At 33.8% G+C, this 114,957-nt stretch overlaps 6 protein-coding genes across 14 annotated transcripts; 4 read left to right on the top strand and 2 right to left on the bottom strand.

Annotated features, from left to right (window-relative positions):
* The first annotated feature begins 14,976 nt into the window (after nt 1-14,976).
* On the top strand, nt 14,977-18,348 carry LOC115716266 (E3 ubiquitin-protein ligase At1g12760). Of its 2 annotated transcripts, none has more exons than XM_030645029.2 (5): nt 14,977-16,171; nt 16,699-16,821; nt 16,920-17,052; nt 17,410-17,574; nt 17,697-18,348. In XM_030645029.2, the coding sequence occupies exons 1-5, from the start codon at nt 15,630-15,632 to the stop codon at nt 17,862-17,864; spliced, it is 1,131 nt and encodes a 376-aa protein (XP_030500889.2). In that variant the 5' UTR covers nt 14,977-15,629; the 3' UTR covers nt 17,865-18,348. The 2 variants fall into 2 exon arrangements, with proteins under 2 accessions (XP_030500889.2, XP_030500888.2); XM_030645028.2 differs by having other exon boundaries at nt 15,236-16,171; nt 17,407-17,574.
* A 2,521-nt stretch (nt 18,349-20,869) lies between these two features.
* On the top strand, nt 20,870-24,052 carry LOC115717197 (putative transferase At4g12130, mitochondrial). The gene is made up of 5 exons (XM_030646157.2): nt 20,870-21,608; nt 22,425-22,678; nt 22,783-22,881; nt 23,216-23,374; nt 23,472-24,052. The coding sequence occupies exons 1-5, from the start codon at nt 21,145-21,147 to the stop codon at nt 23,714-23,716; spliced, it is 1,221 nt and encodes a 406-aa protein (XP_030502017.2). The 5' UTR covers nt 20,870-21,144; the 3' UTR covers nt 23,717-24,052.
* Nucleotides 24,053-27,961: 3,909 nt separating this feature from the next.
* On the top strand, nt 27,962-44,433 carry LOC115716377 (protein unc-13 homolog). 3 transcript variants are annotated; one of them, XM_030645162.2, is made up of 26 exons: nt 27,962-28,315; nt 28,645-28,709; nt 28,999-29,269; nt 29,442-29,508; nt 29,600-29,741; nt 30,120-30,284; nt 30,446-30,544; nt 31,004-31,213; nt 31,309-31,410; nt 31,723-31,950; nt 32,042-32,122; nt 32,304-32,390; nt 32,484-32,669; nt 32,741-32,878; nt 33,453-33,545; nt 33,807-33,878; nt 34,251-34,368; nt 35,462-35,634; nt 36,005-36,089; nt 41,807-41,926; nt 42,118-42,224; nt 42,373-42,450; nt 42,530-42,625; nt 43,303-43,398; nt 43,480-43,663; nt 43,845-44,433. In XM_030645162.2, the coding sequence occupies exons 1-26, from the start codon at nt 28,156-28,158 to the stop codon at nt 44,003-44,005; spliced, it is 3,384 nt and encodes a 1,127-aa protein (XP_030501022.2). In that variant the 5' UTR covers nt 27,962-28,155; the 3' UTR covers nt 44,006-44,433. The 3 variants fall into 3 exon arrangements, with proteins under 3 accessions (XP_030501022.2, XP_030501023.2, XP_060971595.1); XM_030645163.2 differs by lacking the exons at nt 43,480-43,663; nt 43,845-44,433 and having other exon boundaries at nt 42,530-42,686; XM_061115612.1 differs by lacking the exons at nt 27,962-28,315; nt 28,645-28,709 and having other exon boundaries at nt 29,136-29,269; nt 29,410-29,508.
* A 3,339-nt stretch (nt 44,434-47,772) lies between these two features.
* LOC133038274 (uncharacterized) lies at nt 47,773-56,652 on the top strand. Its single transcript, XM_061116369.1, has 7 exons — nt 47,773-47,986; nt 48,488-48,650; nt 48,786-49,081; nt 49,187-50,113; nt 55,027-55,351; nt 55,399-55,480; nt 56,449-56,652. Exons 1-7 carry the CDS (start codon nt 47,773-47,775, stop codon nt 56,650-56,652), a joined length of 2,211 nt encoding a protein of 736 aa, XP_060972352.1.
* A 6,720-nt stretch (nt 56,653-63,372) lies between these two features.
* Nucleotides 63,373-66,777, bottom strand: LOC115716259 (heat stress transcription factor B-2b). 3 transcript variants are annotated; one of them, XM_061115614.1, is made up of 6 exons: nt 65,858-66,776; nt 64,852-65,749; nt 64,345-64,585; nt 64,048-64,165; nt 63,870-63,925; nt 63,373-63,791 (listed from the first exon to the last, which is right to left on the bottom strand). In XM_061115614.1, the coding sequence occupies exons 1-2, from the start codon at nt 66,176-66,178 to the stop codon at nt 64,946-64,948; spliced, it is 1,125 nt and encodes a 374-aa protein (XP_060971597.1). In that variant the 5' UTR covers nt 66,179-66,776; the 3' UTR covers nt 63,373-63,791; nt 63,870-63,925; nt 64,048-64,165; nt 64,345-64,585; nt 64,852-64,945. The 3 variants fall into 3 exon arrangements, with proteins under 3 accessions (XP_060971597.1, XP_060971596.1, XP_030500877.1); XM_061115613.1 differs by having other exon boundaries at nt 63,870-64,165; nt 65,858-66,303; nt 66,488-66,776; XM_030645017.2 differs by having other exon boundaries at nt 63,870-64,165; nt 64,345-64,596; nt 65,858-66,777.
* Nucleotides 66,778-105,209: 38,432 nt separating this feature from the next.
* On the bottom strand, nt 105,210-111,151 carry LOC115716780 (probable hexosyltransferase MUCI70). Of its 4 annotated transcripts, none has more exons than XM_061115611.1 (9): nt 111,001-111,151; nt 109,493-109,862; nt 108,988-109,182; nt 107,983-108,338; nt 107,477-107,688; nt 107,096-107,352; nt 106,811-106,989; nt 106,026-106,131; nt 105,210-105,945 (listed from the first exon to the last, which is right to left on the bottom strand). In XM_061115611.1, the coding sequence occupies exons 2-8, from the start codon at nt 109,671-109,673 to the stop codon at nt 106,054-106,056; spliced, it is 1,458 nt and encodes a 485-aa protein (XP_060971594.1). In that variant the 5' UTR covers nt 109,674-109,862; nt 111,001-111,151; the 3' UTR covers nt 105,210-105,945; nt 106,026-106,053. The 4 variants fall into 4 exon arrangements, with proteins under 4 accessions (XP_060971594.1, XP_030501540.2, XP_030501541.2 ...); XM_030645680.2 differs by having other exon boundaries at nt 105,210-105,696; XM_030645681.2 differs by having other exon boundaries at nt 105,210-105,690.
* Nucleotides 111,152-114,957: the final 3,806 nt, after the last annotated feature.

Below are 114,957 nucleotides of genomic sequence, written 5' to 3'. Positions count from 1 at the left end.
TGCCCATTTGAGTCACATTTGATCTTATACACCCATTTGCACCTGATGGGTCTACAACCTTTGGGTAGTTCAACTAACTCCCAAACTTCATTTTGTGACATAGAACTCAATTCTTCTTTCGTTGCATCCGCCCACAATGCAGATTTAGGGCTATTCATTGATTCTTAGTAACTGGCTGGCTCAGAATCATCTCCCACATTAAACTCATGTTCCTGCATATAGACAAGATAGTCATCAGGAATAGCAGGCCTACAGGCTCTTTGTGATCTTCTCACCACAACCTCATCGTCCCCCAAATCAAGATTTTCATCTTGTACTGGATCTTAAGGTTCACCATGAGCTTCTATTGGAACTTGTTCAATCATAGGATCATTAGTAGGATTAGCAGCGGAAGCGGAAGCGGAAGCAACAAGTACATGGACATAGATACGTTCTTCCCTGAATACAATTTCTCTTGACCCTTGACTTGAACCAAATTCATCCTCAAAACAGACAGCTCGGTCTGATTCCATCACCCTGGTGGTGTGAGAGGGACAATAGAACTTAGAACCTCTTGAACCAATAGTGTAGCTTACAAAACTCTCACTGATAGTCTTCGAATCCAGTTTCTTAGATTTAGGGTTATAAGGCCTTACTTCAGTCTTGCATCCCCAAACGTGAAAGTAATGCAAACTCGATTTCTTGCCTGACCACAACTTGTATGGCGTCTTTGGAACCGACTTGCTAGGCACTTGATTCAAGATATAAGCAGCAGTCCTTAATGCCTCACCCCATAAAAACTCTGGTAAGCTAGAATGAATTAACATACAACGTACCATATCAAGAAGTGTGCGATTTCTTCTTCCAGCAATTTCATTCTGCTGGGGTGTACTTGGCATTATATATATCTTGCATAATGCCACGTTTCTGCAAGTATCTGGCAAACGGCCCGGGGTTCCTTCCAGTTTCATCATAACGCCCATAATACTCTTCACCTCTATCAGAATTGACAACTTTAATCTTCTTTTCCTTTTAAAGCTCAACATTCGTCTTGAAAATCTTAAAGGCATCTAAAGATTCCGATTTTTCGCTAATGAGCTCAATATGACCATATCGGGAAAAGTCATCAATGAAGGTAATGAAGTAATTATAGCCGCCCATAGCAGGTGGAACAAAGGACCCACAAATGTCAGTGTGAATAAGCTCCAATACATCTGTGCACTTATCTGACTTACTCTTTCTAACCTTAGCAGTTAACTTTCCCTTTTATACAATCAACACATGTAGTGAATTCAGAGAAATCGAGATCTTGAAGTACACCATCTTTCACCAATCTCTCCATTCTATCTCTAGAAAAATATGGCCCAAACGTTTATGCCAAAGCATGGAAGATTTCAATTCTAATCTTGCACGTTTGGAACCAACAACAACATTAAGAGAAGAAGAGGAAAGGTAAGAGGGAGAAGTAACAGAAACAACATCATATAAATCAAGCTTATATAAATTAGGCAATGTAGAGTCAAGATACAAAATTAAATTTCTAGTTCCAAAAGAAGACTATAATCTAGTCTATCCAAAAAGATACAGAAAACAAGTTTCTCCGAATAGAGGGCAAGTAAGCAACATCTTGCAATTCCAAAAAAATGTTCTGTATTTATCTGTAGTCTAACAGTCCCAAAAAACTCTATTCTGACTTTAGTATCGTCTTCCATATATGTTGGATATTATTTTACCAGGACCTTAGATCTACTCACAAGTATGTTTATTAACATCCTAAATATGAACTTTCTAAAACGATAAATTAAACACATATAAAGTTTAAGAAACCTTACATTGGGTGCAGCGGAATTATAATGACTCCTTCCGTTCAGATCTCTAACCCTTGATTCCTTTCTGTAGCAGAGTATTATCAAGATCGGAACCTGGATCTTCTTCTCTGAATCCTTGATGCTGAATCTCCTTTGCTGATGATCTTTCTTCACGATCTTCCTCACTATGATTGAGGTATTGCTTGATGTGTGTGGGCACTACTCTAATCACTAAGAGAGGTTCGAAATATAGAGGAAGAATAGAGAGAGAGAGTGGCGGCTAGAGAAGAGAGTGGAGGCTCAGGTTTTTCTGATTCAGAAAGTGTAATTTTCCTGAAGCCTTCACTATCTATTTATAGCATTCCACTAGGGTTAGATTTGAATTATATGGCATTAAAATAATGAAAAAATCATTTAAAAAAGATAACATAGGTGGCCGGCCCTGGCTAGGTGGACTGGGCCTTGATTTTTGCAATTTTGCAATTTTACCACCTTTTGTATCTGATTTTCTTAAAAATGCCAATTTCCTAATTCAATCATTTAAATGCCAATTCTAACTATTTAATAACTATAAATAATTATTAAATAATATTGTCATTTATCATATTTATTAATTGAACCATACAAAGTATCATAATTAACAAATATGCCCCTGTTAACTCTTTCTTTACAATTTCGCCCTTACTTAGTGAAAATTTCACAAATAAACATAGTCTAATTCGTGAATTATAATTGATTAATCAAAACCAATTACATGAGTCTTACAAGCAATATTATCTCAACTAGTGGGGGGACCATGGGTCTATATAACTGAGCTTCCAATAAGTAGATCAAGAATTTAGCACTAAAATTCACTAACTTATTAATTCTTCGTTGAATCCACGCATAGAACTTAGAATTGCACTCTCAGTATATAGAATGCTCTATATGTTCCACCATATAGACACATCATTAGTTATCCATTGTTATAATCCTAATGTGATCAATGATCCTCTATATGAATGATCTACACAGTAAAGGGATTAAATTACCGTAACACCCTACTATGTATTTTATCCTTAAAACACTTGACCCCGTATAAATGATATTTCAGCTTATGTGAAATGAGATCTCCACCATTTATTTTCGTTTGGTCAAGCTCGAAGGAAATCATCCTTTGCTTACTATTTGCCAGATAGAAGCTATAGATTCCATGTTTATGCTAGCGCTCCCACTCAATTGCACTACCGTGTTCCCAAAAAGTATGTATCACCCTGACCTAAAAGTAGGCTTAACTAACAATTCAAAGGAACACGAATAGCCTTTCAAGATTGAGCCTAATCATAACAGGATTAAGATCATTTGATCTAGGATCAACTTGGCGATATTAACTTGAATAGATTTTACGGTAAGTTTAATTAAATCTAAGTCAAAGTTCAATATCGGTCCCTTCCGATGCATACTCCATGCATCCAACCTGAGCTTTACTTTAACCAATGTTCTGGAAAGAACATAGTATTTCTCCAAATACAAGTAAACTCTTGTTGTAGATTATCATATCGCAAAACCCTGTGTCTGATAAATCTAGGAAACTTTATTCACATAGTCATGTTTACTTTCCAATGTGATGACAGCACAATAAACATGATCAAGTATGTGAAAAGGGTTTAAGATGAATTTATAAATCAAATAGACAAGCTATTGATAAAGTGAACCAAAACATACACAAATGAATGAAAAATACTTCTGTTTCTTTATTGATGTTGAATAAAATAGATTACATTGAAATTGAGTTTTATTTAGGGCATAAAACCTAACAAACTCCCACTTGCACTAATATAAAACTAATTAGTACATATCAATTAATCCTAAATTCTGACGGTGCTTTTCAAAGGCTGTCACGGCCAAGACTTTGGTAAATGGATCAGCCAGGTTGTCCTCTGTGTTGACTTTCTCAACTAGTACATCTCCTCTTGCCACATATTCTCTGATAATGTGATACTTCCTTTCAATGTGTTTGCTTCTCTTGTGGCGTCGAGGTTCTTTACTGTTTGCTATTGCTCCATTGTTATCACAGAGTAGTACCAGAGGCTTTTCCATTCCAGGAACAACTCCTAAGCTGGTGAAGAACTTTCTTAGCCAGACAAGTTCTTTTGCAGCTTCGGCTGCTGCTATGTATTCAGCTTCCATAGTTGAGTCCGATATCGAGGTTTGTTTAGCACTTCTCCAAACCACTGCTCCACCCCCAAGAGTAAACACCATCCCAGATGTTGATTTCCTGTCTTCAAGACTTGCTCGGAAATCCGAATCGTGTAGCCTATGGGATTTAAAGCACCACCCTTGTAGACTAACACAAAATTCCTTGTACTCTTTAAGTATTTCAGAATATACTTAACTGCATTCCAATGTTCTTGTCCTGGATTAGATTGATACCTGCTCACAATTCCAACAGCATAACAGATGTCAGGTCTAGTGCACAACATTGCATACATTAGACTTCCAACTGCAGAGGCATAGGGAATATTTGCCATGTCCTCTATCTCTTGAGGATCAGTCGGATCGTTCCTTAGATAGACGAATACCAAATCTAGAGGGCATGTTTGCCCCATTGGCATTGTTCATGAAGAATCTCTCTAAGACTTTGTCTATGTAGGCAGTTTGAGAGAGAGCAAGAGATCTGTTCTTCCGGTTTCTGATAATCTGAATACCAAGAACATAAGCTGCTTCACCCAAATCTTTCATTTCGAATTGAGTGTTGAGCCATTCTTTAATGTGAGTCATTTTCTTGATATTGTTTCCAATGATCAAAATGTCATCAACATAAAGGACCAGGAATACTACTATTTGGTCTTCCTTGAGTTGGTAAACACAAGGTTCATCTTCATTCTGAAGAAAGCCGTAGGTCTTGATGATTTCATCAAACCTTTTGTTCCATGAGCGAGAAGCTTGCTTAAGTCCATAGATAGACTTGTTTAACTTGCAAACTTTCTTTTCTTGCCCAGGAAGAACATAACCTTCTGGTTGCTCCATAAAGATGGTTTCTTCAAGTACCCCATTAAGGAAGGCAGTCTTGACATCCATTTGCCAGATTTCATAATCGAAAGCGAGCGGTATGGAGAGAAGAATTCGGATGGATTTGAGCATGGCAACAGGACTAAAAGTTTCCTCATAGTCCACGCCTTCTCTTTGGGTATAACCCTTGGCTACAAGTCTAGCTTTAAAAGTTTCGACTTCGCCTCCAGCTCCTCTTTTCTTCTTGTAAACCCACTTGCATCCTATCGGGTGATAGTCGTCAGGTGCGTCTACATATACCCAGACTTTGTTCTTTTTCATGGAATCCATTTCTGAATCCATGCCGGCTGACCCATCGTTTCGTTTGCGACTAGCCATTGCCTGTTTATAGGTTAATGGATCGTCATCAATACCGTCACCTACGACCATATTGATTTCACCATCCAAGCCATAACGAGCAGGTTTTGTTGAAACCCTCCCACTACGACGAGGTACGGTTGTCTTCTGAACAGAAACTTTAGTAGTAGATTTCTCAGTTTTTTCAACTGAGGGAGTGGGATCGTCTTCTTCACGAGTGGAAGAGGACGGAACATCGGAAGGACATATATCTGATAGCAATTCCTCTAGAACAACTTTACTTTTCGGTTTGTAGTCTTTAATATAGTTCTCTTCAAGGAAAGTAGCATTTGTAGAAACAAACACTTTATTATCCTTGTGACTATAAAATAGTCCACCCCTAGTCTCTTTAGAATTTCCAACAAACATGCATACTTCGGTACGTGATTCAAGTTTGCCTTCTTTCTTTCTTAAGACATGAGCAGGGCACCCCCAAATTCTGTAATGGCGCAAACTAGGTGTTCGACCATTCCAAAGTTCGACGGGTGTCTTAGGGACTGCTTTAGATGGAACAACATTTAGAATGTCATTTGCCATCTGTATAGCATATCCCCAGAAGGACGTAGACAGAGTAGAATAACTCAGCATAGACCTAACCATTTCCAAAAGAGTGCGATTTCTTCTTTCTGCAACTCCATTTTGTTGTGGAGTAGCTGGGGCAGTGTATTGGGATTCAATTCCAAGTTCAATTAAATGATCTTTGAACTGCATATCCATATATTCTCCACCCCTATCAGTTCGCAAGATCTTTAATGATTTACCTAATTGGTTTTGGGCCAAAGCATGAAATTCTTGAAACTTTTCAAACGTTTCAGATTTCTTTTGCATTAGGTAAAGAAAACTATATCTAGAGAAATCGTCAATGAAAGTGACAAAATACTCATAACCACCTCGGGCTTTGACATTCAAAGGTCCGCAGACATCGGAATGCACTAACCCTAGAGGGATTTTGGCACGCTCTCCCTTTGCAGAGAAAGAACGTTTAGTCATTTTTCCTTCTAGGCAGGACTCGCAAACTGGCAGTTCACCTAAGACGACATTTTTCAATGGACCGTCTTTGGTGAGCCTATTGAGTCTATCAAAGCCTATATGACCTAAACGTAAATGCCATAGATAAGTTTGATCATCATTATCAATCTCTTTTCTTTTTAGGTTTCTAGGTCTAGCTACACCGAAAAGTTCACTATTTAGTGAGATTTGAGTATTCGGTCTTAAAACATAAAGCCCTTGTTCCATTATAGCAACACATATTTGAAATCCATTACGAGAAATTGAACAATTTGTACTCGAAAAATTCAATATATAAGATTGTGTTTGCAAACATGAGACACTAATCAAGTTTCTACTAAAGTTTGGAATAAATAAAACATTTTCTAAAATTAAAAATCTTTGTTGAAACTTGATGCGGGCTTTTCCTCTAGCTTTGACCGATACTAAATCGCCATTGCCAACTTTAAGCTGTAACTCTCCTGGAAGTAGATTTTCCCAAGTTTCAAGTAACTGCAGTGAAGAACATACATGGTTAGTAGACCCAGAATCAACAATCCAGATGGATTTGTCGTTCTCTAAAACACATGATTCAAAGACAAAAGCATTACCTTCGTTTGAATTGTTTAGAAGCACAGGACATCGTTCTTCATGATGACCACTTTCCATTACAATTCGAACATAGAAGATTATGTCCGATAATTGTACTTGAAGAAGCGCTTTGCTAGATCCTTCATACCTAGTCCTTTTCCTTCGATTATTGATTGCAAACCCAGGGGGACCCATTGCAATCAAGTTCCGTTCATGGGCTCGTAATTCTGTTTCGAGCTTGTCCATGTCGGAGGAGTTAGAATTGTTGATCATATAAGAGATAACAAATTCATTATACTCCGGAGGAAGACTATTAAGGATAAGTTGGACCCATTGTTCTCTTGATAAATCAATTCCTAGTAGATTTGCCTTTTGGAACTTCAGATTCATCATCAACAGGTGCGAGTTGATGCAACTACCAGGATGCATTTTCACACTATAGAGTTCTTTTGCTAAGATAGTAACTAAGAGAGGATCGGGGGGTGGGTTATTCATAATGCCACTACAACACATCAATAAAACAGAAGTAAGGTTTTGGCTCATAAATTCATACACAATTTAGAAAATAACAAGTAATGACATATGTTATAGAAATACTAAATCTAACATAGTTTATTTTCCAAGGTATTTCAACAAACTGATACAGTGTCCCGTTTAGGCGAGAGTCAAAGCATCATCCATTGAATAGAGTTGTCAGCTCATCTAAAATGATAACCATTCTAGCAACCTTTTATTCGATCAAGATTGGAATTCAGCGTTGTCCCGTTTAGGCGAGAGTCAAGGCAATTCTATCTTATGAGCTTCCACCATTGTTTCATAACTTGCAAGTCAAGTATGGTCGCCACCATTAGGGTGATCTATACCATACAAAACACTTACAAACTACTTATCATGCGAGGTTAAACGGTGCGAAATTGCTAATGAACGTTCCTCCATTAGAGAGGATTACTCACTAAAACAAACGCGATGTAAAACCCACAATGGAGATCGAATGTCTCTTGATTAAAAGCTCATTATTTAAAAATAATATATGTATTTTGTATAATCATTTAAATTCGATATTATAATAATGAAAAATTACAAATTAAAGTTGGTTTAATTAAAATCAACTTTAATTAATTTTTAATTATTATTTAAATTTGAAAAATAAATTCAAATAAATATCGAACAAGTTCCATAATATAATAATGAAAAATTAAAAAAAATAAAATTGATTTAAATAAAAAATCAACTTTAATTAATTTTCAATTATTAATTAAATTCAAAAAATAAATTTGAATATTTAAATGGAACGAATTTGAAAATATCTTGTTTAAGTTGTTTTAGAAAGAATCTAAAAAATCAACTTAAATATCTTTCAAATCAGATTTAATTAAATTCAAAATTAAGTTGTAACCACTTAATTTTGTAGATATTTTAAGTTAATATTCAAAAAGATATTAACCTAAAAATATCTAAGATATTCTATTTTAAGTTAATATTTGAAAAATATCAACTTAAAAAATATCTAAAGAATCTTAATAACCAATTCCTAAAATTCCTCAACTTAATTTTAAAATTTTGAATTCAAAAGATATTCAGATTTAAGTTGGTTAGTTATGGATAACTGAATATCAACTTAAATAGGAATATTTAATGAAAAATTTAAAATAAGTTCCAGAAAGAATCTAGATGGTTATAATTCTATATTTAATTAAATACAAGAAAATACATATAGTTTAGCTTAGAATATAAAATTCTTTAAACTATGATTTTCTAAATTAATTTCAAAATAAATGAAATTAATTATGTTGCTAATTCAATTTTAATTAGGTTAAACTAGTGTAATTAACCTAGTACAGTCATTCAAATCAGGCAAATGGGCCTTCACAATTGGGGTAGTTTGTGTGAGGGGGTGCTGGGTTCAGTATGTCGTACCCACTTCTATGGCTCCCAACTCTCACACAAGGCCCAAAAGAGAGGAATTTAACCTTAATAAGAACAACTGTTATTAATTGAATAGGCCCAAGAACTAAATGGGCCTAAATAAATCCTATCAAGAACTATGATAATTTATTTTAGCAACATTAACCTATATGCATCTATAATAAAATTAAACACATAGGCTCACACAGGCACACTTTGGATGGGTCCTATCATGTTGCTAGGTCATACACAGATGAAAGAAGATTGTAAATTATACCTGTTACAAATTATTATCTTGACCAAGGGAGCCATCAGATCATTAGATCTGGCAAAAGGTAACCATGGCTATTTGCAATCAAGTAATAATAGGTTTTGAAAACTTACACATAAGTTAAAACACACACTCCTGCAACAGGGTTAGCTGGATAGTTGGATGTAGGATTTATTTAATTTTAAATAAATAATTTCGAATAAATAAATAATTAAATAAAAAATAAAAAATTTAATATTCGAAAAATAATTTAAAAAAAATAATTTCGGAATTTAAAATTAAATTTCGAAAATAAAAAAAATTTAAAATTAAACCTACTTTTTATCTTATATCTATTTAAAATTACATGATTATAAATATCTATTTTAAATTTAAATAAGGTCAAAATATCTTAAAAGATTTTATAAATATCTTAAAAGATATTTTTAAAATATCTTAAATATCTTAAAAGATATTATAAATATCTTAAAAGATATTCTAAATATCTAAAAAATCTGACCTTAAATTTAAAAAAAAAATATAATCAAATTTAAAAATAAGATAGATTTTTAAGCAAAAAATAAATACTAATTCTATTCGAATTCAAATTACACTAATATCTTGAATTAATTAAAAAAAATTAAATTAATTCAAAATGATAATTAGAATTGAATTAGGAATAGTAATAGTATATATACAAAACCGTACAAAAAATTGGAAGTTAATTCCATGAAAAAGTATGAAAAATTGAAGAAAAAGGAAAAAATCCGAAACTGTACGGACAGTTCTGCGATTGCAAAAATATCAAGACAAATTTCCGATTTTGTCAAATCTTCAAAAAATCATAACTAATTCAAATAAAATCCAAATTGAGTTCTGTAAAATGCTAACTTGCTTAATTTTTTCCATACTATCCAATAAAAATAATTCCAGAATCGAAATCACAATTATTTTTCACGAAAATTTCACAAACATCAATCATTCATCAAATAACACTCAATACAACATGATACCATCCAAAGAACATACAAACAATCGTTTTAAAGTCCAAATTTCATGTAAGTAAATCAATTACCATGGCTCTGAGGCCAGTTGTTGGATATTATTTTACCAGGACCTTAGATCTACTCATAAGTATGTTTATTAACATCCTAAATATGAACTTTCTAAAACGATAAATTAAACACATATAAAGTTTAAGAAACCTTACATTGGGTGCAGCGGAATTATAATGACTCCTTCCGTTCAGATCTCTAACCCTTGATTCATTTCTGTAGCAGAGTATTATCAAGATCTGAACCTGGATCTTCTTCTCTGAATCCTTGATGCTGAATCTCCTTTGCTGATGATCTTTCTTCACGATCTTCCTCACTATGATTGAGGTATTGCTTGATGTGTGTGGGCACTACTCTAATCACTAAGAGAGGTTCGAAATATAGAGGAAGAATAGAGAGAGAGAGTGGCGGCTAGAGAAGAGAGTGGAGGCTCAGGTTTTTCTGATTCAGAAAGTGTAATTTTCCTGAAGCCTTCACTATCTATTTATAGCATTCCACTAGGATTAGATTTGAATTATATGGCATTAAAATAATGAAAAAATCATTTAAAAAAGATAACATAGGTGGCCGGCCCTGGCTAGGTGGACTGGGCCTTGATTTTTGCAATTTTGCAATTTTACCACCTTTTGTATCTGATTTTCTCAAAAATGCCAATTTCCTAATTCAATCATTTAAATGCCAATTCTAACTATTTAATAACTATAAATAATTATTAAATAATATTGTCATTTATCATATTTATTAATTGAACCATACAAAGTATCATAATTAACAAATATGCCCCTGTTAACTCTTTCTTTACAATTTCGCCCTTACTTAGTGAAAATTTCACAAATAAACATAGTCTAATTCATGAATTATAATTGATTAATCAAAACCAATTACATGAGTCTTACAAGCAATATTATCTCAACTAGTGGGGGGACCATGGGTCTATATAACTGAGCTTCCAATAAGTAGATCAAGAATTTAGCACTAAAATTCACTAACTTATTAATTCTTCGTTGAATCCACGCATAGAACTTAGAATTACACTCTCAGTATATAGAATGCTCTATATGTTCCACCATATAGACACATCATTAGTTATCCATTGCTATAATCCTAATGTGATCAATGATCCTCTATATGAATGATCTACACAGTAAAGGGATTAAATTACAGTAACACCCTACTATGTATTTTATCCTTAAAACACTTGACCCCGTATAAATGATATTTCAGCTTATGTGAAATGAGATCTCCACCATTTATTTTCGTTTGGTCAAGCTCGAAGGAAATCATCCTTTGCTTACTATTTGCCAGATAGAAGCTATAGATTCCATGTTTATGCTAGCGCTCCCACTCAATTGCACTACCGTGTTCCCAAAAAGTATGTATCACCCTGACCTAAAAGTAGGCTTAACTAACAATTCAAAGGAACACGAATAGCCTTTCAAGATTGAGCCTAATCATAACAGGATTAAGATCATTTGATCTAGGATCAACTTGGCGATATTGACTTGAATAGATTTTACGGTAAGTTTAATTAAATCTAAGTCAAAGTTCAATATCGGTCCCTTCCGATGCATACTCCATGCATCCAACCTGAGCTTTACTTTAACCAATGTTCTGGAAAGAACATAGTATTTCTCCAAATACAAGTAAACTCTTGTTGTAGATTATCATATCAGTAAAACCCTGTGTCTGATAAATCTAGGAAACTTTATTCACATAGTCATGTTTACTTTCCAATGTGATGACAGCACAATAAACATGATCAAGTATGTGAAAAGGGTTTAAGATGAATTTATAAATCAAATAGACAAGCTATTGATAAAGTGAACCAAAACATACAAAAATGAATGAAAAATACTTCTGTTTCTTTATTGATGTTGAATAAAATAGATTACATTGAAATAGAGTTTTATTTAGGGCATAAAACCTAACAATATATACGTACCCTTCTGAACTATTCGACCTTCTTTGATTTGTCACTGCCTTTCTTCTCTAAGTGGACTTTTGGTAACTAGAGTTGTTGGAAGTGGACTCTCTCTTCTGAGAATTGCTTGGGTTCGTTACCATGGAGATGCTTCTTGCTTTTCCCTTTTTCAAGTCCTCCTCTTCCTTAGCAAGAATGGCAGTCATCTCCTCAATCGTCCATTGCTCCTTTTGAGCATTGTAGCTTGATTTGATCGAATCAAACTGAGAGGGAATGGTTTCCATCACAAACTACACCATGTAATCCTCACCAAGATCCAATCACATACCTTTGAGCTTTTGGTAACAACCCATCAGTTGTCAATGTGAGATCTAATGTCGCCTGAATCAGCATAATTAGTCCGATAGAACAAAGTCAGGCATTCATTTTTCTCATTCTTTGAGAAGTTCTTGTACTTTTCCTTGATCGCATTGAGAAAATCTTTTGCAATCTCAGTTTGGGGAATACTATCACGAATGGACTCATCCATGTGATATCTCATAAGCATCAGACAACAACGATTGGAATGCTCCTAATTCTCATAGGACATTCTATCCTTTTCAGTGGTATCATGAGTAGGTTTCGGAGGTGCATCAGTTCTCAAGGCCAAATCCACTCTCATGAGAGTTGAATTCATCATGAGAGATTCTACCAATTGCTTGTGGTTAGTTCTGTTCAGCGTCAACATGGCAGAGGTTCTTGGATTGCTTAAAGCTAATGAGAAACAAGAGCAATAACCATTAAATGCATGTTATAACATAATCATGCCATTTGTTCTCTTTTCTCATAAATAAATGATCGCAAAATAACAAATGATCATTATGCATGCTAGAGTTCTCAGACAAATTAACAAGATGGAACTCATACACAGGTAAGAACAATTTATTAAATATTATAATCAAATACATTAATTCACTATCGAAAGGATAGATAAATTGTGATTCATAATATTTAATAATTTTCTTCACCATACTAAGCATCTTTAATAAGCAACCATCATCGATAGGATAATTAATTACTTATAAAGATCTTAATGTTATTTGGAGGAAAATACAATACTTAAATAAATTAATATTTAAGTGTTCCTCATTACCAAACAATTTTACATGCTTAATCTTACGATAGGTAAGAAAATAAGCATTAATTGTTTAAATAAACATTAATTTATGACATAACAAGATAATATTAATAACTAAGATTATGAATAAATTCATGAATTAATATTATGCATAAATTAAGATGTGAAAATGATAGAATGCTAAAAAATGGAATAAATTGGTGAAAAATGGCCCAAAATTTGACCTTGCACGCGCCCCCACGCGCCCAGTTTTTTTTTTTTTTAAACTTGTCGTACGACATGTCGTTTTGAAAAACGACATGTCGTTTGGTAGAAACGACGCATCGCAGGGTCATAAAACGACCCGTCGTTTTTTGCTGGAAATGGGCTGAGCCTTCGTGCGTACGACATGTCGTTTTCGGCAAAACGACATGTCGTTTGGGGAGGACAACGTGTCGCAGGGTGAAAAACGACCCGTCGTTTTCTGCCCCAAAACGACCTTCATTCAATGCAAAACGACACGTCGTTTGGCTGACAGAGCCAAAAGACATATCGTTTTTCTGCTCCAAAAAATGACGTTTTTCACCCATGATAAAAGACATGTCGTTTGACCGACAGAGGCAAAACGACAAGTCGTTTTTCGTCATCCCTGTCACCCAACAAACTTCCCCATGGGTCCGCGGGTCTGCAACTCGGATCGGCGCGACCCATTTCGTGACCCGATTGGTTGGAGCATTCCCGGCCACCAAAACCAACGACGTTTGAGGGGTTTTGTTCCATTTTCAACCCTCTATCAATTTCTTCCATTCATTTCATCCATTTTTACAAAAAAAAAAACATTACTCATAAAATACAACAGATTTGAAAAAACCTTTCACTATTGATGAACACCTCCATAGCAATAAAATAAAAAACCATAGAAAATATATATAAACCCATTTAAAGAGTAAATCTCATATTTACATTTCATGAAACATATAAATCCGAAAAAGACAAAAAATTGTAATAAATTTCAGATTTAAAAAATAAAATGGGTTAGTTCAAACTATTATGGAGCTCTAAAATCAAATATACTAGCTCTGATACCAATTGTTAAATTATCATATAGATTATGAGATATTCAAACACATTAAATTCTAATCTTCCTTACTCATAATCATTAACCAAGATCTATATTTTATTTAGAGCATCACAAACTAAAATAAACATACATACCTTCCATTGATGAACCATCCATTTGATCCATGTTAGAGCATCCAAGAATCCAAACAATGCAATGTAAAACCAAGATTGGAGAGGAGCACAATGTGGAGTTATCCCCTCTTCACCTTATTACCATTAACCTACCTTAAAACCACTTCTTCATATATAACATATATATATATATACATCTCATGCCCCTTTAACCCTAAAGGGTTATTTACTAATTGGGCTTAAGTGGTCCAATAATGGTATACTATAATTTAATGGGTCAATTATAGTTTTAAGGGTGCTCTCATGTGCCTCTAACATAATATATGATTATTAACCATCTCATTATGGTAGTGAACAAATATTGGACACATAGTTAATGATTGTGTTTATGATATTAAACTCATGATTATATTAGTCCACAAATAATTCTAATAGTACTTTGTTTATGTTTATGTTTTGCAAACATAGTGTTAATGATATTGCTCATAAATTCGCTAAATTAGTTCTTTCTTGAGATGTTGTGCAAGTATGGTGGTCGTATCTACTTGATTTAAGTCTTTTTTTTTTTTTGACTTTTTTAGCAGTTGCCTAATGAAGTTGTTTCTGTAATAAAAAGAAATTAATGAAAAATGTTGAGCAAAATAGTACAAAGGAAGGTAGAGGATTTTTTTTTTTCTTTTTACTGAATTTAATAGGTCACGTTCAGTTCGGAATTCGGATGAATCAAGAAATAATTATGGGACCCACTTATCTGATTGTTCTCTATATTATGTCTCTCTCGATATATATGCAATAATTGTTTTCTCCAAAAACATAAAATAAAAAATGTAATAACTTTCTCTCAAAAAAAAATGTAATAACTTATACTGTATCACCAAATACGACCAAAACGAGTTTCTTTATCTAAGAATTTATAAAAATTATTCTCAGTTATTTAGTCTAAAAAAATCAATAAATAAAGAAAAATATTATAATTCATTAAAGAAAATTCTAACAAGTTTCAATCCATAGAAACAAAATTTTAGATATCTTATCTCCTATCTTTATCTTATGTTGCATGTGAGTTATTAATATTTAATTATTTTATTACAAAAAGTCTAATTAAATCGAAAAAGAGAGATGCAACTGGCATGCTTTTTTTTTTTAAGGGAATAGATAGTAGATAATAATAATGGTAATTTTTTTTTAAAAAAAAAAATTATTTAAAGATTCATTTAAAATAAAATTATGTAAAGATTTATAAAACTAATTATTCAAAAAAAAAAAAGAAAAATTGATGAAATACATCGTCATTATCGTCTCTCCCTTTCAGAAAACAAAAATTTCAACTTTTCATATCCAATTTTCTGCTTGACCTTATCGATTCCCGAGTTTGATGGGCTAAACTGTATCAACTCAGCGAGTTAGGGTTCGAATCAATTGATAAAATTTCCCAATTTGGCTGTCAAATCATATCATGGCGTCGGTAAGATCTCCTAACAGATCATCTGAAGATATTGTGGATACGACGCCGTTTCTGGGTGGCTCTTCCGATGAGAGCAATTCCGGCCGTCGATTTGTTCAGAGGCAGAGTTTGCGACAGGCTGCGCGGTTCCTTCGCCAGGCGAGCAGCCGGAGGATGATGCGTGAGCCATCGATGCTCGTGCGTGAGACCGCAGCCGAGCAATTGGAGGAGAGGCAGAGCGATTGGGCGTACTCGAAACCCGTGGTGATACTCGATATTATTTGGAATTTCGCGTTCGTAGTCGTGGCGGCCACGGTTTTGGTTCTTAGCCGGACTGAATCCCCGGATGTGCCCTTGAGGTTGTGGATTATTGGGTACGCTTTTCAGTGTATTCTACATGTGGTGTGCGTCTGCGTCGAGTTTCGCCGCCGGCAAAGGCAACAGAGCCGCCCTAATTCGGTGGAAGAAGGGAGTGGTGGGAATTTGAGTTATGGGTCGAGGGAGGATTCTAGCCAGTATGTGTCATTGGCTCAGATAGACGACGATGGTAACAGGTACATTCTTGTTAATGTTGATAGTTTCGAATTGTGAATTGTATATTGTCTTATGAAATTATGGTATCTGGATTGGTGAGAAGGAATTTGGAGTGGTTGTGTTTTGTTTGAAAAGATCGAATCTTGTTCCTTTCATTACACTAAATTAATACTTATGGACCATTCGATACAAATGTGTCTATGCTTGAAATACAAATGTGTATAAACCTTCCTAAATTTTGATGTTTGTACTCTTTTTTTTTTTTTTTGATTATTAGCTCTGTACATTTGCGAAACCTGTAATATAATGTAGCTGGACGTGGTTTGAGTTTATGTCAAATGATATGTCCAGAGTTCTGTTGTAATCATCATCATCAATCATCACAATTACTGTTTTGTTAAGGATGATGATGATGATCACCACAATGATAATGATGAGCTGTGCACGATAATCTAAAGTTGTTAGGTATAGTTGATACTTTAGACCATGTGGGATTGCTCAAAGTGATATATTTACTCACTCATTGTTTCCTGATTTTCTATCTCAGCAATGTAGCAAAGCACCTGGAATCTGCAAATACAATGTTTTCATTTATCTGGTGGATTATTGGGTTCTACTGGGTATCTGCGGGTGGTCAAACTTTAGCACAAGCCTCTCCGCAGCTTTACTGGTTATTGCTCCTCTCTTTCTCTCTTTTCTTTCTGAAACAATGAAATTTACTAGTGCAATACATCTTAACTTCGTATGATATTTGTATTTGGTCCACAGGCTCTGTATTATTTTCCTTGGATTTGACGTGTTCTTTGTGGTTTTCTGCGTTGCGCTGGCTTGTATTATTGGGATTGCTGTTTGCTGCTGCCTTCCTTGCATTATTGCTCTTCTTTATGCTGTGGCAGACCAGGTTTGTCTTCTGATTTTTGTGGGCTAAATCCATGAGTTGTCCAATATCAACAAAAAGTAGCAGATCCATTTGTGATGGTGCTAATATTAGGATGTGAAACTGGCTCATTTTCCATGTTTATCGGAGACATGCTTTTGTTGGCACTTTCATCCTATACATTCTGCTTCATTCTATTTCTTTTGACATTTTCTCAAAGAATCTATTTCACTTTTAGTTACTACGACAATTTCCACTCATTTTTATTTAAATAAACTTATGACCATTTCCACCATTATTTTGGCCATCCATTTATGCTTTTGGAGGATTGCTCTTTTCTGGAATCCTTTGATAATGTAGTATGGTTCATTGTTAAAGCAGGAGGGAGCATCCAAAGAAGACATTGAGCAGTTGTCTAAATTCAAGTTTAAAAAAATGGTCAATAATGATAAACTTTCTAGCGATGAACAAGGATCTCTTGGAGGCATAATGACTGAGTGTGGCACTGACCCACCAGTCGAGCATGTTCTTTCACAAGAGGATGCGGTACATGGACCTACCTTATTTATGGCAAAAAATCTTTCTTTTAAGTTTGATTTTGTCGGATTAGTCAATTTATATGTTCATCTTGGTAATTTTTAAATTTTTATGCCTATGGCAATTTGTAGGAGTGTTGCATCTGCCTTTCTTCTTACGATGATGGTGTAGAACTGAGACAACTTCCCTGCGGTCATCACTTCCATTGTTCCTGCGTTGATAAGTGGCTTTTTATCAATGCTACTTGCCCTCTCTGCAAGTACAACATTTTAAAGAGCAGCATTTGTGTAGAAGTTTAGTGGATTGCTGAAGTATTATGAAAAATCATCTCAATACCTAGGGTTCTTGGCATGGGTTCTTGGCATTCACTGTCGCTATATTGTTAGTTGATAGTTGTATGCAGAGCTTGTTTGCTCGACTTCATGTGGGCGTCTTCTGTGTTGGTGTTGTTTTACCTAGTCGTCAATAACGACCATGACTCGTTTTCACTTGTTTATGATGTAAATTGGTGTGCAGAGGCCACAGGAGCATATTGGTGGATGACTTGTAGTGTAATGGGAGAGTCATTTTCTTCCCTTTGTATTCGTCTTATTTCTATATGGATGGGTTTATGCGTCTAAGGCTCGTATACCATTTTAAGGCAAGTAAAAATATGTGAAGAGGAAAAGGAGAGAAAGAAAAATAATCATGGTGATGCCCAAAGGAACATGCCAAACTTTGTGCCTTTCTTGTGTAGTTTTCAACTTTTTCATAATTAGTGGCGCCCTCTAAATTATACAGTCACATGTTTTTGTTGTTGTTTGTCCTTTTTTTTATGGGCTATTTTCAAAAGTGTGGAAAAAATTATTAAGGTTATGATAAATATGGCATAAAAAGTAAATACCACTAAATATGGCATTATTTAACCAATCAAACTAAAAACATAGATTTTTTTTTCTAAAAAAAACTATATAAAACATTAAAAAGAAATCTGAATTTAAAATTCATAAAAATAAAACTTAATTAAATTACCATAAAAAATATTAAAATTCTCTTCATATTTATTTTTTTAAAAAAATAAAACAAATAAAACTATAGTGATTGCCGAAGTTGTCACTCGTGCCGGAAAGTCACCGGAGTTTATGTCGGCATTGGAAAAGTCATCGGAGTAGCCGCCGGTGCCGGAAAAGTTATCGGAGTTACTGTCGGCGCCAAAAAAATCGTCAGAATTAGTATTGTTGCTGGAAAAATCACCAAGAAACCAGTTTCTTGGTGATTTTTCTAGTAATTTTACCTGTGACAATGCCAAATTCGACGACTATTCTGGAGTTTGATGTCAGTGTCGAAAAAGTCGCCGGAGTAGTTGCTGGTGTTGGAAAAATCGTCAGAGTTATTGCCGGCGTCAAAAAGTCGTCAGAATAGGCATTGTCGCCAGCAAAATCATTAGAAAAATCATCAAAGTGGTTTTTTCATCAAAAAACCGGTTTCTTCACCAAGAAAGTGGTTTCTTCATCAATGAACTAATTTTGTTACACAACAATAATAAAGATTATGAAAACAAAACAAAAATGATATACACTAAAAATAATTGAAACTAGTTTCATCAATCAACCAAATAGAGAAAAAAATACAAAAAAAATTACCAAGAAAAAAACCAGTTTCTTGGTGATTTTTCTGATAATTTTCCGGCGACAATGCCAATTCTGACGAATTTCCGTAAGTCTACTGTCGGTACTGAAAAAGTCACTGGAGTAGCTGCCGGTGTATTAGTCGTCAGAGTTGTTACCAACGCCAGAAAAGTCGTCAGAATTGCCATGGTCGTCAGAAAAATCACCGGAAAAATTACCAAAAAACTGGTTTCTTCATCAAGAAATTAGAAACCAGTTTCTTGGTAATTTTATTGGCGACTATGTCAATTCTGATGACTTTTCCAAAGTTTACTGTCGGTGCCGGAAAAGTCGCCGGAGTAGCTGCTAGCGTCAGAAAAGTCGTCAGAATTGGCATTGTCAACGGAAAAATCACCAAGAAACCGGTTTCTTGCTCCAGTTTCTTAGAAACCGATTTCTTAGAAACCGGTTTCTTGGTGATTTTTTCAGTGATTTTTTTGGCGACAATGCCAATTCCGACGAATTTTCCAGCGCCGGCAGTAACTCCGACGACTTTTCCGGCACCGTCCGCTACTCCGGTGACTTTTCCGGCACCAGCAGCAAACTTCGGTGATTTTTTCGGCATCAATGACAAATAAAAACTTCTAAAACAAATAAAAACATTAAATATGGGATTTGGAAACCTAATTACATATATATGACATATCAATACCATAAAAAAAAACTTAAAAACAAAAAAATACCATATAAATTGGTCAAACTTAAATGTGCCATATTTATCATAAGAACTTTTAAAATTCCATACTAAGTGTAATTTCCTCTAATCCACTCCAATTTGCATTGCCTTGCTCATAGTACATTCGATAGGCCGATTTTATTTATTAGATCTAATCTAATTCGCATAATAGTTCAAATGCAATTCAATTTGCACAGATTAATTATTTTGGATTAGTTACATTTTATTATTATATTTTACATAATTAGCAATAAAATAAAATTAATTATTGTTATTTTATGTCTCAAATAACAAATTAAAATAAATAAAATAATAAATTCAAAGAAAAAAAAATTATGTATTTATGTACAAAAAAATTATTCATAAGAATAGAAATATAATTGTATTATATGTATTAAATTTTTATATTATTATTTTTTTTACTAAAATATTAATTGTATATATAATTTTGAAAAATTCTATAATACACTCCCTTAAAAGGAATGCATTAATACATCTTTAAATGTTATAGTATCCGAACTAATTTTTTTCTCACAGTCATATAAATTATAGTTATTTAGAAAATTCTGCAAAATTTTAAGAAATTTGAAAAAGTTTAACACGCTGAAAAATTGCTTTCAAATAGTGTGTTGTGCTCGTGACTACTTTATTTTATACGCATGTAAAATAGACTGTATGAATATAATTTTCCATATTGTAAATTATTCCGAATTTTTTAAAATTTTGTAAGGTATCTAAAATAGTTATAACGTACGTGAATATAAAAAAATAAACTGAAAAATTCTTCTAGATGGTAAAATAAGTAGAGAGTGCATTAATTCATCTATTTTATAGGAGTCTATTGTTGAATCATCCTATAATTTTTTAATTATCTACTTTGTAAATTGAATTAGATCATTCAGATTGAATTAAATGAGCTATTTTATGAACACCTCAATTTTGTTTTTAAGAGAAATAATCACCCAATTAATGAAGTCAACCTAAAAACTAATGAACAAAAATGAACTACACCTACGTGTAACGTGTCTTCATGGATCCGTCTTCTCTTCATTCGGGAATTTTATCGAACACTTGGGCAGCTCTCCTTCATTTTCATCACGAACAAACGTCTTAGAGGACACGTGCCACAAACCCAGATTAATCATCTGAGCTCACGTGTCTCTACTCTCTACACCCAGTATCTTCCTTTTCACACCGTCATTGCTACTTCTTCATCCGCCGTAGTCATCTTCAATCCAAATCCTAGAACAACTCACAATGCTACGCTCTAAACATGCCCTTCTGTTCCCAAAAACCATTTGGGTCAATCTACGTCACTACAGAAGCCTCCATCGGAAAGCTGACCTCGAAAAAGTGGGTCCTTTAGCTTCCCTCCTCAAATCCCGCTCTGTGGTCCGGTTCCGAGGACCAGACACCGTCAAATTCCTCCAGGGACTGTTGACCAACGATGTACGACGATTAGATGAACCCGCGAGTGAGAAGGATTCATCGACTCTGGTCACGCCCAATTTGGCTACGGTCTCCGCTCCACCCATGTACGCTGCACTGCTCAGTCCTCAGGGGAGATTCTTGTACGACCTGGTTCTGTATAGACCGGCGAGAGCTGAGGATAAGCTTAACGAGGCTGGATCAGGACCCGGGTCCGACCCAGATGAGGCTTTTGAGCTCTTTGCTGATGTTGATGCTTTTGTCTTGGATGAGCTCTTGAACACCTTAAAAAGGTAAGGTTTTTTCTTTGTGCCTCTTCTTCGAGAAAGTCATTGTTTTAGGCTGCTCATTTATACGTTTAGGTGCATGTATAGTACTTGATATTGTTCATCTTTATGTTAGTAATTAGTAATGTACTGTTTAAGTTTGCATATTTGTGAGAACTATACTACTCATTCTAGGCTTGGTGTAATGAATAAACATGAGCTGATTAGGTTGGAATTAACTATTTGGGCAAGTTTTTGGCGTTGTGTTTTGGATATGCTCCCTAGCTGATGCTGGAGAGTGGAGATATACATGGCTCAGGTTTTAATACAATATGCTGATGCTGCTTCTTTCTCTGTATGTATGAGTGTGTATATATGTAGTGCTGATGAGAAGTTCACATCTTTGATCTTCATTGTTTAAAATTGTTAAGCTCTTAAATTTGTGAGAACTATACTACTCTATGTGCGCGTAGGTTGATGAATAAGCATTAGTTAATTGGTTTGGAATCGACAATTTGGGCAAGGGCTTTGGCATTGTGTATTGTACAAGCCCCGTAGTTGATGGTGGAGAAATGGCTTTGGTATGAATACCATGTGCTTGTTTGAGGATTGACAATTTAAACATGGCTTCTGCATTGTCTGCGCCCTTGGTTGTTGTTGGAGACATTAATGAATTACGAATACTTAATGCTTGATTGAATAATGAACGTACATAGTTTGTAACAATAAAAATAGCAATTAGTACAAACTTTATATGTAGGCTTATTTCAGTCTCATATATAGTTTCTTCCTTGTTTGGAAATGTGTGCTTTGCTGTATTTAGCTCCCTTTGTTTATTACTAGGTATCGTTTGAGGTCCAAGGTTGAGATTGAGAACGTTGGGGAAGACTTCTCTTGCTGGCAGCGTTATGGGGGAAGCCTTACTAAAACTTCCTCAGATGTAGAAGAGCCAGAGGCTGCTAGCGTTGGCTGGGGTTCCGGCGTTGATCGGTCTGGGGAGTCAGCTTCCCATGGGAACAAACATGGAACACAGTGGTACAAGGATCCTAGATTGGACTGCCTTGGTTTTAGGGGAATCTTCCCATCTAATACAACACGTGAGATTCTGAGCCTGAGGTGTTTTTCCTATCTGTGCTAGCTTTAGACCATTACAGAAGTTTCAATGTGTTGTTAAGCTATAATTTACTTTGTCCTGCTACAGCACCTCTGGTTGAAGCTGATAAAGAAACTGATGAAAAGAATTACATTTTATGGAGAGTAGAAAATGGAGTTGCAGAAGGCTCAATTGAGATTCCAAAAGGTGCATATCTAATATCTTTTTCTTTGGCTTTCGTATTACCTAATCTTTACTTACAAACTGAAAAGCGTGATTTGTGTTTGACATGTTAAATCAGTTCTTACATTACAATTCAAGTGGTTTATGATGTTGTACATATGAAATAAGAAAAATGACCGAGTACGGGTAGCTCAAAATGTTCATGCTCGTACTTTGTTCTCACAATGTAGCACCGGCATAGTAATTTTGCTACAGTGTACTGGTTCTTAATATGGTTAGACAGAGAGCCTAGTTTAAAAAAGAGCAAAATCTGATTCTATCAATTACTTTTCTCAAAGAAAGTTCTTGTCATATACAGGTGAGGCAATTCCTCTTGAATACAACCTGGTGGGACTAAACGCAATAAGCTTTGACAAAGGATGTTATGTTGGCCAAGAGTTTGTAGCACGGACCCACCATCGTGGGGTCATTCGCAAGCGCTTGCTTCCTTTAAGATTTGTTAATAGCCGTGGAGAAGGCAATCATCTCATCTACTACTTCCCATTTGATTTTACTTCATGAGTTGCCCTATAACAATCTTAACTTTGCTGTTCTATTCTCTGTGGTCTATTCAGAATTGGAGCAGAAAATCTCTCCTGGCTCAGAAGTAGTTGATACCGAGACAGGCAAAAAAGTCGGTGCTATAACGACTGTGATTGGATGTCGAGGGCTGGGTGTCCTGCGTCTGGAGGAAGCCTTCAAAAGATCAAGTGCATTAACCATACAAGGACAGGAGGATGTAAAAGTTGAGGCTACAAGGCCAGAATGGTGGCCTGCTGAATGGTTTCAAGAATATCAACAGGACAGGGCAGTTGCTTAAGAAATTTGGTGTTACCAGTTTCACTGAATGAATATATATGAGCTTGTACTTGGTTCGTTTATTCTTTTACATAGATGAAAGCTGAAATAATAGAAAGAGTACCGGGAAGGAGGTAATAAAATATTGAAGGTGTACTTGTATAGATTGATCTCATGATTTCTTTTTTCTTTTTTTACTGCTTACCAATGGTTTTTGGGTAAGGAAAGGTAACAAATTTTTAAGTAGAAATCATGGATTTAAACCTTTAAGAAAATGTCAAATTGCACCTTAAAAGGCATAAACAGTAAGAGCACTCTATTTGTTTTATATTTATAGAATATTATTTATTACTCTAAACATATTTTATTAATTTTTGAGGTTTTAATTTTATTTTTTTATATTGAGATATTTGTTAATATTAATATTATATATGTGAAATAAATAAAATATATTAAAATTTTTTTAAAAAAAGAATAGTGATGTATTTTAAAAATTGTATTGTGGAATGTAATTTAATATAAATGAAAAAAAATGGAATTTTAGTTATGTATTTTAGAGGATAAAATTGAGAAGCTAATGAGAATCCTCTAACATGTTATAATTTGGTGTAAGTTTAGTGTAGCGTAGTATTTAGGTGCCTGAAATGAGAAGAAACAACACAATAGTAATAGTGAAAAAGAGTAAAGCTATTTAAGGGGAAACGAGGAAATATTTTATCAATTTTCTTATTAAGTTGCCACAAATCTTTTTATTGAAAAAAGTTTCAACAGCCCAGTTCTTCAAACTAAGGACCTCTATAACTTCTGCCGCATTTGAGTTTTAATCTTTTTCATAACCTTAATTAAGGGGTTTTTACACCATAAATTGATTTTTTTTTTATATATATATAATTTTTATTGTAGGGTGGAATTTTTTTAGAAAATATTGTATTTTTGTTCAAAAATGCTGTGTAAATTTTATATTTTGTACTGTGTTAAGTTTTTACGGTTGTTTCACAGTTGTTTTGCTTTAATTGTTCTGTTTTGTTATTTTATGGTTGTTTATAACAAAATAGTATTTTTGTAAAAAATTTCGCGTAACAGTAAAATTGTAAATTTTTACTCAAAATTTAGTATTTTTGTAAAAATTATCTTAATTAACGCAAGTTAGTTCAAGTTCTCCCAGCTTAGCAGATTCAGAGTCAACAAAATTAGATCGTTTTAATTTTTTTTCTTTTTTCTTTTTTGCTTTTAGTTAAAAAATAATAAATAATATCGAGTTGAGAATTAATTTATTTTTATGACTTTTCTAGTTCATCTCAACAATTCTACAAATATTTTAGTGCATTAATTTTGTGATAGAAGTTAATATAGAGTTTGATGCATTAATTTTTAATATATATAAATGCCTATATATTTTAAAAGAATAATTATGGCAAAAGTCCTTAAAAATTTAGGGTTGATGTAGATTAGTTCTCAACTTTAAAAATTGGCGGTAATAGTTTCTAAGGTCAAGTTTTCTGTTAGAGGTATTCACGGATTGATTTGGTCTGAATTTTCAATTTTTTCAAACTAAACCACTATTGCAGTTTTTTAAAAATTTAAAACCAAACCAAACCAATGAAATGATCAAAGTACTCAAAAACTGATTGGTTTAGTTCGAACCATTGTTTGTATTTCGTAGTTGTTCTATTTTTTTTTACAATGATGGTTCATTTTTTTAGTATTTTTTTTACTTTTAATAAGTTTATAATACATAAGTAACAATAAAAATTATTATCGTAATAATATAAATTCAATATTAATATTCTACTTAAAGTTGTTCCAAAATATTAATATTTTGTTCAAAAAAATATATTAAATATATATAATAATTATACGAATTGGTTTGGTTTGAACCGATACAGAAATTTCTAAAACTGTGACCGAACCAGAAAATTTAAAACGGTCCAGATTGATCAAATATTTTACACCGAATTCATTTGGTCTGGTCTCAAATGGTTTGGTCCGGATTAGTTGGGGTTTGGAACCACGGATTATGGATTATATGAACACCCTTATTTTCTGTAAGTCCGTTGGTCCCCGAGTTAACTGATCCGTTAAACCCAAATAAAATGCCACATGCCAATTTTTTATTGATCTAAATATTAATTTTAATTAAAAAATTAAAATAAATAATAAATTAATTTCCTTTTTTGAAAAAAGAAAAGCAAATAAATTATTTTAAACTTAAGTAATTAATTTATTTTTATTTATTTTTTCTTTTCAATTTTTTCATTCTCACGACCCTTGCTCTTCTTTTCCCCCCTTGTCTTTTCCATTCTCAACCAGTTTTCACCATTTCCACTCACCGTTCTATCTCTCTTGAACCCCAATCTGACCAGCCCCATACCATCGCATCACCCCAAAATTCAAGTCTTCGTCCTCAGGTTCTCCTGGACTTTTCCTTCAACCCAGCGACGCCATCATCACATCCCTTTGTGCTTCGGTTCTCTTAGATCCATTCGAGCTACACTACCTCAAGATTAATCGTCGTCTTTTGTTTGTACAATGCCCTTTCGTCCCCATGCTTCCCTTTCATACCCCGTTCTTCTTGCTGCTCAAATTTATTTTTTTTTTAGCAAAATAGGTTTCTAGCGAGGGGTCTAAAAATGCATCATCGTCGAAGCCTCACCCTGAAATGGCTCCGATTTGGGTATCTTCGAAGTTTGACAAGCCAATCTTTAATTTTGAATCGATGGTTGTGAAAGGCGGAGAATAAGAGAAGATGCTGAGCAAAGAGCTTGTAAACAAATAAAAAATAAAGGTGGCAGTTTAGCATATTAAGATGGGCAGTGAGGTTGTTCCTTGGCCTCTCCATCAATGGAATTTCCATGGCCATGGACGAGTTTATCTACGAAGAAGAAGAATAAGGCGAGAAAAAGCAAATAAAAAAGAAAAAGAATAAAAAATGTTATTATTTTTATTCATTTATTGGGTAAATACTATTTTGGACCCTCTGTTTTACAAAAGTTATCAATTGGACCCTGTGTTTTGTTAAATGACAAAATGGACCCTGTATTTTTTAAAATAGTACAAATAGGACCCTGAATTGATTTTTTGTCAAAATAAAGTTTAATTATAATTTGATCTAAAAGTGCTATGACAAAACTGTTTACATTTTTTGTATCTGTTCGTATTAAGTATTGTCTTCAAGTTGGTTGTATTAAAAAAAAAGTTGTCAAAAATTAAGCTCAGGGTCCTATTTTTACTATTTTAGAAAATACAGGGTCCATTTTGTCATTTAACAAAATACAAGGTCCAATCTGTAACTTTTGCAAAACACAGGGTCCAAAATGGTATTTACCCTCATTTATTTATAGTTATTTTTATTATTTAAATTATTTTTAATTAAATTGATTATTAGGACTAATAAACTTTCAACATGTGGCCTTTTTGCTAGCACTTACCAAATCAGTTAATTTAAAGACCAAAAGACTTACAGAAACTAATTTGCATCAACTTTAAGTTTTTAGGAACTTTTGCCGCAATTATTCATATTTTAAAAAAGTTATTGGTACAAGATATATATTTTTTAGAGCAATTTGCGGCGAAACTCTCTTATGTTTTAATTTTTATACACTTAACCTCCTTATTTTTTTTTGTGGCAAAATCCCCTTAAGATTATTTTTCTTTGTAAATTTGACACACGAGTTAAATATTACCGTTAAATATCAACTAGATGACTACTGTATACACCTGTGTATATATAACATTAAAATTTTGAAGTCGATACAGTAGTAATCCAATTGGTATTTAATAGTAATATCTAATTGAAACCTTAAATTTGTAAGAAAAAATAAACTTCAAGAATTTTGCCACAAATAAAAGTTAAGCATATAAAAATTAAAATATAAGAAAGTTTTCCGGTAAATTTCTCTATTTTTTATATCTAAATTATTACAAGATATTGAGTGTAGGAACATGTAGATGTAACTTTCACTTTCACCTAAAACGAAGGTGTTTTGCCGTCAAAGATTTGTATTTTGTACTAAAATAAAGCATCATTCTAACGGAAGTTGATTTGGACGGAGATTTCAGTAAACTTATATGTAATTTTAATTTTGACGGAAACCCAGCACTTTAACGGAGATCAGTTTACTTGCTTACGTGTCACTTTTTAAGTTGATGGGACAAAATGTAAAGTCGTCATGCAAGATAGCTGATATATACCTGCGTTGAACACGCTTGCCTGCCAGGCCGTGTATGTATAAATAAATTATTATACTTTTATGGGGCAAAATATAATAATCAAAATAATGTAAGGACTAAAACCAAAAAGGCAAATAGTTCGAAATGAATTTGTTGTCTTCCATTTCTTTTTGGCATTTACAATTATTATATATATTCTCTTTGGCGCTCCTCGGATGAACGAAGTGGACTCTGTTCCGAGTTTTGAAATTGAAGAAGACAATGGTGATGAAGAAGTAGCAAGAAACGATCATGGAGGAGGCTTCCATTTTACACAGGTACCGAAGCGACCGTCGGAAGCTCTTGGAGTTTCTCTTGTCGTCGTCTTCCGGCGTCACTACAGCTACTTCTCTTTCGGACATCGATTTTGACAATCTTAGTGTCGATTACGTCATCGATTGTATCATCTCCGGTATGTGCTTCACCGTTTCATTTCTTTTTGGTTATCGAGAAAATTTAATGAGCTGTATCTGACAAAATTTACTTCGCTGAGCTGAATCGAGACTGTTTGTTCGTCCCACTTTTAATTTGTTGTCCGAATTTTAGAGTTTTAGTGCTTTTTTTTGTTGATTTTTTTCGGTTCTTTTAACTTTGTTTCCTTGGTTTTGCGAAGTTTCCTGAGCTGGAGACTGATTCGAATACTTGTTAATGTGCTTTAAAATTGGATTAGTGAATTTCTGTAATTTTCGTAGTGAATTTGGTTAATTTTGTTGACTTGCTACTGTATTTTCTGTCTATCAGGTAGTGTGGTTAATGCTTCTGAAGCTAGAAAGAAAAAGTTGGAGGAGCTCAATCATCCATCCATGGTAAACTTCCGATTCTCTTTGTTTTGTTGACATGTTCTCTCGCGCCTGTGAGGAGATATAACAAAGAGAATTCAACTAAATTTGATATTAAAATCAGGTAGTGGGGAACGAGGAACATTAACTTTGTGAAAAGATAATGAGGACTTTTGAAGCGTTTGAAAATTTCAATAATAGCAGAGTGATAGTCCAAGAAGCATTAATTTTTTTATTTTATTTTTGTAAAAACGTTGTAGTCCTTTAATTTCCTTGCATTAAATTTAGTTTTAACCATGCTGCATTATTTCGACAGATATATTCTCAATCAGGGAGTTCCTATTTTCTACTTACCAACCCAGAATTTGTCCGGTCTCCTCCTCTGCGCGCACCTCCTCCTATCAAAGTTCAAGCAACCGTTGAAAAAGATTCATGTTCTACTAAAGAGATGGATTCTTCAAATGGGAAGTACAATGGGACAGTTGGGGATGATTACGGTCTTAAACATAAAGTAGCAACGAATATGCAGCCAAAGACTGCAGAAAATGTGAAAATTCCTCCATTAGGATTGCCTAATCTGAGTACAGGTATAGGTCATTTGTGTTTAATTCTTGGTAATATCTTCATTTTCCAATGGAAATTTTATGTTCCAAAAGTGTGAGTGTCATATATGATACATATGCAAAAGATTAAATTTGTATTTTTATTGCTGATCTTTCATCTTTAGTAAACTGATGCATGCCTTTGGGATTCTTAAAGGATTGTCTGATGATGACTTGCGGGAATCAGCATATGAAATATTGCTTGCATCAATCTCGTCTTCTGGGTAATAACTCTCTCTAGGTTTGCTGTCTTTCCGGTGTGGTATCAGTGTATTTATTTCGCTCTTTATTCCCTTACACCTGCTCTTTGTGTAGGGTTGAGGTACATAAAGTTGAGCATAAAAAGAAAGAAAAGAATGGTAAGTTTTTGTTAGGTTTGAAGAATAAGAAGGACAAAATGCCTCAATGTCTTGACAGACACTCACAGCTCATCCACACCATCCGCTTACAGATGCAGGCAAGTTGCTGTTTCCTCTTTCTTTGTGTTGTTTTTATACACTTGCATTGTGCTGACTAGGCATGTAATAGCTATTTTATTCTTTGAAATACTATTTTGACAAAGCATATTGAATCAAGTTTTATTGCCAAATGTTGTTTTTAGATCGAGTAGTTTTCCTTAAAAACTTGTTCTTTTCTTTCCTTCCATACAGTGAGAGAAAGAAGAAATAACCAATTTTAAATTTATGTACACAGCAGAATTAATAGCCTCCAAAATTAATCTTTTTGGAGGTTTGGGCACACTTTTCATTATTTCATTATACTTGAGGGATATGGTTATTAGATATCTTTCTGTTTTATGATAAAATTTCACGTGTGCATTGTTTTTCTTTGGTAGATTTCAGAAGCAATGGATGTTTGCATCAGGCGTAGGTTGCAATTTTCCACAAGGGGAACCTGTGGGAAAGCTGACGTTCCTCAAATTGCACTAGGTCTTTTAAATAGCACTTTCAAGTCTGATTTTTTGCACGAGAAGTCTTATTTGCAGTGGAAGAGTAGACAGGTAATATTACTGTTTTTTTTTTCCTTTTTAAAATTTTGCTCATAGTCTTCCCTAGGACAAGAATTTTAATTTTTTAGAGTTTTTCTAATCCATAGACACCTTGCACATGCTGTTGTTGGCAATGAACATGATTGACATAATTTTCACAACTTTTCTTTTAGGCTGGTATTTTGGAAGAACTTCTCCATGATTCTGCCAGTCTTGCTGGGTCTGAGCACCTAACCATTAAACGGTCACTTGCAAAGATCAGGAATGCTGAGGTATATCCTTGTAACTATTTGAAAGAAATATGTCCACATGAAATACAAAATTTCTTTACTTTTTTATTATTAAAGGCACATTTACGACGAAAGTACCTAAGTTGTACTTAAGGGCGAAGTTTATTTTATATTTTGTTGACGAGAGTTTCTACGATTAACTTTTAGTTACACCGCGGGTACTTATTGTTAACTTTGCCTTTAGACGTTGATGTGACAATAAATGAACATAGCCACTTTTAGCACAACTTAGAGGTCATAAATGAATATAGCCACTTTTAGCACAGCTTAGGTATTTTGCCACAAATAGTATTTTAAACTAATCTGTCACATCAACATCTAACAGCAGGTACCTACGGTGCAACTAAAAATTGATCTTAGGTATTTTAGTATAATTTAGGTACTCTTGCCACAACTATCTCTTGATTTATGTGCAATTGATGGCCGATTTGCTTAAACCAGGAGTGGGACATGACAATGTCTCCTTCAGAACGTGTTGAGGTTCTATCAACTATCAAACGTGTAGCTTTAATGTTATCATCTCTACCTGGACAATTTGGCATTGAAAGTGAAACCTACTATTGGACTGCTGGGTATCACTTGAATGTTAGACTGTATGAGAAACTACTTTTAAGTGTGTTTGATATTCTTGACGAAGGCCAGGTCGTAGAGGTATGCACTTCATGATGGGGAATTGAGAATCTTTAACAACTGATACATTGATATTGTGTTTGCACGAAGCTCAATTTATGTACTTGACCTTTTAGGAAGCTGATGAAATCCTGACACTTATCAAATTGACTTGGTCTACATTGGGCATCACTCAGAAAATTCATAATGCCATATTTGGATGGGTCCTTTTCTTACAGGTAAACATTTTATACATGGAACATGCTTGTTGATATAACAGTTAAACTGAATTCTTCAAACCTAAAGTATGGCAATTTACTTGCTTGATCATGTAAAAGAAAAAAAATATTTCTGTTGTATTGTATTCAGTCTTCAAGATGTAGATTAATTAGATTGAGGAAAAAGGAAAGCCTGGTAATATTTTACAAGAGGGCTATGGATTATACGTTCAACTTCATACTTGCTTGTATCATCTTATAACTTGCTAAATTCCAAAAGAATGTTCTAGTCCTGTTGGAAATCATCTACCAATGAATTCATCTCATTTGCAGTTTACTCAAACAGACGAGGCTAAGCTCTTGGAATATGCAACTCTTGAGCTGCAGAAAGTTGCATCAGTCAAAGAGGATGATACAGAGAGAAATTATGCAGAAAGCTTATTGTGCTCTAGGCAATCTGGTCGCAAGGAAGTAAAGTTAAGCTTGATACAGGCTATTTTCTTCATAATAGGCAATTGGTGTGATTGTAAATTGCAAGACTATCATCTTCATTTCAGGCAGGTAGGTAATATAAAATTGCTTTAGTTAATCTCTTTACATGGTTAATGAATCTCAGTATTCCCACTGTTAACTTTATGAGATTGCATTTCAGCAACCTGGTAACTTTAAGAGGGTTGTGAGCTTGGCTGTAATACTTGGAATTCCAAATTCTGATCATTATGGTGAGATCAAGGTTAGACTTTTTGCAGTCTTCACTGTTTTAATCCATATTTATGGTTAATGCATGACTTCTCAATGCACAATCTCATCGGTAGAGCTCAGAATTTTTTTTTTTCTGCTTATCCTTTGACCGCTTCCCTTGCCCCCTCCTCCTATGATGGATATTAGCTTCTGATAACTTTATATGCATGCAGTTCACATCATTGAATGTTTCAAACAAGGCTTCTGCTAAAATAATCAAGTCATATGTGGAGAGGTCTACTGAAGCTGCATACAAGCTGGTGAATACTGTTCCTGGTTCTTACCATTATTTTTTGCTCTTTAGTATTAAGTAAAGTGATAAAGCTAAAATGTTTCACTATCTTATTTGTTAGGTAGCAAGTACCATAGATCTTGAGTCAAAGATGAAGAGAAAGCATCCATTGTGTTTGCTTGCGAACGAACTTAGGTTAATTGTTGAGAGAGAGATGAATGTGTTCTACCCTGTACTACATCATTGGTATCCTAAATCCGGGATGATTATTGCCATGCAATTACATCAAATTTATGGAGAAAAACTGGTTAGTTTCTACAATGCAGAAGTAATTATCTTTGTGTAATATTATTATTAATTTGTTGTATTAATATGTAGAAAATATACCTAGACGGAGTCTCATGTCTCTCTGAAGATGTTAAATCAGTGCTTCCCGCTGCTGATTTGTTGGATCATGACTTAACAAGGTTGTACACTGCTTCAGGAGCAAGTTATCACGATCTGCATCATTATCCAGTCAGTATTATAGTTTTACATTGGTGCATTTGACCTCACGATTTATATTTCTGTTAGTTCCATCTTAGTTTCTGCATCCCCACCACATTTGGTAGTCATTGTTTCTCTCTCTTGATCATATAACAAAATTATAGTCTAACATATTCCAAATGATTTACTCTTGTTCTGTTAGTACCTTTAGTCCCAAATGTTTAGGGCTAGGCGGGGATCCTAGTTTCAAAAAAAAAAAAAATTGAAAATTGTTTCTCAGCAACTCTAGTACTTAGTACCATTCTTCAAAATTTATTATGCAATTTCTGCTGTTCTAAGTAGTAACAGCTTGAATCTGGAAGACCTTTTGTTCTTTCTAGAAAAATTAAGTAGGTCTCATAACAAACAAGGCTTTCCAAAGGAATTCAACGACTTCTTGTGCTGTGTTCATTACACACAATCCGACCTTTGGTACAAATTCCAATAAAGAAAATGTCAAAAATGGATGCTGATGTGCTTTAATGTTTTGAACCATTAACTTCTTTTGTTGGTGATAACTTTATGAGAATAAATTGAGCTGTTTTCTTGGATCTTTTTGATGCAGATCGGAGAAGTTGCTAAACCTCTGATTCTTGATTGGGTGATTGCTCAGCATTCACGTATACTGGAATGGACTGGGAGAGCATTTGATCTTGAGGTGGGTTCCATGTCTAATTGGATGGTGTTAAAAGGTTGCTTTTGAAAATTGTCTTGTCAAATATAATGCTCTAAAAAAAGTCGACTTGTAGAATAAAACAATGACATTAAGAGTTAAGACTAAATTTTCTATTATGATGGCCAATCTTTACAAAGTAATGTGCAATTTTGGTTGGGATGTTGGGAAAAAAGAGTTTAACCTACATGATGTGTTGTGTGCGTAGTTTGAGAGTCAAACTAGTTTTGATTTGTGAATGTGCAGGATTGGGAACCTCTTTCTTCGCAGCAAAGACAAGCACCTTCCATAGTTGAAGTTTTCAGAATCATAGAGGAGGTATATATATTATGTTAAATTTGATCCACTACAGAGTACGTGGTGCTTCCCATGATATGGACCTCCTAATGCTTGATGACTTGCGTGCGAATGACTTGAATAGATATTACAAAATTAGGTGGTCTCTTTGCAGTCATGTTGTATCTTCCCCCTTAAAAAATGCCTCTTTAATTTTCATAATCCCCCCTAGTAACAGATATTAACATTAAAATGCCAGCATATAGACAATGAATTTGGATAATTCTGTGTATGTGTGTGTGTTTTCAAATATGTTGATTATTTTATGCTAACTCGTATTGATTTTCAAATTACAAGCCTAGGACCAGTTTTCTTTCCTTGTTTGTTATCATTGCTTTTAAATTCAACTTGCAGACTGTGGATCAACTCTTTGGTTTGAACCTTGCAATGGACATCACACATATACAAGCTCTACTATCCATCATCTTCCACACGTTGCGTGCATATTTGGAGAAAATGTTTAACCAGTTAGGTGCGTCATGATTTCTATTAGTAATGTAATATAGAAAGGGGGTAGTATATGGTCAACAATTTGTGTTTTGTTTTATGGAAATTATTGTGAAGTTGCATTACTAATTGTTGTTAGTAGGGACGTTCATCAAACTGCTCAAACCGCTCGCATCGCAAAATAAATGCGGTTTGAAATTCTTTGTAGTGCGGTCGCGGTTTGAATTTTTCCTAAACCGTGCGGTGCTGTTTGCGGTTTTGAATTATTAATATGCGGTTCAAACTGCATCGCACTGCACATTATAAACATACCAATTTTTATATTTATTTAGGTGCAATATGTGAATGTCCAACTTAAAACCCACTAATTATTGTATTGTTGAAACTTAATTTTTTTTTTCATATTTATTTTCTAGTCTTATGGTATTTTTGACAAGTGTTGCTCAAGCTTTGTTGTATTTGTGATAATTTAATTGTTTGGTGATAATCCAAACCGCAAAAATCGCACCGCACCGCACCATATTTTGCGGTTTTTAGTTTTGCGGTGCGGGTGCGGTTTGGGAAATTAGAAAAACCGCATGTGTAGGTTAGTTTGAAAAAATAGTTAAAAACCGCACCACCCGCACCGCGAACAGGGCCGGCCCTGAAACAAAGTGGGCCATAGGAAGAAAAAAATTTTTTGGGCCCTTTTATTAGAAAAAATATGGTATTTTTCAAAATCGGTAAAAAAATGTATAATTTTTAAAGAGGAAAAAAAAAATTTTGGGCCCCTGGGCTGGGTGGGCCCTAGGCACAGGCCTAGCCCGCCTATGCCCAGGGCCGGGCCTGACCGCGAACATGTTGTTTGCTTAATCTCATGTTTCGAGAAGGAGTTTATTTCTGAGATCTTTTACTCTTTTTGTTTTTTTTTAATTTCTTTTTATTTTGGTCTATGTGTGTGTGTGGCGGGGGGATCTGTTTATATTTTCTTTGCGGTATAATTTCCCGGCTCTTTTCTTTCAGAGCATATGTTGTGTCCTTAAGAAAATGTAACTGGTTCAAAAGTGTCACTATGTTCTTTATTTGTTTAAACACTTAGTTTAGGACAAGATAATGATCACAGTACCATTACTGTACAGTTGAGAAGAACCATTTATATCCATCAGCTCCTTCCTTGACTCGTTACAAGGATTCATCTATACCAATAATGAAGAAAAAGCTGCTGGAGTCTGTTGTTTTGGATGACAATTTGATCAACAAGCTGAATCACTTGACAGTATCCAAACTTTGTGTCAGATTAAACACTTTAAAAGTAAGTGCCTTTCATATAAACTAGTTCTAAATAAACCTTAAAATTTTGATTTGATATTTTTATTTTAAAATATTAGATCATATTATCAATAACTTATCTCTTCAGTATTGAACCTAATTTCTTGTGCATGATTCCTCAATGATAAGATCATTTTTCTTAGATGAACTAGTTAATTTAATTGCTTGCAATGATATATCATTCATAGCTGCAATGAAACACATATTTTCAATTATTTTTTCTATGATAAAAAGGTAAAGCTGGTATTTTCTGTGCAATTTGTCTTTTATGTAGAGCATAAGCTGCAGTACAAGTTTTTGGGTAGCATTTCCCCTAAATATTATTGACTAATTTGCTTTGTTGTCCTATGCAGTATATTGAGAAACAAATTTTTATACTTGAAGATGGCATTAGGAAATCCTGGGCGCTTGTTAGAAAGCCTAATGATGGAAAAAGTGGTGAGTTTATGACTGTTTTCAAATATGGATTCTAGCTGTTAGAGTTTGTAAAATTACTCCATCCGACTAGTTCCGGGTTCGAGTCCCGAGCAACCCATTATACTTAATATTTTGAAATTCTATCTCTACAAATATGAACTTGTTATTTTAATGGCCCGTTTGTTTCTTCGAATTCTACTGTAACAAGTAACAACGTTAACTGGTATCTAAGCTCACAACTATGACATGCAACATATAAGATTGTGTTGCTTTATTCATCAATAGTCACAAAATGTATGTAGCAGTCTCTTTTCTCATCCCTACTCCACAAGGATTCACTTTCTTCTCCAAAAAAGTATTGAGATAAACAAAGCCTTGCTAAGCCTGTTTAGAATTTTCCTGCAAGTTACCTTGTTAACCCTATTTATGATAGTAGAGTGACTAAGAAATTCTTAAACCTGGTTGTTTAGGCAATTGTAATCTTTTCGGCATATATGCTTTAGCTTTGACAAAATTTCAGGTTTTTATGAACTCCGTTGTCCAAACTATATTTTCTACAGGGTTCGTAAAGTATAATTCAGAGGCATTAGAATTTTATGAACAAATAGTGATGGCTGTTTTAAGTAAACAAAAATAACTTTTAACTGTACCGTAAGCGGTTTAGTTGAATGAGGTGAAAATGACATTCTTTTTCCTTTTACACAATCATTAAGGGTGGATTTTCTATGACGAGCGTTGCAGTTTTAATGTCCAAATTCCCTTAACAGTTGAATTTTTGTTGTTGATGTTTTCATGTGTTAGATATTAGGTGTATATTAGCTGTAAGAGATTAGATATTTAGTAGATATTTAGTAGATATTTAGTCTCCTAACTCTGTATATAAATATGTATTATTCTATGAAATCAACACACAATTCGAATCACTATTTTCTACATGGTATCAGAGCATTGTGATTCAAAATTCGAAATTCGAAATTAGGGTTCTGAAAAAAAAAAAAAAATTTTAGGGTTTGAGTTTAGGGTTGTTTTCGAAAATCCTATTTGGAGTGAACATCTTTTCTCACCGCCCACATAGGAGGACTGCCCAGCCGCCGATCTACAAACCCCCGAAGTCCGGTCGCCGGATTCCTCGCGCGTGGGGCTCACGCGCCGCCTGAAGCTTCTGCGCGTGGGGCTCACGCGCCGGCGCGTGGAGGCGCGTGTGACGGCGCCTTCGACGGCGTTCTGTTGCCGATTCTTCACTGGGTTCTTCTAAGCCCACTCGCATCTGTTCTAGGTTGTAATTCGGTATTTGTTTGTCTTCTTCGTGTTTGGGTGTTCATTCCTTGGTGTTCTTTTGTTCTTTTTCTCTGTCCTTTGTGTTTGTTTTTGAGATTATGGCAGAGATAAGATTAGATTCAAAATCAGTTGTTGTTTCTGATGTTGTTCCCGTGATGTCTAAAATCACGGATCATAAGTTGATTGGTTCGAATTATTTGGAATGGAGTAAGACGATTCGACTGTATTTGAGGAGTATTGACAAAGATGATCACTTGACTGACGATCCTCCTGAAGAAACAAACGATTCAAGGAAAATATGGCTCCGTGAGGATGCTCGCTTGTTCCTTCAAATTCGAAATTCTATCGATAATGAGGTAATTAGTTTGATTAATCATTGTGAATTGGTTAAAGAACTAATGGGTTACTTGGAGTTTTTGTATTCTGGCAAAGACAACATATCTCGCATATATGATGTTTGCAAAGCTTTTTATCGCGCGGAGAAACAAGATAAGTCTCTTATGAATTATTTTATGGCTTTCAAGAAAACATATGAAGAACTTAATGTGCTATTACCGTTTAGTCCTGATGTAAAAGTTCAACAGCGCCAACGAGAACAGATGGCTATTATGAGTTTTCTTGCAGGACTCTCATCCGAATTTGACTCGCAAAGTCACAAGTTCTCTCTCGGTTCCGATGTCTCCTCTTTACAAGATGTGTTTACTCGTGTTCTTCGCACGAGACTACCTCTTCAACTCCTCCGAATAGCGCCTTGGTGAGTCGTAATAATTCCGCACCGAAAGAAACTCTACTCCAAGTGGATTTAAAGGAGGTAATTCACAAGGACCGATAACCGCACACCAAATTCGGGAGCATCATGTGCAATTATTGTAAGAAACCGTGCCACACCAAGTTTGAGTGTAGGAAGTTACAATTTAAGAATCGACAACAACACTCGCCAATATTGCAAGCACTGGTGATGCATCCGACAAATCGGTCCTTATTTCGCCGATGAATTTGCCAAGTTCTCAAGGTATCGTGAAACACTTAAGTCTTCATCTTCTTCTCACATCGCGATTGCCGAATCGTGTAACTCTAATGCATGCCTTCTTTCCAAATCCTCAAAATGGGTCATTGATTCGGTGCCACGTATCATATGACAGGTAATTCCCGTCTCTTTTCCACTTTTCAGTCTCATAGTCCCACTTCTGTTGTCACCTTAGCTGATGGGTCAACAACTTCTGTTCTTGGATCTGGCACTATTGTTCCTACACCTATGCTATCTTTGTCATCAGTCTTACATTTACCTGATTTGTCCTTTAATTTGCTTTCTGTTAGTCAACTCACTCGTAATCTAAATTGTTGCATCTCCTTCTTTCCTGATCATTGTTTGTTTCAGGATCTTGTGACGAAGAAGATTATTGGTAAAGGACATGAATCTGGTGGCTTGTATGTTCTTGACCCACTTCCGCCAACCTCTATTGCTTGTTCGAGTGTTGCTTCCGCTTTTGAGGCTCATTGTCGTTTAGGTCATCCATCCCTTCCTTTGCTCAAGAAACTGTGTCCCCAATATAGTAGTTTATCTTCGTTAGATTGTGAGTCATGTCAGTTTGCCAAACATCATCGTGTTAGTTTGAGTCCACGTGTCAATAAACGTGCTAGTGTTCCTTTTGAGTTAGTTCATTCTGATGTTTGGGGTCCTTCTCCTATTTTGTCTTAACTTGGATTTAGGTATTTTGTTACTTTTGTGGATGATTATTCTCGTGTAACTTGGTTATATTTAATGAAAAATCGTTCTGAGTTGTTTTCTATATTCTGTGCTTTTTGTGCTGAGATTCAAACTCAATTTAATGTATCTATTCGTACTTTGAGAAGTGATAATGCCAAAGAGTACATGTCTGCTCAATTTCAATCTTATATGACCTCTAATGGCATGCTTCATGAAACTTCTTGTGTTGATACGGCACCTCAGAATGGTGTTGCAGAACGTAAAAACAGACATCTTCTTGAAACTGCACGTGCTCTCTTGTTTCAAATGAAAGTCCCTAAACCTTTTTGGGCCGATGCAGTTTCCACGGCATGCTTTCTTATTAATCGCATGCCATCCTCTGTTCTTAATGGTGCAATTCCATTTAAAATTCTTTTTCCTAATAAGTCATTATTTCCAGTTGCTCCGCGAGTGTTTGGTAGTGTTTGTTTTGCTCGCGATGTCCGTCCATCTGTCACCAAATTAGACCCTAAGGCACTAAAGTGTGTCTTTCTTGGTTATTCTCGTCTTCAGAAAGGGTATAGGTGTTATTGTCCTGATCTCAACAAATATCTTGTTTCTATTGATGTTACTTTTGTAGAAAATACACCTTATTTTTCATCTTCCACTACTTTTACTAGTCAGGGGGAGGATGATGATTTGTTGGTTTATTCTGTCACATCCTATGCGCCTGCTACATGTTCTGGCGGGTCTCTAGTTCCTTCACCTGCCTCGGTCGTCACCCCCACAAAGGTCTCACACCTCCACCACCTCCACCACCTCTACCACCTCCACCACTCCCTCGGCCTCCTATAGTGTACACCAGCGCCCCCTCCTCCACCTCCCGTTTCATGTCCCGCACCCGCATCTTCGTCATCGTATCCGAAATCTCGGTATGATCTTCCCATTGCACTACGTAAAGGTAAACGCCAATGTACTTTTCCTATTACTTCTTTTGTGTCTTATAATCATCTCTCCTCTTCTTCTTGTTCTTTTATTGCTTCTCTTGATTCTATCACTATTCCAAAAACTGTTCGAGAAGCGATGTCTCATCCTGGTTGGCTTGCTGCAATGATAGAAGAGATGAATGCTTTGGTTGCGAATGGTACTTGGGTCTTGGTTGATTTACCTTCCGGAAAACAGGCCATCGGGTGTAAATGGGTGTTCACGGTTAAATTCAATCCAGACGGCACAGTTGCTCGCTTAAAGACCCGTCTTGTTGCCAAGGGTTATGCTCAAACCTATGGAGTGGACTATTGTGATACTTTTTCTCCTGTTGCTAAACTCACATCTGTTCGACTGTTCATTTCCATGGCAGCTACTCATCATTGGCCTTTGCATCAGCTTGATATTAAAAATGCTTTTCTTCATGGAGATCTTGAGGAAGAAGTATATATGGAGCAACCTCCTGGGTTTGTTGCTCAGGGGGAGTTAGGGCGAGTTTGTCATCTTCGCAAATCTTTATATGGATTGAAACAAAGCCCTCGTGCTTGGTTTGGTAAATTTAGTCGCCGTTGAGAAGTTTGGTTTGTTGAAAAGTAAGTCGATCATTCTCGTGTTTTATAAAAGATCAACTGTTGGTATCATTTTGTTAGTGGTGTATGTTGATGACATCGTTATTACTGGAAGTGATACTGAAGGCATCTCATCCCTTAAGTCTTTCATTCACACCCAGTTTAACACGAAAGATTTAGGGGAGCTCAAGTATTTCTTGGGGATTGAAGTTACTCGGAGTAAACAAGGTATTCTTCTGTCTCAAAGAAAGTATGTACTTGATTTGCTAACTGAGACAGGGAAATTGGGATCAAAACCCTGCAATGCTCCAATGAATCCAAATCGTGCATCTTACACGTGATGGGAAACCATTTGAAGATCCTGAGAAATATCGCAGGTTAGTTGGAAAGTTGAATTATTTAACTGTGACTCGTCCAGATATTGCATTCCCGGTTAGTGTTATCAGTCAGTTCATGTCTTCTCCAACAATTCATCATTGGGCAGCATTAGAACAAATTTTATGTTATTTAAAAGGAGCACCAGGACGAGGTATAGTTTACAAGGATCATGGACATACCCGGATTGAGTGTTTTTCCGATGCGTATCAAGTGTGCTCCAAGGTAGATAGACGATCCACTTCAGATATTGTGTATTTGTTGGGGGCAATCTAGTCTCTTGGAAGAGTAAGAAACAAAATGTTGTATCTAGATCCAAAGGTCGAATCGAATATAGAGCTATGGCCCAGTCTGTGTGTGAGGTAATATGGATTTATCAGCTTTTGACTGAATTTGGGTTTAAGACTTCTATTCCAGCAAAATTATGGTGTGATAATCAAGCTGCTCTTCATATTGCCTCGAATCCCGTATTCCACGAGCGAACTAAGCACATTGAGATTGATTGTCATTTTGTTCGTGAGAAAATTCAACAAGGTCTGATCTCCACAGGATATGTGAAGACCGGAGAACAACTAGGAGATATTTTTACAAAGGCTTTGAATGGGGTGCGGGTTGATTATCTTTGTAACAAGCTGGGCATGATTAACATCTATGCTCCAGCTTGAGGGGGAGTGTTAGATATTAGGTGTATATTAGCTGTAAGAGATTAGATATTTAGTAGATATTTAGTAGATATTTAGTCTCCTAACTCTGTATATAAATATGTATTATTCTATGAAATCAACACACAATTCGAATCACTATTTTCTACATCATGTTTAACTTGTATTTTTTATTTGAATTAGCTGAGAGTGAGCCTCATGAAATTACTAGTGGTGAAGAGGTTGATGAACTGTTTGCCAATACCTTTGACATTATCAAGGACACTTCATTGAATGGTATCAAGAAAATTTGCGAGTTTATAGGTAAGTCAAATTTGCAGTATAATAGTTCCTATTGTTACCAAATTTCTTCATATCTCCATACATTGCAACGATGTTGGTGCATCATTCAACTAAATTACAATAACTTATTTACACATAATTTTCAACTGTCTCGCTTTGGATGGGTATGAAAACATTCAGCCTGATTTATGTTACTTAAACTCAATGTTCAGGTCCAAAAGTTGTGTTCTGGGATCTCAGGGATGGCTTTATCTCTTCTTTGTATAGTGGTAGTGTTGAAGTTGCTCGTTTGGACAGTGTACTTCCACATCTTGACACTGTAAGCTGATAAAAATATACATTTTTCCCTCTCCACATAATGCTGTACTTGTACTTGTATTTGCATTACATGATGGGTTTAATTAAGGTTACATTTTTCCTTCAATTGAATTGTTTTGTTGGGTTTTAATCTAAGAGGCGCAATGTAGGTCCTTGATCGTGTATGTGGCTTAATTGATGATACTTTGAGAGATTGCGTGACTTTAAGCATATATCGAGCATCACTGGTATGATCTCATCCTTGGAAGCTTATGTTTTATGAGGCTGTTTTCAAATAATTTAGCTTTGCATTGATCTGTGATCCAGGAAGGTTTTGTATGGGTGCTGCTTGATGGTGGTCCTTCCCGTGCATTTTCAGATTCAGATATTATATTTATGGAGGATGACCTTGCCATGTTGAAGGTTCTTAAAATTTTTCATCTAGCAGAGAATTGAGGCACACAATTGTTATTGAATATTCCAGGTGTCACTTAAAGGAAATGAAACAAACTAAGAGCTATTAATAAATCCGGACTAAAAGTTCTGTCTAATTCTTAACTCTGAAATTCTTGATATCTGGATCCCTAACAATTATGTGCTTGCAAGTATGAACTTAAATCATAGAAACTAATTTTTTTTTTGTAAATCATAGAAACTTTTTCAAATCTCCTTTGACGTGACAGTTGAGTAGCCTTGTACATTACATAATTCCCAAGGGCTAACACCTAATAGGTTTAAGAACTACAGAACAAAAGTATTTTTATAGCCTAGCGTGCATGTTAATTCTGAGCATACTGTTACTTATAAAACTTCCTAAATTGGTGATGTGTTTACGCTTGTCCTAAATACTATCTCTTAAGAGATTTGTTATTTTCATTTTGTCAGGATTTTCAATGGGTAAAAGATTTTGGGTTCAGTAGATAGACCTAGGTCCTTCATAGCCACTTTATTGACATGAGTTTGTAGAGTGGCACTGCTACATATATTAAAACCAAATCAAATTTCATCATGTGATTTGAAGTTTGAACACGTATGCTTATATGTACAATGTTGATTAAATATATTTAACTGACAAATGATAATGTTGCTGAACTTTGTAGGAACTTTTTGTAGCTAATGGTGAAGGCCTTGACTGTTCATTAGTAGAACAAGAAGCAAAGTTTGCTGAGCGAATACTGGGCTTGTACTCAGTTCAGGTTTGATGACTTGTGGTTGAAAACTTTTTACTTTTGATTAGTGGCTGAAACCGGCAGCGTGATGGATTATTATTTCTGCAGACTGAAACTGTGATCCAAATGCTTATGACTGCGAGTGAGCAGATCTCCATGGGCTTAGATTCTCATGATAATGATCGTAGTAATATACTAAATGTCCACACATTAATGCGAGTTTTATGCCACAAGAAAGATAGAGAAGCCTCCAAATTTTTGAAGACACAATATAATCTCCCTATGTCCTCAGGTGTTTGACCTTTCTTTTCTCATATTGATATCATGGTAGTCTGAGTAGCAGTAGTGGTAATGGAGAGGCTGTAACCACATTTCTGATTTTCCAGGACTGGAAAAACAACAAAACTAGTTTTATGCACTCGATCACCAAGTGCAATCAGCTGATTATTTTCTAATGTGCATTTTTTGTGCAGAGTACGAGGACAATCTATTAAAGGATTCAACATCCCCATCGCCTTTTATATCAGACTTTTTGAAACGAAGTACTTCGTTTCATTGGAGCAACAAGAGCCAGAGTAGTTTTAATTCATTTAAGAAGAGACTTCAAGAAGCAACATCAGATATCAGGAGGTAGTGCATTTAGAATATAGTTTATAATGAATGAACTTATTATTTCTCATCATGCCAATATGATGCTGGAGGTGGCCCAATCCGAGAAGCTCAAATTATTCTTTCTGGTTAATTGTGGTTAGTCAATTTTGATTCCTTATTTCTCGTAAAGCTTTATTAGACTAGAAATTAAATTATAAAGAATTTTGATAAGAGAAAAATACACTATTGATGGAGATTCCTTTATTTTCTTTTTCTGTTGTGTGTAGCTTTGTCAAAAGTATAGAAACTGTTAGTGCGTTTAAAATATTTTCCTTTATCTGTACAAGGTGCACTATCAGACTGACTAGTGTTATTGGCCTCGTTTATGTTTAAGAAAAACGAGAGCGTATACTCTTTTTAGTGTTAGGGATATATGCATTAAATTATTAATATGAATGATTTATCTATAAATATTGATTTTTTTTTTTATTATATATAAGGCTGTCACTTTTAATTGTACGAAGATCACTTAGTCATGAATAAAACAATTAGTAATATATTAAAGTCTAGCAATCTTTAATCAATAGTTGCTAATACGGTTTATTGATGCTCGTTCTTTGATGCAAGTAATTTTGATTATGATTACTGATATAGTATGATATCTAAATGAAAGTGTTGTATATAATAAAAATTATATATAACAATGACTGATACGAATAAAGCTATTTTTATCAAACTTGCCGTTTACTTAAAGACTTAATTCTTAGCAAACTTCTATTCATGTTATTAGTTTTTCAGAGAAAATGATTTTTACAATTTTTGTTTTAGAAATTTAATAATTTGGATGGCTGAGAACATAATTTATAATATGGATTGACTTTCCTAACAGATTGAATGTTGATTTCTTTATGTGTTAATTCTAGAACTAAAACGTTGCACACAAATTTAGATGAGATCTAAATTGTACTTCTAGTAATAAATTAATGGTACTAAAGATTAAAGAATAAAGTAACTCAAAAGGTAAAATAGTAATTTGACCAAAATTAGTTATGAACTGACACAAGGAGGATTAATTACTGGAGTTGATTATATCAATGAACACTTTGGTAAAATTCAGCAAGTATAGTTTTATAATTACTGAGTTTAATTTCAAATTTATAGTTGATTAATCATTGAATTAATAAATAAATATTATTTAATTGATGAGACTCAATAAATAAATCTAGTTTATTAGAATAATAAGTCCACGATTCTTGGATTGCCACCTAGAAACATTGTCAAGGATAGGAGAAAGAGTTATATAATGTTGTTCGAAAAAATTTATTTTGAATTTGTAAAATAATAATTATTTATTTTTGTAATAAATTATTTATTTTTCAAATTAATTAAATAGGAAAAAAGACAAAAGTTGTTGAGAAAAAAATTGTAAAGACATTGTTAAGAAAAAAGTTGTGAGGACAAAAGACTATGTCTTAATTAAGACACGCCTACCCATGTCATTATTGGTTTATTTTTTTAGTTAATTAAATATTTAATTAATTCAATTGGATAAATATTTTAATTTGAAAAGTGGTTAAAGATATTTCAAGTTAGTTGAGATATTCTTTCAATTGATTGAGAAATTTTCTCATCTCAAATATTAGTAATTGAATTTAGTTATAAATATTTATTTAAATAATTAAATACGATTTATTTAATTAAAAATTAACTCCTATAAATATAAGTGATTTATTTGAGAAATTAGGTAATGCTTCCATACTATAGAATTCAAAATTAACAGAGAAAAAAAAAATTATTTTTCTCTCAAATTATTTTATTCTAGTAGCCTACCCTACTTCTTGTGTGTGGTAGATCAATCTTAAAGACTACGGTGCGAGTTTCTAATCAACTCGAAAGATACAACTTACTAAATCCTAACAGACTTTAAGAGGTATTTATTTATTTTATTCAATTTATATTTTAAATTTAATGTATATACATCTGAAGATCTTTGAGATTATGTTACCTCATTTATTACTATAAAATCAACAGTTATGTAGTCTGATAAACCATAGGATGTAGAAGAACTGGAACGCTGAGAATAAACCTCTATTAACAAGGCAAAGTGTACTGACAACATTTTGATTTATGTAGCCAAAATCAAATAGCTACCAATGACTGGAAAGAGAAAAATTGAACATGCTCTGGTCTGTTCTAAATGTTTGGCAAATGGATCTGATTCAATCATTTTCTCGAATGTTAAGGTATCCTATGCAGTTAACTAATTACGAAATCAGTTGTATTAATAATTTAGTCAAGTGACTGAAAGTGAAATCAAAATGAGGTGCAAGACTAGAAAGTGTTAGAATTTATTGGGGTCACAATTGTATATATAAAATGTGTATTGAGTCATCAAATAAATAAGTCAAATTTATGTGGTCTATTTTAGAATAAAGTTTATGACTTAAGGGCATAATTGTCATTATTTTAATATGTAGATACTATAAGGACAATTTCTATTTTGATGAGGGGCTAAATAGAAATAGTCAATAAATATTACCAACAGATTTGTCTGTTGGTAATATAACGGGTAATGTTCCCCATTTACATCGAATCTTTTCACTCTTGTATCCCCATCACCAAAAGCAAAAGTTTACAGAGAAAGGTTTTGATGCAAATTGGAAGATCATACTAATTAAAGATCATTTAAAGGTCGATTTTATGGACTCCGGTACGCTTCCGCTATTCCCTAATCTTATTGTTTGATTCTCTTGAATTAATTAGGGCTATATACAGATTTACAGTATTCTAACATGTGGTATCAAGAGCATCCTTAAATTAGTTCTTGAGAATATATGGTAGTGTTGGTCTTCCATTAAATTATCTTTCCTAGATTTGGTGACTGCTATATTTATATATTTTATTCGGATAAATGGTTCAAATATATATGCTCATGCGATTCAAATTTCTGCACTGCATATCCTTTGTGCGATTAAATTCTGCTATGTGAATATATGAATATACATATATACTTTATATATGTATATAAGATTTTGGCTGTGAATCGTATGGATTCTCTCATGATTTTGTGGTTATTATATATTTGTTCTGTTTTTTTTTTGTTCTATTATGGAAGAATGCGATTAGCATTCTATTTTGATTTCGTTTATTATTATTACTATTAGTTTTAAATAATAATAATAATAATAATAATAATAATAATAATAATAATTCAGTAACAATTAATTTAAATTTGGTTTAAAAATTTATTAAGGATATATAATATTTTAGTTAAATTAATTGAAACAAAATATCACCAAAGTGATCTCTTTTGTGTAAATTAATTTAATAAAAATATTATAATAATGGTGTGTATGTAATTCATAAATTTATTAACTAACCACCCAAAGGTGAGTTAATATTTGGATGAATTTCATGCATGTTTGTAGTGATAAATGTGTGACAATTATAAGGAATTTTGTGTGAATAATATGTTAGTCCAAAGATTGCATATTGTTTGACATAATTTATTGTCAATATTTGATCACTACAACAAGAGTACCGCTTACAATTAATATTACTGTCCAAAGACTTAATATTAATGTTGTGTTTGGTATCTTGAGATGGGATTAACCAATATTTGAATTTATTGTTTTATTTGGATTCTTATATGAGCATGTTATTTATGTAATTGTATTGTTCTTTTCAACTGTTCCTAGTGTATCTGCTAACCTTAATTTGGTACCGGTCCTTAATGGTAATAACTTTAAGGACTGGAAGGAGAACATTTTTATTGTTCTTGGCTGCATGGATCTTGACCTTGCATTAAGGATGGATCGTCCTGCTCCTCTTACGGATACTAGTACCTCCGAGCAAAGGAGGATTTATGAGAAGTGGGACCGTTCAAACCGCATGAGTCTTATGATCATTAAGCGCGGCATACCTGAGGCTTTTAGGGGTGCGGTGTCCGAGGAGGTCACCGATGCCACAGCTTTCCTTGCTGAAATTGAGAAAAGCTTTGCAAAAAGCAATAAGGCGGAAACAAGTACTCTTTTAAAGAAACTTATTTCCATGAAGTTTAAGGGCAAGGAAAACATAAGGGAGTACATTATGGAAATGTCTCACCTTGCTTCAAAGTTGAAGGCACTAAAGCTTGAGCTTTCGGATGACTTGCTTGTGCATTTAGTGCTTATCTCTCTTCCTCCACAATTCAGTCAATTTAAGGTCAGCTACAACTGCCAAAGGGAGAAATGGACTCTTAATGAGCTCATTTCATTTTGTGTTCAAGAGGAAGAAAGATTGAAGCAAGAAAAGACTGAAAGTGCTCATTTGGCAAGCACCTCTAAGGATAAGGGCAAGAAAAGAAAGAATGAGGCTGCTAAGGATAAAGGTCCTGCACATAAGAAACAAACTCAAGCCAATAATGATGATGCTTGTTTCTTTTGTAACATGAAAGGATACATGAAGAAGGAATGTGCTAAGTACATTGCATGACGAGCAAAGAAAGATACATTTCTTACTTTGGTCTGTTCTGAGGTAAATTTAGCTTCAGTACCAGGAAACACTTGGTGGTTAGATTCCGGTGCTACCACTAACATCAGTGTTTCTATGCAGGGTTGCCTGAGTTACCGAAAGCCAAATGATGCTGAAAGAAGCATTTATCTGGGAAATGGCAAGTCGGTAAATGTGGAAGCAATAGAGCATTTTAGGTTGTTATTAAGTACTGGTTACTATTTGGACTTAGTGGATACTTTTGTTGTACCGTCATTTCGACGGAATTTGGTTTCTGTTTCTTGTTTGGACAAATTGGGTTATTGTTGTTCATTTGGAAACAATTGTTTCAGTTTATCTATTAATTCAAATACTGTTGGAACTGGTTCTCTTATGGTTTATGACAACTTATATTTGCTTGACACCGTTGCTTCTTATAATGAAACCTTGAATGTTAAATCAAATGGTACTAAGCGTAAAATGGATAATGAAAAATCAAGTTCCTTATGGCACAAACGGCTAGGTCACATCTCTAGAAATAGAGTTGAGCGACTTGTGTCTGATGGAATTTTAAATTCAATTGATTTTTCAGACTTTGATGTTTGCATTCAATGCATCAAAGGCAAACACACCAAAACTAAGAAATTGGGTGCGAAAAGAGCTATAGATGTCTTAGAATTGATACATACAGATATTTGTGGGCCATTTCCTACACCTTCTTGGAATGGTCAACGTTATTTTGTATCATTCATAGATGATTACTCAAGATATGCGTACCTATTTCTACTTCATGAAAAGTCTCAAGTCTTGGATGTGCTCAAATCTTTTAAGGCTGAAGTTGAGAATCAACTTAGCAAAAGAATAAAGCAAGTCAGGTTTGACCGTGGTGGTGAGTACTATGGCAGATATGACGGATCAGGTGAACAACGTCCAGGACCTTTTGCCAAATATCTAGAGGAGTGTGGAATTGTCCCACAGTACATTATGCCAGGATCTCCTAGCATGAATGGTGTTGCTGAAAGACGAAACCGTATTCTTAAAGATATGGTAAAGAGTATGATCAGTCATTCAACCTTACCAGAATCACTCTGGGGAGAGGCACTTAAGACAGCAGCCTACATTTTGAATAGGGTACCAACTAAAGCAGCTGAAAAAACACCTTATGAGCTTTGGACAGGGCGAAATCCTAGTCTTAAGCACTTTCATGTTTGGGGATGTCCAGCTGAGGCTAGGCCTTATAGGCCAAATGAAAAGAAGCTAGAACCCAAAACTGTGAGCAGCTACTTTATTGGATATTCTGAACGATCTAGGGGTTTCAAGTTTTATGATCCCAAAGTAAAGAATATATTTGAAACGGGAACTGCAAAGTTTTTTGAGGATATTGAGTTTGGGGGGAGAAATACGGTTAAAGACTTTGTTTTTGAGGAGGATTTAGAATCAACCACTTCTCTTGAAGATGAGTTGATTCCTATTCCAATAGTTGCTTTTGACAATATTCAGGATTCCATTCCTAATATTGATCAAGTTTTAAATCAAGAGCAACCAAACATAGTCAATCAAACCCCAGAGGTACAAACTCAACAACCTCAAGAACAAGTGCCTTTGCGACGATCCACTAGAGAAAGAAGAAATGCTATTAATCCAGATGAATACATAATGTATCTTCAAGAACATGAGGATGGCATTGGAATGATGGAAGATGATCCAATCAACTTTCATCAGGCCATGAAAAGTTCTAACTCTCAAAAGTGGAATGATGTCATGAATGAAGAGAATAAGTCTATGCAAGACAATAAAGTTTGGGAAGTTGTCCCATTACCAGAAGGTGTAAAACCAATTGGTTGTAAATGGATATTTAAAACCAAGAGGGATGAAAATGGTAATGTGGTGAGGTTTAAGGCACGTCTTGTAGCAAAAGGCTATACTCAGAAAGAAGGCATTGATTATAAAGAGACTTTCTCTCCAGTTTCATCGAAAGACTCTTTTAGGATAATAATGGCACTTGTTGCTCACTTTGATCTTGAGTTACATCAGATGGATGTTAAAACAACGTTTCTCAATGGAGACATTGATGAGACAATTTATATAGAGCAACCAGAAAACTTTGTGGTTGGTGACCCAAAGAAAATAGTTTGCAAATTAAAAAAATCCATCTATGAACTCAAGCAAGCTTCCCGTCAATGGTACCACAAATTTCATCAAGTGGTTCTCTTATTTGGTTTTGAGATGAATGCTGTTGATGATTGTGTGTATCATAAGTTTAGTGGGAGTAAGTGTATATTTCTGGTTCTATATGTCGATGACATATTGCTTGCCACTAATGATATAGGCTTATTGCACGAAACCAAGAGATTTCTATCGAAGCATTTTGAGATGAAAGATCTTGGTGACGCCTCTTTTGTTTTAGGAATTCAAATACATCGAGACCGTTCTCGGGGTATTCTTGGATTATCACAAAAGAGCTATATCGATAAAGTACTCAAACGGTTTGGCATGCAAGATTGTAGACCAGGTGATACCCCTGTCGTTAAAGGAGACAAATTTTGTCTTAAACAATGCCCTAAAGGAAGCCTTGAAATTCAAGAAATGCAAAAGATTCCCTACGCTTCGGGTGTTGGGAGTCTAATGTATGCTCAAGTTTGTACGCGTCTGGATATAGCGTACATTGTTGGAGTGTTAGGCAGATACTTAAGCAATCCAGGAATTGATCACTGGAAAGCAGCCAAAAAGGTTATGAGATATTTGAAGAGAACAAGAGAGTACATGCTCACATATAGGAGGTCAGATCACTTTGAGATCATTGGATATTCTGACTCCGACTTTGCGGGATGCCATGATAGTAGGAGATCTACTTCGAGCTACATATATCTGTTAGGTGATGGAGCTATATCATGGAGGAGTGCAAAACAAACACTCATAGCTTCATCCACCATGGCAGCAGAATTTGTTGCATGTTATGAGGCATCCAACCATGGTATATGGCTGAGGAACTTTGTCACTGGGCTGCGCATCGGGGATGGAATTGAAAGACCACTTAAGTTGTATTGTGACAATAAGTCAGCTGTATTGTATTCCAACAACAATAGGAGCTCGACGAAGTCAAAACACATTGACATCAAGTTCCTTGTTGTAAAAGAAAGGGTACAAAGTGGACAGATTTGTATAGAACACTTAGAACAAACTCCATGATTGCAGACCCCCTACTAAGGGTTTTCCACCCAAGGTCTTTCATGAGCACACTGCTCGTATGGGTGTTTTAGATTATGAGGATATCTAGATTCAGTGGGAGTTTGTCTTTTGTGTGTTTTATTTGTTTCATGAAACATGTGTATTTAGATATTTTTCTGATAAGAAATTATGTTATTCAGTTTATTTCACTTTGTACATTTAAGCTAAGGTTTTGATCTCCATAAAGTAAAGTAGGACCAATTGAAAATTGACATGAATAGATCACCATGCATGTAATTTTCATACCACATTATCATGATTGATCTATGTCATTTGGCTATGTTGATGTATGTGACCATTGATGGGTTTAGTTGTGATTGATACAACGAAAATCACTTTGATCCTATGTTGATATAGTTAATGGACGAGATTGCATATGTCTATGGTTATGATGACAAAGTTATGAGCTCAATAAGGTTAACACATTTATATGTATACATATGTGACCCAGTGGGAAATTGTTAGAATTTATTGGGGTCACAATTGTATATATAAAATGTGTGTTGGGTCATCAAATAAATAAGTCAAATTTATGTGGTCTATTTTGGAATAAAGTTTATGACTTAAGGGCATAATTGTCATGATTTTAATATGTGGATACCATAAGGACAATTTCTATTTTGATGAGGGGCCAAATAGAAATAGTCAATAAATATTACCAACAGGTTTGTCTGTTGGTAATATAACGGGTAATGGTCCTCATTTACATCGAATCTTTTCACTCTTGTATCCCCATCACCAAGAGCAAAAGTTTACAGAGAAAGGTTTTGATGCAAATTTGAAGATCATACCAATTAAAGATCATTTAAAGGCCGGTACGCTTCCGCTATTCCCTAATTTTATTGTTTGATTCTCTTGAATTAATTAAGGCTATATATAGATTTACAGTATTCTAATAAAAAAAATTGAGGGATTTTTAGCACTAATTGATAAAGATACTTTTGTCATTAATAATTCATATGCCAAATCAGTTATACCTTAACTCTTTATTACAATCCAATTCAACCATCACTTTAGTACAGCACATGAGTCCCTAATTTACTCATTGATTTGGAGAAGATTGCATTACTTTTACACTAGGTTGGTCCACTCCATTGAAAATAAACATATATAATAGATTCTTTGTACTTACAAGACAAAAATTTGACGCTCTCGTTGTGATGTGAGTCACTACATTATTCATTAGTTTTTAGCTTTTCACAAACTATTTTGATTTTGACTTAGAACATTACTTGTGGTGTTAGAACTTTTTAGTACCACACACATTACTTCATTGTATAAATTATCTTGCTAGTTCGCTGAATTTTTTTTCGTCACACGTAATCTTTTAAACATTTTTCTTCACCTTCCTTTTCGTTGTCCATACAATGTATTTAGGTCAACGATTTATTCTTTTTTTTTTCGTCCTGATTTTGCATTATGTCATTTGAGGGTGTTGCAAATGAAGTGGGATAACGTATGTGTTAGACCGAAATTAAAAAATAATAAAATTGGAAGAAATTAATCTGGCTGAGTCGCGTACAATGTCGCTCTCTTTAAGACGTTTCGCGGCTCTGTTCGAAGTGTGCACGGCAGTCTAGCAACCACGGCGTCCCCAGGATAAAACAGCCTTTCTAAACGCACGATACGTTCTACACCGAACTGTATCGCTCTATAACACCCTAAAATTTGCTCTGAGAAAAATCGCAAGGAAGAAAGAAAAATATTTTTTAATGTTGGAAAAGATATGTTCTTACGTTGTTCTGATACGACTTATATAGAAGTCGATCCAAGAAAAAACGGTAATGTTATCGTTAGTGGAGGAGTTGGAAATAAATAAATAAAAAATAAATCTTTATTTAATCAAATAATTTTTCTTTAAAAATTTAAGTGACACCTCACCCGCCAACCAACCCAACCCGGGTCGGACGGCGGCGGCGCGCTCGTGTGTGGTGATCCAATGTGTGAGTCCTCACCCATGCACACAAAACTGGGTACCCCTTGGAGCCCAAACCCATATCTCAAACTTGCGCTAGTTATACACTTCAAATGAAGCGTTTCTATCCCATGTGGAACTCCTACTCACACATTTCACTTTTCTATTTTTACATAATTTTACAAAAAGGTCCAACAGTATGTACACTGATCTCATATAGATACATAAAATTTTGACAAACTTGCTAAGAAATTTTTAATTGTTAAGGATTCAAACGAAAAAAAAAAACTTAAAAATTGAACAGAAGACTACCGAAACTTAAATGGAGTAAGTCCACCATGCGAAAAATTCTTGGAAAAACATTTCCTTTAAATAATAGTAAGTTGAGTCAATACAAAATTAAGCAAGGGAAAAGGAAAAGCTATGAAATGCTTGACTAGCTCCCTTTCAGAAAAAATAAATAAAAAATAAAAGAAGCTTGCCTAGCCTTGGCTTGTTCTCGAAAAATTATACTAATATATTAGGTCGTAATCTCGAAACTAACAAACCGTGGATCATTTTCGTCAATTAAACTAATCAACCATGTCTTGTACTAATTAAGTATACGTAAACCATTTTTTTTTTCACTCTTTTAAGAAAAGAAATGTGTGTTTTGCTGTTATTTGTCAAATTATATACCTAAATCTTGTGTTTTTTCTTTGTTTTTATTTCCAAGATTACATTATCTTGAAGTTAATATAGATTTAGTTACTATTTATTATATATGATTTAGTTATATTGCTGTTATAGACGAACTCAAAAATTGTAGACAAACATCTATCCAAACACAATCTCCTAAACTAGTAATAGAGATCGCCAGTGTGTGGGCACGCTATTCGCCGATTGCAAAATGGCGCTACAAGAATCACTGCCAACAACAATTAATAAAGAATAGATATCTAATAAAATAGTCTGAAAACTAAAATTAATATGAAGCTTATTAATCTACCCAATTGCCACAGTAAAATTACTATTAATAATGTAGAACCTCTATGTTAGAATATTCTATTTAAAAATAATTTTTAATTTATTATAAAAAAAATACAGTTTTTAAGTCCCATATTAAAATTATAATTAAGGATATTGGCGGCTAAACTACTTGAACTTTACGGTTTGTAACACTTAACCACAAAAAATGAAATTTTGGCAGCTAAACTACCTAAACTCTGGTTCCGTTTTGCTCTGCACACCTCCATCCAAAAATCACAGTTAAGTGTCACTGTGGACTGTCCACGTGTACACACTTGTACACGTGGCAATTTTTTTAGTGGTCCACGTAATATTAATTTTAAAAAATAATTATAAATATTAAAAAAAAATTAAAAAATCAGAAGAAAAAAAATTAAAAAATATTTTTTTTACTTTTTCTTTTTCTTTTTTTTTTCTTCTTCTTTCTTCGTCTTTTCCTACAGAACTCCCAGCCCCCCTTGTGTTGTGCGACTTCGACCAACCCCGGCGACCACCCCTGACCCCCAGACAGGTTGTTGACGATGCAAGCGATCGCCTCGGTGCTGATCACCATTTCTCGCTCTTTAAGACCAAATTTGGAAAGTCTTACGCTTCTCAGGAGGAGCACGATTACAGGTTCGAGGTTTTCAAGGCTAACCTACGCCGTGCTAGGCGTCACCAGAGGCTTGACCCTTCGGCTAACCATGGCGTGACTCGTTTCTCTGACCTTACTCCGGCTGAGTTTCGTCGTACCTTTCTTGGACTCTGGAGCCGCCTTAGACCTCCCCTGTAATGCGAATAAGGCTTCGATTCTTCCTCTGGTGACGAAACTCAAGGGGTCGGGGGTGGTCGCCGGGGTTGGACGAATCTCGCCGGCATCGTCAACAACCTGTTTGGGTGTCAGGGGTGGTCGCTGGGGTTGGTCGAAGTCGCACAAGCGGCACAAGGGGGCTGGGAGTTCTGTAGGAAAAGAAGAAGAAAGAAGAAGAAAAAAAAAAGAAAAAATAAGTAAAAAAAAAATTAATTTTTTTTCTTCTGATTTTTTAATATTTATAATTATTTTTTAAAATTAATATTACGTGGACCACTAAAAAATTACCATGTGTACAAGTGTGTACACATGGACAGTCCACCATGACACTTAACTGTGATTTTTAGATGGAGGTGTGCAGAGCAAAATGGAACCAGAGTTTAGGTAGTTTAGCCGCCAAAATTTCAATTTTTGTGGTTAAGTGTTACAAACCGTAAAGTTCAGGTGGTTTAGCTGCCAATACCCTTTATAATTATGAATACATTTTTTTAAATTCCATATTGTTGAATCATTTTATTATTATTATTATTAAAAAAATAGTAATAATAATAAATAAAAAGAATGAGCCAGAATGAGTCAAAAGAAAAATAAATATTATTTTTCTCCCACTATTCTCTTTAACCTCCCACTTCCCACTCTCGCCACTTTTTACATAACGTAAAAAAAATAGTCTATAAAAAGAAGAAAATCAAATAAAAAAGGAGGGGAGGGGAGGGTATCGACACTTTGCAAAGAAAAGCAAAAGAAAAAAAATTACTATTGTTGTTCTTCCAATTGCTTAGAGTCTTTAAGGGTAAGTACTTATGGAGTGCATCTATTCCTTTCTTAATTTTACTTTGTACTCATTCTCTTCTTTTCTCTATTCATCTATGGAATTTTCTCATTTCATAAAAAAAGAATGCCCTCATTCCACAACTCTGAAGATGTTCTCATCCATGGAATGCCCACAGTCCACCGATTAAAATAGATGTCCTCATTTATGGAATACCCTCATTCCGCCAAATCTATATTTATGGATATCAGACCAATGAAATTTTTTAGTCAACACCCGAGAGTAATTTGTGATTTCCCTTAGGACGTTGAGACCCCCTGTCGGGTTGGTGATAACATCTCCTCATCTCAGCTGGTGCATGAGGTGTATAAGGATGCTTGGTCTCAAGTCTGGTCGCCGTTTGGTACCCTTGTGGAGGTGGGTTTTGTGTCCCCTCCACAGGATTTATGTGAGGCTTTGCTTGGAACTGTAGAAGGTTGGGGCATACCTCTACAGTTCGGGACTTGAAGTCCCTAATTAGGGCATGCTTACCTAATTTTGTATTCTTATCTGAGCTCAAAGTTGATCTGTCACCAATGGTACGTATTCTTAACCAACTTCAATTTTGCTTCCATAATTCTGTGCCTGCTGTGGGAAATGCTGAGGGTATTATTCTAGCTTGGAAATATAGTTTGTGTTTGAAAGTACTATTGTAGGGCGTAACCAAATTTTTGGCTTGTTAACAAGGATTGGTTGTGTTTATTTTTGAGAGCCATTTTGTCTTCTCTTCAGACGAGTAACTCTGATCATCTACCGTTATGTCTGTACTTTGGAGGTTTGGAAACAAAGTTTAAAAGTAATTTCAAATTTGAAGAAGGGTGGACCCGTGATGACAGAAGCAAACTTGTGGTGGCCTATGCTTGGAATTCTATTATCCAACCCTGGGCTCCTACTAGGGTCTTCAATAAAATTGGGGTGACTTGGATAGCACTAAATTGGAACAAGATCCAGTTTGGGAAGCTTGATGCCACTATCAAGGAGCTCGAACATGAGTTAGGTATCATGCAGAAACTCCTGACAGGTGAGCGAGTTTAGAACGAGGAACTTGTTCTTTGTCAATCTCTAAACCAAGCCCTTGAATGGAAATCCCTTTATTGGAAGCAAAGAGCGCGGGTTGATTGGCTTAAAAATGGCGATAAAATGTTCCAAGTTCTTTATTCTGTCTGCTACAATCAGAGGAAGACGCAATGCCATTGAAAGTATTCTGGATAGAACGATCATTGGATTGTTGGGCACAATTTAATCGGGAAGGAATGATTATCTAAGGGGTGTTTTCTCCTCATCCAATTCTGTTCGTGCTAACTTTTGTGATGACTTTATCCAAGACTGTCTATCCCAGGGGGAGCAGGAAGAGCCTACCCAGCTTCCTAGTGTTGAGGAAATTAAGTCTACTTTGTTCTCTATGGGTAGTCATAAAGCCCCTGGGCCTGATGGAATTTCTATCCTTTTCTTCAAGCACTATTGGGGCTGTTGGAAATTATTTTACCAAGATCTTAGATCTACTCACAAGTATGTTGATTAACACCCTAAATATGAACTTTCTAAAACGATGAAATAAACACATATAAAGTTTAAGAAATCTTACATTGGGTGCAGCGGAATATAATGACTCCTTCCGTTCAGATATCTAGCCCTTGATTCCTTTCTGTAGCAGAGCATTATCAATATCTGAACCTGGATCTCTTTCTCTGATTCTTTAGTGCTGAAACTCCTTCTTGCTGAAAGTATTTCTTCACGATCTTCCTCACTATGATTGAGGTATCACTTGCTGTGTGTGGGCACTATTCTCACACTAAGAATTTCGAAATTTAAGAGGGAAGAAAGAGAGAGGGAGTGGTCGGCCAGATAGGGAGAGAGAAGGCTCAAGTTTTTCTCTGAAGGAAAAATAGAAAATTTAAGTGTAATTTTTCTGAAGCCTTCACTATCTATTTATAGCATCCACTAGGGTTAGGTTTGAATTATTTGGCATTAAAATAATGAAAAATATCAGTTTAAATTCCCTACAAAAGTGGCCGGCCCTATACAAGTGGATTTGGGCCTCACTTTTTGCAATTTTGCAGTTTTATCTTTCTGCATCTGATTTTCTCAAAAACGCCAATTTTCTAATTCAACCATTTAAATGTCAATTCTAACTAATTAATAACTATAAATAATTATTAAATAATATTGTCATTTATCATATTTATTCATTGAACCATACAAAGTATCATAATTAACAAATATGCCCCTAAAACTCTTTCTTTACAATTTCGCCCTTACTTAGTGAAAAATTCACAAATAGACATAGTCTAATTTGAGAATTATAATTGATTAATCAAAACCAATTATATGAGTCTTACAAGAAATATTATCTCAACTAGTGGAGGGACCATGGGTCTATATAACCGAGCTTCCAATAAGTAGACCAAGAATTTATCACTAAAATTCACTAACTTATTAATTCTTCGTTGAATCCACGCATAGAACTTAGAATTGCACTCTCAGTATATAGAATGCTCTATATGTTCCACCATATAGACACATCATTAGTTATCCATTGTTATAATCCTAATTTGATCAATGATCCTCTATATGAATGATCTACACTATAAAGGGATTAGATTACCGTTACACCCTACAATGTATTTAATCCTTAAAACACTTAACCCCGTATAAATGATATTTCAGCTTATGTGAAATGAGATCTCCACCATTTATTTTCGTTTGGTCAAGCTCGAAGGAGATCATCCTTTACTTACTATTCGCCAGATAGAAGCTATAGATTCCATGTTTATGTTAGCGCTCCCACTCAATTGCACTACCGTGTTCCCAAAATGTACGTATCACCCTGACCTAAAAGTAGGCTTAACTAACAAATCAAAGAACACGAATAGCCTCTTGAGATTGAGCCTAATCATAACAGGATTAAGATCATTTGATCTAGGATCAACTAGGCGATATTGACTTGAATAGATATTACGGTAAGTTTAATAAATCTAAGTCAAAGTTCAATATCGGTCCCTTCCGATGCATACTCCATGCATCCAACCTGAGCTTTACTTTAACCAATGCTCTGGAAAGAACATAGCGTTTCTCCAAATGCAAGTAAACTCTGTTGTAGATTATCATATCAGTAAAACCCTATGTCTGATAAATCTAGGAAACTTTATTCACATAGTCATGTTTACTTTCCAATGTGTTGATAGCACAATAAACAGGATCAAGTATGTGAAAAGGGTTTTAGATGAATTTATACATTATGTACATATAATCATGAAATAAATCATGTGAACCATGCAACATTAAATGTTATTTCTGATCTATATTAATAAGTAAATCTGATTATATTGAAATGAGTTTTATTTAGGGCATAAAACCCAACAGGGACTCGGTGGGAAGAGACTTCTGTGAGGCAGTGGCAGATTTTTTCAGCCTAGAATTTTGCATAAATGTGTCAATGCTGCTAATTTGGTGCTCATTCCTAAAATCCCAAACCCCAAGAAGGTTTTGCACTTTCGTCTGATCTCGCTGTGCAATGTGTTGTATATGGTTATTTCTAAAATCATTGCTAATAGGATTAAACCCGTCCTCCCAAGATTGATTTGTCCTACCCAAGCGACCTTTGTTCCTGGTAGGAATATCCAAGATAATAATGTGATTATTCAGGAAGTTATTCATTCATTTAAGCAGAAAAAAAGAAAAGAAAGTTTTTTGGCCATTAAAATCGACTTAGTAAAAGCTTACGACAAGATAATTTGGCAATTCATTGAGGATGCTCTTAAGTCTTTTGGTCCTGATATTTTTCGTAAGTGAAAATCGTAGTATATCTCGAGCTCTTCAATGAATGTGTGCCTCAATGGGGGCATTGTTGGGAAGATTAACTAGTCGTGCGATATTCGTCAAGGGGACCCGCTATCCCCTTATCTCTTTATCTGGGCGGCAGAAATCTTGTCTAGACTTTTGGAGGACACCCTAGGGAAGAGTAAGATAAAGGGAATTAAGTTGAGTCGTGGCGGCCTAGTGCTTTCACACATTTTCTTTGTTGATGACATTATTTTGATGGGTAGAGCAAATATAACAGAAGCTGAAGCCTATTGGCATTGTCTAGAAAGATTCTGTACTTGGTCGAGGCAACAAGTCAATAAGGTCAAAACCTCTATTTTCTTTAGTAAGAATATGCCAGATGGAGTTAAAAGGGAAATAACAGAGGCCCTAGGCATTGGTGCTCCGAAAAGTAATGTGAAATATTTGGGTTTGCCTATTTTTCATACTAAACAGAAAGATGCTGATTTTAACTTCATTTTGAACAATCTTACCTCTAAGCTGGAAGGGTGGAAAACAAAAACGCTCCCTAAGGCTAGGCGCGCCACTCTTACAAGTCAGTAGGACTGGCCTTGCCGATTTATGCTTTGCAAACCCCTAAACTTTCAAATTGTCTGATAGCAAGAATTGATGGTTTGGTTCACGAATTTTGGTGAGGATTTAATAAAGGTAACCATGGAATTCACCTTAAAGGCTTAAGACAATTTGTGTGTTTCCAAATCTCGTGGAGGTTTGGGTTTCCGAAAAATTAGAGAAATGAACCAAGCTTTCCTAGCTAAGTGGGGTTGGAGTCTGTTGAATAGATGTCAATCTCTTTGTTGTTAGATTTTGGAGGCCAAATATCTTAAGGGAATGGATTTCCTCAAGTGTAAGTTTAAAGATTCAAAATCCTGGTTCTAAAAGAATGTGGTCAAAGCAAAATCTATTCTTCTGAAAGGAGCATGCAAAGGAATTCATTCCTAATGCTAGTGGAAGGTGGACACCTACTAAAGTGGTTGAACTTCTTACAGAAACTGAAAATTGAGATACTCAAAAATTGAATTGTCTTTTCGATCATGATACTGTCTCAGCTATTCTCAAGGGGGCTAGACCCTCAGGTCAAAGTAGTGATCGTTGGATATGGAAAAAGGAGGGAAACGGTAAGTTCTCCACCAAATCTACCTACCTAATTTAAGATTTGGAGTGTGCTCCACTGTGTGATGTCGCCCCTTCTCTTTAGAATAGACTTTAGAACAGTAAGTTATTGGAGCGTCACAAGATCCTTTGGTGGAGTATCCTATCGAATGTCCTCCGTATTCAGACTGTACTTAACAAAAGGTTCCAGGTGGAGGACCCCCTTTGTCCTGTGTGTGGGGGTGAGGAAGAAACAATGGAACATCTTTTCTTCCAATGTAATTTGGCCTTTCATCTTTGGAGGTCATTTCCTTGGGGCATCTTTCCTGTTTCGGACTCAAGTACTCGTATATGGGATTGTGTCAAATTTATCTGGAGTTTAAGTAACAAGGGCATTAATACGAATGAAGTTTTCCTTAATGCGTCCATCGTTGTGGACACTATTTGAAAAGCTAGGAATGACAAGAGCCATAATAATAGAGTTGAAAGCATTGTAAACTTAATTGGCTCTATCACCTTTTGTTATGTTGATTACAATAATTCCCTTATTCCCTCAGTGGCCCCTACCTTTTTGGCAACTTGGATCCCTCCTCCAGAGTGAATTAAACTGAATTGTGATGTCAAGGTGGGAATGAAGACCATGTGCACTGCGATTGTTGCTCGAGTTCATCTTGAAAAGATTGAGTGAGTGGGTGACTACAACCAATTTGCAATTCTCGAATGCTCTTTGTGGTGAAGTTATTTGGCTCTTAATTTTGTTGTTGTAGAAAGTGATTTTAAAGTAGTAATCAACTCTCTCAATGGTATTGATGCGAGATATGAGATTAATAATTACTCTAAGTTTTGTAAATCCCTTTCTACTTCTTTTGTTGCGTGTATGTTTTCTTTTGTTAGTAGATGTAATTTTTCAGCACATAATGTGACTAAATGAACTTTTACACACAACGGTTTGGATGTTGCAACTATACCTTTAGAACTCCTTGACTTGGAAGGTTTTATATACATATGCAGGCTTTCTTCTCTTTTTTTTTTTTTTAAAAAAAAAAAAAAAAAAAAAAAGCTTGAAACGTCTCTATTACTATTGATAATAACTCAAATTTCGTATCAGACTACTAATTTTTCATTTCTTATATGCTTAATAGACGTTCTAGAACACCCAACTTTTTTGGAACTTCTACTACAAATGACAGTTTCCAATAATAATAATAATAATAAAAATATTCCTGTGAAATCCCAAATACATCTTCAGAAACTTTCAACTAGGGTTTCACATCTGCCCTAAATTAGAGAAAGATCTTACAAATCACAATATAATAAGAAAAAGAGGATCTTTGTATTCGATCATTAATATTTCAGTGATACTTTTGCTCACTTTTGCGAGCTAAATAAAAAGTTCTCTTTGGAAGCCTCCAAATTGAAAAAGTGACAACCAGAACTTCGATAGAGACTTGGCAGTTCTTACTCTTTCAAGTGGCACTTTTTTACATTAAAGTGGTCTACTCAATGAGACGTTTAGCCGAAGAAACCAAAGACAGCTTGTTCTAGTTTTCACTTCCCACTCTTTCGGCCACAGAGACCAAAACACATATACAGTATCTCTCTGTCTAGAGACTAGAGGTTGATATAATGATAGTAGTGGCAGCCAACATGGCAATCCCTATAGCCACTTTTCAAGAGCATATTGGAAACCTTAAAATATTCAGTATTTATATTATATATTAAATTAAAATATATAAAATCAATATTGAATTACATATGTCACATTTTTATAGTAATTGACACTTAAATAACATTTGATCAGAAAGAATAAAAATATAGTAATAAGAATAAAAATAGAAATAAAAATGAAACAAAATTCAAAATACATAAAAAAAATTTGATAAAAAAATCATTAAATTTTTTTTATCTCTTTCTTTGTTTCAAAATAAAAGTCAATCCACCAAAATAGGAGAAATAATATTTAATTAGAATGACAATTCCAATACTTTAAAATGCATTCAAACAAAAAAAAAATGAAAATTATTTTCTTTCCATTCCATTCTATTTTATTACCTCCAACCAAACGCCGCCTTAAAGTATCTCTTAGCATTTCTTTTTCTAGAGAGTTGCATTTTCCTTTCTTTGTTACACTTTATTCATTTGGCACTTACACAGAATAGGTTACACCTTTTTAAGTACCAAAATATATATGTAAGTGGAGGTATAGAGACTAATAAGCATAAAAGATATCCAACACAATTTGTTTTAAAATAAGTCTCAATAAAGCTATACATGTTTTTTTTTCTCCTTCAGTTCCTTTTTTTATTCACTTGGCAAACCGTTAGTTGTTAAATAAACAAAACTATTTGGGAAGTCAAAAGAAAACCATGTCTTTGGTTTGTACTCCCCTTACAATAAGGGTACTGGACTATGAATATACATGTGCTTTAAATGAATCTTTAGTTTTACATAATCAAATCTTATTAACCAGCGATGTCCATTTACACAATTTCTATTTTCATATATTTACAGCCCTGAGTTATCTATGAATTCTCACTTTTGTTTATTTATGGTAATTAAGCCGGCCAAAATTGTACGTCTTTCACAAATAAATGCGACTCCATAGATAAAATTTTGATTGAAGAGAAGTACCTAGTTCTCTGTTGTACGGACACCTGCTCACCAAGTCCATCCGTAAAATACAGATGCTGGATCTGTTAACCAGGAAAGAATTAGCATGTTAGGAACTGGAATTATGAAATGAACTTTACATATGTGATGGGTTTACTTACAGTTACAGCACTGCCATCTTTGTCCCGTAAGCATACATTTAAGTATGGGTAGCCTCCTTTTGATTGAAGACAACAAATTGTTTAGTAAGCCCATTGGTCTCACCAATTTTACCGCTTCAGTAACCACAAACAGGACCTCAATAGAATAATTCTTCAATCTAACCCTACTTTTCAATACCTCGAATAATTTCTCCCATGAAAAGTTGGTAAGGCCATATTAAATCTTCAAAACTTGGTATCCTTTTCCCGCTGGCTGCAACCAGTTGCAGAAGATGAGACAACAATCAACGATCTACCTGAACACAAAAAACAGTTTCTTACATTACTTCATGACAAAAATTTGAAACAAACAAGAGTGAAACACTTGGGCTTTCTTCAAATTTATGGTTTTTAGTATTGTGAAAAAACACAACATCCAAACTTGAATAAAAAACAAAATGAAAATTGAGATTATATGGAAATGTGAATTACGAACCTTCTAGCAGCAGCAGTTTGTCATAATCTCGTTCAGGTTAGTAGTGCCAATCAAATTTTTATCCAAACAAAGAGGGTATTCAGCATTTTCTCCAACAGCTCTTAGACCAGGGAATTGAAACCACTATAAAATCAGTCAACCAACATCCAGACCCTACGGAAGGATTTGTATTGGCCTCATATACCTGATTTGAGAAACAGTTTCCCCAGTCCCAGATCATCCCCACTCCTCTTGGCACACCCTGAAACAGAGCTAAATCTTCAATAAGCCATTCAATACAGCCAAAAGCACAATGTTTATGACTATTGCAAAACTGAGACAATAAAAAACTTCAAAATATCAATCCAACTTGTATAAGAAAACATATATCTTGAACTATCGATGAGCCTAGAACTGCAGAACAACAAAACTGAGCTTTATTTCAATCACCAACGTTATAATTTTCTTCTCTCTTCTTAAGAATTACCCATGAACAAGACAAAAAACTGTAAAGAAGAAATGGCATACCAGATGAAAGTGCATCTTCTTGAAGAAAGCGGAGCCAGAAAGTTCTTCATAATATCAATAACCTCGATGGCCGAGTTGACTTGATTGAAAATTTTCAATAATCGAAACCGCAGACCCCACCTCGAGGAACTGAACCACCACGGGGCTGCCGGTGAACCATGTGCCGCCGATCACCGGAAGAGTCGTTGTTTTGGTCAGAGGAGTTGACATCCGAAGGCTCTGCTTTAACGTCTTGTCCGAGATCTCGTAAAATCGGTTGTTGCTGGTTCTGGCCACCCTCATCTCCCTCCTCTTCTTCGTCTTTTCTCGCGCGTTTAAGCCCGATCGAGACCCCAAACAATTTCGGTCTCATGTCCTCATCTTCATCCTTCGGTCCCTCGGGGTTCAAACCCGACGGTGCTCCGCCCTTATGTGCAGTATCCTCCGACGAAGGCATAAGATCCAGAGGTTTCTCCGCCGGCATACCTCCTCCACCACCGGCTACCAGCTGGCTGGAGGCAAAGTTTGTCATCAAAGTTAGTATATTGTTACACAAGCCCCTGAGCTGAGTCAACTCGTGGCTCAGCTGCGAGTTCTCTTTCCTCAAACGCTCATTCTCATCCACAAGCTCCGGTACCGTCGTACAATTGGTCATACAGTGCGCGGCAGCGACTGGAGGAGCCACTGGCGAAGAGTTGGAGGAGATCACCTGCTCGTCACCGGAGTTAGCCGGCGAAACAAGCGCTGCCAACGGAACCGCCGCAACGGTAACAGCTGCTGCCGCCGCAGCTGTAGCAGCTGCAGCAGTTCCCGTCTGCGAGATCTTGCGTCGTTGAATGTCACGGAGGAGTCCTTTCTCTCCTCTCCTGAAACAATCGTTCGCAAATTCCCACCGATCCGGTACTACTTTCCGAAATCCCTTAAAAAATTATACATTAAAAATTCACAAGCAAAAAGTGTCAGGAAATTCTACTGTTTGGCAGACGAGAAAGTGATAAAGGAAAAATAGAAAAAGAGGCTTTCATACATAAGTGTTGAGCTGACGAACGAAGCTAGAAAAATTGTTGTGCTTAAAGTACTTCGGAAGCAAATCTCTGGCGAATTCAGCAGGTCTCCAAACGATGAAGCTTGATCCATCATCATTCCATGAAATCAAATCGTCAACGGCTGGATCATCAACGAGTTGATAAGTCTTGGTCAAAAATGGCGTCGGAAGTGTCCTCTGAGAGTCTGCTCCTCCACTACAGCCACCACCACCACCCCCTCCGCCGCTATAACCACCACCACCGCCTCCGCCGCTACCACTATGTCCCGACTCCCCAATCTGTTCGACTGGCAATGGCGCCATGTAGCCCAGACTCAATCTCACAGATCTCAACCGTAACTCAACGGTATCAACTTTTTCTACAAATTACTTAGGTTTTCCTCTCCTACTTTATCCATTAAATAATATCAACAACAATAATTTCCTCACTTCGTTTTGCCAAAAAAAAAAAAAGAAAACCAGAAAAAAAAATCTAAGCTTCCATTGTTTCAACTACTACGTAATGGCTTTACTCAGAATAACCAAATCCTCGTAATAAAGCTTTTCTCGTTTCCGTATCTTGATTATGAATAATTAAATAAATAATACTGTGTTTATTATCATCATAATTACCTGAGATAGCGAGCGAGGATTCTTTCAATCAAAGCAATATAAAAGGTTAATTATACTTTTTCTCAATATTATTATTATTGTTGCTGTAGTTTGTTATTATTTTCTCAGGAACCAAGCAGGTCGAAAAAATCAAACCATAGGCGAGCTACGATGAAAAAGAATAGAATTTGATGTTTCTAGAAGTCTCTTTGGGAGTTAAGAAAGAGAAAAAGTTAAAAAATAAATAAATAAATAAATAAGAGAGAGAGAGAGAGAAATTCGTTGGTTCGAGAAGGAAGGAAGGAAGGAAATTGAAAGAAGAGAATAGATTAGAAAAGGTAAAAGAGGTGGGCCCCAATCTCTATGTAGAACAATGGATACGAAGGTGCCAGAACATGGAGCGTGTCACGTGTGAGTTTATTTTCTCTTCTAACGTCTTTTCCAGAAACTTCTTTCTTTTTTTTTTTTCAAAAAACAATATTAAAATTTGAAAATAATTGTATAAATTTAATCTAATTAGAACACTCCTAATAGTTATTGTATCAAATATTGAAAATATAATAAATAAGTTCCTATAAATAATGTTTAGCTATTGTAGCTAAAATATTTTCAAATTTTAATATATTGTTATAATTATGTTTATAGTGTTTTTTTGTTGAGTGAATATAATATATAATATTTTATTATTTATATACTATAAATAAATATTATTTTAATAATTCTTCTAAAAAAAGTATTATTTTAGTAATATAGGAAAAAAAATATAGATAAATACGTAAAATAAAAATAAAATTACCAAAAAAGAAAATTTAAAGAAAATTGCTTTTTTTTTTTTTTTGAAACAGTGAAATAATTTAAAAGATAGAGATGATAAAAAAGAAGAGCACAATCAAAATCATAAAATAAAAAAAAAATTATAAAATAGACTTTGCAAAAAAAAAACTAATATAAAATAGAATTTCCAAAATAGAAATTAATAATCAACCTTATTTTAAAGCATAGTTATCATCAATTATTTTGGTCAAATATAACTATTGAAAACATTTTTTAGATGCTGAAATGATTTTGTCACAGTGATTATTTTTATTCTAAAATTAAAAATGGTGTATAAAAAGAAAGAATATTTAGGTTTATTATTTTCTTCTTTTCATAAAAAAAAAAGGAAAAAAATAAAAAATCAGAAGAGTGTGTGTCTTAAACGTGTCGGTAAGGATGAAGATAAGGATTCATTTGTGGAATCGAAGAGGAGAATGGGCTAAAGGGAATGATTGAGTCACTTGTGGAGTGGAGAGAGGGATATCAATCAATTTGGTCACACAATTGGACTTGTTGCCACGTGGCAAACTCAAACTAGGAGGAAGGCTTAATATCAGAGCATTGCCATTAGGTACGTGCCTAGCACTCTAAAAGTTAATCTATTAAATTATATGAGATTTGATATTTAGTTGAACCAATAGCAATATTGACATATAGGAGTGTGCTAGGCACTATTAGTATCCTTTAGTATTTCTCTTAATATTATTATCTCCAAACACTACTAAACTAAGAATTATTTGTTTCAATAATTATTTTTTGAGAAATGTTAAAAGTGGGTATAATTAAGCATGTTATCATTAATTAATTGTAAAGTATCTCTTGTAAGGCTTGTTATAATTATCTCCAAGGTAATGTTTGTTTTGGTGTAATAGAAATGTAATAGTAATGGTAATACATAATGTAATGGAATAGGAATTGTAATGGTAATTAAATACAATGTTTAGTTTATTGTTGGAATGAGTATTGTAATTAAAATTATTATGTTTGGTTTGGTATAGAAATGTAATGAAATAAAATGTATATTGACCAAAATATCCTTATTATTTTTATTTTTCATAATTATAAAATATTTAAATAAAAAGTAAAATAGACTTTTGAATTTTTTTATTATATTTTTATTATAATATTATATTAATTTTGTAATGGATTATAATTGTACTGACCATTACAATAGTTTTTCATTGTAATGAGGATTACTTCATACAATGTAATAACCATTACAATGTAATGGATTACAAAATTTAAAAAAGGAAAGCAAACAAAATAATGGACATGTTGATTACCATTACAATTCTCATTCCTATAAACCAAACATATTCCAAATAAATTAAAATTGGATTGTTTGTTTATGTAATTGACAAGTATTAAAAATTAGTGTAATTAAGTATCGAGTTTTATATATTTTAATATAATAATTTGTATGTAATATTACTAACCATAATGAAATTTCGTATTTTAATATTCCCAGATTTATTATTTAATTAAAGGCTTAATTAAATGCGGAATAATGAAACTGGTATTGAAATAGTTTTTATGTAGTTACAGAAAACAACTTTGTAACTTCAGAAGAAATTAGAAAAACAAACAGTGCAGAAAAGTAAAAACACACAAGATTTTTGTACATGGTTTCAAAATCCTTTCAGACTGTTACTAGTCAACAGGGCTACACCCAGAGATAAAATTCATTAGATAGGTATCAAAAATACAAAGTAATTGACCTATGCATAAATAGACTCCCTCTTATTACATGCCTCAAGCTTGATGTATTCCACCTTCTAATCGAACCTTGTTGAAACTTCAAGATCTCGAACTCCCTTCGATCTCCTTGAAGAGTGCTTGCTTCCTCCCGATGCAAGACTTGAAAAGAAATCTCTCGAAAGCTTTGTAAAACCTTCTCCCGAAGGTAGCACTGTTGTTCTTCTTCTTCTTTGTAGACTTGAATACAGACTCAAGACAATACAAAATACAAATAAATAGAGTAAGAGTCGAACACACTCTTCTCTACAAAATAAAGACAGATATGAGTGAATACAAAGATACAAAAGAGATACTAAACCTAGCTGCTATAAGGTGTATTTATAATCAATATACACCTTATTGACAGCTTACACACGGCCTGAACAAGACCACAATCCATTAGAAAATTCCCTAAAATAAAACTTCAATCAGCCTAGGAATTTTCATTTCTGTACCTACATGAGTAGTAAATGCGACTTTCCTTTTATAGAAAAGAAAAGTTTAGCTCCAGTTTTCTCCTCAAGAAATTCGATCAAACAAAATGGGAAACTCACACAAGATTAGAATATCACAGCTGGTTAGGTAGAAAAGAAATGAGTAACCAAACTTCCTTTTTGACTTAATTTTCTATAAATAAGAAAGCTAGACAACTATTCTTCCAAAGATAGATTGCTTAATATTAAATTCACATATAAAATAAGGAAAACAATATTTACACACAACCGAAATTAAACAATAAATTAATAAAATATTTTTGTCACTTAAATATGCCAAAAATAGAATTAACAATCTCCCCTTTTGGCATTTTGATTGACAAAACATTTTATTTAGAGAAAATTTACATCAAGTGTTAGAAACAAAAACAAAAGACTATAGAAAATACTCCCCTGCATGAAAGTACTCTAACACATAAAATAAAATAACTTTTTAAACGGAAAAGTTTACAAACCACAAACAAAGCAACTTTTTAAACAGAAAAGTGCACAAACCACAAACAAAACAACTCCCCTAAAATAAGGGTCCAGAGTTGTAACAAACAATCCAAGAATAAATACTACTCCCCCTTTTTGTCTATCAAGGAGCCAAAGATAACAAAAAAACATGAACAAAGTCATAATAGTTCAAAACACATAGATAAAAATTGAAAGATAAAAAAATGGACCACTTATTCATCATCATTGGATCGGAAGAATTTCATGATGTTGTCCATTCTCCTGAGAAGTAAGGCTTGACTTGTCTCCATTCTTCCCAAACACAAGTTGAATTTAGCCACTTCTGTAGAAGCAGAAGTGGAGGCAGATGCAGCAGCAGGTTCATCAGTAACACCAGGGGAAGCAGACCGAGCCTTTTTCTTAGCATATTTTCCCTGAGAAGGTTCTCTGGAACTTTGAAAGTGGTACCAACAGCAGGCATTTCTATGGTTTCATTCTCAAGAATCAACTCCTCTTGGTTAGACAAAATCTTATAAATCAAGTGAGAAAAAATAAGATTGAGCTTAGGTTTCTTGCCTTTTCTAAGAGAGACAATTTGCTCCCAAATCATGTCAGCCAAATCAATTTTTGCACCAATAGAAACTTTATACAAAAAGAAGGGAAGTTCATTTGAAATATTTACCAGATTTGAGCAAGGAAACCAATTGGATAGGGCAAACCTCATAAGAGCAGCATGATGATAGGTGAGTTGAGACATATGTATTGTGTTGGAGAGCTCCACATCATTATCACCAGTGAGATACCTGAACACTTTTTGACGATCAAACTCCACATGAGTTGGCTCAATTCTCATAGGTAGATTTAGAGCTTCAGCCACATCCTTCACAGTAAAGGAATACCAGTGTCCCCTGACAAAGACATTACCAAACATAAAAGAGTCATCATCGAGGCACTCATCAGTGACATTAGCATAAAACTCCTTGACAATTCGATCCACATACCCATCAAAACCGATTAAAATATCCACCCATTGTCTTTCTTTCAACAAATTATATACCCCAAATGGTTTATGAGCAATGACATTGAAATTTTTCTCCACAATAAAATTTCTATTCTCAAAATATTTCATATCTCTAGCATTATCATTGTAACAAAAATAATGACAATGGGCTTGAAGTTTTCAAGAGTAATACCAGAGGGCCTCTTCCTTTTCTGAGGCAGAATAGGGCTTGGAGAAACCAGGAGTCTTTTTCCTTTGTCCTTCTTTGGAACTGCAGCAGCTGGTTCAGCACTGATAGGATCAACTTCAGGCACTTCACTTTCAGATCCAGAATCATCAACAGAGGGTTGTTCTTTGGGAACAAATCCTCACTAGAATTAGCCACACCCTATGATTCTTGATCATCTTCAATCTCTTCTTCTGGTTCGGAATCCAATATGATTTCTTGTTTTTATTTAGGGTGTGTTTGGAAGTAAATGTGTAACTACTAGGTAGGGTAATTACTAGGGTGGTAATTACACAGTTTAGTAATTACACTATATTTTAAAATATAAGGTGTGTTTGGATATGAGGTGGTAATTGTTGGAAATTATTTTACCAGGATCTTAGATCTACTCACAAGTATGTTGATTAACACCCTAAATATGAACTTTCTCCACAACCTTTTCTCCACCATTACTCTTCCTTTAATCACAAAAACATTGATAATGTGAAATTCCTCTCTATATGTCTACTCTTTTTTGATAATGGATTCTATACCTTTGGCAACTACTTCTTGGTTATTCAGGAAGTAACACTAGTACTTAAGGCAATTTGGAATGGTGCCAAAAATGTATAGAACTTTCCTTAGACTGAATAAGTACCTTTCCTGCAACTTTAACATTCAGTCTCTTTCTGGTAGACCTAGAGACTTCAGATAGGTTTTTACACTTCTCCAAAATTACTATTCCACCCCTAGAGTAATCACCATCTTATCAGAAAGATTTTCTAGCACAAAGGCAAATTTTGAAATCTGATGTGGTGTAGTCTAAGAGTTTTAAACACACCCTTATAGACTAACATATAGTTCCTCTTCTTAATCTTAAGATTTACTTGGTTGTCTTCCAATGTTCTTCTCGTGGATTAATCTGATACTTACTCATTACTCCCACTCAACAGCAGGTGTCTGGTCTAAGGCATACTAAAGCATATTTGAGACCTCTCACTGTTGATATAAGAAATTCTTTCATGGCTTTATCTTTTCTGGAATAGTTGAGACTTTTCCTTAGATAAATAAAATCTATGCCTAAGAAGTTGTGAAGCTTCTATAGATTGCCATTAGAAAGAAAATGCTTCAGCATCTTACTAAAGTAAGTTGCTTGCATTAGAGTAACTAATTACCAGGCATACCACAAGCCATAGGTTTAGATAAACTCAAACCTATAATATTAGGAACAGGAAGTTTTGTTAAGTCCATTGAATAGACTTATAAACGAAAATTTCCTTTTATGTCCTTGTAATAGAAAACTTTAGGTTACTCCATGTGAATGGATTAAACCATAGTTCTATTGGCTTTTCTTCTTAGTTTCTTATCTTTACAATCCATTACTTGTTTAAACTCACAATGGATTTTAATCACTAGTGTCTTCCAAGAAGGTGAGTTCCTAGAAACTCTCCCACTACGACAAGGTACCGTGAATTATGTCTAAGAAAACTAAATGATATTAACCTCTTTGGTTGTGACAAGACAACAGAGGCAGTGAGATCATCATATGTCAAATAAGATGATAGAACACTTTTGGAATCAAGAAATAAATATCTCCTTTGTTTGCTACTTTATTTTCAGACTTAGTCATTATCTTAGAAAAGTAGTATTTGTTTGAACAAACACTTTCTTATCTATTGACTATGGGATGGTCCACCCCTAATCACTTAGAATAGCTAACAAACCATGGTTGACAGTTCTAGCTTTTCTTAAGATTTTGATTAGGTCATCCATGAATCTAGTAATGATTTACATTAAGTATACAAGCATTACATCATTCTGAAATTGTATTACCATAGAAGGATTTAGGCAACGACTAGTAACTAATATCAATATGCAAATCGAAATTTCTGGGGAGGTAAGTTTGGATATAATTCAAAAATCAATTTAATGATCTTTGAACTGCATATCTACTAACTATTTCTCCACCCCTATCAGTTCGCAAGATCTTTAACCACTTACCTTAATGGTTTTAACCATTGCTAGAAATTTATGAAATTTTTTAAACATTTTAAATTTCTTTGCATAAGGTATAATCTAGAGTGATCGTTTAAGAATACAACAGAAAACTATTATCCACCCCTGAATGTACATCCATCTGCGAATGAGATGAATTACTTTCAGTGGATATAGGCATATTAACTCTTTGCAGAGATTGATCTTGTCAAAAACACTATGAACAAGATACAAATGCCATAGATTAATAAAAAATGTGGTTGAGTCTTTTGATGACTTAGGTATAGTTACATCAAAGAGTTCTTAGAATAGTGCAAGTGGATCTTGGTCACAAATACTAAACTCATATTCCATACAGTTTGAAACCAATGATAGATAATGGTTATTAAACACTTGTATAAGTGTAACTGTATTGCTTCCTGGAAATAGAAAGATAAGAAAATTTCTATTTGGATTCTAAAATTAAAGTCAAAGACTTAAATTTATACAAAATATAATGAGTAATTCTTTCTCGGACCACCACTACTAATATAACTCTAAGTCTGATTTGCCCATACAACTAGGAGATTTCTAAGATTGAGGATTTATATCAATTGGAAATAGAATTACGGGATTATAATCATATGCGTCATTTAATTTCTTAAGAGAAAATATAGAATGACATGAAATGATTTATAAACCATTCATCCAATGATATGTTATTGAGCTAATTCAAAATGAATAAGCTAAGAGGAATTAGGATAATTTCGTTGTTTAAATAAGAATCCAACGATGCTTCGATTAGCGAAAGTCAAAGTAATCTTATTTATATAATCTTCTTGTTTCATATCGTAAAAATACTAGTCTAAGGTGTCATCAATTGATGAACAGCTAGATGTCGCATATACAATATTTATCTTTCGAGATCTAACACTATTATGTATGTCTAATGGTGAAAATCCATTAGGGATTTATCTCATTAGATAAACAAACCAAGTTAGACCAACAATGAAGATTCGAAATTAAACTACAATCTAATAACAGAAAATAACATGGTTCAATATAAATTCATACACAATTCAGAAATTATTAAACATATAGCAAGTAGGAATGACAAGTGAAAATACTAAAACATACAATCCTAAATAATTTCCAAGGTTTTCAACAAACTGATATCAGTGTCCCGTTTAGGCGAGAGTCAAAGCTACCATCCATTGAATAGAGTTGTCAGCTCATCTAAAATGTTAAACATTCTAGCAACCTTTTATTCGATCAAGATTGGAATTCAGCGTTGTTCCGTTTAGGCGAGAGTCAAGGCAATTCTATCTTATGAGCTTCCACCTTTGTTTCATAATGCAAGTCAAATATGGTCGCCACCATTAGGGTGATCCATACCATATAAAACACTTACAAACTACTTATCTTTCGAGATTAAACGGTGCGAAATTGCTAATGAACGTTTCTCCATTAGGGAGGATTACTCACTAAAACAAACGCGCTGTAAAACCAAGAATGGAGATCGAATATCTTAATAATAAAGCTCATTATTTAAAGAGAGTTGTATTTTCATTGAATCTCGTTATTTTATCTATTTATTTTAAATATATGTTTATTTAATTAAAATTTCCAATTCAGAATGAAGAATTCTAAATATAAGTTTTAATTTAATATTTATAAATTTTTACTTAGATGGATATGAAAATAAAATGAATTTCTTCCATCTTAGTAATAATTTCAAATAAATATTTAGAAAAATATTCAATTTAAGTTGTTACAAAATTAATTTAAATTAATTTACAACTCAAATTTAATTTTCTATAAATATATATTGCATTTCGAAAAATTAAAGTATCTAAGAATACAATTTTCGAAAATGCATGTTAAAATAAAAAATAAATCCTGGAAAAATTATTCTAATTTAATGTTGGCCCAAAATTAATTAATAAAATTAATTTACAACAAAAAATATAATTTTCCTATTTAATTAAATATATAAGAAAAATTAAAATATTTAAGTATGATGATGAAAATCAACTTAAATATTAATTTTGTATTTAATTAAATACACTAGAAAAATACTTCAAGCAAAAACAGATAATATCTATCTAGATTTTCATGGACTAATTAATTCATTTTCTAATAATATATTTTAATTCATTTATTTTAAATTAATCAATAAATGAAAAAATCATTGATTTAAGTTGGTCCAAAATTAAAATAAATAATTTACAACTTTAATCTATTTTTCAAATAAAATTCGAAATTCCAGCATTTAAGAAATGCAATTTCGAAATTTGATTAATAAAATAAAGAAAAAATATATTTTGAAAATTATTTAAATTTAGTTGAAAAAATAAATTTCAACTAAAAATAATTTTCTATTTAATTAAGTGTCATGAAAAAGAAATATTTAAGTATCAGGATGAAAATCAACTTAGATATTTAATTTTCAAATTAATTAAATGTATTAAATTCAAGAAATAAATAATTAAGTGTAGAGAAGGGTTAATTATTAATCTCTAGTTTAATACTAAGAAAAATATACTTAAAATAAATTGTACCAAAATTAATTATTTAAATAATTAATTTCACAATGTATAATATTTTCCTATTTAATATTAGAAATAATAAGTAGTCTAGAAATAACTATCTAGAAAATATCTTATTTGACTAAGTATCTTTTCCACAAAATTTGAAAAAAAAAATATCTAATTTAAGTTGTATTAGAAAAAATCTAGAACTTAAATATTTTTCAAATTTAAATTTAATTAAATATCACAAATTAAGTTGTAACCAGTTAATTTGAAAATATTCTATTTTAAGTTAATATTCGAAAAGATATTAACTTAAAAAATATCTAAAATATTCCATTTTAAGTTAATATTCGAAAAGATATTAACTTTAAAAAGTATCTAAAGAATCTTAATAACCAATTCCTAAAATTCCTCAACTTAATTTTGAAATTTTAAATCCAAAAGATATTCAGATTTAAGTTGATTAGTTAGAGATAACTAAATATCAACTTAAATAGGAATATTTAATGAAAAATTTAAATTAAGCTTCAGAAAGAATCTAGATGGTTATAATTCTATATTTAATTAAATACAAGAAAATACATATAGTTTAGCTTAGAATAAAATTCTTTAAACTATGATTTTCTTAAATTAATTTCAAAATAAATGAAATTAATTATGTTGCTAATCAATTTTATTAGGTTAAACTAGTTTAACTAACCTAGTACAGTTATTCAAATCAAGCAAATGGGCCTTCACAATTGGGGTAGTTCATGTGAGGGGGTGCTGGGTTCAGTATGTCGTACCCACTACTATGGCTCCCAACTCTCACACAAGGCCCAAAAGAGAGGAATTTAACCTTAAAATGAACAACTGTTATTAATTGAATAGGCCTAAAAACTAAATGGGCCTAAATAAAATCTATCAAGAACTATGATATTTTATTTAGCAACAACAACCTATATGCATCTATAATTAAATTAAACACATAGGCTCACATAGGCATACAATTTGGATGGATCCTATCATGTTGCTAGGTCATACACAGATGAAAGAAGATTGTAAATATACCTGTTACAAATTATTTACTTGACCAAGGGAGCCATGAGTTTGGATCTGTCAACAACTTAACCATGGCTATTTGCAATCAAGCAATAATAGGTTTTAAAAACTTACAAACAAGCTAAAACACATACTCCTGCAACAAGGTTAGCTGGATAGTTGGATGTAGGATTTATTTAATTTTAAATAAATAATTTCGAAAAATAATTAATTAAATAAATAAAAAATTTATTTTCGAAAATTAAAAAAAAAAATTAAAAAAATTAAATATTTTTGAAATTAATAAAATAATATTTAAAATTAAACCTACAATTTTAAAAAATTACGTTTCAACCAACCTAAATATCATTTCAAAAATTTGCTAACTGCTTTTAAATATTTAATGTTATTTTATAAATAAAAATTAAATAAAATTAAAAAAGATAAATAAATATCTTTTTCAGATTTTAAATATAATTTAAATAAATAAAATAACAAATTTAAAAGTTAGCAAAATATCTTACATCTATTTAAAATTACATGATTATAGTTATCTTATTTTAAATTTAAATAAGGTCAAATTATTTTTTTTAAAAAATTAATTTAAAAAATTTAATATCTGACCTTAAATTATAAAATAAGATAAGATATAATCAAATTTAAAAATAAGATAGATAATTAAGTAAAAAAGATAGATATTTACTATTTTTCAAATTCAAATTACACTAATATCATGAATTAAATTTAAAAAATATTAATTAATTTAATTATGATAATTAGAATTAAATTAGGAATAGTAAATGTATAAATACAGAACTACACAAAAAATCGGAAGTTAAATCCATGAAAAAGCATGAAAAATCGAAGAAAAACGAAAAAAAAAAATGCGAGCTGTACGGACAGTATGCAGTGCATACTCGTCCGCGCGCGCACAAGGGTTGTTTGGGCGTGGTTTCTCGGCGCAGGGGGCAATCTGCATGATTTCCGCGCGCGCAGGAGCGCTTCTGCTCAACCTCGATTTTTTCGAAACTTCAAAAAATCATAACTAATTCAAATTAAATCGAAATTGAGTTCTGTAAAAAAGGAACTTGCTTAATTTTTTTCCATACTATCCAATAAAAATAATTCCAGAAATTGATATTCAATTATTTTTCACGAAAATTCACAAACATCAATCAATCATCAAATAACACTCAATACAACATGATACCATCCAAAACATCAAACAATCATTTTAAAGTCCAAATTTCTTGCAAGAAAATCAATTACCATGGCTCTGAGACCAGTTGTTGGAAATTATTTTACCAGGATGTTAGATCTACTCACAAGTATGTTGATTAACACCCTAAATATGAACTTTCTAAAACGATGAAATAAACACATATAAAGTTTAGTAAACCTTACATTGGGTGCAGCGGAATATATTGACTCATTCCGTCCAGATATCTAGCCCTTGATTCCTTTCTGTAGCAGAGCATTTTCAATATCTGAACCTGGATCTCTTTCTCTGATTCTTTAGTGCTGAAACTCCTTCTTGCTGAAAGTCTTTCTTCGCGATCTTCCTCACTATGATTGAGGTATCACTTGCTGTGTGTGGGCACTACTCTAACACTAAGTATTTCGAAATCTCAAGGAGGAAGAGAGAGACGAAGTGGTCGGCCAAAGATAGGGAGAGAGAAGACTCAGTTTTTTCTGAATGAAAAGTCAGAAGAAAAGTGTTGAAATTTTGTGTGTTAATTTCCTGAAGCCTTCACTATCTATTTATAGCATTCCACTAGGGTTAGGTTTGAATTATTTGGCATTAAAATAATAAAAATATCATAGGGAAAATCCTACAAAAGTGGCCGGCCATACAAAGTGGATTTGGGCCTCACTTTTGCAATTTTGCAGTTTTATCTTTTCTGCATCTGATTTTCTCAAAAACGCCAATTTTCAAATTCAACCATTTAAATGCCAATTCTAACTATTTAATAACTATAAATAATTATTGAATAATATTATCATTTATCATATTTATTAATTGAACCATACAAAGTATCATAATTAACAAATATGCCCCTAAAACTCTTTCTTTACAATTTCGCCCTTACTTAGTGAAAAATTCACAAATAGACATAGTCTAAATTGATAATTATAATTGATTAATCAAAACCAATTATATGAGTCTTACAAGCAATATTATCTCAACTAGTGCGGGGACCATGGGTCTATATAACCGAGCTTCCAATAAGCAGATCAAGAATTTATAACCTAAATTCACTGACTTATTAATTCTTCATTGAATCCATGCATAGAACTTAGAATTGCACTCTCAGTATATAGAATGCTCTATATGTTCTACCATATAGACACATAATTAGTTATCCATTGTTATAATCCTAATTTGATCAATGATCCTCTATATGAATGATCTACACTGTAAAGGGATTAGATTACCGTTACACCCTACAATGTATTTAATCCTTAAAACACTTAACCCCGTATAAATGATATTTCAGATTATGTGAAATGAGATCTCTACCATTTATTTTCGTTTGGTCAAGCTCGAAGGAGATCATCCTTTACTTACTATTCGCCAGATAGAAGCTATAGATTCCATGTTTATGTTAGCGCTCCCACTCAATTGCACTACCGTGTTCCCAAAATGTACGTATCACCCTTACCTAAAAGTAGGCTTAACTAACAAATCAAAGAACACGAATAGCCTTTCGAGATTGAGCCTAATCATAACAGGATTAAGATCATTTGATCTAGGATCAACTAGACGATATTGACTTGAATAGATATTACGGTAAGTTTAATAAATCTAAGTCAAAGTTCAATATCGGTCCCTTCCGATGCATACTCCATGCATCCAACCAGAGCTTTACTTTACCCAATGCTCTGGAAAGAACATAGCACTTCTCCAAATGCAAGTAAACTCTGTTGTAGATTATCATATCAGTAAAACCCTGTGTCTGATAAATCTAGGAAACTTTATTCACATAGTCATGTTTACTTTCCAATGTGTTGACATCACAACACTACAAGAAAATAGGTTTTCAGCGACTAGAGTTTTTGTGACTAAATCAATTTAGTCACTAATAGTTAGCTTTTACGACTATTATTTAGTCGTAGACATTTTTAGTCATGAGACATTGTTTAATTGAAACCAAAAGAATTAACCACTAATTTTTAGTCACTGTTTGTTATTTTCAGTGACTAAATTTGTACTTAGTCACTGAAACTTTGGCGCCAAATTAATAGTTGTGGCAAGAGCACTAAGTTTTGGTGACTAAAATTATTTAGTCACTAAAAATCTAAATTTGTGACAAAATATTTAGTAGTGGAAGTTAATGATTTTCAATTACTAAAATATTAGTCATAAAAAAATCTATATACTTGCAATTATTAATGAGTTATATATACCAACTAATTATTTAGTCACCATAAAATATAAAATTAAATTACTATATAATATTATGTGACTACAATTTTAGTCCATAAAAAAGATAATATTTGTGACATGTATTTTTTTTTTAAATATATATTACAAATATAAATGTAATAGAAAATTTATAATTTTAAAATATATATTACCAAAAAAATTACTACCTGAAGGATATTATGTAAAAAGTTTACATAGATATATATATATATATATATATAAATTAAATTACTCTATTTTGAACTGATCGTATTGAAGCATAAGAAAACTTTTTTTAAAAGAAATTAATTTAAATTTAATATTATAAAATAAATTAATATATTATGTGTAGATATTTTATCACACTAATCGGTTATAACTAGGATCTTTTAGATTTTTTTTTTATTTCAAAACATAAATTTAAATTTTCCTAATAGTTAGTCAGCTATTTTTATGCTTTTTTATTTTATTTTCATATAAAAAGTATGAATAAAGTAATTATTTTTCATAAAATTATATATTGTTACTATTTAAAAAATTCAAATTTTAAACATTTTCTTAAATATTAATTTCAAAAAGTTAAATATTAATATAATTATTCACTTTCTTTTTTAGAGAAATTTTTATTTTTAGCGGCAAATCTCAAACTTTTCCCTCTATCTTTTCAGTTCCCTACCTAAGCACTCTCTCACTCTACCTCTCCCAAACCCTCACGCATCTCATAGAGAAACCACCCTCTCCCCTAATTCTATCGCATAATGAGCCCTCTCAGTTCGAATACGACCGCCGATGAGGCGACGACTATTCTCAAATGTTCTTTGGTGGCCCCTCTGTGTTGTGGCAATTTTGCTTTTCATTTATGTTTTGAGCAAAGGGAATCAAATTGAGTCCAGGCCTGCCATTTCAAGGGTAATGATCTTAATTTTCTGCATAAAAATAATATATAATCAATTGGGTCGAATGGCTATTGTCTTAATTTATCTCCTTTGCCTTTATTATTTTGCTCGTGAAAAGTTTTAGATTGTACATGTTTGTATGAGTTTGGAGAATGGCTGCCATATTGGTATATTTGTTAGCTTTATGGTTGATTTGTTTCAACATTTTTTATGGTTTTAGGTTCTGGATACCTGTGAGTGTATTGAACTTCTGGGTAGTACCTCTTCAAGCACGCATAGCTTTCATGTCAATGGGTTCAATATTCTGGAACTTTTGCTTGTCTTCTACAATGAACAAGTAGTTTAGTCATTCAATTATATGGTATCAGCTCAGAAATTTTTGACTGGAAGTTAGGAGAAATATTTGGGAGCCTGAGGTAATGATTCAAGTTGTACACATTTGCTTTAAAGTAATTTTTTATGGAAATTTGTAGACACAATTTTGGCCTTAAGAAAGGATTTGAATTTTCGGTGACATTTGCCTATGGACTTCACTTGAAATATGTATAGAAAAGGTTGTGTTCTTCCAATTTGGGAATGACATATGTTTTACTTGGTTACTACTATGAGTAGTTAATCATGGCATTTTGGAGCTGACTCGTTGAGTTGTAAAAAAAAAAGTATTGTGTTAAACAACAAATATAACTATATTCAGTATTATTGTTCTTGTGTGATTATTTTGTTTTTATGGTATACTTTATATAATTTATTAGAGTTGATATATAATTGATAGTATCTCACATGAAATTTTTTAACTACTTTGTTGCCTAGCATTTTGACATGTTCATGTTTTGATTAATTATTGCTCAAAAGTTTTGACAGCTACACAAGCTATTCCCTAAAATGGATCATTTCTTTTGAACCAATTGTTTTTTTTCCTCTTTCATTTATTGATTTATTTCATCAATGGATCAGTACCCTTCCAAATATTATGGCACTGAGATGATGGTATGATATTCCTAGTTTTAAATTATCCAATTTACTATCATATATAGTTTAGTTGCAGCTGTAATTTAGTTTTCAACTATTGTAAGATCTTGATTGTACATTACTTCAATGCATATGTTTAATTTACTAATTTTTCAGGTGAGATTTTATAGTACTGTTATCTGTCACTGCTATAGATCCCTCTCTGTTGCAAGACAATGCAGAGTGGAACTTTCATAATGGCTAAATTGTAGTGACATATATGTATTGCTGCTGATTTTTATAATTTTTCTATAATTCTTTCTTGCACATAACATTTGAGGTTTTCGCAGGAAAATTGGTATTCCATTGTCGATGTGGGTTATCCCCAATCAATAAGTGTTTATTTTTTTTGTTCATTTTACTGTTATGTGTTCTTTAGATACAGATTTGGGCTTCAAAATAATTAGTAGATATATTTTGATTTTTCTCATTAATCGAGATTCAATATTACTTGCTTATATTTGTAGTGACAACTGAAAATGATGATGTGTTATTTGTAGTGGAAGGACTCTACAACACTCTTCCTTGAGGTGAGCTTTGGTATAGTGTTGCGTCATTCAACTTTCGTATTGTGAGTGCCTTAATGGTTATATCAAAAACTACTTTGTATCATAGATGTTTATTAACAGATATAGATATATAACTTTTTAAATTTCATCTATTAACCTTGACAATACAGATACAACATGGTTATGGTGTTTAGAGATTATCTTTCAATGTGACTCTAAAGAGGCGCTCAAGCAATACTAGCATCATAGATCATGCCTACAGACGCTCAAAGGATGCTTTAAGAGTTTGAGGGGTGGGTTCTTCTAGCTTATGAGTGAAAGCCAGACTAGGATAGGGGCTTCACATTCTTTTTTATGTTTGTTTGTTTGTCTAATTTAGTGTTATTTTTTTTTTTGTTCATTTAGTTTAGTTTGTATTGAGGTAAATTTTTTCTGTTTTCCTTGTTGGCAACTCTGATTTATGGAGTTTGTTGTTGTAGTTCATAGACAATATAATTCAAGCAAGGATTATGTAATTGAATTTTTTATGATTGACATTGTAATTTTTATGTAATGAATAAATGTGTTTAATATTATTTAAATATAACTTTGAATAATTTGTTTTCGTTATATAATTTAAATGAAAATAAATTAGTTTTGAAGGCTAAATATTGGTCACTAAATAATTAATTAATATAAATTTTATTTATTATTACCAACTAAAATATTTAGTCACAAAATATTAGCCCTTTCATGACTAAATTTTAGTTGTTGAAGATTAATTTTTTGGTTGTTGAAAGTGCACATTGGTATTTATGTGACTAATATATCAATTATATTGTGACTAAATTTAATATATTTCGTAACTAAATTTTAGTCATAGAAAATAATATTTTTTGTGACTAAATATAATAGTCGTTAAATTTCTTCTACGACCGACTTTCAGCGACTAAATGGCGACTAAAAATAATTAGTCGTAAAAAATTGTTGGTGACTAATTATTGAGTTTTAAGGACTAAAAAATTAGTCGTTGAAAATGAGTTTTTTTGTAGTGCAATAAACAGGATCAAGTATGTGAAAAGGGTGTCAGATGAATTCATACATTATGTACATATAATCTTGAAATAAATCATGTGAACCATGCAATATTAAATGTTATTTCTGATCTATTTTAATAAGTAAATCTGATTATATTGAAATGAGTTTTATTTAGGGCATAAAACCTAACAATATGAACTTCTAAAACGATTATAAATAAACACATATAAAGTATGAGAAACCTTACATTGGGTGCAGCGGAATAATATGTCTCCTTCCACTCAGATCTCTAACCCTTGTATCCTTTCTGTCGTAGAGTATTATCAAGATCTGAGCCCGAATGTCCTTCTTGTTGAATGTCTTTCTTCACGATCTTCCTCACTATGATTGAGATACTACTTGCTGTGTGTGGGCACTACTCTATCACTAAGAGGTTCAAAATTTACAATGAAGAAGAAGGAGAAGAAGGTGGCGGCTAGGTATAGAGAGAAGGCTCAGGTTTTTCTCTGAAGCAAACAAGATGTGAAAGTCACTTTTTCCTGAAGTCATCACTATCTATTTATAGCATGCCACATAGGGTTAGGTTTGAAATATTTGGCATTAAAATAATGAAAATATTAAATGATAAATCCTACAAAGGTGGCCGACCATGGCTAGTGGATTTGGGCCTCACTTTTGCAATTTCGCTGTTTTATCATTTCTGCATCTCATTTTCTAAAAAACGCCAATTTTCAAATTCAACCATTTAAATGCCAATTCTAACCATTTAATAACTATAAATAATTATTAAATAATATTGTCATTTATCATATTTATTAATTGGACCTTACAAAGTATCTTAATTAACAAATATGCCCTAAAAACTCTTTCTTTACAATTTCGCCCCTGCTTAGTGAAAAATTCACAAATAGACATAGTATAATTTGAGAATTATAATTGATTAATCAAAACCAATTAAATGAGTCTTACAAGTAATATTGTCTCAACTAGTGGGGGGACCATGGGTCTATATATCCGAGCTTCCAATAAGCAGATCAAGAATTTACATCCTAAATTCACTGACTTATTAATTCTTCGTTGAATCCACGCATAGAACTTAGAATCACACTCTCAGTATATAGAACGCTCTATATGTTCCACCATATAGACACGTCATTAGTTATCCATTGTTATAATCCTAATTTTATCAATGATCCTCTATATAGATGATCTACACTACAATGTATTTTATCCTTAAAACACTTAACCCCGTATAAATGATATTTCAGCTAAGTGAAATGAGTACTCCACCATTTATTTTCGTTTGGTCAAGCTCGAAGGAAATCATCCTTTACTTTCTATTTGCCAAATAGAAGCTATAGATTCCATATTTATGTTAGCGCTCCCACTCAATTGCACTACCGTGTTCCCAAAATGTACATATCACCCTGACCCAAAAGTAGGCTTAACTAACAAATCAAAGAACACGAATAACACTCTTGAGATTGAACCTAATTATATCAGGATTAAGATCATTTGATCTAGGATCAACTAGGCGATATTGACTTGAATAGATATTACGGTAAGTTTAATTAATTTATGTCAAAGTTCAATATCCGTCCCTTCCGATGCATACTCCATGCACCCAACCCAAGCTTTACTTTAACCAATGCTCTGGAAAGAACATAGCATTTTACCAAATGCAAGTAAACTCTGTAGTAGATTATCATATTAGTAAAACCCCGTGTTCTGATAAATCTAGGAATCTTTATTCACATAGTCATGTTTACTTTCCACTGTGTTGACAACACAATAAACAGGATCAAGTATGTGAAAAGGATTTGGATGAATTTATAAATCAAATAGACAAGCAATTGATAAGATGAACCAAAACATACAAATGAATGAAAAATACTTCTGTTTCTTTATTGATATTGAATAAAATGGATTACATTGAAATGGAGTTTTATTTAGGGCATAAAACCCAACAAACTCCCACTTGCACTAATATAAAACTAATCAGTACATATCAATTAATCCTAAATTCTGACGGTGCTTTTCGAATGCAGTCACTGCGAAGACTTTGGTGAATGGATCAGCTAAGTTGTCTTCTGTGTCCACTTTCTCAACCAGTACATCCCCTCTTGCCACATATTCTCTGATGATGTGATATTTCCTTTCTATGTGTTTGCTTCTCTTGTGGCTTCGAGGTTCCTTACTGTTGGCTATTGCTCCATTGTTATCACAAAGTAGGACAAGAGGCTTTTCCATTCCAGGCACGACACCGATACTGGTGAAGAACTTTCTCAGCCAGACAAGCTCTTTAGCAGCTTCTGCTGTAGCTATGTATTCTGCTTCCATCGTAGAGTCTGATATCGCAGTTTGTTTAGCACTTCTCCAAACCACTGCTCCACCCCCAAGAGTAAACACCATCCCAGATGTAGATTTCCTGTCTTCAAGACATGCCTGGAAATCTGAGTCGGTATAGCCTAAGGGATTTAAAGCACCACCCTTGCAGACTAACACGAAATTTCTTGTACTCTTTAAGTATTTCAGAATATAGTTAACATCATTCCAATGTTCCTGACCTTGATTTGACTGATACCTGCTCACGATTCCAACTGCATAGCAGATGTCAGGTCTAGTGCATAACATTGCATACATTAGACTTCCAACTGCAGAAGCATAAGGAATTTTTGCCATGTCCTCTATCTCTTGAGGATCAGTAGGAGACATAGCCTTCTGTTTTCTCCATATAGTTGGTTTCTTCAACTACCCCATTAAGGAAGGCAGTCTTGACATCCATTTGCCAGATTTCATAATCGAAAGCAGCAGCTATGGAGAGAAGAATTCGGATGGATTTGGGCATGGCGACAGGACTAAAAGTTTCCTCATAATCCACACCTTCTCTTTGGGTATAACCCTTGGCTACCAGTCTAGCTTTAAAAGTTTCGACTTCGCCTCAAGCATCTACATATTCCCAGACTTTGTTCTTTTTCATGGAATCCATCTCTGAATCCATGCCGGCTCACCATCGTTTCCGTTGTAGACTTGCCATTTCCTGTTTATAGGTTAATGGGTCGTCATCAATACCGTCATCAACGACCATATTGATTTCACCATCCAAGCCATAACGAGCTGGTTTTGTTGAAACCCTCCCACTACGACGAGGAGCGGTGATCTTCTGAACAGGAACTTTGGTAGTAGTTTTCTCAGTTGGTTCGACTAAGGGAGTGGGATTATCCTCTTCTTGAGTGGAAGAGGACGGAACATTGGAAGGAGTTATATCTGAAAGCATTTCCTCTAATACAACTTTACTTGTCGGTTTGTTGTCTTTAATATAGTTTTCTTCAAGAAAAGTAGCATTTGTAGAAACAAATACTTTGTTATCCTTGTGACTATAAAACAGTCCACCCCTAGTCTCTTTAGAATTCCCGACAAACATGCAAACTTCAGTTCGCGATTCCAGTTTGCCTTCTTTCTTTCTCAAGACATGAGCAGGGCACCCCCAAATTCTATAATGGCGTAAACTAGGTGTACGACCATTCCATAGTTCGACGGTGTCTTAGGGACTGCTTTAGATGGAGCAACATTTAAAATGTCGTTTTCCATATGTATAGCATATCCCCAGAAGGACGTAGACAGAGTTGAATAACTCAGCATAGACCTAACCATTTCCAAAAGAGTGCGATTTCTTCTTTCTGCAACTCCATTTTGTTGTGGAGTGCCCGGGGCAGTGTATTGGAATTCAATTCCAAGTTCAATTAAATGATCTTTGAACTGCATATCCATATATTCTCCACCCCTATCAGTTCGCAAGATCTTTAATGTTTTACCTAATTGGTTTTGAGCCAAAGCACGAAATTCTTGAAACTTTTCAAACGTTTCAAATTTCTTTTGCATTAGGTAAAGAAAACTATATCTAGAGTAATCGTCAATGAAAGTGACGAAATACTCATAACCACCTCGGACTTTGACATTCAGGGGTCCGCAAACATCTGAATGCACTAACCCTAGGGGTTGTTTGGCACGCTCTCCCTTTGCAGAGAAAGAACGTTTGGTCATTTTTCCTTCTAGGCAGGACTCGCATACTGGCAATTCACCTAAGACGACATTTTTCAATGGACCGTCTTTGGTTAGCCTTTTGAGTCTATCAAAGCCTATTTGACCTAAACGTAAATGACATAGATAAGTTTGATCATCATTATCAATCTCTTTTCTTTTTAGGTTTCTAGGTTTAGCTACATTGAAAAGTTCACTATTTAGTGAGATTTGTGTACTTGGTCTTAAAATATAAAGCCCTTGTTCCATGTGAGCAACACATATATGAAATCCATTACGAGAAATTGAACAATAAGAACTCAAAAAATTCAATATATAAGATTGTGTTTGTAAACATGAAACACTAATCAAGTTTCTACTAAAGTTTGGAATAAATAAAACATTTTCTAAAATTAAAATTTTTGTTGAAACTTGATACGGGCTTTTCCTCTAGCTTTGACCGACACTAACTCGCCATTCCCAACTTTAAGCTTTAACTCTTTTGGAAGCAGATTTTCCCAAGTTTCAAGCAGCTGCAATGAAGAACATACGTGGTTAGTAGACCCAGAATCAACAATCCAAGTCAATTTGTCGTTCTCTAAAACACATGATTCAAAGACAAAAGCATTACCTTCGTTTGAATTGTTTAGAAGCCGGGGACATCGTTCTTCTTGATGTCCCTTTTCATTACAATTCGAACATAGAAGATTATGTCTGGTAATTGTACTTGAAGGAGCAGCTTTGTTAGAGCCTTCATGCTTAATCCTTTTCCTCTGATTAAGATTTGCAAACCCAGGAGGTCCCATTGCAATCGAATTCCGTTCATGGGCTCGTAATTCTGCTTCGAGCTTGTCCATGTCGGAGGAGTTAAAATTGTTGATCATGTAAGATACAACAAATCCATTATACTCCGGAGGAAGACTATTAAGAATGAATTGTACCCATTGTTCTTTTGATAATTCAATTCCCAGTAGATTTGTCTTTTGGAACTTCAGATTCATCATCAACAGGTGCGAGTTTATGCAACTACCAGGATGCATTTTCACACTATAGAGTTCTTTTGCTAAGATATTAAGTAGGAGTGGATCGGGGTGAGGGTTATTCATATTGGCACTACAACACATCAATAAAACAGAAGTAAGGTTTTGGTTCAAATAAATTCATACACAAGTTCAGAAAATAACAAATAATCACATATGTTATAAAAATACTAAATCTAACATAGTTTATTTTCCAAGGTTTTCAACAAACTGATACAGCGTCCCGTTTAGGCAAGAGTCAAAGCATCATCTATTGAATAGAGTTGTCAATTCATCTAAAATGATAATCATTCTAGCAACCTTTTATTCGATCAAGATTGGAATCCAGCGTTGTCCCGTTTAGGCGAGAGTCAAGGCTATTCTATCTTATGAGCTTCTACCATTGTTTCATATTTTGTAAGTCAAATACAGTCGCCACCATTAGGGTGATCAATACCATATAAAACACTTACAAATATACTTATCTCTCGAGATTAAACGGTGCTAACTTGCTAATGAACGCTCCTCCATTAGGAAGGATTACTCACTAAAACAAAAGCTATGTAAAACCAACAATGGAGATCGAATGTCTCTTGATTAAAGCTCATTATTTTAACATATGTATTTTATTTAATAATTTATTCCGTATTATAATAATGAAAAATTACAAATTAAAGTTGGTTTTTTTTAAAAAAAATTATAAAGAAAACATCCAACTTTAATTAAATTTCAATTATTATTTAAATTCGAAAAATAAATTCAAAATTTAAAATAGAATAAATTTGAAAAATACCTTGTTTAAGTTGTTTAGAAGATTCTAAAAAATCAAACTTAAATATCTTTCAAATTAAATTTAATTAAATATAAAAATTAAGTTGTAACCACTTAATTTGAAAATATTCCATTTTAAGTTTATATTCGAAAAAAATATCAACTTAAAAAATATCTGAAGAATCTTAATAACTAATTCCTAAAATTCCTCAACTTAATTTTGAAATTCGAAATTCAAAAAATATTCAGATTTAAGTTGATTAGTTAGAAATAACTAATTTTCGACTTAAATAGGAATATTTAATGAAATAATTCCAATTAAGCTTCAGAAAGAATCTAGTTGGTTATAATTATATATTTAATTAAAACAAGAAAATACATATAGTTTAGCTTTGAATATAATTCATTAAACTATGTTTTGCTTAAATTAATTTCAAAATAAATGAAATTAATTATGTTGCTAATTAATTTTATTAGGTTAAACTAATTTAATTAACCTAGTACAGTTATCCAAATCAGGCAAATGGGCCTTCACAATTAGAGTAGTTCATGTGAGGGGGAACTGGGTTCAGTATGTCGTACTCACTTCTATTGGCCCCTAACTCTCACACAAGGCCCAAAAGAGAGGAATTTAACCTTAAAATGAACAACTGTTATTAATTGAATAGGCCCAAAAACTAAATGGGCCTAAATAAAATCTATCAAAATCTATGACATTTTATTTAGCAACAACAACCTATATGCATCTATAACAAAAGTAAACATATAGGCTCACACAGGCACACATTTGGATGGATCCTATCATGTTACTAGGTCATACACAGATAAAAGAAGAATGTAAAATTTACCTGTTACAAATTATTTACTTGACCTATTGACAATTGAACCATAGGTTAAAATCAGATCATTGGATCTGTCAACATGTTAACCATGACAATTTAGATCAAGTAATAATAGGTTTTATAAAACTTACACACAAGCTAAAACACATACTCCTACAACAAGATGAATTGGATAGTTAGATGTAGGAATTATTTAATTTTAAATAATAATTTTCGAAAATAATTAATAAAAAAAAAATATTTTCGTTATTTAAAATGAAATAAAATAATAAAAAAATAAAATTAAACTTACAATTTTTGAAAAAAAAAAATAGGTTTCAACTAACCTAAATATCATTTCAAAAATAATTGCTAACCAACTTTCAAATTTTTAAAGTTATTTTATAAATTAAGTATAAAATAAAAAAAATAAATATTTTTCAGATTTTATAATTTAATTTAAATAAAATAACAAAATTTAAAAGTTAGCAAAATATCTTACTTCTATTTAAAATTACATGATTATAGTAATCTTATTTTAAATTTAAATAAGGTCAAATAATTTAAAAAAAAATTAATTTAAAAAATATTTAATATCTGACCTTTAAATTTTAAAAATAAGACAAAAGAATCAAATTTAAAAATAAGATATAAAATCAAGCAAAAAGATAGATTTTTACTTGTTTTCAAATTCAAATTACATTAATATCTAAGATTAATTTTAAAAAAAAATCAAATTAATTTATTTCTGATATTACATTTGAAAATTGAAAAGTAAAAATTAAAATACAAAACTACACGAAAAATCGAAAGTTCATTCTATGAAATAGCATGAAAAATCGAAGAAAACGAAAAAATTTGCGAGCTGTACGGACAGTATGCATTGCATACTGTCTGCGCGCGTGCATGGGGTGGACTGACCGAGAAACCTCGGCGCAGGAGGCTCCTAGCAGCCTCTCCGCGCGCGCAAGGGAGGTTTTCAGACACAAAATTGTGTCTGTGCGCCTGTTGTCAGAGGGAATCCCCTCATCCGCGCGCGTGGGGTAGTTGCACCATCCCGATATTTTTCCGATTTTCAAAAGATCATAACTAATTCAAATAAAATCGAAATTGAGTTCTGTAAAAAAGTAAATTGCTTAATTTTTTCCAAACTATCCAATAAAAATAATTTCAGAAACAGATTTTCAATTACTTTTCACGAAAATTCACAAACATCAATCAATCATCATACAACACACAAAACAACATGATACCATCCAAATAACAAACAAATCGTTTTAAGTCCAAATTTCTTGCAAGAAAATCAATTACCATGGCTCTGAGGCCAGTTGTTGAAAATTATTTTACCAGGATCTTAGATCTACTCACAAGTATGTTGATTAACACCCTAAATATGAACTTCTAAAACGATTATAAATAAACACATATAAAGTATGAGAAACCTTACATTGGGTGCAGCGAAATAATATGTCTCCTTCCACTCAGATCTCTAACCCTTGTATCCTTTCTGTCGCAGAGTATTATCAAGATCTGAGCCCAAATATCCTTCTTGTTGAATGTCTTTCTTCACGATCTTCCTCACTATGATTGAGGTACTACTTGCTGTGTGTGGGCACTACTCTATCACTAAGAGGTTAGAAATTTACAATGAAAAAGAAGGAGAAGAAGGTGGCGGCTAGGTATAGAGAGAAGACTTAGGTTTTTCTCTGAAGGAAATAAGATGTGAAAGTCACTTTTTCCTGAAGCCATCACTATGTATTTATAGCATGCCACATAGGGTTAGGTTTGAATTATTTGGCATTAAAATAATGAAAATATTAAATGATAAATCCTACAAAGGTGGCCGGCCATGGCTAGTGGATTTGGGCCTCACTTTTGCAATTTTGCTGTTTTATCATTTCTGCATCTCATTTTCTCAAAAACGCCAATTTTCAAATTCAACAATTTAAATGCCAATTCTAACTATTTAATAACTATAAATAATTATTAAATAATATTGTCATTTATCATATTTATTAATTGGACCTTACAAGGTATCTTAATTAACAAATATGCCCTAAAAACTCTTTCTTTACAATTTCGCCCCTGCTTAGTGAAAAATTCACAAATAGACATAGTCTAATTTGAGAATTATAATTGATTAATCAAAACCAATTAAATGAGTCTTACAAGTAATATTGTCTCAACTAGTGGGGGGACCATGGGTCTATATATCCGAGCTTCCAATAAGCAGATCAAGAATTTACATCCTAAATTCACTGACTTATTAATTCTTCGTTGAATCCACGCATAGAACTTAGAATTGCACTCTCAGTATATAGAACGCTCTATATGTTCCACCATATAGACACGTCATTAGTTATCCATTGTTATAATCATAATTTTATCAATGATCCTCATTATAGATGATCTACACTGTAAAGGGATTAGATTACCGTGACACTCTACAATGTATTTTATCCTTAAAACACTTAACCCCGTATAAATGATATTTCAGCTAAGTGAAATGAGTACTCCACCATTTATTTTCGTTTGGTCAAGCTCGAAGGAAATCATCATTTACTTTCTATTTGCCAAATAGAAGCTATAGATTCCATATTTATGTTAGCGCTCCCACTCAATTGCACTACCGTGTTCCCAAAATGTACTTATCACCCTGATCCAAAAGTAGGCTTAACTAACAAATCAAATAACACGAATAACACTCTTGAGATTGAACCTAATCATATCAGGATTAAGATCATTTGATCTAGGATCAACTAGGCGATATTGACTTGAATAGATATTACGGTAAGTTTAATTAATCTATGTCAAAGTTCAATATCGGTCCCTTCCGATGCATACTCCATGCACCCAACCCAAGCTCTACTTTAACCAATGCTCTGGAAAGAACATAGCATTTTACCAAATTCAAGTAAACTCTGTTGTAGATTATCATATATCAGTAAAACCCCGTGTTCTGATAAATCTAGGAATCTTTATTCACATGGTCATGTTTACTTTCCACTGTGTTAACAACACAATAAACAGGATCAAGTATGTGAAAAGGGTTTGGATGAATTTATAAATCAAATAGACAAGCAATTGATAAGATGAACCAAAACATACAAATGAATGAAAAATACTTCTGTTTCTTTATTGATATTGAATAAAATGGATTACATTGAAGAAAAGTTTTATTTAGGGTATAAAACCCAGCAGTAATTACATATGAATTCCTAATATCTTGTTTGGCAAACTAGTTAGTAATTACATGGGAAAATAATATTTTTTAATAGCTAATGTTTAATATGGAAAATTTTTAGTAATTACACAGTGTAATTACATTCAATTCTCATGGGGGTCATGAAAATTGAAGAGTGTAATTGGAACCCCTTAATTACTTCCAATTACACGGTTACAGTGTAATTACATGGCCAGACAAACATGCCAAATTGTGTAATTACCTCTAATTACACACAAATCTAGTTACATTGTGGCTTTCCAAACGCTGTAAATAAGATTACAATAAAATTGAGTTTTATTTAAGGCATAAAATCTCAACAAAATCTTCTTGACTGGTTGAACAGGTTCGACTTGCAGCAGAGTGGTTTGATTAACACAGTTTTTGCAGCTGTTGTAGCTCTTGTTGTGTGCCATATTTGGTGTAATTGAAACCGATGTGTATTTGATGAGGTTTGTAGTTCGATCAAGGTGGTCAATGGCCAAATTAAGCAGAGTTTGAAGTTTAGAGTGTTGTTTTGCAAGGGTAAAAAGCTTACGAAAAAAGAAAAGAATATACTAGACGTAATTAACACTTTTAAGTTGTTTGGTTGTTGCTTTAGCAGTGCGTATAGTCAGTGGTTATTTGAATAAAAAATTTCTTTCTTTGCTTAAAAAAATTTTAATTTTAAATAAATAAATATATATTTTATTTTATTTTCAAAAACATACGTAGTAGTAAGACTGTACTCATTTTTAACTTAAAATCAATAAATTACTTCAAAATTTATTTAACAGATTTTTGTAATTATAGTTTATATTGTATTTTTTTTATTAATATTTATGATATTTTTTTCTTTTATTACTTTATTTCACTACTTTCTGTTACTATACTTTTCCACTCATTATTACATAGAAAATATAAATTGACACTTTATTTACAAAAATACATCCATAAGGTGTGGACAACATTTATACCTTTTATGTGATTTTAATTACCAAAATACCTCTTACACTATCACTTACACAATCAGAAGATGGTTGCAGAGTGGTTTGCTGCGTGGTTGCGCAGTAGTTGCATAAAATGAATGTTTCAATCAGACGATAATTGTAGGGTGGTTGGCCGAAGATTGCATCAGACAAAGGTTTTAATCAGATGAAGGCTGCTGAGTGGTCACTGGATGGTTGGCCGAAGGTTGCATTAGACGAAGGTTTTCAATCAGGCGAAATAACTGTTAGCAAAATGTTTATGCAACTGTAATGCAACTGTTATGAAACATTAAAAATTAGAACATTGTTTCCACGTACGTAACTCTATCTACATGTCTCTTTATGATTTAATATGAACAAATTCACCATTAGAAATTTGAAAAAAAAACGAAAATACACCAAGATAAATATTTTATTCTAATATTGATGTAATTTTTTTTTATTATACTTGAGTTGGATTGTTTGGGAACTCCAGTTCAACTTTTTGAGATCTGTCTTTCATGGATCTAAAAATTGAAGTCAAAACATTAGTTTTATGCAAATTAAACTAGATTTCGGTTGAATTTTAGTTTCGTAGTAGTTTTTCTACACTTTTTTCTTCATGAATTCGAAACAGCCCCTATTTTGATTGATTCTAGTCACCTTCTCAGGTGAAGTCGCCAGAATTAATGGTGGTTCTCTTTCTGGTTGAAATTTCGTTTCGATTGCGTTGGGTTGCTGCGCGGTTGTGCAATAGCTACCCAGGAAGCATGGATCCTTAGTTGAAAGTTGTAATATCCAGTTTATTTTTATTATTATTATTATTATTATTATTATTATTATTGTTGTTGTTGTTGTTGTTGTTGTTGTTGTTGTTGTTGTTGTTGTTGTTGTTGTTGTTGTTGTGCGTGTGTGATTAGAAAAAAAAATGATATATATATATTAAATAGTGAGATAAATAAATAGTGAAGCATTAGATTAGTTAGTTAGTTTAAAATTTAAAATTTAAATTTAAATCAGCATAATTTTATCTGATTAGTTAGATATTTATTTTTAAATTTAAACCTATTATACGATATGTTATATACGTATATACTCTATAACCCTAGCAGCCAGATAGTATCGTATTCCCTTATTCTCACCATCTCTCAATTTCTTTTTTTATTCTCTCTATTGAACCAAATCAATTGTTTTAATCTTAAGAGCTTCGGGGTTAGCAATCAACCGATCATCGTTAAAGTATCTTGAAATCTTCAGGTAAAATTCGTACTTGTTTTTATTTTCGTTTTCAGAGATTTAGGCTTTCATAAAACTATCATATCTCTCTCCCCATAGGTCCGTTTTCAGTGATCTAGGTACCGTTTTAAAGATAATTTAATGATCTATATTTTCTATGAAGAAACTCTTTCCTAATTCTGAATATTTCGATGTCAAAAAATTCATGTTTTACAGACTGTCGATTTACAGTTTTTTTTAAAATTTCTTTTCGATATTGCCTTAGTAAAAGTGTCATATCTCTCTCGATATCTATTATTTTCAAGCGATTCTTGTACTGTTAGAAAGATAATTCAATAATCCATATTTTCTTTGAAGAAACCTTTCCCTAGTTCGGAGTTCTTACCAGTCAAAAGTTAGGATCTTTACTCGGTTATGGTATTTCGTTTTAAGTTTTGTTTCAGAAAAAGTGTCTTCAGTAAAAATTCAATATCTCTCTCAATTTCGATCCATTTTAAAAGATCTTTATCTCGTTTTAAAGCTTAGAAAAATAGCTACATTTTTTATGAAGAAAGTATTGTCTAGATCAGGGTATAACTATTTTTAAAACTTTTATTTTTAGGCTGTATTCAGAAATCGGCATGATCCAGGATTTTAAAGAAACTGTTTTGAGAAAACATGCATAACTCCTAGATTATAGCTCCGATTTTGATGATCTTTATACCGTTAGAAAGGTCTTTCAATTAACTAAAAACTTTGTGAACAGTAGGACTTCTAATTCAAACGTTTTATATGTCAAATTCTAGGTTAAACTTGCTGTACAGTAAGAGTAATAAATATATTGAGTTTATCGGTGGACTAAGGGTTTCACTAATTGTTATAGGGCCTAGAAGGTATCGTAAGAGTTAATTACAGCGGAGTTGAGGTAAGGAAAAATAATGATACTTTATACTTGTTTTTTATATGGTTTGAGTATCTAGTATGACTGCTTGAATAAATTGTATTGAAACTGTGGAATGTGATAGTTTCGGTGAAATAGTGTTTTATCGATGAATTGTATATGGTTGTTTAATCATGTTCCAGGTACTTGGAAGTGGTTGGAAACCACACATGTATGGTGATGTGGTAAGTGAGGCGGTGTACGTAAGGGTGCCTTTGGTTATTGTGTCTTGCGTTACGGTTAAGAACGTAAGACATTCCAGATTTGTATGGAAGCTGGAGTGTGATTGTGAGTGTGAGTGTGTGGTATTTCAGTATTTGTGTGGCTGCCTCTATTTATACTTATGATTAGGTTGTTGTATGTTTGATGTATATGTTTGTGCTATGATGTGTGAATGCTGGTACATAGTATTGTGTTTTTCCGTACTGGGCTTTGCAGCTCACCCGCTTATTTACCCCTGTGTGCGGATAAGTAAGCTTTGTAAGCTTTCGGTGACAAGTTAGTCACAGGCGGCATGGGGTGTATCTCGTGTGATCATGTAGCTGCGTGTGGTCTTGGCCATCTTCGTGAAAGTTTTTTTTTAATTTATTAAACTTATCGAGGATGTTGTCGTTTAAATTTTCTATTACTTTTCCCTAAGTGGTAATACTTTATTTTCAACTGGGTACCCATGTTTTGAAAAGTGTTTTTTTTTTTTAAAAAAATAAAGGCAACATTAGTATCTTAACGCCAGTTTATTTATGGCATCTTATTTTACGTAAGTAAGGGCGTTACAAATGGTATCAGAGCCACAGTTACATTGATCTTGAATTCACGCGACATACACACCATCGCTGCAAAGGATCAACTTGTCATCAAGTATGTATGCTTTATATATGTTATGTCTTATATGTTAAATTTGGTTTAGTCTTTATCTTTTGATTTTCCTTTAGTTAGCTAGAAGTTTAGGGTATGGTTAATCGAAACAATTAACTGATTCTTCGGAGTTAGAATTATAGTATAACTCAAACAATTTTCTTATTAGTGTAATTTTTTTTTATGAGTAAAGATTATTTATTTATTTATTTATTTATTTTACATGGTGAATTGTTGCTTGATGATTTACGTTTTTTTTTTAAGTTTATATAATTTAGTGTATAGATATTTCCTTTTTGAGCGGGATACATCTTTGGTTATTTTTTTTCTTACCGCTACCATCTCCTTTCTTTTGAAGAACAAGTTAAGGGATTTGATGGAAAACGGTGAACCCAGAAGATCGGCCGGTTGAATGAAAGAAGCATTTGTATCAGAGGCAGAGGCTAGAGGTCGAGGGCGAGGATGTGCTCGCGGTCGAGGCGGGGAAACCGGCATGTCACTGCCCAGGGCGGTGATCCGGGAGAATCAAAATGCCCGCAGCCAAATGGACGGCAACCGGAGTCGAGGTGGGGGTAACCACGAAGTCCTGCGGGTAGTTGGTCGAGAACACCAAAATGCCCACCGTAGTGGTGCCACCACAACAAGAAGATTTGGCGCGAAGTTGCTCGTCTCAAGGAAGAAATTAGGAAGCGAGATGAAGAGGCTCTCAGCCGTCGGGAACAACCCAATCAAGGACAACATCAATTTTTGCCGGTGCAATACATGCACATTGGGAGGGTCGATGGGAACCAATATATGAAAGGTTACGCAAGCGACACCCACCAAATTTTGAAGGGGCTCGGATCCAATGGAAGGGCGAGGAATGGTTAAGAACGAGTGGAAGGTATTGTTGAGTACATGCGGCTTGGTAACGGAGATAGTGTAGCTTGTCTTTGCTAGTTTATTGAAAAAGGATGCCGCATACGGGGTAGGATGTTATTAAACAAACACGGGATGTGGCGCGATGACTGGTGACTTTGTACAAGTTTTTAACAAAAAATACTACGGTGAAGCAATACGCTCGGCTAGAGTTAATGAGTTCACGAACTGAGGCGAGGGTAAGTCTACGGATTACGAGTATGCTCGCCAATTTGGCCAGTTAGCAAAGTTTGCCACGGTACTGGTTCCCTGCGAGTTTTTGAGGATTCATCGTTTCTTGAAGGGCTCGACTCCCGAATAAGTCGGGACATAGCGAGGTCAGGAATAAGGGCAACCACGTTTGCTGAGGTACTAGAAAAAGCCCTAGAAGCGAGTTGTGTGAAAGTCGTATACGGAAAGACAATACGGCAAGGTGGGAGGCCGAAAGGCCGATGGAGGTGGTGATAACAAAGAAAGCGCAACTAACCAACACAACGGGCAAGAGAAACAAGATAGGGTCAATAACTACAAAGGGAAGAAGCCATATGTGGAGTACCATATGCCCAACATGTGGTCGTAAGCATCCAAGGAGAATGTCGGCGAAAGGCAAGACTTGTTACAAGTGTGGGCAACGAGCCCTTTATAAGAAGGGGCGTCCACGAAAAGGTGATCAACTCGAGGATGACAAACTTGTCCCGGCTCGAGTATTTGCACTAACCGAGAGGGAGGCGAGACTAGTAACTGCTTGTGGTTGCGAGTCGATTTCTATCTACGAAAAACTATGTCTTGTTTTATTTGATTAGGAGCTACACCTCATTTATTGCTTTAAAGATGATAGATAAGTTAGAACTACGGTATGTAAACTTTAGTTATAAGTTCATGACGGAGTTGCCCTCGGGCGAGGTTATGATATCATGCAGAGGGAGTGCGGGATGCGCCAATAAGGATTGCGGACAAGGAACTTAGTGGAGATACGATGAAGAGTGGAGATGAGGGATTACGATCTTATCTTGGGTATGGATTGGCTATCACGACATGGAGCAACAATAGGCTAGCAGAAGAGGACGGTGACTTTCACCCACGATACGGGAGAGGCATTCATATTTGAAGGAATCAAAGTCAAGTCAAGCTTACCGCTAGTTACGACACCTAAAGGCACAAAAGATGATACGTGCGGGATGTCGAAGCATACTTGGCCGGCATAGTAGACAAGTCCGAGAGAAACCACCTCAAGCCGAGAGAATGTCCACATAGTATGTGAATTCCGAAGTTTTTCCGGAAGACCTACCGGGGGCTACCCCAGGATAGAGAGATAGAATTTGTGATTGAGTTAGCGCCGAGCCTGACACCAATCTCGAGGGCTCCATACGCATGGCTCCCGATGAATTGAAGGAATTGAAGGCTCAGCTACGAGATCTTTTAGACGAGGGATTCATTAGACCAAGTTACTCACCTTGGGGTGCGCCGGTGTTGTTCGTCAAGAAGAAGGACGGTAGTATGCGGATGTGTATAGACTATCGAGAGGCTGAACAAAGTGACTATAAAGAACAAGTATCCCTTGCCTCGCATCGATGATTTGTTTGATCGATTACTGAGGGGCGATCGTCTTTTCAAAGATCGACTTGAGATGCAGGTACCACCAATTGAAAGTCAGAGGAAGATATAGCAAAGACGGCATTTCGAACACGGTATGGGCATTATGAATTTCTAGTGATGTCATTTGGGTTAACCAATGCCCCGGCGGCCTTCATGGATTTAATGAATAGAGTATTCAAGGAATATCTTGACAAGTTTGTGGTGGTATTCATTGATGACATACTCATTTATTCAAGGACAATGGAAGAGCATGAGGAGCACTTAAGGCTAACTCTAAGTAGACTCGAAAGAGCACCAATTGTACGCCAAATTCAAAAAGTGTGAGTTACGGTTGGAGAAAGTGGCGTTTCTAGGCCATATAGTGTCCAAAGATGGGGTAGAGGTGGACCACTGCGAAAATTGAAGCGATGAAAAGGCGGCCAAAACCAAAAACCGCAAGTGAGGTTCGGAGTTTTCTCGGACTAGCTGGATATTATAGGAGATTCGTTGAAAGGGTTCTCAAAAATAGCCACACCATTGACGAATTTGACTCGAAAGCAACAAAAATTTGCATGGACGGATAAATGTGAGGAAAGCTTTCGGACATTGAAAGATAAACTCATAACGGCTTTATCTGTGTGTTCCAACTAACAAAGACAAATTTGTAGTATATTGCGACGCATCAAAGCAAGGGCTCGAGTTTGTGTGTTGATGCGGAATGAGAAGGTGGTAGCCTATGCCTCTAGGCGGCTAAAGGAGTATGAGACAAGGTACCCAACTCATGACTTAGAGTTGGCGACGGTGGTCTTTGCATTGAAAATGCGGAGAGCCTTTACCTGCATGGAGAGAAGTGTGAAATATACACAGATCACAAAAGCCTAAAATACTTCTTTACGTGAAAGAGCTCGACATGAGACGGGCGGTGGTTGGGCTGGTAAAAGATTACGATTGTGAGATGTTGTACCATCTGGAAAGGCTAATGTAGTGGCGGATGCACTTAGCGAACGCAACTATGCAAGCTTATCAATGTTAAGGGCATTAAAAGTGCGCGTTGCAACGGAAATCGAGAGATGCGGAATAGAGTTAGTAACGGGAAAGCTAGCTAACCTCACAATTGAATCAAATTTATTAGAGAATATCAAAGAAGAACAAGCCCGAAGATGAGTTTTTAATCGAAGCGGGTGGGAACTACAAAATGGGAAAGCGGGGACTTCTCGGTTAATGAAGGGTATTCTACTATACAAGACAAGGGTGTGTGTACCTAAGGAAGCGGAGTTGCAATCAAAAATCTTACAAGAGGCGCACCTTACACCACTATTCTTTACACCCAGGATCAACCAAAATGTACAATGATGCGAAAGGTAGGTATTGGTGGCGGGAATGAAAAATGATATAAAGCAGAATTTGTAGCAAAATGTCTTACACCTTGCCCGGCAAGTTAAAAGGCCGAACACGAGAGACACAACGAGTACATTGCGATCTCTTGATATTCTGAGTGGAAATGGGAAGATATTCTTATGGATTTTGTAAATGACGGGGTTGCGAAGAACGTAGACAACGGGATTCCATGCGGTGATTATCGACGGACTCACTAAATCAGCACATTTTACGCATGCGCACTAATTACAACGCAGAGCAATATCTTGTTGTATGTAAAAAGAAATTGTAAAAGGCTACACGGAGTCCAGACCATTGTATACGATAGAGGTTCGAGTTTTTACTTAAGTTTTGGGAAAGTGTGCAAAGTGCTTTGGGCACAAAGCGAAGTTGAGTACGGACATTCCACCCTCGAAGCTGATGGACAATCGGAACGAACTATTCAAATACTAGAAGACATGCTACGAGCTTGTGCGTTGGATTTCTGATAGCTGGAGCAACTATTTGCCACCTAATGGAGTTCTCGTACAACAATAAGCTATCAATCTACTGATAGGGATGGCACCCTATGAAATGTTGTATGGGAGGAAGTGTCGATCACCACTACCTTTGGGATGAGGTTGGCGAAAAGCGATACTTAGGCCCGGACCTAGTAAGAGAGGCCGAAGCGGTAGAAAAAGATTCGAAATAGAATGGTAAACTTGCCTGCACTGACGCGGAAAAGTTATGCTTGAACGCAAAGAGACGGAATGTGGAATTTGCGAGTGGGTGATAAAGTGTTCCTTCGAGTGTCACCTATGAAAGGGGTTATGCGTTTTGGAAAGCGAGGAAAGCTAAGTCCAAGATTTATAGGTCCTTTTGAGATATTGGACGAGTGGGACGGGTAGCTTATCGGCAGCATTGCCACCGGTATTCGTGAGACGCATAATGTGTTCCATATTTCTATGCTACGAAAATACGTGTCGGATCCATCACACGTTTGAACTATGAAAGAATGGAGCTAAAGCGGGACTTGAGTTATGAAGTGCGACCGGTTCGCATTATAGAGAGAGGAACGAAGGAGTTAAGGTCAAAGTATTCCTCGTAAAAGTTACATTGGAGCAGCCGTTCAGAAAGGGAGGCAACGTGGGAAATGGAGGGAGACATGAAAGAACAGTACCCCGAACTTTTTGGTAAGTCTAATTTCGAGGACGAAATTTCCTTTAAGGAGGGTAGAATGTAATATCCAGTTTATTTTTATTATTATTATTATTATTATTATTATTATTGTTGTTGTTGTTGTTGTTGTTGTTGTTGTTGTTGTTGTTGTTGTTGTTGTTGTTGTTGTTGTGCGTGTGTGATTAGAAAAAAATGATATATATATATATATTAAATAGTGAGATAAATAAATAGTGAAGCATTAGATTAGTTAGTTAGTTTAAAATTTAAAATTTAAATTTAAATCAGCATAATTTTATCTGATTAGTTAGATATTTATTTTTAAATTTAAACCTATTATACGATATGTTATATACGTATATACTCTATAACCCTAGCAGCCAGATAGTATCGTATTCCCTTATTCTCACCATCTCTCAATTTCTTTTTTTATTCTCTCTATTGAACCAAATCAATTGTTTTAATCTTAAGAGCTTCGGGGTTAGCAATCAACCGATCATCGTTCCGTGTCTTCGAAATCTTCAGGTAAAATTCGTACTTGTTTTTATTTTCGTTTTCAGAGATTTAGGCTTTCATAAAACTATCATATCTCTCTCCCCATAGGTCCGTTTTCAGTGATCTAGGTACCGTTTTAAAGATAATTTAATGATCTATATTTTCTATGAAGAAACTCTTTCCTAATTCTGAATATTTCGATGTCAAAAAATTCATGTTTTACAGACTGTCGATTTACAGTTTTTTTTAAAATTTCTTTTCGATATTGCCTTAGTAAAAGTGTCATATCTCTCTCGATATCTATTATTTTCAAGCGATTCTTGTACTGTTAGAAAGATAATTCAATAATCCATATTTTCTTTGAAGAAACCTTTCCCTAGTTCGGAGTTCTTACCAGTCAAAAGTTAGGATCTTTACTCGGTTATGGTATTTCGTTTTAAGTTTTGTTTCAGAAAAAGTGTCTTCAGTAAAAATTCAATATCTCTCTCAATTTCGATCCATTTTAAAAGATCTTTATCTCGTTTTAAAGCTTAGAAAAATAGCTACATTTTTTATGAAGAAAGTATTGTCTAGATCGGGGTGTAACTATTTTTAAAACTTTTATTTTTAGGCTGTATTCAGAAATCGGCATGATCCAGGATTTTAAAGAAACTGTTTTGAGAAAACATGCATAACTCCTAGATTATAGCTCCGATTTTGATGATCTTTATACCGTTAGAAAGGTCTTTCAATTAACTAAAAACTTTGTGAACAGTAGGACTTCTAATTCAAACGTTTTATATGTCAAATTCTAGGTTAAACTTGCTGTACAGTAAGAGTAATAAATATATTGAGTTTATCGGTGGACTAAGGGTTTCACTAATTGTTATAGGGCCTAGAAGGTATCGTAAGAGTTAATTACAGCGGAGTTGAGGTAAGGAAAAATAATGATACTTTATACTTGTTTTTTATATGGTTTGAGTATCTAGTATGACTGCTTGAATAAATTGTATTGAAACTGTGGAATGTGATAGTTTCGGTGAAATAGTGTTTTATCGATGAATTGTATATGGTTGTTTAATCATGTTCCGGGTGCCCAGGAAGTGGTTGGAAACCACACATGTATGGTGATGTGGTAAGTGAGGCGGATTAACGTAAGGGTGCCTTTATTGATTAGTCTTGCGTTCTGCAGTTAAGAACGTAAGGACACTCAGATTTGTATGGAAGGTGAGTGTGATTGTGAGTGTGAGTGTGTGGTATTTCGGTATTTGTGTAGGTGCCTCTATTTATACTTATGATTAGGTTGTTGTATGTTTGATGTATATGTTTGTCTTTATGATGTGTGAATCTTTGGTACATAGTATTGTGTTTTTCCTTCTTTGGGCTTTGCGGCTCACACTTATTTACCTATGTGCGGATAAGTAAAGCACTGTAAGCTTTCGGTGACAAGTTGAGTGCAGGCGGCATGGGGTGTATCTCGTGTGATCATGTAGCTGCGTGTGGTCTTGGCCATCTTATTTGAAAGTTTTTTTTTAATTTATTAAACTTATCGAGGATGTTGTCGTTTAAATTTTCTATTACTTTTCCCTAAGTGGTAATACTTTATTTTCAACTGGGTACCCATGTTTTGAAAAGTGTTTTTTTTTTTTAAAAAAATAAAGGCAACATTAGTATCTTAACGCCAGTTTATTTATGGCATCTTATTTTACGTAAGTAAGGGCGTTACAAAAGTGTAAGTGATATTTGAGTAATTATTTTTTATTTGGGTTGTATATTTATCATTTAGCCAGCTGAAAGTATTTTTGTAATATTGTTGTTTTGTTTTTTGTTAAAATTGAAAAAAGCCCAAAAAAATCACCAAAGGTAATTTTAATATTTTGTTTAATAATTACTAATCACATTTTTCTAAAGTAAAAAATCAAAAAATAAAATGCACATTAATTTTCATATTTAAAATATTCCAAAAATATAAATTTACAAACGCAACATGAGTGTACGAATAATTCCAAAAGAAAAAGAAAAAAAAAAGATGAAAGATGTGAGACTATACCGTGGTGTTGGTTACCATAGCAACATGACTAATAACAAAAAACATTCATAATTCATACAATGTGTGTTTGTAACAAGAAAAAAGCATTGCTTCACACACAAGAACCGTATGTAACGATGATTTTATGTGGTTTGATCAAAGCCAATTGTCATCAACCAAATTATCTCTTCAACCAAATTATTTTGGTCATTTTCTCGTGAACAAATATAGTAAAAATCATTTAAGGATGATACAGCCACATCAATGATATGAGGAAATCGGTCCCTTTATAATAATATATCCGTCATCAATAGTTGAAAGCCAAGTATCCCAAAAACAATTTCTCAAAATACATAATGAAAGTACAATTATCCAACAAAATGTAATATTAAGAATAATAAACAAGTTCAAAGAGAGTGACATGGTCCATAAGAATATTAGAAATTATAACATACTATGAACCTATTTTTGGTGATTACTGATCAAGAATCATAAAAATACGAAAGGGTCTGTTTGCCAAAATTGGTGTATCCCTGAAAACTAATCACCAAACCCACAAGTAACTTAATTGTTGGGAAAATAATGCATAACAGATTTGGTTTCTTGTCCTATAATTATGATTTCAAGAAGAGACCAACAATTGCTGATTAAACATGTACTCAAAATGTATAAATAATTTACTGCATAGCTCTCTTGCTATGTTACATGCTACATACCCAACCAAAGCAATCCACCAGACCATCTTTACAGTGGCAACTGATGTTCCGATCCCAGGATATTCATTCCGCAATAGATGAGTTCTTTCTGTTTTTCTTTATATTTTACTGGTTCTTCATTCAATTTACATTTCTGCATCTAACATAAGCTCTGTCAGGGTGGAAAATCAAGGGGGCTTTTCTGTGTTTGCGACAATGACATGTGCGACATTTTTCATATGGGTACAGATTGTTTTCTATAATAATGATGTCAAGACACCAACAATCACAAGCTTCTTGAAAAGATGAAGTCATTTGTCTTGTGCCTTTTCTTTACCAACATACTGTACATCCTTTCTTTCATTTGTTTAATCCTCTAATTATTTTCTTATAGAACATTTAAGTAACGCTAAAAGCACCCAAAAAAAAAAACAGTGGGAAAGAGAAATTAGTACATAAGAAAAAAAATAGAAATAAGCTAAATCTTACCAGGTATTGTAAGGAGTGTTATAATGGATCAAGAAGCAGGTCGAGGAGATGGCAGTACCAGTACCCTGTGGCGGAACAGCTTAGCTAGTGTTCTGCGCTCACAGTCCTGAAAATTAATGGAGAAAGATGACATTAGAATTATCATTTGTTTTGGCAGCAAGAATGATCAGAATGGATATTATCATCATTTGAACATACAAAAAATTCCTCACATTCCCTAATACCTCTCAAAGCCGACCAGAAATATCCCAACCCATCCTGTTACTAGTTACTAGTTTACAAACTACATGCTGCATAGTACAGAATTATAATGTATCCTTTGGTTCAATTCATCTCATGATATTCCACAACATATAAAGGCTCTTAAGTGCCACAAAGAGAAGTCAAAGTCAGAGAAAGAAAACTTTATGGAACATGGCTGTCTTTCCAATTCTCAAGGCAGTATGACTGGAAAGAAATAACAGAATTTTTAATGACAAAGAAGAGGAAATGGGAGTAATATGGGAGAAAGTAAAGTATTGAGTTGCTATATTGATCTTCAACTGCAAAAAGTTTAAGGCATTCTCTTTCTCCACTCTTCCTTGTGATTGGTATTTGTGTTTGTAATCTTACAGGCTTATGGGAAGTATTTTTGTTTGTCTTTCACTATGTTTTAGATGAAGGAGCACCTTTGCTACTGCCGAGGATGTATTATACAGATGATTACTGTCATCTTTTATCAATACAAATTACACAATATTGTTTCATTGTATGTATACATTTATATATTCAGGAAAATGAGATACCTTGAACATATTAAGGTAGAATGATTTATCAGGATTCATTCCCTTCAATTTCAGGTAAGTATACGCAAAACTTAATTGATCACGAGAGGTGAATCGATCAACTTCATTAAACCAAAGGCAAGAAAACAGATTTGACATTGGTGTATGTGCTCGAACTATGAATGAACCTTCAGGAACATCTGTAAAATATACAGCACACAAAATTAGGAATTTGAAGTTAACACAAACTAAGATAATTAGATAAATGAATTAGAAATATCCAGGGATAGGTTAAAAGACACTTACAACTGGGAAGAAGTTTATTTGGGTCAGAAGGGTCAAACTTTGTCAGGCCATCAGACTGGTAAAACTTAAACTGTTCATCTATGGCTGTATGATTGTACTTATTTAAACGCTTATTTTGGAGTACTTCTTCCCATACACAATGTCGATCATAATGGTTTGAAATGGCATATTCTGACTTTGTTCGCCATAAGAAGCGCTCAAGAATAAGCATTGGATCAGTGTGAAGTCGCATCTTACTGTCGAGCCATATTGAATACCTTGAAAGGACAATGTTTAAAGAGAAAAAGGGGGAGAGACTCAATTGAAGGTCCAATGAATTTTTTTCATAACAACAAATGTTCTTACTGTAACGAAATTCTGGAACTAGGTGTAGTAAATTACCTTGCAGAAGGGAAGAGTCTGTGCGACAAAAGCTTGGGAACTTTTCCAGTTCTTCGCATGTCCTTGTATGGTAAATTTCTGACAACAACTAATCTCCATAAGCCAATCTTTCCTCCATCATCAGGGACATTTCCTTCCAACGACAATTTTGACAAAGTTTGTTCATCCACAAACATAACAAAACAAACATTGTTCTTGGAATATCCACTTATCTGTGGAACAAGCACAAATTTGTCATCACTAAAATTAAAGGAAGTTGTACAAAATTTATTGTGCTAATACACATCAACCATGTTCGGACTAGAAATTAACATAAACACATAATCCCACAACACTCAAACCAAATTAAGTGTTCTGGGTAACAATTATGTTTCTGTCATTGATTATAATATGGCCACAAAAGTCAAAAGAATAATGACTCCATCATATTGATATGAACCATATATTCTTGCCATCACTAATGATAATTGTGGAAACAAAACGAAACTAGGAAAGAGAAGATTTACTTGCTTGCTAGTAGGCCTCCTCAAAAAGTCGGAGTTGCCAAAAATGCACGATGAAACAACAATCTTACATGACTTCATGTAGGCCTTATCCTTTTCATTTATCTCAAATCCAGTGCTCGGGTACCCTGGTGGTCCTTTGACAAAGCCACAATGAAGAGTTTGATTCTTTGCATAGAAGGATTGTTGTCTTTCAATAAGAGTTTGGTGTCCTCCAAATCTCAGATCAAAATTATTGTTCCAAGAAGCTTTTTCTTCTCGGTCAATGTATTTTAGCGAAAACTGTGTAAAGTTTGTGAGGTGGCTGGGTTCAACAATATAATCAACTGATTTAGCAAATCCAATTTCGCAAGGAATATCTGAAAAGCAGTTATAATTAGGAACACAACAGTGCAGTTAGACAACAAAAGTACAACCAAAAGAATCAGTGAAATTCTTAAGCCATGATAGTGTAAAAAGCATGTAGACAAGTGTACAATTGGGCACAGAAAGTACTACCAAAAGAAATTTTAAATAGTCTTCCTCCATTGATAGTTATAGTGTGGAAAACATGTATAGAAAAGTCATAAAGCAAACATGTATATAAATGTCATACAAACAATCCATTAGCAAGTTATGGAATTTAACTAAGGAGTTATTATCAGTGAATCCACATTTGGCATGATGAGAAAAGCATCTTTTAGTTTCAATGATATTTCACTTCCTAGTTTTCACCTCTAATTGAAGCAATATTGAACTAGCATAAAGGAAACTTCGCAAAATTTTTACATAACAAGCTATCTAGAGCAGTTTCTCAAGGACTACTCAGCCTAGTGAATCAATAAGAGGGCCACGTCTTTTGTAAATATATTTTAGCTAGTAACTACAAGGCCCTGCATAGAAATTAAAAACTACCATATTATATTCATTGTGCTGAAAAACAAACATAACAAATAATAAAAATATAGATGTAAATTCATACAACACAGTGTAGATGGTACAAGAAAACAGATAACACACTATTCTTACGCTGTCTATGACGTTTGCCTCTCGGTGGTGATGATGGGAGTGGGGGTGGTGGTGGTGGTGGTGGTGGAGGTGGTGGCGGTGTTGATGGTGTTGGCGGCGGCGGCGGCGGTGGTGTTAGTGGTGGTCTACCAGCCTCAGATGCCCAAAGGTCTCGGTGAGTTCGTTGTTGTATTAAAGGACTATCTTCTAATTTTTCTGCAAGGGATGATTAATATTGATGTAGAAATGTCATTGAAAAACAAACATATCGCTTATATAATACCTCATTGCAATGCCCATTTCTTGCCGTTGGTTGAAGTAAATATTCTAAAATTTAAATCATGTGACATTTACGAAACTTATATATTCACCTAAATACTAATATCAAACTTTAACACGGTGCATCATAAATTTATTCGGAATTAAAAGAACATCAAAAATAAGAAAATAAATAGGTATACTCAAGGAAAGTACTTAAGTGGGTACATATATCTCGTTTCCTATCAATAGGGTAATAGGATCTTACCATGAAAGGGCATCTTTAGGCCGAAAACTACAAAATAAAGCAGAAATATTGTTCCAAACAAAAAAGTCCATGTTGATAATTTGTGCCTGGGAAAGGTAACCCGGCCAAATCTTTTTCCTCTTCGAACACCCCGAATGCCATTCTCATTGGAAATACCTCTTTTCTCCAAGTAACAATTCATTGCTGGTACGCAAGTAAGGAGAAAAACAGGCTTGCATGGCAAGTTTTGATACTACCACAATTCTAGCTTTTAGTAGTGTCTGCGGAAAATAAACATGATTCCATACTCCAACCATCATTCACATAGCTCTTCATATTTCATATTTTGCCTAACTAAACAGCCTTAAGTCCTTTTTCTCCAAGTTCTTCACTGAAAATAATTTTCCAAGAAAATAGATTTATAAGTTCAAATAGTTGAAATGAAAAAGTAAAGTGCTTGCCTCCAGTACAATATACTAAATAGACCCGCCAAAAGTAGAGGTAAAGTAAAGATTGGCATGATCGAAGTAAATGCAATAATGCTTTCCAAGAAGAACTTCATGTTGAAACCAACATTAATAAATAGTATCAGCATTTTGATAAACTGTGTTTGAATAGATGGTGGTATGAAAACCAACATTAATAAATAGTATCAGCATTTTGATAAACTGTGTTTGATTAGATGGTAGTATGAAGCACTAAAAGCAACAATCAACACCTACATAGAAAAATTTCAAACCCACATGCTCACCTTCCAAGCTAGCTCCTAGTCATTTGAATTGAACCATTATCATATTTCAAACAACAAAATCCAAAAGTAAAAGGGAAGAAAGACATCGCCAAGTTAAACATGGTAAAACTTTCACTACTTAAGCAACAAGGAACGATAAATTTGAAATCACTTTAATTTAGACAGAGTGTTTGCTGATGAAACAATAAAAAACAACCTCTTGCAGTGTGCCTAAACAGAGCTTCTGAACGCGATAGGGGTAGTTACTTACATCTACAGGGTTCTCTTAAAACTTAAAGAAGCTACATTTCATTATTTATATTATCTAATAAATATTAAAAAGATGGACAGTAGATAGATCATTTCTTTTACATCAAAACTAAAGCATAAAATTATCATAAATAAATATACCAAGTACATAAGCAAACAGAGAAAGATCCTTCATAAATCTCTACGAAGGATGCTCAAACAATAAACTAAAAAACCTATGATGGCTTTCTAACTCAATTAGAATTAAAAAAAATATAGCTGAACAAAAAGGTCCAAGAAACTTGAAACCTTAATTCTATCTCAAACATGTGTTCTTAATTGCCCAATCAATCGCATCAAGAACATAGATTATGAATTAAGGAATATAGTTTCACGTGCTCGAGCAATGAAACTATAAAAACACCCAGTTTTACCCTAATTAGAAAAGAAAAGAGAAAATCCAAGTTGTGCCAGAGGAAAAAGGCTTACAAATTAAACAAAGCCTGGTTACGATTAGCACCGACATTGCACTTGGTATTGAAGAACTTACCAAAACACTTGCAGCAGAGGTCGATTAGATGTTCGTTCTCGGTGCATTCCCATGTCCCATGGAAGATTTTGAAGATGGAGAGAGAGAAGAATCTCTGTTCCAACAAAAACGAAGTTGAGGAAATTATAAAAGTAGTTTTATTTGTAGCCAAGTACACTCCATTAATTAAGCAAAAACAAAAAAAAAAAAAGTTACACTCCATTAATTGAAAAATTAAATAATAAATTAATTTTAATAAAATATTTTTTTTTAGAAAAATGCATTTATAAATAAAACTGAAATTAGACCTCATGATCATTACAAAAGATATTAACAGGTATAGTAGATATCTCTACCATGCCCGTAATATTGTTAGCAAACGCCCATTTGGCCACATTATGGGCCGCATAGTTACAGTTTCTAGATATGTAGGAAAAATTACAATTAGTCATAAAAGTAGAGAGGAGCTTGCAGTGTCGCACATAGTTCTCAATCCCCCAGATAGAGTCATCCCCTATTAGGTTCTTGATAACAATCTCTGAATCACTCTCCACCAAAACAAAAGGATGATGCAATGATACCGCCGTCTCCATGGCTAAGAGATAGGCCGCAGCTTCTCCAGTGAGTGGGTCAGTGAAGTGTAGCCTTTTTGCCGCCACCCACAAAACTGATTCGTTATGGTCCCTCGCAATCGCCACAACACACATAGTTTCAACTCCGACTTTGACATCGCAGTTGATTTTAATCCAATCTTCCGGCGGCGGAGACCAAGCCTAAGTCCCAACAGACTGTGGAGGAAAAAGAAGGCATGAGCCATAATCTGTGTAACAAGAAGAAATAGAGTCAATATAGTGTTTAATGTTACCCAGTGATTGATTATGTACCTTGTCGTTGCGGGCCCTCCAAATCGTGTCTACCACAATCGAGGCATAGAGGAACAACTCATCAGTATCAACTCCTCTGGATTTAAGATTCCATAAATAAAATACTCTTAATATTTTATATTTTTTCACGTTATTTTGTATTACTTCTAATAATAATTTGGAAAATTCTACAATGCACCTAAAAATGTACATTTTTTAGTCCAATATTTTTTTTATGTACATTATAGTTATTTAAGACATCTTGCAAAATTTTAAAAAATTCAAAAAAATTTAACACGCCGATAAGATTGTTAATTTTGGGCTTCTGAAGGAACAGATAAGGAAGCATATTCAGAGTTGAGGGGTTGTTTCTTATCTGGAGCGAGAAATAAGGTTTTGCTTAAAATTGTTATGCAAGCATTACCTAATTATGCTATGTTTTTTTTTTTTTTTTTTTTTTTTTTTTTTTCCATTGAGTATGTGTGATGAGCTAGAGCGTATGATGGGTCGTTTTGGGTAAAAATCTTCATTTTTTCAAGGCAATCGTATATCTTGGATAAGCTGTGAGAGGATGTGTTTGCCTAAGGAACAATGTGTGTTGGGTTTTAGGTGCTTGCATGATTTAACTTAACATTACTTGGTAAACATGTGTGACGTTTTTTTGATTCATCCAAGCACTCTTGTTGGGAGACTTTATCAGGCTCGTTACTTCCCTAATAGTATATTTTGACTGTTGAGCTTGGGCGAAATCCTAGTTTTATTTGGAGAACTATTTTTGAAGCTATGACATGTTAGAACTTGTTTTACCAGGATCTTGATTTACTAACAAGTATGTTTGATTATATAAATTATAATCTAACATCTTAAAATATGAAATTCATAAAACGATAAATAAACACATAAAAGGAATAGAATCCTCACATTGATTGTAGCAAAAATTAGTGACTCCTTCCGTTTAATCACACAAACCCTTGATTCTCGTTCTGTAGCAGGGTATTGCAAAGTGATGAACCTAGATTGCTTTTAAAACCTGATAAGTGACAATTCTACACAATCTTCTACAAAAATATGAGTACTACCTTAAATAGCGTGAGCTAGTACTCAACTCACTAATGGAACAAAATTTTATAGAGAATTTGAGACATGTAGTACCAAATTTTACTATAAGGAAAAAGATTTTCTTGAATCACTTAGAAAATTAGGGTTTTCTATTTTCGTGTTCAGGTTAATGGAGTTCTTATGCAAAGATTTATCACTTTTTTTTTTATGTAGGCTCTCAATAGGGTTAGGTTTAGATTAGATGGGCTAGGAAAAATAGAATGAACCTTAAAATCAAAGCCTTGGCCAAATTACACATAAGGCCCATAAATTTTGATTTTTACCGTTTTGTTTCTTTTAATGAAACAATTGTTCTTTTTTTCCAATTTCGCCACTAATCTAATCTAGTTATTTGAATAATAATTTTTATAATTATAAATAATTATCAAGCAAAAATATAATTTAAATATATTTATTTATTAGACTCACAAAATATCTTAGTTAACAAATAAACTCTTATTTCTCTTTTCTTTTCAAATTTGCCCAAATTTAGTGAAAATTCTCAATAAGACATAATTTATTTTTGAATTTTAATTGAATTATTAAATCAATTAATTGAGTCTACGAGGCAGTATTATCCCAGACAATGTGGGGGCCATGAGCCTATAAGATCAACCTCCCAATACTAAGTAAATTTCCTAAATCATTAATTCTTCCTGACTCAACTATAGATTTGGAATCACACTCTCGATTACATAGAACACTTTATGTAACAAATATACATATGTTATGAATTCTATATTGTTTCAATATAAATAATAAATGACTCTCTACAAATGATTTACATCAAATAGGGACAAAATTACTATTTTACCCTTCTATGTATTTTATCCTTAAAACGCTTAGGTCCTTATAAATGATATTTCGGTAAACTAATATAAGTACTTAAATAAGAGCTCTTCTATTTATATTATTTTCTTCTCGATTATAGAGATTTTATTAATTTCTAGGTGTATTAAATATAATATATATGAATTATTACGTTTTTCATAATTTATGCTCGGTAATAGTGAAATATGATGATTTGGTTATTAGTGTCACAATGATACGATAGAGTATCTTATAATTAGCTAAGCAAGTGTTATAGACATTTAGAATTTTGGAATTACATGGGATAATATTTTTAGACTATTTTACCCCTAGGCATTAAGATAACTTAAGTGTAAAGTAAAAGGGTATATTGGTTATTTTACCCTAAGATTTATAGTGAATTAGTGGAATTTTTAGAATTCTTTCTAATCAGTTATATGTTGATTATTTACTTTAGAATAAAATAAATATGAAGGGATAAATTAAGAATCAAGAAATCAACCTTCTCTCCCTCTTTATCTCTTTCTCTCAAATCCAACCCCAAGGCCCAACCAAGTTTTAATCTTCACAGCAATTTTAAGAAGAATTCATCTAGGATTCTAAGGAATTGGTTAGGAAGACAACCATAGCTTCTCTTTTCCTTTGATTTTTGAATAAAATAAACTTGTTTGAACTTGCTATTTTGAGATATAGCTTCTGTCCGAGCTTAGGATGTTTAGGGATTGTTTTCTGGGTTAATTTTGAACTATTTGGGTTTTTTTTGGTTGGTTTTAAGTGAATTTCTTGTGTGTTGAGCATGCTTGAGTTTTGAAACTCAAATCTTGCTCAACAATAGTGAAATTCACTATAGGACTTTGATGTTATAATTTCTGGATGAATTGTGTTTACATTGATGTTATTATGTGTTCTAGAGGTTTTGACCTGAATTGGGGTTAAGTTGAACTTGAAGTAGAGGTTTTTATAATTTCTGTAGACCAAATGGTCCACAATTTCCCAAGAAACGGTGAACCGTTTCTGGCAGGACCCTAGGAAACGATCCATTGTTTGGGGATCCAGTTCACCGGTTGTGGTATTTTTTGGGTGCCTTGATTTTTACATTTTATCAATATTTAGGGTATTGATACATTATTTATTGATAGGGAAATTTCTAATTTTGAGTTTAAGTCCACAAAGTGATTTAGCGAGTCACTTACAAATTTTACGTAAA

This window comes from Cannabis sativa, chromosome 5 (genome assembly GCF_029168945.1).
Source record: "Cannabis sativa cultivar Pink pepper isolate KNU-18-1 chromosome 5, ASM2916894v1, whole genome shotgun sequence".
Classification (NCBI taxonomy): domain Eukaryota; kingdom Viridiplantae; phylum Streptophyta; class Magnoliopsida; order Rosales; family Cannabaceae; genus Cannabis; species Cannabis sativa.
This window is presented reverse-complemented; position numbering and strand designations above follow the sequence as displayed.

Excerpts from the sequence above, each read along its gene's own strand:
- LOC115716266 (XM_030645028.2), top strand. The coding sequence starts at position 15,630 with ATGGCGTCGGTAAGATCTCCTAACAGATCATCTGAAGATATTGTGGAT. Across the intron at positions 16,172-16,698 it reads ATAGACGACGATGGTAACAG|CAATGTAGCAAAGCACCTGG; the intron begins GTACATTCTTGT and ends TTTCTATCTCAG. Across the intron at positions 17,575-17,696 it reads TTCTTTCACAAGAGGATGCG|GAGTGTTGCATCTGCCTTTC; the intron begins GTACATGGACCT and ends GGCAATTTGTAG.
- LOC115717197 (XM_030646157.2), top strand. The coding sequence starts at position 21,145 with ATGCTACGCTCTAAACATGCCCTTCTGTTCCCAAAAACCATTTGGGTC. Across the intron at positions 22,679-22,782 it reads CTTCCCATCTAATACAACAC|CACCTCTGGTTGAAGCTGAT; the intron begins GTGAGATTCTGA and ends GTCCTGCTACAG. Across the intron at positions 23,375-23,471 it reads TGTTAATAGCCGTGGAGAAG|AATTGGAGCAGAAAATCTCT; the intron begins GCAATCATCTCA and ends TGGTCTATTCAG.
- LOC115716377 (XM_030645162.2), top strand. The coding sequence starts at position 28,156 with ATGGAGGAGGCTTCCATTTTACACAGGTACCGAAGCGACCGTCGGAAG. Across the intron at positions 32,670-32,740 it reads AAATTTATGGAGAAAAACTG|AAAATATACCTAGACGGAGT; the intron begins GTTAGTTTCTAC and ends ATTAATATGTAG. Across the intron at positions 42,451-42,529 it reads GCATATATCGAGCATCACTG|GAAGGTTTTGTATGGGTGCT; the intron begins GTATGATCTCAT and ends TCTGTGATCCAG.
- LOC133038274 (XM_061116369.1), top strand. The coding sequence starts at position 47,773 with ATGGATCGTCCTGCTCCTCTTACGGATACTAGTACCTCCGAGCAAAGG. Across the intron at positions 48,651-48,785 it reads GAAGCAATAGAGCATTTTAG|TTTATCTATTAATTCAAATA; the intron begins GTTGTTATTAAG and ends CAATTGTTTCAG. Across the intron at positions 55,352-55,398 it reads AGCCGCCTTAGACCTCCCCT|GGGTCGGGGGTGGTCGCCGG; the intron begins GTAATGCGAATA and ends ACGAAACTCAAG.
- LOC115716259 (XM_030645017.2), bottom strand. The coding sequence starts at position 66,178 with ATGGCGCCATTGCCAGTCGAACAGATTGGGGAGTCGGGACATAGTGGT. Across the intron at positions 65,750-65,857 it reads TTCGTCAGCTCAACACTTAT|GGATTTCGGAAAGTAGTACC; the intron begins GTATGAAAGCCT and ends TAATTTTTTAAG.
- LOC115716780 (XM_061115611.1), bottom strand. The coding sequence starts at position 109,673 with ATGAATTGTTACTTGGAGAAAAGAGGTATTTCCAATGAGAATGGCATT. Across the intron at positions 106,990-107,095 it reads AAATAAACTTCTTCCCAGTT|ATGTTCCTGAAGGTTCATTC; the intron begins GTAAGTGTCTTT and ends TATATTTTACAG. Across the intron at positions 106,132-106,810 it reads TCTACCTTAATATGTTCAAG|GACTGTGAGCGCAGAACACT; the intron begins GTATCTCATTTT and ends ATTAATTTTCAG.